This window comes from Meles meles, chromosome 9 (genome assembly GCF_922984935.1).
Source record: "Meles meles chromosome 9, mMelMel3.1 paternal haplotype, whole genome shotgun sequence".
NCBI classification, from domain to species: domain Eukaryota; kingdom Metazoa; phylum Chordata; class Mammalia; order Carnivora; family Mustelidae; genus Meles; species Meles meles.
This window is the reverse complement of record NC_060074.1, coordinates 62,496,771-62,617,568: the sequence shown is the minus strand read 5'-3', so window position 1 is coordinate 62,617,568 and position 120,798 is coordinate 62,496,771. Positions and strand designations below refer to the sequence as shown.

At 34.8% G+C, this 120,798-nt stretch overlaps 1 protein-coding gene across 3 annotated transcripts; it reads left to right on the top strand.

The window, feature by feature from the left end:
- The first annotated feature begins 4,447 nt into the window (after positions 1 to 4,447).
- SCN3A (sodium voltage-gated channel alpha subunit 3) lies at positions 4,448 to 114,276 on the top strand. 3 transcript variants are annotated; one of them, XM_046019659.1, is made up of 28 exons: positions 4,448 to 4,649; positions 23,456 to 23,650; positions 34,283 to 34,596; positions 39,772 to 39,890; positions 43,439 to 43,528; positions 47,965 to 48,093; positions 48,756 to 48,847; positions 49,682 to 49,954; positions 50,164 to 50,227; positions 54,934 to 55,075; positions 56,157 to 56,363; positions 63,234 to 63,524; positions 69,317 to 69,517; positions 70,687 to 70,819; positions 72,371 to 72,609; positions 79,304 to 79,477; positions 80,384 to 80,740; positions 82,211 to 82,681; positions 93,367 to 93,487; positions 94,900 to 95,054; positions 95,806 to 95,979; positions 102,593 to 102,715; positions 104,980 to 105,252; positions 106,385 to 106,438; positions 107,278 to 107,415; positions 108,505 to 108,609; positions 110,204 to 110,474; positions 110,975 to 114,276. In XM_046019659.1, exons 3-28 carry the CDS (start codon positions 34,333 to 34,335, stop codon positions 112,168 to 112,170), a joined length of 5,856 nt encoding a protein of 1,951 aa, XP_045875615.1. In that variant the 5' UTR covers positions 4,448 to 4,649; positions 23,456 to 23,650; positions 34,283 to 34,332; the 3' UTR covers positions 112,171 to 114,276. The 3 variants fall into 3 exon arrangements, with proteins under 3 accessions (XP_045875615.1, XP_045875613.1, XP_045875614.1); XM_046019657.1 differs by having other exon boundaries at positions 69,317 to 69,664; XM_046019658.1 differs by lacking the exon at positions 48,756 to 48,847 and adding an exon at positions 48,577 to 48,668 and having other exon boundaries at positions 69,317 to 69,664.
- Positions 114,277 to 120,798: the final 6,522 nt, after the last annotated feature.

Here is a 120,798-nt window from a genome sequence, read left to right as displayed (position 1 = left end):
TATGTTTTGAAATTTTATAATGCATCTTTTTTTTTTAATATTTTATCTATTTGACAGAGAGAAATCACAACTAGGCAGAGAGGCAGGCAGAGAGAGAGGAGGAAGCAGGATGCCGGGGCTCGAGCCCAGGACCCTGGGATCATGACCTGAGCTGAAGGCAGAGGCTTTAACCCACTGAGCCACCCAGGCACCCCTTATAATGCATCTTAATGTATGTTCTTTTACATCAAGTGAATCCTTAGTGAGTCTTTTCACTTCTGGAAAATTTTCTTGTAATACATTTACTCTTTTTTTTTTTTAAAGATTTTATTTATTTGACACAGAGAGAGAGATCACAAGTAGGCAGAGAGGCAGAGAGAAAGGGGGAAGCAGGCTCCCCGCCGAGCAGAGAGCCAGATGCAAAGCTCAATCCCAGGACCCTGAGATCATGACCTGAGCTGAGGGCAGAGGCTCAGAGAGCACCCACTGAGCACCTACAGGTGCCCCAATAGATTTACTTTTTTTTTTTTAAACTTTGGGGATTGATGCTTTTTTTTTTCTTATCATATTTTCATATCCTTATGTTTAGTTCAACTTTCTAAAAGGTGTCTTTAATTTTTCCTTTCAGACTTCTTATTTTTCCTCTGCTTTATGTATGGTATATATAATTTATGAGCACTCTTTATTATATTATATTATATTATTCCCTCATGATTTCCCATTCCTGCTTCATAGATGCAATATATTTTTATTTCTCCGGGATACTGATTATAGTACATATATATTTACTGTGTCTCCATACATTGTCTTGATTCTTCATGTTTACATTTATACTATTTGTGCATTTGGCCTAGACCTAGGGGACTACCTTTACAAATTGTAAGGTAGAGATGGAAATGAGTAGGAGATATCTAGAAACACTTTATTTTTTTAAAAAGATTTATTTATTTATTTGACAGGGATCACAAATAGGCAGAGAGGCAGGCAGAGAGTGAGGAAGGGAAGCAGGCTCCCCGCTGAGCAGAAGGCAGAGGCTTCAACCCACCGAGCCACCCAGGTACCCCATATCTAGAAACACTTTAAAGTGAATTCTGAATTAGGTTTGGACATTGGAATAATAATTGTTACTCACTGGCAGATCTAGTGAAGCAATGAAAAATATTAGCAATGAATATGTAAATCAGAGGAAACTAATACTACCTGTAAATTCTTTTAAATTTGGCATTATTTATATTTTTATTTTATATTAATGTTTATTATACTTAAATAATTTGATTAAATTTTAATAATTCTATTAAATTTGTATAATTCTATTTTTATAGAAGTGCATTGTTTTTCTTTTTTTCCTCAAAATTTCATCCTATGATAATCCCATCTTACTCTGCTTAGAGTAGTTTAAAACACACACACATACATACTCATACAAAAATCAGCTCCCCAGAAAACACTATGAGGAAAATCTTTGGAGTATACAGATATGATCTTTAGAGTATATGCCCCAAATTGGGCATCAGAATGAATATACTTTTAATTATTATTACTGGTGGGGAAATTAGTATAGGGTGCTAGGGACTGGCAGAATTAATGAACATTTAGTAAAGTAGTGGCGAGCAAGGATACTTTGGCTGTGACTAGAGAAAAAACATAAAACTTCCCAGAATATAGAAATATTTCATGACAGAAAACTTACATAATGAAAGAATAAAATATCAAGAATTTTCATTAAATGTGTGAGTAGCAGTTGTCAAAATTAATAAAAGCTCATTTCCTCTATGCTTCTCCAGGACGTGGTGCATACTGGTGTCATACATCTGGTGATATGACATATGAAGTACTAGTTAATATATTTTTACCTCCCTCCATATTTTTTTTCATCTGTAAAATGTGTATAATTCTTCCCAGAGGTGAGGGTTAAGTGAATATACTCAAAGTTCTTAGAAGAGTATTTGACACATAATACTGCATAAATGTTGGTTTTTGTTATTGTTATTATTAATGAATTTCTTCATTATTGCCTGAAGATCTTCCCTCCCCCTCCACTGCCCCCAAATTCTGGCCAGATACCAAAATTATTATTTCCTAAGTGAAATTATCTTGGGAAACAGATAAAAGAAGAATCAGATTCTTGCATTTTAAATTCAAAGGTTTTGGTCTTAAGCATTATAAGTTAATTTGTGTCTATCCTTCTCCTCCAAAAAAAAAAAAAAAAGGTATGTTGAAATCCCCAGAGTCTCAGAAAATACCGTTTTGTGGAAATAGGGTTTTACAGAGATAATCAAGTTGACATAAAATCATTAGGCTGGATTCTAATCCAAAATGACTGGTGTCCTTACAAAAAGGGGAAATTTGGACACAGAGGCAGGCATGGTACAGAAGAAAGACTATGCCAAGAGATACAAGGAAAACAGCATGGAAAGATGCAAACAGAGAATGCAGTTATGCTGCCACAAGCCCAGGAATGTCTGAGCTGCCAGAAGCTGGAAGAGGTAAGGAAGCAGCCTTCCCCTACAGATTTCAGAAGGAGCAGGGCCCTGCTGACACCTTGATTTAGGACTTCTACTGTGAGAAAACAAATTTCTATTGGTGGGAGCCACTCTGTGTGGTATTTTGTTACAGGAGCCCTAGAAAACTCATCCATTATGTGTAAGACAGAAAGATTTGAGAGGAAAACTTACAGAACCAGCTTATTACTGGCACAGCAGGAAGAGAGATGGAAGCAAAACTTTCAGGGGGCTGGAAAGGAAGTTTGGGGAAAAGCAAGGGAACCCAGCCAGTAGAAGAGGGTCCCTAATGGGGCCTCCTACATAGCTTGCTCACCTAGGATTAGCTAAAAATGTAGAGAGATGAGAAGTTGGAATATTCCCAGGGAGCAGACATTGTGCCTCACTTGGCTGAAGCCCACAGAGCACCTATGCTCCACGAGATGAAAACAGTAATAAGAGATGGTGGTGTGGGGTACCTCAGATATGGGACTTTGCCAGTCACTTATAGCCCAGAGTGACCTGGAAGACTGCTAGTTGTACTTCTTCCTTCCTTCCTCAAGGTTAGGAACAAAAGTTACCTGAGAGGTAGAGCTGACAAACCTGAGGTAACTAATGCCTATGAAAGGGGATGCTGCCATGCAAAATCAGATGGATGGTGTTTTGGGGACCAAAGGGGGATGCGGGTACATACATCCTGTATGTAGAATCATACAGGATTCTACACCTCATTGGATGCCCACATAGAAAAGCAGGAGTCTGGGAACCCTACTCTGCTTTCTCCACATAGGTAAGCATTCCTGGACTTAAACCATTCCCTGTGTAAGAAGATGGAAAAGGAAAACCGTACATTGATTTAGTATAAACTTGAAATCACTGGGAAAAGCCTCGAGTGACTCAGTCTACCTCTAACTGACGAGATTTATTTTCTGCCATTAGGCAAAATATGGATGGAATAAAACACTAAGTAAGTAACACTCCTTGAGCACATAGCTTGAAAATAGGGTACCTGCTATATTTGTCTCTTTATTACACATAAGTTCCTTGATGGCCGGCACTGTATGTTTTCATCTTTGTCTTTTCACAGCTAATATAGCTCTTAACATATATTGGGCTTTTCCATCAATATCAATATACTTTGACCAATTAATGATAAACTAATAAAATTATAGTTGTTTGCTCTAAAGTAAATATAAAAAGTCAAATAAAATGAAGAGTTTTCTTAGTTGACGAATATCTTCAAATAAACTGACAAAAATCTTTTTCATTTTGCTTATGTATTGCATGCTTCAGTGTTCTTAGAAACAATGTTTTCTCAGTATTTTAAAGACATAGGTAATAATTGATTTGAATTATCTCATATAAGGTGAATTTAACTATTCCTCATGTCATATACTCACGCCAAAATAATCCACAGATCTGAATTAGTTGGACCTCGCTAAAGTTTAGAATACTTTTCCACATTCAGATAACGTTTCTTGCAAATGTTTTACCAAAAGCAACACAAAGACTAACAGTAAATGTGTATTAAACTGTTCTTTACTCACTCGGAAAACAATCCATCCCGCGAGAAGAACAAATTTTCAGAAGACCAGCACAGACCACAAGAGAGATTTTTGTAAAACTCTACATGCAGGGTATAAGGTAATCTAAAAACAAAATTTTCAAACAGATACTTGTAGGTTTTATGTTCATTGTAGTAGATAATGAGTGAATAACCTTTGTAAATTTATAAAAAAATATTGGTGAGGTGCAAATAAGTTGAGATTGGGAGAGTCTCTTCGTACATACTCATATGCAGGGAAATGTTACATTTTACCTTATCCTAAAGAATAATGAGGATGTTTTCCCTTTTGTTCAATTTTGTGTGTCTGCCAGTAGATGGCGGTACCATGTTGAGTGCTGTCAGCCTTTTTTTTTTCTCCCCCCCTCAAAGCTGTTTTCTGATATATGTTGGGTACCATAGAGTGAATCTCAGAACAGGAAGCGGAGGCATAAGCAGAGAGGATTCTGGAAAGGTCTCTTTGTTTTCTTGTCCACAGAGAAAGCAAAGAAAAAAAACACTGTAATTAATTTGTAAATCTCTGTGGCCAAAAATCTGAACAACCGCAGAGGAAGGCACCTTATACTATAACCATCTTGGATACGGGGCTTTGTTATGCTGTGATCTGTAAAGCTCTGTTTTATCAGGTAAGCTGGCAAAACATTTAATTATCTGCACCATAGAATCTAGCCACCAGATCATTTTTCTTACTTTAAACTCATGTTCATGCTGCTATTTTTAACTTAATGCTGTTTTAATGTAAATTACAGGAACCAAACTCATCATTTGATGTGTAAACTGCTTACTATTCCTTTATCTCTCAAAGGAAATAGAGCCTCTGTTAGAAATGGTGACTTATGGTAGAGACTAGGCATTACTCATCTCAGGCTTTTGAGACATGCAGATTGTAATGATTCATTGTATTCAAGGAAAATATTTTTATTGCACAAAGCTGACCTAATGGATTTCATGGCTGTACATCATCTATTTGAATGTCCAGTGTGCCCACTGTTTTTTAAACATAAATGTATAGTGAAATTGGAACTATCATTCCTGTGCTTTAGTCTTTTATTTAACATCTTTGCAGGGTCCATGTGTATAGGGAGTGATAACAATATAGAGGTGTAATAACCTATTTTCATGGAGGGAAGAAGATAACCAATACTAACCATTAAAAAGAGATTTACCTTTTAATGATAAAATGATCCCTATATGCTCCATAATGTATTATTTCTTTTATATTTTAATATGTTCTTTTTTATAGTAAGTATTTATCTTTAAATTTATTGACTTAAAGGGAATTATATATTTTCTTGAATTATCTCAGAATCTTGATATATTTCTGTTTATTTTTTTCTGTGTAGATTTAACAACTCGTTGTTGTTATTATTATTAATTACCAGGGAGAGCCACTTCAGCTATAAAACCATTACTTGCTTAAACTATAATATATATTTTCTGTAGTTTTCTTTAAAATATTTTATAGCAAACCACAAATCTTGTATTCAGTTAGCAATCACATACTTAGAATAAGAAATTATTCTTATAATTTATAGGTATTAATTGAAAGAAGGGTTTTAAATATAAAGTCATTATTTTTTAATACAACAGGTAGTGTAATGTAGCATATGAGGACAAAGATAAAGGCATAAGGGCTTGTAGGAATTTGCATGGAAAAATTTTAGCACAACCACTCCAAGTAGTGTGTGTCCTATGTGAAATAAAGATCTCTGATTTAACCTGGGCTTCCAGTCTGGTCAAAATGGTCAAAATGGCCTAAGGATAGAACTTGAGTATTTAAAAGCAATTGTAATTCCTAATGATATAGCAAAATATTGACTTCTCAGTATTTTACACTGAGTATCAATTATACTCCCCCTAAAACATAAAATAGTGGTTGCCTCAGAGAAAAGCCCTGAGTCTTGTGTATTTCGGAAGAACTCCTACCATAGGATATGAAGAAAACTGTTTCTTTGAAAAGGGTTCCCAGAAATGGATGTTAATTGGCTTCAGTGTATTGTATACTCCGTGCTTCTCTACAGGGGACTGCATTTGAGTAACTTTGTTCTATGTAAACACAAGAGCTGGTCTTGATTGAACTGTTTTACATTTATGAATGAATGCTTATATTTCAGCCCTCAATATCAGCAATTTTGTCAGTATAGTTGCAATAATCACTTATTTGTCTATACATGTAGTCATGATGTGAAGAGTATATGCACACAGACTTCTTCACAAAACTGGCTCTTAGAAAATTTTTGGAAATCAAACCTGTTTTGTGTAAGTGATATATCAAGTAAGTTTGGGCATCTTACTCTTGAGAAGAATCTAACAGTGACTTCATTTGTAAGATCAAGAAAAATACTGTAATTTTCAGAAGACCAGCACAGACCACAAGAGAGATTTTTGCAAAACTCTACATGCAGGGTGTAAAGTAATCTAAAAACATAATTTTCAAACAGATACTTGTAGGTTTTATGTTCATTGTAGTAGATTATGAGTGAATAAGATTTGTTTAGTGAATAAGATTTATTTATTTTAGAGAGAGCACAAACAAGAGGGGCAGAGGGAAAAGGAGAAAGAAGCTAGAGCAGACTCTGTGCTGAGTGTGAAGCCCAATGAGGGGCTTGATCTCACAACCCTGAGATCATGACCTGAGCTAAAACCCAAGAGTTGGACACTTAACCGACTGAGCCACCCAGGCGTCCCAAAGAATACTGTACTGTAATTTCATGATGTAGTAGAGATAAATAAGTTGAGCACTGAGCTGGAAGGCTCAATTTCTGATTCAAGTTCTGCTACTAATGAGCTGTATCACCTCAGAAAAGACACCATGTATCACTGAAGTACATTTTCCTTGCCTGTATGGTTATTAGAATAAAAAATATATAAGAACACTTATTGTTTTAAAAATTTTATGGTTCTAATTTATCTGCATTTTCTTTAATGGATTTCTCAGCTTAACTGTAATATGATATATCTTTAACACATACTGAGTTGTATATTACCACTAATGGTGACAGTGGTAATATACACTATGTAAGGAGATAGAAAAATAGAGGACTAGAGATGTTTTAAAGGTCCTTGGCCAATTCCTTCTGTGGTGGAAATGACCAGGAAGAAGAGCAGAGCTGACAGACTGAATCTTAGCTTCACTATTAAATGACAAAGTATTTAAACTTTCTAAGCCTCTATTACATCATCTATAAAATAGGAAGGAGGTCATCTAATGCTGCAGGACTGTGTCAATAAATAATGTCTGTTCGGTGTTTATTACACATGCTGGGACAGGACTGGACGCCCACCCTCCCCTTTTCCCCTGCTCCCTCATTATTAGTGATGGTGATATAGTATCCTCCACCACAACAGGAAGGACAGACTGAAACTGCCAAGAAATTCTGTAGCTGAAAATGATAATTCTCATCCTGGAAGAATGCCCTTGCTGAAACGACAACGACGACAACAACAACAAATGTGCTCCCTACAATAATATCGATTAGTGCTAACATCCTGGGCATTTCCCGGGAGTTTATAAAACTTCCATAATACCTTCTAGAAAACCATTCTTTGGTCCAATGATATATTGTCATGGACTCCACTTCAAAGGCTTTCTATTTTTTTTTAAAGATTTATTTATTTATTTGACAGAGATCACAAGTATGCAGAGAGGTGGGCAGAGAGAGAGGAGGAAGCAGGCTCCCTGCTGAGCAGAGAGCCCTGATGGGGGGCTTGATCCCAGGACCCTGAGATCATGACCTGCAGAGGCTTTAACCCACTGAGCCACCCAGGCGCCCCAAGGCTTTCTATTTTTAACAAATTAGGGCCAAGGAGCTTTATTTTGCTTGTGCCGTAACAGATACACTTATCAGAAAGAAGTCCTCTTTGAAGATTCACAAAGAAAATTTAGGTTTCACCAAGCATATTTAAATACCCCAAAAATTTCTACTATGGCCATCAAATTACAGAGCCTAAATCCCAGAAATGACCACATGTGTTGGCTATGTGATCAACTCACAAACTCTCTGCTGCTTAAGTCCTATTAATGATACAATAAAAGGTGGAAAGGCAAATTGTGCCTGATGAAATTGTGGACATACTGCAAAACCTCTACTTCCCTCCAAAGGTTTTCTCTACATGCAGTTTTGTGCTCTTGACAGCTCTGTGCTCCTGGGATTTTGGGGAACTACAGCTGGGATGGCCATTCAGCACCCCAGGCCTCCTAATCCTGCCCTTCAGCCACCCTGGGCCTCTTTACACAGACTCAAGTAACTGCACTGTCATTTTCATCTTCATGGCAGGCAAGATGACTTAATGGGCTCATGACTAAACAGATTTGAGAAAGTTTGGGACACTTAAAGATATGAGGGGAAGTTTTCTCAATTAAACTGTGCTCTGCCTGGAATTTGTGGGTTAGTTCGTCTGCCTTGATTCTAGGCAACTCCAGCTTTTGTGATTCCTTATCTTTAGGGTTGAAATTAACTGAAAGCACTCATAAATATAAGGATATGAAGACAAACGCACCTTTTTTTCCCCACTAAAGAATGAACATGTGACTTGATAGTGAAATTTCTTCGTGTGAGTGGCTGTACAGATTACTTTTTCTCATTATCATTCATGTATAGGAATACTGTGAACTCAATGAAGGTTGGGAATTAGTGCTTTGTTTGTCATCTAAAAACACCTTATTCATTCTACCTTAATACTGACGGTTGTTTTCCAGATTTTCCAAAGCTATGAAGATTAATTACCTACCTGCCCCTGAAATATAATTTAAGATATTAACAGTACACTTCTGCACTTTCGGGATCTATTTTTAAATTTTGATTAATTTCAATACTAAGTTGTCTTTGGTTCCATTTGAATTTTACCCCAGAAACAACTTTAATGGCAATTCAACAGAGAAACTGGTATCCGAACTGTTACTTCTTGAGGTAGATTTTTGTTTGAGGTAGTTAAAAAATTTGGGAAAGACAAAACCCAATTGGATTATTCCTTGTATTGCAAGGTCATAATATTTATCTTTGATTAGGATGATACTTTTTCAAGTTTTACCTGATGATATTTTTCACCCTGGGGTAGAGTTAACACATTCTTCAGATACATCTTAATGGACTATTAACAAGTGTAGATACATATATCAGAGAAGAATAGTTAATTTTCTTTTACTTGATAATGTGGTAATAGAGAAAATCTGGCTCTTCTATTATGCAAAGACATACTTTGTTCTATGAACTGCCTGACAAGTATCAACTCTTGGGTTACCTAAAATTTGAAACTACACCCAGACGTATAATTAGCCACAGTAGAAAAATTCTTTAAAATTTGTATGAATGCCTCCTGGATACCGCAAGTTTTAATGTGCCCTATTTATTGATTTTTTTATACTCTACCTCTTTTCTTCAGGATTTGAAGTGACAAAGGACCCTGTAGAAAGAATTTTAAAGATATATAACTAGAGAATAACTGCAAAGTAGCTTATAAGCAGGGTTTACAATGTTAAAATATATGTATTCCGTACAAATACAGTGCATATAAACATATGCTAGTTGGTGGTTTGGATAAGGGAATTCTCAGGGGTTGTTTCAGTTCAGAGAAACCTTTTAAAAGTCTGGAGTTATTTCTGTAATAATTGAATTAGGTTTTCATCCTTTTGGAGACTGCACATAGGGAGCCCTTCATGTGATTAAGCTCTGTGCTGGCACAAAGTGAAAGAAATGATGGTCCTTAAATTATTAAACGGTGGTTGAATATTGTTTTATTCAATGGGTGAATTCAAAGATGGGAAGTCACTCTTTAAATAACTTTGGCCATTTTCTGCCAAGAAGCTCACTTTGGGGAATTTTAATCTCCTAATATTCAGAATATTCTTACTCGGGTTGTACAGAACATTGTGTCCTTTCCTTTCCCAAGAGCTATGACTGGAATAATTCACTAAATCCCAGTTATTATTGCTAAGTGACATTGTGATTCTGATCTAGAACCCAAAATATTCTTGCATAGGGCTTAACAGGACACATTTTAAGGGTGTAAGCCTCTAGTTAAGAACCAGTCATCTGTTAGTTTCTCTGTCTCCTCGGTGTTTTTGCTTGTGACATTTATTTTTCTCTCTGTAAATTATTTTTGTTCTACCTAATGAAGTGTTGAACACTTTCTTTTCATGGAACTTATATCATGTTGGAAATAACCTTGCGAATAAATTCTTAAGGAAACAACTCCAAATTTCTACATAGGCAGAGTGGGTAAGAAAAAGAGTGAAGCCAGCCAGGTTGGGACAACAGAACTGGACAGGCATAAACAACCGTATCCTTTCCAAGGATGGAAAGCCCCATCTTAGGGCTAGGAGACTGATGAATCTAACGATTTCTCTAAAAAAGCTAAAAATCCAAATTTTTATTATAAATCTCCCTCTTGCTGTCAAATAAATAAATAAAATCTTAAATAAAAAAAACTCCCTCTTGTTAAATGTTGTCATCTATTTCAAATTATTTACAATACTGGGTATATCCAACAAAACATACCTATAGGCAGGATATGGCCAAGGGGTTTGGCCAGGTTTTTTTGTTTTGTTTTGTTTTGTTTTCCTTTTGCCAATCCAACCAGTATTTTCACCAGTGAGGAAAAATAAACCTGATGGAGAGGAAATGGCTTGACTGCATTTCGAGGCACAGCCACAATAACACTCATATTTCTTATCTACTACTCCAGGCCTCAACCAACTGCCTGTGATTTTCCTATTACATTCATTTCAAACCATTGAATATTGTGTGCATTGCCTTCCATATTTCTGTTTTTCCTGCTGATATTTAAGTCACCAAATTTTACTTATCATCATAGATCCTTTTTATCCCAGTTTTGTTGTTATTAGTGTCGCTATCATGTTACTGATATAATAGTTGACATAGTATGTAATATTCCCACTTCTACCCTGTTCTGAAACTACTGAAATCTGTCTTTGAATTCAATTCAAAAATCAATCCTTTAATAGGATATTTACATGTTCTTGAGTCCCATATGGTCTCAAATTTCTAAAATATATTAAACGATTTTTAATCATAGTCAACAATGATTATAGTTCAAGTAAATCCATTCTTTTTTTTTTTTTAAGATTTATTTATTTGACAGATAGAGATTACAAGTAGGCAGAGAGGCAGGCAGAGAGAGAGAGGAGGAAGCAGCTCCCAGCCAAGCAGAGAGCCCAATGCGGGGCTCGATCCCAGGACCCTGGGATCATGACCTGAGCCGAAGGCAGAGGCTTCAACCCGCTGAGCCACCCAGGCGCCCCTCAAGTAAATCCATTCTTAACATTAGTTTTCAACCACTGTGTTGGGCTCCACTACCAATCTATTTATACCAAAAATTAAAGTATATTATTATATCAGCTTTGGAAGAACAGACAAAAGTATAATTCACAATCATATTGCATTCTCTTTCACTGACATAAAAATTTGGTAGCAGGGGCGCCTGGGTGGCTCAGTGGGTTAAGCCGCTGCCTTCAGCTCGGGTCATGATCTCGGGGTCCTGGGATCGAGTCCCACATCGGGCTCTCTGCTCAGCGGAGAACCTGCTTCCCTTCCTCTCTCTCTGCCTGCCTCTCTTGTGATTTCTCTCTGTTAAATAAATAAATCTTTAAAAAAAAAATTTGGTAGCATTAAATAAGAATACAAAACAGATACATTCTCCTGGAATGAGAACTTCTTGGCCAGTAAATGGAAAATCAGGGCGGGGGGGGGGGGAGCAAAATGAGAAATGACAAAAATTAGATTTTTAAAACCTCACTAATAAAAATGACAGAAGAAAAGAACAGTTGAAGGGAAATAGATATGCAAACATTCTGAGAAAAAAAAAACAGAAAAAGGTACAACATGATGAGCTTTAGCTGCACACTGGATTCACCTGGGAAGCTTAAAAAAGAGCAATGCTGGCTCCACGTTAGACCAATTCAATTATATTCTCTGGGGCTGAGCCTGGGTATCAGTGTTTGTTTAAAAGCTCTGCTAGTATAGTTCAAATATGTGGCCAGGTTTGAAAACCAGCTGACTGAACGAAGGCGGAGAAAAATAAGAGAAGCTAATGAAAGGTTGGCTAGTGAAGTAAAAGATAGCTGAGAAATGACTTTCAAAATAATTTGAAAATTCTAGTAAGTGGGCGTGTTAGGTAAAAAGACTATGCAAATACTTAGGAAAATAACAAAAATACATTCGTGTCCACTTCTTCCTTGGTTAGCAAGGCTGGTATTTATTCTATATGTTTAAGCAGTTTTATATTTCATATTGCTAATTTCCTACCCTTACCTTTATCTGAAAGTTGACCCAGCTGCTGGCTATGGTATATTTTGCAAGTTAACAATACAAACAATTGTGCATGCTCAGAAATAAACATCTGTGAACTGCAATATGTACAACCAGAGATTCGCTCTCTTTTTATTCTGTACCTCATAAATTGTTCCTTTGAAAATTAAGTCTTAAATAATCAAATAAGAGTTTCTATTGAAAGATACTCTTTGAATGTCCAGGTCATCCGTCTGGAAAAAAAAAAAAACATTGATTTCTATTTTTTGAAACAGCACCTGTGACAGATTGAGAGGAAAGGCAAACCAGTAAACCAACAAATTTCTTAAATTCTAAACTCATTTAAAAGTGTATTTTCCAGAAAGCGATATTTATAAGAAATGAATTAACCTAATAGCTAAGTGGAATTAATAATGAATTGTATTTCTTAAAAGGAATTCCATTACTAAGGTGAGTCAGCTTTTTCAACTCTTTAAGAAGACATTTGCAGGGTTAACACCCCAGTCGTTTTTTTATGTTGGCTTCTTGCAGTGCAGTCCTTTCCACAGCTGGGAGGAGACTGCGGTAGCCTTTAATAAAACAATCTTCTATGGCCTCCAGGGCAAATTATACCCTAAAGTCTTTCCTCTAGATAAACATCATTTAATATTTACTACTTAACTCTGTTTTCTTCACAACCTCTACCATTCTGTCAACCTGGTCAGTAAAATTACCCCATAGAGAAAAGATCTGTTAAATCTCAAGATGAGAATATCCATATTTTAAGGCAGGAGGCTGGTGCTTCTATAGTAAATTAAAGAAATACAACATTATGTTTGAGGCTAGATTTATGATGGATGTCTGTGAAACAGTGCCTGGGATCATAAACTGGGATCGGATCCTTTACTTAAAAATAATTGATGTCCTATCTTTCCATACAAAGTACTTGGGTAGTAAATAATGAAAATATAAAAAACAAACCAGGGAAATGTTAATAAAAATTAAAGCCTGAACCAGAGAAGAACTGTTTTTCAGAGAAGGGTCATCTTAAATTATTCCATGAGTACAGAAAGTGAAAAATTTATCGTTGATATAAACATTCCCTCCAACCAACATGGTGACAACTGTGATAACTAACATGATTCTTTGGGGAAAAGCATTTTAACATGTCATTCAAAAGCATTTAGTACAATTGAAAAGGGAAAGAGTAATGCTTAGGAGTAAATAAAAAGTGACAGAGCACATCCAAATTGTGATGCAGATCTTTATGCAAATTAACACAAAAGAGTTAAGCTCTACCACCAAAGCCACCAAAGTGAACTCTCTCTCATACCTTTGTTAGACATGTTGTTTACTAGGTGTCTTAAAATTACTCGAAGACACTATAAGGCACGTTTCTTTTAAACATCCATTAAATGTACAATAGCGATGACTTGTCTCAGACAACATACTATGAGATCAATTTAATCATAAAAGAATACACTTTTTTTTTCAACAATCCATATCCCTCAGGAAAGCTAAATTTAGAGAATTTTATGCCTGAGAAAATACTTTCTATTTATTCTCTTGAATTCTTTTTGAATAAAAAAGTCTCAGGGTTAAATATTTAAAGAAATTAAAAGGCACACTTAATGTGGGGTCTCTTTGTACCTTCGCAACCAGTTTTTTGTAAACCTAGAATGGCTCTAAAAAAAGAGAGACTACTAGTTTTTTTAAAAGGGGGTGACTTGAAGAATTAGTGAATTCAATGCCCAATATTGCAGAAGCAATTTTATCAGAATCCTGAGTGGCCCACATCTTTGAGATAATTCTGGGCACACTTTGAACACTGAAGGAACACAACAGATTCCAGTTCTGTCCTTCCTAGCATCTTCTCCCTTTAGCTTTTACATTTCTCCTTGTGATTGTTGTCCTCCCTAGCCAGGGTCTTACTTGCTAGATCTTCCACCCTGGGGAGAACTAGGATGGACAAGCTACACCCATCTTGGCTCTCATTAGCAGTTTGGTTGCTGCAAATCCTTGCCTGAAATACAAGCTTGCATCACATGTAATTTGTTCTTACCTGTGGCATTCTGGTTGTCTTTAGCCTCAACAGAACTGAGCACTGAACAGCATCCTTCCTGCCTTTACATGCAGAGAACTTCCACTGTGTGTTCCTGCTGCAGTAAGTGGCATCATTGACACCTAAATCAGGGCACTGCACTCAGGCCCTTGCTCTAATTTTGGTGCCAATGATGTGCTCAGTGGCTGGAAAAAAACATTGACTTTTTGGGACCTGAATTCAGATCCTAGAAAAATATTTTCAGCTTCTTTACTTCAAAAGCCCCTATTTTGGCAGGATGCAGGGTGGAGGGGGATTTAACCAAGTGACTTGTCATATTCACTGGAAACTAGACAATGTTTTGTGAGGTTGTTTTTTTTTTAACTGCTATTTGTGAGTTTGTTTTTTTTTTAACTGCTAGGAGATGAGAAATTTATGTATACAGAATTGAATATATAGATTTAGAAAGGATGTGAGGGGTAGTTCTTTTCAGCAACCAACCTCCCAGCTATGTTGTACTCAAGGCATTCATAATATTTGTTTATCAACAAAACATGGTTTAAATCTGATCAAACCCTTACTTCATGAAAGTATTCTAAAATGAAGATAGCCTCTAATAGGTATAGCCCAGCCTAGCTCAGTTACAGATTAGTCCAATATTCAAATAATCCTTGCTCAGAGTACAGGACTATTGCTGTATCCATCATTCCCTCCCAGAGGGGTGGATGTTGGAGTGTATCTGGTACTGAGTTTCAGAGTCTCGACACTAGAACTAGAGTTTTAGAAACCAAAGAGGCACTACAAATAAGCTAGTCAATTTTCCTCCTCTACATATCTTTTGTAGATGTGGACAATGAACACCTAAGATTTGAGTGTTCAATATTTCATAGCAAGTGATGGCAAACACACTTGTACCTAGAATACAGGTTCTCTGAATTGCAGGTTCCATTCCCCTCTTGTTTTCCTCTCTCTCTTCCTTACCTTTTCATTAAGTCTTGTTTCTAAAAAGATTAAGCACAGCAAACTTTTCTATTATGTTACACTGTCTTCTGTAGTACCATCTTAGGGAGATCAGAGTGTAAGGCATTATAATCACCTATTCCTGGGGCATGCTTAATAGAGAAGGTCCCTCACATGGCGGGGTTCTGATGGATGAAGAATCACATAACAGTCGAAACTCAGCCCTGCCTGAATCAACCCGTGCTCCAGTGGAGTTTACCCACAGAAGTGATCTGAAGGCAGTGATTACAACCTCTCTGCTCCAGGCTAGATAAATCTCAGTCCTCTGTATTTTAAACCTCAAAGGAATGCAGGTAACATGTAGAAAAGCAAGCACCACCATCTTGAACGAACGCAAGTTGTACCTCAAGATCCTCGTTCTAAGTTCCCTCAGGTTGCCAAGTGAAAAAGGCAATCATCTCTTAACACTCGGTTGTGAAAACAGTGTGCTGTCATTTTGATTACAGTCAGTAAACAGTCTGTGGTTGCCTGGAAAGAAGCTGCCTAAAGCACACAGCACCAGCAAGCAGTAGGAGAAACGTGGCTGAGGGCAACTCAGAGGACTCTCTGTTCTGTCTAAAGCGGCACTAATGTTACCCTGATGTTAGGGATCAAGGATTTACTACTGGTCTGAGAATGCTGTTTGCTTTCTGTTTGTCATGATACCAATTTATTTCAAAAATAGAGAGCTTTCTTTAATTCTGCTATATTCGGATTGAAATGTGGTTTCCTCTCCAGAAACACATGTGCCACAGGCACACACCCACACAAAATATTTGCTTATGGACAAAGTAACCTTCTCACTATAGCATTTCTTGGTCCCAAATCCTATGACATAAGGACAAAAACAACAATCTGACCAAGTAAAATAGAAAAATTATCCATCCAGAGAAAGCCCCCCACCCTTTTTGAGCATCAGAAAAGAGGATGGCCTCCCTTTTTAACTCATGTGTTGGTTCATGGATTTCATCACTTGGAGGAGGATGGGGCGGGGGGGGGGGGGTGGTGGTGGGAAGGAGAAAGGGATATACCAGACCAGCACTATTCAATAGAAATATAGTGAGTCTGAAAATATACTTGGAGATTTTCCAGGTGCTAAAAAAATAAGGCAAAATAAACAAGGGAAATTAATGTTATTGATGCTATGTTTTATTTAAGCCAACATGCCCCGAATATTATCATTTCAAGATTTGGCACTAGCCACATTTCAAGTGCTATTCCTGCATCTGGCCAGTGGCTACCACACTGGACAGGGCATTTGTAAAATTTGTAACTTCCTGCTTATTAGTAGCTAGTCAATAAAATCTTTATTGACTCAAGGAATTTAACAGTGATGTTGAAACATAATAATCCTTATTCCTCAAGGAATTTAATATGTAAAGGTAGAAGCAATAAGGCACATCCTTAAGAACAACAGAAGATAGAATATTGTAATTATTATATGAATTTTAAAGACAATATGTGTGTGCCCTGGAGTTTAGAGGAATGCAAAATCACTTCTGGCTTTGGAGCGAAGGTAGGATTTTAACAGGCAATGACTGGTGGTGGACGATATTTCAGGCAGAAGGAATGTTTTTGAAAGCCCGAGGCCAGAGACTGGGAACTTTCAGGGAATGGCAAATAGATCAGTTTGACTACAGAAGAGCATATATATAGGAAAGTATGTAAGATGAAACTGCAGAAACAGATGGTAAAATATTTTTAGAGAGAGAGACTCTGATTACTTTTCTAAAGAAAAACAACACTGGATTTGGTAGCACCATTTACTAGCCATGTAATCTTGGACAAGTTACTTATCCTCTCTGGACCTTATAGCTCCTTTATCTGCAAAATGAGGGCAATAATCACATTTATCTCATAGGGTTATTGTGAAGATTAAATGAGCTAATCAGTGCCTATCGCACAGTAAGTGCTTAATGTTCTTTATTATCCTTATTATTTCTTCTCAAAGGCATTCTGGAGTGGGGAATTCTTTGAGTAAAGCATTCAGTCTTCATTTTGCTTTGTTTTAAAGAGAGTCTAGTAAGCTTTGCCTATTTATACAATTACCTTTGAGGTAAACAAGATTTCAATGCATGTATTTTGATCTACATTAAATAGGACTACATAATTAGGAAATACAGTATCCATAGAGAATTTGGCTTTCATTGCTGTCTCTTTGTTTTATCTTGTTAATGGCTGTGTGATACAAAACTAAGTTACTTTATTTACTTGTCCAATCTCCCATTAGCAGACATTTCAGTTTTTTCTAGGCTTTGTTATTATAAAATGTGCGGCCATGAGTAGAACACAAGCCTTTTTTTAAAATTTTTTATTAATTTTTTATTTTTTTATAAACATAAAATGTATTTTTATCCCCAGGGGTGTACAGGAACACAAGCCTTTTTAAAGGATACTTGTAGGTTGAAATAAAAATTACTAATTTGGGGGAGGAAACCAAAATTAAAAATCCATTTATTCAAAAAAATGCTGAGCACCTACTATGTGTCATATACTGTTCTAAGTACTTGGGATTCACCAGTGAACAAAAGAGGCCAAGAAAGGCCAATATTCTGCAAGGGTTATATTCTACCCAGGAGAGACGGAACAGGAATAATGAACACTACAAATAAGTAAATTATGTAGCACATGACAAGGTGACGTGCTTTAGAAACCAACAGACTGGGGTAAGAAGCTGGCGGGATAGCATAGTAGGCCTCTTTGAGAAGGTAAACGTTTGGCCAAAACCTTAAAGATGGGGGAGTTAGGCATTCATCTACCTAGAGAAAGAACATTCCTGAGAGAGGGAACAGTCTATCTGTGCCTGGAAGTTGCAGAGGACAGACAGAAGCCAAGCTTGACTAAGAAAGTAGTGAGGGAAGGGGAGAGCAGGAGGAGATGAACTCAACTAGGTAACTGTGAGCCCATGTCATAAGGCCTGATAGGCAACTGTAAGGAGTTTGGCCTTTTCTCTGGGCAACTCCTGAAGGGTTCTGGTCAGAGGAATGACATGATTTGATTTCCCTTTTTCCCAAATTGCTCTGACTGCTGGTGAAAATAGGCCGGGAGCAGGGAGACAGGAAGCTATTGCAGGCTTTTGTGAAATCCTGCCATAAATCATTCCAAGGTTCTGGGTTCAGAGGAATTACACCACAAGACATTAAATGAATGAACAAATGAGACTGAAGAAGATATGACTGTCCTCTCTGAGAGATCCTAAAAATGAAAGCAATATTAATGGCACATATATTTCTAACTTGAAAAAGCAAATAAATAAAATTATGGTTTCTGTAAGCCAGTCATTGTCCAAGTGTGATTCCTGGGACAAAAGCACCAGCATCATCTGTGTGCTTGTTAGAAATGCAAAAATGCCTCACTCCTATCAATAGAATCAGCTACTCTGGGGTGAGGCCTGGCAAGCTGTGTTTAAACAAAAAGCCTTCTAGGTGACTCTCATGCTATGAAGAACCACTACTATAAACTGAAATGGTGAAAATAGATGGACTGACAGATCCTTTTCAATTTTAGGATACTGGATTTCCAAGTTTAATTTTTAACATTTATTTTCATAATAAAATTAAGTATATTCCTTGAGAAAAATAATTCATTCTAAGACGCATAGACTCAATCTGAGGGTTTTGAAGGGGTGGGGGGTGGGAGGTTGGGGGAGCTTGATGGTGGGTATTAAGGAGGGCACATATTGCATGGAGCACTGGGCGTGGCGCATAAACAATGAATTCTGTTACACTGAAAAGAATAAATTTTAAAAAAAGAAGCATAGACTCAGGCTTATGAACAAATCTTTTAAATCACGTAGAAAATTTTGACATTTATTCTATCCCATCTCTTTATATAAATATGATGGAAGTGGTATATTATTTTTTTTTTAAAGATTTTATTTATTTGACAGAGAGAGATCACAAGTAGGCAGAGAGGCAGGCAGAGAGAGAGGAGGAAGCAGGCTCCCCACGGAGCAGAGAGCCCGATGCGGGGCTCGATCCCAGGACCGTGAGATCATGACCTGAGCCGAAGGCAGCGGCTTAATCCACTGAGCCACCCAGGCACCCCGGTATATTATTTTTTAAATCCATGTGCAATAGGAAGTTGAAGACAAGGAGAATGGACAAAATGGAGGTGATAAACTTGTGAAGACTGTGGATTAATGAAGTTACTCTTTTGGAATATCCATTTAGCTCTGGGCCTCCTGGACTCAACATTTTTAGAGGAAGGCAAGAATGAATTTTATAGAACTCAGAGAAACAGATACCAGATTTTAGGTTAATGTGAATCACCATGAAGCCTTCTGATGGTCAAATCTGATCTAGGAGAATCTTTGGAGTACTCAGAGGAGTGGATGTATGGTTTACTTTATAGATAAAGTTCTGTGTTTCATTTCATAGTATCTTGGTGATTTGGCCATTTGGTATTGTCCCCTTGATAAGGGCCTCAAGTCTTAAAACCAAATGAGCAGCTGGTAGGATAGGATGATTACAGACATTGGAGAGCCAACCAGCATTCCCACCCAGATGGAAGGCTGCCTCTTCCCTGTGGGGAAATGCTGCCAGAGACTGGCTGGCAATGTCTGTGAGTTCCTCAATAAGAGGCTTTGGATCTGCTTCAGCCTTTGCACAAAGAGCTAACTAAGTCCCCAGAGTTTCACAGCTAACGCATGACAGAAATGGTTTTGATCTGGAAAATTCTAAGACAGGTACATCATATTATGAGTATAAAGGAAGATGGATATACTGAAAGAAAATAGGTTAAATGGTGAAAAACAGTGAAAAGATAAACTAAAGAGGAAAAATGATGGTCAAAAACAATGAACCTGGAATAAGACCAAAAATTTTTTAAAATACTGGGACTAGGTCTTAAAGAATAAATAGAAAAGATAAACTAAAATACACAAAAAAAGGAATATAAACAATTAAACTCACCTCTATAAAATTCAGTCATTGACATTAGTATTACAATTAATAACATTAATATAAATGGGTTAAGAAAATTAAAATCAAAGCAACTTTGTCCAATTTTCCTCAGCTGGTGATGCCTACCCTTTTCGGGGTAAAGCCTTATTGCATTCTTTGATCTATCACTTCCTCATCTGTAGCATGAAGAACTTCCCCTTAATTTCCAAAATGCTGACATTCTATGAAGATGATTTCAAACTGTGGGGGCACTCTCCTGGGCCAATGCTTGTATTAGATAATCTGAAAGTAAAGTTTCTGAACTGTCTTATTTCAGTAACTTTTTAATGGATTTCACCAAGTTCAACTAACTTTAGCCATTTGTAGAAGACTTATTTGATTTAACCTTGTTTGGCTCTTTTGTGCAATTACATTCAGGACATCTGGTAAGCATGTTACCTAGTGTCCCTTATGCTATGTCCTAAGCAAGATTTCTTTTCCCGGTTTAGTTCTCAGAGAAAGTTTGTCTTTTTATATGCAGCTATTAGGAATTGTTTTTGTTTTTTCCTAAATCCAGTGTGCTTCCACTTTTTCTTACCTACTGGGAACATTAGAGCTGAATTCCAGCTTTATTGTGTAAAGTACCCATCTCAAATTTCTAGTAACTTCTATTCATTTCCTTCAGAGCAGCTTCCTCAAATAGTAATCCACGTGCTACATGCACCAATTTCATTCAGGGAGCTTGTTAAAATGCAGATCTCTTGGCCGTGCCCCAGACCAACTTTTTCAGAATTTCCAGAGACTGAACCCAGAAATCTGCATCTTTGACAAGTACCCCAAACGATTCCTATGCTCACTGAAGTTCAGAACTACTTTAAAGAATCCTCATTCTCTAAATAACTACATTAGGCCAATTTTGTATTGGTTAAGCCGTAAGCCATGGTCTGCTTTTAAAGATGACTGAGAAGAGATCTTAATAAGACACAATGCCATTTGAAGTATGAGGCCTAAATTGGAGCATGAGGCCATATACAGAAATCACTACTATTTCCCACGTGTATTTGGGGTTGGCAAATCTTTCGCATTTGGAGTTCAGGATATATTTTCTCTGATCCATCAATCAGTGATTTTCACAATAGAGAGAGGAGAGAGAATTCAAGCAAATCAGAATTTTGGGGGGTGTTTTCTCAAACTACTTTCCTGTTCCTCCTTAACTCCTTGGTTTCCATGGATATTCACCTTCCCTACCTTATACCCCTCCCTGTTCCCATACTAAAAGATGATAAATATTTTGGGAATATATCTAAATTGATATTCTGGTTTTTCAACATCATGCTCATTATATGTCAGGCTGGAGATTAAGGTATTTAAATCCAGTTAATTGTGTTCTGGGGAGGAGAGGTAGCATTTATTAAGCTTGTGGCTATAAAGTAGAGGGAACATTTATTGAAGGGCTATACATTTATTTAACAAATCATTATTTCAAGCTCCGATGCATGGGTCTGTCTGATGTGTATTATTAGTAGTACAGTAACAGCTCTAAGACTATTATTACTATTATTGCTTCTTTTTTTAAAGATTATTTTATTTTATTTATTTGACAGAGAGAGAGAGAGCAAGAGAGAGAACATAAGCAGGTGGGGGGGGGGAGTGGAGAGGAGAAGCAGGCTTCCCACAGAGTGGGGAGGCCTATGCAGGGCCCAATCCCAGGACACTGGAGGGTCAGAATGGAAGGCAGACACTTAAAGGCTGAGCCACCCAGGCACCCCGATGTATTGCTGCTTCTAATACTACTAAAACCTCCTGCTTTTATGGGAAATCTACTTTTGCCAGCTCTCGTATGAGTGACTTACAGCTGTGTGCATGTATATGTGTGTGTATGAAATATAGATCTCATTTAGTTCTAACAACAGCCCTGTTTCACTAGGTATTGAAATCCCCATTATCTGATGGGAAACTAAAAACTGGATTGGTTGGGTAACATGTTCAATGTGACTTAGCTAGTGAATGACAGAGCTAGATCTGTGCTATTACCAAATGAAAGGTAAGAGAGGAGGCAGAGGGAAGATCATAAAGGTGCCTGAGTACTTCGCTAAAGTGACTATAAGTCACTGAAGGCCACTGACAATTTTTAATAAGGGTAGGATATGTGTTTTAGAAAGATCACTTTGATGACAGTAAAGAAAAGATTGGTGGCTTAGGAATGAGTTCACATCTGAAAACAAAGATTTTAAGACAGTGTATAAAAGAAAAAGTGAGATTTGAGTGAATTGTAAAGGGAGATTTATTGGTGAGAATCCATTACCAATTTGGCTTATGAGCATTGAATAAGTGGACTGATGTAAGCATTGTTTTAAATATCAATTGCTAATTTAAAATTACTTATATTGTCTTTCAAAATAATGACCGGTTTAACTGGACTAACTTATTGTTAAGAGTTATAGCTGAAAGGAATATGATATCAGACTGTTATACTTAGGTTAATATTATGTCTTGGCTTAGCATGCTAGTTTTTTTTTTTTTCTCTCTTTTTTTTTTTCTTTTTAAATATTTTATTTATTTGACAGAGAGAAATCACAACTAGGCAGAGAGGCAGGCAGAGAGAGAGGAGGAAGCAGGCTCCCTGCGGAGCAGAGAGCCCGATGTGGGGCTCGATCCCAGGACCCTGGGATCATGACCTGAGCTGAAGGCAGAGGCTTTAACCCACTGAGCCACCCAGGCGCCCCCAGCATGCTAGTTTTTTATTTCTGTCTAAAATTTACTCTTAGAAGCCACTGAATAAGGCTTATTGGTCTTATCTTAGCCAGCCAATCAGATGGGGTTTTAGGTGGAGAGGAAAAGGAGCGAAAAACAAACTAGAATAATGACCCACAATACCAATGTGGACCACACGCTCCACTGGTCTACCTCTTTGGTCTTTTGAAGAAAGAAAGAAAGAAAGAAAGAAAGAAAGAAAGAAAGAAAGAAAGAAAGAAAGAAAGAAAGAAAGAAAGAAAGGGGCTGCAAAGAGGGAAGAAGGAAGAAAGGAAGTAGAAAGTAGAAAGATGCTCTGGAGCTCTGGCATGTCTTCAGAAAGAGTAATTAAATCAAGGCTGCCCAAGAAAAGAGGCCACCCCCACCCCAGGATTCTGGCAGTGGTTCCTGGCCCCATCCTTCCTTGAGCACATCAGGGCTTTCAGATCCAGACCCAGACCCAGAGCACCCATTTCAATCCAAAGGCCAAAGATGCTAGAATAACTTCACATGTTTCCCTTTCTACACAGATTATGGAGCAAGAAAGCTGACACCAAGTCGCAACAGAGTTCATCAGGGATGAGATATCTGTCAAGGATTTGTGGCAGAGTGGCTTACAGGAATAAAAATACAGAATCTCTTCTAGAGATAGTATAAGAACAAATGAGATAATTCCCAGAAGTGGCCTGAAGTTTTTCCAGAAGAACGTGCTGTAATTATCTAAGGTATCTAAACTACCAGTGGGTATAAATTTGTGTTTGTGGAAGGTAAACTAAAATCTGTATCAGCTAACAAGGTCAGCTGTTTCAAGGGGCAGGGGGACAGGAGGCAAAAGACTGATTACCTCCCTCCGGGCTAGTTTGTTCCTCCAAAGAGGCAAACACTTAGAAACATGGCAGAGATGATCTACAACAGTGGAATAGTGACAAAGGCTATTGATTTAAGAAAGAAAAATTAACCCAAATTTTTATTTCTTTTTCTTTTAAAAGAGACATGCATTCTGTGCATTTGGTAAACTAACCCGGGCTATATTTACTTGAATTTTATCATATTTATTTGGTGATTGGATGCATAGCTCGCCTGTTTGCATGGGGTAAAGGACATCCAAATATGCGGTTACTATTTATTTGGTTGTAAGGTGGCTTCTGAACTGTTCAAGTTTTTGTACCAACCAAGGAGTATTTACTTGTATGGTGTATCATCTGCAAATAACTAGAAATACTGTCTAAAACTGTCTTAGTCAAGAAAGATGCTTATTGGATATAACAAGAAGTGCAGAGGTTGTTTGGGTCCAAGAGCTGAGCGATCCATCAAGACCCCAGGGATAGATCTGTCTCCGTGATCTGACACCCTCAGTGTGTCAGCTTTGCCCTCAGAATGGCATCCCTTCTGGTTATAAGTTGACTAAAGTAGTCCCAGTATCATACCTCAATGCAGTAAGGTCCAGGGAACAGAGAATTCTGCCGCTCCTTGTCTCTTTATTAGAAGGAAAGAAAACTTCCATAGACATACACTTAGCAGGCTTCCCCTCACCTTTTGTTGGCAGAACTAGGCCACAAGACTCTTCGTGAACCAATGATTGGTAAGGGGCTTGGAGAAGGTATTTGGAGTTGAATGGATGTTGGGGAATTGAACATGCAATTGTCTTCAGTTTGAAAACATATAGTAGAAAAATTGAGGAGCTAATGAAACAATTTTTCTATTACGATGTTGTCTTACTTGTTATTACTTAGCAGTTGTCTCTCTGAGCTTATAGTTGTTTGATAAGGAAAAAGTCACTGAGAACATCAACACCTAGAAACTAATTATTACTTCCAAGATAAAGATTGTTCTGATGACAGAAATGAGCTCATTCTTTCCTACTCAGCCATTTTTCTCCCCGGAGGTATGCCATTGAGTCCAGGTAGAGAAAGGCAGAAATAGATTCTTTTATTAAAAAGTTAGCAAATCAATTAATAACACTTATGTGTGGACAATCATGAGTTTAGCTAACAGGAAGGAAACGATGACAGTGAAATTCTACATTTCATTTATATTTGGCCATGTCACAGTGATATCCTTGCCATATAGTTACTTTCTTGATATGTTTATTCAGACCAATAGTACTGCATAATTCCTTGACAGAACAATGAGAGCAAGAGGTAATGATATATAAGAAGCTAGCCTAGGCTTTTTTTTTTTTAAGATTTTATTTATTTATTTGGCAGACAGAGATCACAAGTAGGCAGAGAGGCAGGCAGAGAGAGAGGAGGAAGAAGGCTCCCTGCTGAGCAGAGAGTCCCATGGGGGGCTCGATCCCAGGACCCTGAGATCATGACCTGAGCAGAAGGCAGAGGCTTTAACCCACTGAGTCACCCAGGCACCCCTAGCCCAGGCTTTTATCTTCAAATAACTCAAAAGTACTTAAAATATATGTCAATACGTACCCATTAGATGTGGGTTTTATGTTTGTTATTCATTCATTCCTGTTTATTTTCTACATTAAAAACAAAGGTGATGACTATACTGCTCTGTTTCTTAGGTTGTGCCACTCCATTCTTTTTTTTTTTTTTTAAGATTTTATTTATTCATTTGAGAGAGAGAGAGAGAGCACAAGCAGGGGGAAGGGCAGAGGGAAAAGGAGAAGCAGACTCCCGACTGAGCTGAGAGCCTGACATGGGGCTCTATTCCAAATCCCGGAGATCATGATCTGAGCCAAAGACAAATACCCAACCATCTGAGCCACACAGGTGCCCCTGCCCCACTCCAATCTTAACATGAGGCTGTATACATAATAACTTCCCAGTGAGGTAGTGGACTTATCTCAATTCCATTTCAGAACACATGAACTAAAAATCTCATTCCAGAGGCTTGGAGCCCAGGTTATTTCCTGAGCTATTTGGGTTTAAATCCTGTCTTCTTGACTTACTGCTGGAACTTGGACAAGTTATCCAACCTACCTGTACCCAGCTTTTTTTATCTCTAAAATGGGAATAATAAGGTTAAGTAAGATTAGATGATTAAACTTCATAAGATTAAGTGAGTTAATGTATATAAATTACATGTCAGAGTATCTGAGACATGACAATAGTGTAACAGTTTTATCTATTACTATTGTTTAATTCTCAAAGCCACCTAGTTAGGTAAGCACACCAATCAGATGTTATTTCAAAAATCTTCTAAAATATGGAAAATAATGTTTAATTCTGCTTTGGAGAGTGTCCAGTGGTAATCATTATAATTGCCAGATGCTCTGTATATGCCTTTAATAAATTAATATTCTCTTTGTCACATATGCTACCTGAAAATATAGTAAATACCAGATAATCACTCAAAATGAAAACCCCTTTAGAAATATTAATAACTTTATTCAAAGGAAGGGTAGTTATCCAGTCCGTTTTGTCTTTTAGATTATGTCCTTCATACAACAGTCTTTCATTGATGCCAAGAAAACACAGCATCCTTTCCTTAGCAGTGGACTCAATCTTTTCCCAACAATTTGCTCTCTCCTCATCAAGGACATGAAAATCCACTGTGGGTATTTTTTTCCTGATCTCTCAAGTTGTATGACACAGAGCAGCTTTCCATCCTTGAAGATGGCAAATTTACAGCCTCTGACATAATTTTGTCTCCATGGGAACAGACCAGAACTAATTGATTTTTGTCTGTAACATAATCATAAAGATCCCTACACAGGGAGAGAGAAACTATTGATATTAACAGGTTATAGGCCAATGCAATTTTCCAAACTATCTGCTATTCTTGAAATTAGGCAAGATGAGAACTCACAGGCTATATGAGTAATGGGAAAAATAGTACTTCTGTCCTTGCCATGTAATGCCATGGCATATTCCAAATGTTAACCATGCCCTTTTTTTCCAGATTCTGATTCATTAACAAATATTAGCTTTGTATTTGTATTTGTTGGTTTCATATAGTTTTAGAAACTAATGTTAATATCAAAGTATACAGATATGTGTATATGTGCCTGGAAAACTGAATTAAACTATATTAATCTATTTTTCTGTAGTATTTATATAAAGCTTAGGTCTTTAAAATCAAATCATACAATAGTAAGATTCAAGATAAAAATGTCAACTATAATAGGAAAAGTCAGTCAAGAATAGAATGTGTGGAAAATGTTTTGCCTCAGAGCAACAATTTGTGTTGTCAGTAGATGTTTTGGTGAAGGTTACTTAGCTTCTCTGTGCCTGTTCTTCATTTATTTTAAGTGCAGGGAGTTGACTAATTGTCAAATCCAATACATGCCTTTTAATTAGCATCTTCAAAATTCCTCTTTTGGCATCTATGTAACTGTTCTGATTTCATTGTCTAATTTTCCTCTCCTTAAAAACTGGTAGTCACAGGAGTCCTGCCTTTTCATCTTTCCAGTTTTTTCCTAGACAGTGTAATGCATATTCTTATTTTCAGTTTCAACCAGTGACTCTTTAATCAACATTTTCCCAGCCCAGACAGCTTTCTGGGCTCTACTTCTCTACTTCTACTTCTACTCTACTTCTATGTTGGGTTAATGACAACTTGTGGCTTAAACCATTCTGGGATTGAGCTTGACCTGGTATGTCTTCATCAAGCCACATATCAAGACATCATAAAATCTCATTGATTTTTCTAATTTTGCACTGAATACCGTCCTCTGGCTATGGTTTGTTTTCTAATTTATTGATGGCCTACTCTCTTCCAGGCATTGTGCTCACCTTCCAAGAGGATTTTCTCATTTAATGTCACATTAACTCTATGAAGTATGTGTCATCATTGCTATCATTGTTCTTATTATGCAGACAGAGAAACTGAAGATTATGAAAGATTAAAAAAAAAAAAACCTGCCCAAGGTCACACTGCTAGAGAGTAGCAGAGCCAGGGCTTGAATACAGTTCTGATTGCAGGTCTAGGCCATTAAATAGTATAGCTATAGTCACATTTCCTTGCCCTCTCCTTTAGACTCCTGTTGTCCATCTGTTTCCTTCTAGGGAAGTTCTCAAAGGGTGATTTGTGGATAACTGGGGGTTCAAAAGTCCCTTTCAGGGGGACAGTAAGGTCAAAACTATTTTCCTATTACTAATCCCAAGAAGACCTTTGCCTTTTTCGCTGATGGCACAAAAGTCATGGAGTGAAACAGTTCATGCCTTAGTAGGAAGCAAGGGAGCGGCATCAATCTGTAGGATGAATCCTTGTTTTCTTCACCACCACACACTTTCAGTGAGAAAAAAGTGCCAGTTCACATAAGAATGTCTTTGATGAAGCAGTATATATTATTCATTATATTAAATCTTGACCTAAGCAACATCTGTTTTTAATATTCTGTATGATGAAACTGGAAAGATACATGAAGCATTTCTGCTGTGCACTACAGTACCATGGCTGTCTCAAGGAAAAGCACTTGCATGATTGTGTGAGTCAGGAGGTGAAAAAGCCACTTTTTCTTTTGTTCATGGAACACCATTTTCACTTGAAAGAAGAACTGACAAACTATGGAAAAGCCTGTCACTTCAGGAAAAGCAAATGACAGCATTTGTTGTCAATGTTAAAATTGGAGCTTTCAAGTGGAAATTGGAATTCTGGAAAACTTCTACCTGCTGCTGGGAACTAACTAGACAGCCTCCCAATATATTATGACTTTTCTCATGAGATCAATGATGATATTAACAAATGTGATTTTTGAAAGTTAATGAAATTTGTCAAAGTTGGGGAAATCTGCAAAACACTGTGCCTATATTTTCCAAATGATCCATGCATGAAGGCACAAAATCCATCCAGGAGGCAAAATCAACAAAAGTTCCTGATACAGATTCCATACTGAAACTAATACAAAAATTATCATTTGTAGAGTTTTGGTGTGTATCAAAGAATATTCACAAGTGCCTGAAAAGACAAGTAAAATACTCCTTCCTTTTTCAGTTACATATATATTTTAAGAGGATTTTCTTCATGTACTTCAATCAAAACAACATATCTCAACAGATTGAACTTGGAACCCGATAAGAGACTCTGGCTGTATTCCATTATGCCAGACAGTAAAGAGATTTGCCCAAATTTAAAATAAATTCCTTCTTCTCACACCATTTTTTAAATTTGTGATAATATAGTTCTTTTTATTAAAAATACATTTTATATGTAGACATACAAGGACTTATTATTACATTAATAAAAGTTATAAAATCTTCTAATTTTTAATATGGTAAATATGAATAGATAAGTTGCCTATAAATAAAAGCTCTTTGACATTGTAATTTTAAGAGTATAAAAGGTTAAGAGTCATTTATGGTTTGTCTCCCTTTTATACTCTTAAAATTACAATGTCAAAGAGCTTTTATTTATAGGCAACTTATCTATTCATATTTACCATATTAAAAATTAGAAGATTTTATAACTTTTATTAATGTAATAATAAGTCCTTGTATGTCTACATATAAAATGTATTTTTAATAAAAAGAACTATATTATCACAAATTTAAAAAATGGTGTTGGGGAGGGGAGGCGAACCATAAGAGACTATGGACTCTGAAAAACAACCTGAGGGTTTTGAAGGGTCAGGGGTGGGAGGTTGGGGGAACAGGTGGTGGGTGATGGGGAGGGCACGTTTTGCATGGAGCACTGGGTGTTGTGCAAAAAGAATGAATACTGTTACGCTGAAAAAATTAATAAAAAGGGAAAAAAAAAAAAGAGTATAAAAGGGTCCTGAAACCAAAATGTTTGAAAACCATTGCTCTAGGATCAGCCCACCTGTTTACCCTTTATTACTGCCACTCTTTTTTCTGTCTTCAAGTTAATTCCATCACTCCTATCCATGGCTTATGAAGTGTGCTCTATGAGACCTCTGATGATTATATCCTGCCAGTATTTCAGTCCTTGCTCTTACCAATCCCTTTTGAGCAGGTTGGTCTCTACCCATAATGAACTTCTTTTTTTTAAATTTTTTAAAATTAATATATAATGTATTATTAGCCCCAGGGGTACAGGTTTGTGAATTGCCAGGTTCCACAATGAACTTCTTAGTTCTTCCCAGGCCCTCCCTGCTTTTCCCCATGCATATACTGTCTTCTAGTCTAACATGTTTCTACTGATATGTCTTTGTCCCAACTTTGTCCAACTACTACTGCCACATTAGTTAGTCAAATCCCAACCAGTCTAATAAAATTTCCTCAGGGAAATACCCTGAATTTCCCTTCCTATCCTTACCTGGGAAGAGCAAATTGCTTCCATTTATGGAACTCAGACAATAACCAATGGCACATAATTGTATTATAATTATTTGTGTCCACATCTCTCACCCTGGACTGTCAGCCCCATAAAAGCAGGGACCATGGGTGTTAATCCAAACACAGTATTGATACACAGTAGTCCCTCAATAAATATTTCTCAAATAAATGATCCTTATCCTTCCAGGTTTAAAATTCTATGGTCCATCCTATAATAGGATTTTTTGAACTACAGTATTCTTATTGATTAAGAGAGGGATGCATTTGTTTTACTCATCCACATTCACAGACACACTTTGGTTTTTAATCAAAGAGATCACCTCCTTAGTCTTTTTTTATCTTTTTTGTCTTTGTAAGGAGAGTTCTGGAGAAAATCTGGCATATTAAATTTGATGTATTTTAATAAATTATAATGCATATATATTCATTAATAATATATATCCCACACCAAGGCATCAGTAGGAATTAATTTTTTAAAAGTCTGCTCTAATAGGAATATAAAATTATGTAAGAGGTCTATATAATAGGCTTGCAAAGAATAAGAAGGAAGAGGGAAAAAATTAAAATAGAACTGCCATGGAACTATGAGATGTTTCTAAAAAGCAAAGCTGCAGAAGAAGCCACGAGAAGCTCCCCTCACTGTGATTTTTAATGTCTCAACCTATCCAAATATTGGGCAAACCTTAGTTCACCTTAAAGGAAAAGCCAAGAGTCTGGAACTGGCCTATCTTCTCAGGACTTGGAGACATTAGTGTCGCAGTTTCAAAGAGACTTTTTTACCTCTTTTTGACTAAGACTCAAATTCTTTGTTTTAATCCTTGATAAGTGAATAGGAAGGTAAAAAATTATTTCTGTTTAAATATGTTTTTATAATTTTTTGATATCTTGCTCCATGTCATCTCAAAGAAATCAAAGTAACCTATACAGATTATTAAAATATTTCATTAAGTATTTTAAACCTAATTTCATTTTAAAAGTTAGGAATTAGGAAACTCCAGTTAAATGAGTATGATTGGTTATTTCTTTATGGCAAAGTGTTGCCACATATAGGTAAGGTATTTCAATGACACTGAGGTTGAGGGGAGTTAAATGTCATAAGCAAACTGTTAGTTACAGGCTCAATATGAACCCAGAATTCAGATTCTGATTGCTGCATGTTTTTCATTCCATTGTTAATAAAGAAACAAAAATTAGTTTAACTAAATGCTCAAATACAAAAGTAACCTTTTTTTCTTCCCATAAGAAAGCAAACATGTTTCATAGAAATGTCTTAAGATAGCTTTGTCATGCTGTTGCATTTTTTTTCTCACCATAGCACATACCTTCCCTAATGTCCATCACCCAGCCACCGCATCCCTCCCACTCCCCTCCAATCCAGCAACCCTCAGTTTGTTTCCTGAGATTTCATTTTCATTTAGCACTTGGTAAGAACCAAATCCATTCAGTTGATGAAAGGTGATGAGAGATAGGTGGATGACACATCTCTGGGTATTTAAGGCTTGCAGTTAATGTGCAAACCCCTTCCACATTCAAAAGTACAAATGCGATTATTCCATACAGCCTAGTGCTGGGTGATGTGAACATCAAAATGGACATAAAATGGCTAAAAATTTTAATTCTAGTTTGTGCCATCTGCCATGAATTTGGGAGGTACAAATTAAATAGCTGAATTAGAAGGTTTGAGAATACTTTTTCTATTTTAATATAAAATGAACCAACTAATTTATTATGTGCCTTCTAAATTCATTTGATAGGTTACAAAACAAAACAAAACACAACAGCCCCATCCCACCATAAATCAGAAGTTCTTTTTCAGAGCTAGTGGCAAAAATGACATGGCTTTTTGACAGCTGATATTTTATAACTTACTTGGAATATACTTTCATAGTAGCAAAAAATACAGCAATGTCATATTATAAATACTAATTCAATGAAAAGACACAACTATTAAAAATACTTTAGCCGTTGGAATAGACCAGGGAACTAGTAATTCAGATAGAAACTCAAAAAACTTACATAATAATCTATAATCATTTTTAGTCTATATCATTTTTCTTACATTGCTATAAGATCTAGAGTTCCTCACTCTCTGTAAGCTTAGTATATCCATGAAATAAACAGCTAAGAATTAAAAGGCCATTTAGGGATAAACTACTATGGAGACCAGAATAAGTGTGGGAACAGAGATGAGGTGGGTGGTTGGGATAAGGAAAATGTCACAGATGACTTTGATGATTACCCTGATGTCATGGTTGTAGACTGTTCTATAAGGGACTGATGCATTCACTGTATTTTGTTGTTGTTGTTTCTTTTTTCTATCCTGATTTTTTAAATGTGATTTTTGGCACAATGCAAAATAAAATAACTGTTAACTTAGATTTCCAAATACAAGAAAAATACAATAATCTAGCTTGGATTTCTGGCATTTTTGTCACATTTCTGTCAGATTTTTTTTTTTTTTTTACCTTTCCTGCAGAATTAAGCAGGTGTTTGCCTTCTTTCCTTTCTAATCCCAGACAGTTGCTTGGCATGGGTGAATATGACCTTGTACTCTGTACTTCCTAACCCACTCCAGGAGCTCATTGGTCAGCTGTGGTTCCACCAAATAAGGGCCTTACTTAAAGTAGAGTGACTTGAATTGTGAGAATGCCTGAAATCACAACAGAGGAAACAGCTGAAGGAACAAAAGATAATTAGATTATGATAGATGACACCAACACAGTGCTTCCTCATCCCCAAACTATTCTAGACACTTAATGTAAATTAGTTCATTTATTCCTTATGATAACCTGGAAGGTCAGTTCTCATAGCATCCCCATTTTATAAATGGAGACTGAAGCACTGAGGGGTTACATTCTGCAAAGTCATACAGCTCATCAGTGACAGAGTCAGGGTTAAGAACAGAGGCAGCCCACTCTATAGTCCATGCTTCTAACCACCACACCAAATGGAAGATTCAGAAAGAATATGAAGCGTCTTGGAGTAGTTGAGTAACAGCAGACTGGAAAAGGAAATACATTCTGCATTGCCTCAGAAGATGCTTCAAAAGGATCCAAGGTGAGAAGCTGAAAGAAAATAGTTTTGGGCGTACTTGGGTGGCTCAGTCAGCTAAGCATCTGTCTTCGGCTCAGGTCATGATCTCAGGGTCCTGGGATGGAGCCTCATGTCAGGCTCTCTAATCAGCGGGGAATCTCCTTCTCCCTCTCCCTTTGCTTCTTCCCCCTGTTCATGCTTTCTCTTTCTCTCTTTCAAATAAATAAAATCTTTGAAAAAAAAGAAGAAAGAAAAGAAAGTAGTTTTGACTTCTCTGTCGCTGCTGCCGGTCAGGCTTTGTTTGGATAACCAATGGTCAGTGATGATGATGGTGACGACCAGAACAGTGGTTGGATTAGGCAAAATTTTCTTATTCTGAGATTTTAGGAGTCAGGCATATACCAGTATTTCTTTATTTGGAGAGCTAGAAAGATGTGATAAAAGTAGTGGGGGTGGAGAATGATGGGTCCTTAAGAAATTTCACTGGCAAACATTACTGACATTATTCTTTTTACCAAAGTATACTATAATATGTTTTGGCTCAAAGGTCTCAGACCAGCCTTTGATAGACTTATAAAGCTAGTTTATTGAACATTAGACTGGATAATGATGCTTCCAGGTTAAAATTTGTAGTGCAGGGCGCCTGGGTGGCTCAGTGGGTTAAGCCGCTGCCTTTGGCTCAGGTCATGATCTCAGGGTCCTGGGATCGAGTTCCGCATCGGGCTCTCTGCTCAGCAGGGAGCCTGCTTCCCTCTCTCTCTCTGCCTGCCTCTCTATCTACTTGTGATCTCTCTCTGTCAAATAAATAAATAAAATCTAAACAAACAAACAAACAAACAAACAAACAAAAAAAACTTTGTAGTGCAGCACTAAAATGTTTATACTTTAAAAAGTTACCAGAAGAATCCCCAAAGGAACATTGTAAAATGTTTATACTGCACACTGAGAAAGAAAAGAAGTCTATGCATTGAAGCAGAGAAGTTTTTTCCCACCAAAAATAAATATTCATTTATTAATATACTACCAAAGAAATTACTAGAAGAAACATTAAATGACACCTTGGCTGATTTCTTAATCCCCTCACTCACTTGCTTTCCTATGTCTCATGCATTTTTTTTCCCTTGGTAGGCAATTCTTATGCAAGAAGCTAAACGTAATTAAATGTGCAGGATGAAAAGATGGCACAGGCACTGCTGGTACCCCCGGGGCCTGAAAGCTTCCGCCTTTTTACTAGAGAATCTCTTGCTGCTATCGAAAAACGTGCCGCAGAAGAGAAAGCCAAAAAGCCCAAGAGAGAACAAGACAATGACGACGAGAACAAACCAAAGCCAAATAGTGACTTGGAAGCTGGGAAGAACCTTCCATTTATTTACGGAGACATTCCTCCAGAGATGGTGTCAGAGCCCTTGGAGGACCTGGACCCGTACTATATCAATAAGAAAGTGAGTGTTGATTTTATGCTTTCAAAAGTTAAGTTATATTTCCAAATTTAAGTCTTTAATTAAACACTAATGTTAATATACTTTTCTCTGGCTCATATATATAGTGCATCATAAGGTTTCTACTGTTAAAGACTTTGTACTTTTTATTTTCACTTACTTTTAAGCACAATAGCCAAAACCAAGATTTGGCTACAGTGAAGACATATGAAAGATAAATGAATACTTTCTGTAATTTCACAGTAACTGAAATAGTCAACATTAAAACTGACACCTACAAAGCAAAATATCTGTTATCACTGACATATTTCAGCACATGGTAGAAAACAGAAGAAGAGCCATGAGTTATGGGTTTATGTACTTCTTATTTTTTAGTTCTTACTTGTCTTGAAGTTTGCTCACAAGAGATTTGTATTCTAGAGGGTAATAATCTTACTTAGCATCCTCCTATAAGAAGATAATACATTGACAAGCACAGTCACACCTACTTATTGTTAAAACATCACTCAGCGAAAAAAATGTCAAGAACAAAACACAAAAACCCCTCAAGTTTTCTCTATCTACATATGATTTGAATCAAGTTATGACTATGCCTTCCTTATGCTGTAATGACAATTCTGTCAGAATTAACTAGTTTTTGAAGTTAAACCAGCTGTGCAGTTTTATAGCAAATTTTTTTTCTTAATGGATGATAGATACTGCATCATCTAATTGGGTATTTTGGCATTTTATAACACACAATTTATATTTCACATTCATAAGCATAAAAACAGGTCTATATAGAAACGAGAGATAAATAAATATCACCATGAATTGATGGTTTGTGGTTTAAAGAAGCAGAATGTGATTTAATCTTATAAGATCAGTGATGGACAAAGAACCTGACAGTTAACCATCCAAAGGTGGAACTAGCCCTACTGCCCTCAAGGAGGGCTTCTCAAACTTGCATGTGTTGTACACATCATCTAAGGATCTTGTTAAGATACAGATTCAGATTCCAGAGGTCTGTGGGGCCAGAGATCCTGCATCTCTTACAAGTCCTCGAGTGAGACTCCTTCTGCTGTAATACACGGGCCACACTTGGAGGAGCAAGCTCTAAAATGCTTTCTATAAGTCATAAAATCAATTTAAATGGTTAAACAGGCCCTTTCTTTTTCCTTTGAAACTAGTTTCATGAAAGTGGCATTTAATACTGATTCACCTATTTTTGAAAGTCTTTTGTTCCAGTACTCTACTATAGAAGTGATAAGGAAAAATTTGAAAATTTGAAATTTAATTACTGTTACTGTTACACATGATGATGACAGTGAGACCTCCCCCCAGAAACAAGAATAAAATTCTCCTTAAAATTACTGATTCAAAGTATATATTTGCAAAGATGTCTTTAAGAGACAAGGGTATGTTCACTCTGACATGCTTAGAAGTATTAGCTACTAAAAGAAAGAAAGTATCCTTAAGAAAGGAAATTGGTAAGATTAAGGGATGGGGAGAATAACAGAGACAAACACTGGCATTTTCCAAAGGGAACAGTCTTTAGAGTAGCCCTGAAAGCATTTTCCTCCCCAAATCAAGGCTATTTCATTGTAGATGAGCTACACTGGGCTACCTAACAGAGGTGTCATTAAACATTGTGCAGCATTTGATTAAGTCGGCTTGTTTGGACTCCACCCTCTGCAAAGAACCTTCCTATTATAATTTGTCTTCCCACAGATCTGCTTGAAAGGAAAGAAAATGCTAGTTATGCCACTGCAATTATTTCAGTCCACATGACAGTAATACATCTCATTGTAAATAAGTAGATTGGCATTCTGATTTTGTATGTGAGGCTTTCAGGCTTGGTTACTGTTGAGTCCGCTGCTAAGAAACAGAATTGTTCTGTGTATGCTAACAAAGTCAGTTTTTATGGCCTTCCTGTCTGAGAACCAGACTTGGACCTTGATTTATTCCTAGTGGCCACGGTCCATCTTGCGAGATATCTAGACTATTCACTTTTAATGTTGGTGCACTGCCTTTCTTTATGAAGTATCTATAAAAATGAAGACTGAGGTACTATTGAAGAAAAAGGTAGTTCGTGATTGTTAGGATTGAAGGAGCTAACATAAGAAGCTAATAGAAAAGTTCTGGAATTTAAAAACATGGTATGAAGTTTATGTTAATTATTTGAATAACACAGGTAAAAGGCACTTCAAAATGTAAAGCATTATGTAACAGTTTGCTGCCATTAATTATAATATATTTTACAACCTAATTTAATCAGATAATCAGATGAGCCACCTCACAGTGCATTTCAATGGTGTTTAAATTGACCAGGTAACAACTGAAGAATAGTGACGCTGATAATCTTAAGAAGCTAACGTTTGTTGTGCTCCTACTTTGTTGGGCACTGTTTCAGTGCTTTAAGTGTCATAATTCATTTACTATTCCAAGAACCAGTCAAGCAGTACTATATTAGCCTCATTTTACACATGGGATGTCAAGCCCAGGGAGGTTAAGTAACTTGCCCAAGTCACACTCATTAAAAGTGGTGAATTCAGGGTTTGAAGCCAGGCAGTCAGAACTCTTAAGCACTAAGCAAAACTATATATGGCATTTATCAATAAAATGAAAGAAAATGTTAAAAAAATTGGTTGTATGCTTTTCTGAATTCTCTATTTGATATGGTCCTATTCGGAGATATAAAGCTTACTCTTGCCTCAAGTAGTAAACATTTTAGTGAACCTGTAAGATATATATTCATCTGGGAAAAAGCAAGTAGCATTCCAGAGTGAACAACTAGTTTGACATACTTACACTATAACATTCATCACCTTAGTACTAATATGTAATAATTTTTTTAAGTCACATCATTATTTATCATTACTTGAAGACCATATTTTAGACTTGACACTATTTATCCCTCCTCCAATTATCTGTCACTCTCTCCAGTAATTTTCAGTTTATGCACATCTCTCAATAACCTCAGAGTCCCAAATTTCAAGTGTCTTCCTTGTAATTATTTCACTACACAGGATATTAGTATTTTATTCCTCATTTCTCAGAACTCAAGATGTTGTGTTAGGTGGTGTTCACCAGAAATAAACTTGAAATTGTGTTCTTAAGGCCTGCTCTGTTCCAGAACCTGCAAATTCAATGAAGATGCCCTTGGCATGTCATTTTTAATCCCATTAGTTCCATGAAGGCTAAGGCTAATCTTTCGGGAGAGCAGAGGATTTCATGTTTAAAGGGACATTTCATTCCTGTCACTCTGTTTTTGGAGATTTTTCAAAATAAATTCCTAATGTTATAAGTGGTAACTGCTTTTTCAAGGAAATTGCCTCACAAAAGAATGAGAAAATGCACTTTTAATTATTGTGAAGTTTACATCATTGAATGCCTAAATGTATTTAGATTGTTTGTAATATTAAATGATCTAATCCTGTGAATTCAAGAAAGTCCTTTAATGCATTTGTGCTTCGAGGGCAGTTTTCCCAATATCCAGAATCCCTTATGGATGATCTCAATGCTAGTAAAAAAGTTTACTTGCTCTCCTCATAGAATTGTTCAAATTTATAGATTGCTATTCATGGAAAATGTTTGGTTAGGTAATGTTTGGCTCCATGGTCTTGAATACAAAAGGGCAATGTATGGAGAAATTGTTTTCTCTGTCCTTTATACTCAAAATATAAGTATTTCTGTCTACCTATTCAAACACTACCATGTTGTCAGTGAACATGATTGTATGGGATACAGACCTTAGTTTAAGAGTAAAAACATATTGTTAAACAAATGGATGTACTGATGTCTTAAAGGTAAATGGCATCTTAAAGGTAAGCCTGCACTTAATTAAAACAAGTGTTTATTTACAAACCACACTATTAAGTACTGGGGGAAAATGGAGAAAAAGTAGATTAAGGCTTTTATGCTCAATAGTTTCTAACAACTTCTAACCTAGTCCTCAGTGGAATGAACCCTACATGGAAATTGCTACTTGACTGTAATTAAAAGCAACATGCCAACGTGTGCAAATTAATATACTAAGACTTACTGGTAAAGGGAAACAATTAGAAGTGATCAGAAGGCAGTGATTTATCTGGAAAGACATGATGGAGGAGGTGATTTTGATAACTGAGGACATTTTTGAAAGTAGGGCTTTTCAAACCTGGCTGCATATTAAAATTACCAGAGGAAATTTTTAAAATAATACCCATGTCTATGCCCATCCTTGAGAAATTCTGACTCAATTGGTTTTGTGTGGGATCCAAATATTGGCAAATTTAAAATCACCTCAAGAGATTCAAATATACAGAGAGGACTAAGAACTTTGATTAAGTATTTGGTAGGACCTCATTGTCAGGCCTGTTACGAACCTGAAATGGGGGGAGTTTATATTAGATGACCTCTCAGGTACCTCCTTCTTCTAGGATTTTATGACACATTTTCAGACTCAGAGGGCGAAGCTGACAGGTTGTGAGTTAAATTGACAGGTGGACAGTCAATTTGTTGGAACAGAGACGGCTTAGTGGGAAAAAATAAAAGTTGATCCTAGAGAGATATGGTGGGTAATCACCAAGTAACATGGCTTAAATCCTAAATTGATGGTTACAGGTTTCAGGTCATAGAATTTTAGCTACAGAATGCCCTTTGAAATGATGTATGGAAGCCTAATTCTCAATGCAGCTTTCCCTTCTCAGTATTACCAGCAGATCTACAGAATCAGCAAAACCAGGATATTCAGCCTGTTTGAACATTTTAAAGTAGGACAACTACCACAGGGAAAATAGAGAGGATTCATAAACTTTAGAGTTCAAAGACTTGAAATAATTAAAATAAAAAAGATTATTTTTGTAGCAATATGTACAGAATAATCTGAAAAAGTTACCAAAACTGGAGACAGATGGTAAGCTTTAAATAAAATTGGAGTCTGTAAAGTTACAAATTGATAAAAAAAATTTTGTGTAGGATCATCAGTTTGTATCAGAAAGTTGGAACTCTAGAGACAAATTAGATAATAGTAAATCATATGTTTACTATGTTAAGTCAGGGGAGAAACAGCTAACATGTTTATAGTTACAATATACCAATTTGTTTAAACAAACAAGTTTGAACAAACAAATCAGGTAAAAAGTTCTTCATCTGTTTAAGCTCTTCAAGTAAGCCACATGTCTAATCTAGTAATTTTTTTCATATTTTCTTTTTCAGACTTTTATAGTATTGAATAAAGGGAAGGCAATTTTCCGATTCAGTGCCACCTCTGCCTTGTATATTTTAACTCCGCTAAACCCTGTTAGGAAAATTGCTATTAAGATTTTGGTACATTCATATCCTTTTCATGTGATTGAATGCTGGTACTTGATTTTATAGAAAATTTCATTCTTTTATACATATTTTTATATATTTATATTTTACATATATTGTGTTATATATTATATATAATTTCTTTAAGATTAATTGTGACTGTTATTTAATCTGTTCTCATTGATTTTTCTGCCATTTATTAAAAGATTAGTATAGAATGACTATTATGATCCTAGAAGTAAAAATGTACTGTTAGTGAATGTGTAAATGAAACATTCTGTGTAGAAGGAACAACAGCAAATCTAAGTCACACTTTTATTATCCTCCAGACCACACATAATTATTGCTAAAGAAACATGGTCTATTGTGGTTAGTATTATTATCCATATTACCAAATGTTCTTACTTTTATGCCTTAATTGGTTCTGTATCTTCAGCACCTGGATCTGTCCATCCTTCCTTTACTAATATTAAACTATATATGTGCCTAAATACCTAATATATATTTAAAAATCACTGAACTTAAGACTACTTACAATGATAGTCAAAAACCATCAAACAAGGACAGAATAGGTGTGGATTTCAACAAATTCTCTAATAGGTAATGATAAAATAGAAAGGTATTCAGAGGCTGTGTTTAAGAATGGCCATTTTTTTATTTTTTTAAGTTTTTATTTAAATTCCTGTTAGTTTAACATACAGTGTAATATTAGTATCAAGTGTACCATTTAGTGATTCAACACTTCTATACAATACCCAGTGCTCATCACTAGTGCACTCCTTAATCCCCATCATCTACTTAACCCACCCCCCACTCACCTCCCCTCTGGTCAACCATCAGTTTGTTCTCTGTAGATAAGAATCTATTTCTTGGTTTGCCTCTTTTTCCTCCTACGATCGTTGGTTTTGTTTCTTAAATTCCACATATGAGTGAAATCATATGGTATTTGTCCTTCTCTGATTGACTAGATTCAATTAGCATTATATCCTCTAGCTCCATCCATGTTGTTGCAAATGGCAAGATTTCAATCTTTTTTATGGCTGAGTAATATTCGTGTGTGTGTGTGTGTGTGTGTGTGTGTGTACACACCACATATTTATTCATTCCTCAGTTGATGGACATTTGGGCTCTTTCCATAATTTGACTATTGTAGATAATGCTGTTATAAACATTGGGGTGCATGCATCCCTTTGAATTAGTATTTTTGTATTCTTTGGACAAGTGCCTAGTAGTACAATTGCTGGATTGTAGAGTAGTTCTATTTTTAACTTTTTGAGGAGCCTCCATATTGTCTTTCAGAGCAGCTGTATGTTTGCATTCCTACCAACAGTGTAAAAGCGTTCCTCTTTCTCTACATCCTTGCCAACATCATTTGTTTCTTGTGAGATGTTATCATTTTTTCTTTTTCTAATTTTTATTTAAATTTTAGTTAGTTAACATATAGTGTAATACTGGTTTCAGGGGAATTTAGTGATTCATCACTTACACAAAGCTCCAATGCTCAACACAAATGCTCTCCTTAATACCCATCATCCATCTAGCCCATTCCTCACGCACCTCCCCTCCATCAATCCTATAGTTAAGAGTCTCTTATGGTTTTTTTCCCTCTTTCCCCTCCCTCCCCTATGTTCATCTCTTTTGTTTCTTAAATTCCACATATGAGTGAAATCATATGGTATTTGTCTTTCTCTGACTGACTTATTTCGGTTAGCACAATACACCCTAATTCCATCCATGTCATTGCAAATGGAAAGATTTCTTTCTTTTTGATGGCTAATATTCTAGTGTGTGTGTGTGTGTGTGTGTGTGTGTGTGGGTGTGCATACCACATCTTCTTTATCCATTCATCAGCTGATAGACATTTGGGCTCTTTCCATAATTTGGTTATTGTTGAGAATGCTGCTATAAACACACATGTGTGTGCCCCTTTGAATCAGTATTTTTTTTTAATCCTTTGGGTAAATACCTAGTAGTGCAATTGCTGGGTCATAGGGTAGTTCTATTTGTAACTTTGTGAGGAACCTCCATACTGTTTTCCAGAGTGGCTGCACCAGTTTGCATTCTCATTAAGAGTATAAGAGGGTCCCTTTTTTCTACATCCTCACCAACAACTGTTGTTTCCTGTGTTGTTAATTTTAGCCATTCTGACAGGTGTGAGGTGATATCTCATTATAGTTCTGATTTGTATTTCCTTCATGATGAGTGATGTCAAACATCTTTTCATGTATCTGTTGGCCACCTGTATGTCTTCTTTGGAAAAAGTCTATTCATATCTTTGGCCCATTTTTAAATTACATTATTTGCTTTTTGGGTGTTGAGTTTTATAAGTTCTTTATATATTTTAGATACTAATTCTTTATCAGGTATGTCATTTGCAAATAATCTCCCATTCTGTAGGCTGCCTTTTAGTTTTGTTGACTATTTCCTTCGCTGTGCAGAAGCTTTTTATTTTGATTAAGTCCCAGTGGTTTATTATTGCCTTTGTTTCCCTTGTTTCAGCAGACATATCTAGTAAGAAGTTGCTATGGCTGGTGTCAAGGGACTACTGCCCGTGTTCTCCTCTAGATTTTAATGGTTTCCTGTCTCACATTTAGGTCTTTAATCAAGAATGGGAATTTTATATAGATAGATTCAAAATAGCCTTATTAAAAAAAAAAAAAACAACTAAAAGAGAGACAAAAGACTGGTTAACCTAGAGATAGGGTAAATAGGACCGAACTTTTTCATTTGAATTCTTTTCATTATATGGTTTGATATTAGTAAGCATTTATATTTTTTAAATTAAAGATTTACCCCCAAAATAACCATAATCTTCCTTAGAGTGAAGTCTGATTGAGATCCTAATAGAAATTAATTACAGCTAATTCTCAGGAAGTTTTCAAAACAGGACTCATCTGTTTAGGAACAGTGTAGACTAGATACAGAAGGATATCTAGATGGTCCATTAAGTTCTCCCACAGTCTAAAGTGAAAATAAAAAGTTAGAAAACAATATTAACTTATCAGCAACAAAATTCTCTCTTCCATTACTCTTATGAAAACACTGAAAGAATGAGTCACATCACAATATGATTATTAAAAGTACCTGATTACAGTGCAATTCTTAGTCAATGTAATCCTTGAATATACTGGGGTATTCTTTCTCAGGGTTTTTATATTGCATTCATTAACGTTTTATCAGCCAGTGGTGATTTTAAATTATATGTGAAGTTGTATGTCAGATGTAATAACATTTATACTTTTTGCACTTTTTTTACACTTATATTGTGAACTTACTAAAGAATGGTCATTTCTCCTTGTAGTGCTATTTCACATAACTGATTGGAATGCAAAATTCCCATTGCTTAAAACAGAGATCTCTTTCCATTAAATTCAGTTCTGTGAAGTTTTACATTTCATGTAAAATGAAAAAGAGTAGACCAAGGATGTATGACAGGCTTTGAAGTTTCTTATTACTTTTAAAACAAATAAGACATATTCTACAGGTAACTTTGACAATTATTTTTTGGTATTGGGTTGTTTGTAAATGGTCTTGATAATATACTAGCATTTATTCCTTAACTATAATCTACTTTATTCAGCATGCTAATCATGTGCACTATTTTGACCAACTGTGTATTTATGACCTTGAGTAACCCTCCAGACTGGACAAAGAATGTAGAGTAAGTAGGAATGACTTCTTCGAATGAGAAATGCACATTCAAATTACCTAGCATTTGCCTTATGGTTATGGTCTGACTTAAGTTTTACACGTTTCTGGAGTCAGGCTAAAAACTTCTAAGAAACAGTTATTTCCATAACATGAAAGAACATAAGGGAAGTTCTTTGGGGGAACTTCTCTTCTATGAGGTAAGTATTCTTTCCAAAAAATGCATGATAGTATCTGTTTAAGAAAGGTTGTAAAGAGTAAATACACTAGCTGGTAAACTAAACAAATCATTTAGCATAAAAGTTAAAATTCAATAATAGGTATGCATTTTAGATATTTTTTAAAAAATTACCATTTTGGGCACCTGGGTGGCTTAGTGGGTTAAGCACCCAGCTCTTGATTTCAGCCCAAGTCATGATCTCACGGACCCTATGCAGAGCCCCACATTAAGCTCTGCACTCAGCAGGAAGTCTGCTTGTGGATTCTCTCTCTCTCTCTCAAATAAATAAATAAATCTTTAAAAGAAACAATAACAATGCCATTTGAGTAATATGATGAATAAAATTATTTTATTCTGGTATATTACTATTATTGTTATATTCTCATAAAACAGATTTAGGTGTTCAGCATAATATTATTATAGTAGGTATTTTGGTTATATGTTATGTCATTATAGTTGGGAAAATACATTTAGGTGTTTAAGTAACTTAGATATTTAGTTATACTTAGATATGTAGTTTATTCAGACACAGCATGTGTGCTAAAACACCATAGATGTGTTCCATAAAAAAAAAAAAACATCTCTACAAAATCATACCTCAAAAAATAATAGGGCTTAAGGGGAAAACATGATTAAGAGCAGATCACTCAAAACTCAGGAAACTTTGTAGTTAAAGGGGCTAATAAAGGGGCGCCTGGGTGGCTCAGTGAGTTAGGCCTCTGCCTTCGGCTCGGGTCATAATCTCAGGGTCCTGGGTCGAGCCCCACATCAGGCTCTCTGCTCAGTGGGGAGCCTGCTCCCCCCCCCCCCCAGCCTGCCTCTCTGCCTACTTGTGATCTCTGTCTGTCAAATAAATAAATAAAATCTTTAAAAAAAATAAAACACTAATAAAAACCATAACAATCCCAATAAAAATACTGGCCAAGTTAAAGCTCTATAGACATTTGTACTTAAAATCACAGTCAGAAACTCCTTTGCAGTCTCACAACCAGGTTGTGGCCTTTCTGCCTTAAGACGAAGACCTGGGGAAATTTCTGTCATGTCATCAAACATCAAAAAATATTTGATGTATTATTTTAAAACAAAGGAAAAGGTCTAAGCACAATATTTCTTGAGCATTAAACTAGCTCCTGCTTCCACTAAAGAAGGCTTTTATATGTCAATTTTCTGCATTAGTATTTAGGTCTCCCTTTAATGCTAAGATGTTTTATTTAAGTGTAAGGATAAAAATGCCACTAATTGATTCAAAACATCAATGTGCTGAGGAAATTTTTGCATTAACTAACATAATTTCTGCATTATAACAACATTATTTCCTAACTTATCTTTCACATGTGAGATTATTCATGACAGAGAAACATATTATTTAGTGAAACAGAAGGTGTTTAGGTTATGTAGGCTATTTATGTATTGTATAATGCAATGATAACATCTGGTGAAAAAGGTTTTTAGTATGTTCTTTTTATTGTTATATTTTTTAAAAGTAATATCTAATAGGAGATAAGTTATTACAACAAATATTGCCACTTCTATATATTTTTATAGACTTCTATTGGGAATTTAATGCACTATTCTAAGCCATCATTTGTCAGTTTAACACATTAAAGATTTTTTTTTTATAGTAGCTTGGAAATGTTCCTTAGAAATAATTTTAGTAGAAAATCCAGTTCTTATGCTGAGGTAAGCAATTTAACAGAATTCTTTGTTATCATTTATAATTTGTGGATTAACAAATGGACATACCTATATAAAACCATTCTGTATGTACTCTTCCTAGAAGAAATTACTGAAACATTTAAACATATACAAATCACATTTATTTGTATAACATTATTAAAAGATAGGTAAAGAGGACATTTGAATATTATTACTTGAATATGCACATCTCTCTCTTTTCTTTCTTGGGGGCGGCAAAAGGGAGGGGTTAAGGGAAAGGGAGAGAATCTTAAGCAGGCTCCACATCCAGCAGAGAGCCCAATGTGGGCTTAATCTCATGATCTCATGAGCACAAATCAAGAGTTAGGTGCTTAATCAACTGAGCCAACCACGTCCCTCAGCCGGTTTCTCTTTTTAAGGTCATTTTTAGAGATAACTATATCCATTATGAAAATGGTCTTACACATACAAAAGGTTTTGACTTTATTCAGTGGGAAAACTTTGCACAATTATCAGGATCATTTATCACTTGACAGCAAAGTAGCAGGAAAACAACCAAAATTAGTGGTTATAGCCTGTAAGCCAAACCAAATAAACAAGAGTGCAAAGAAAATAGAAATCAGTTATGACATGAAAACAGGTCACTGATAGCATAAACAGTCCTGGTACAAAGAGGTGATACGCACAGAATAGGCTGAGGACCATATGGTATAGTGAGGGTCATGTTATGAAAGGCAGTCACAGATCTACAGACATCATAATTACAGGAAAAAAAAAATGGGTGACATGGACAGAATCAACAGTATGATCAGAAGCCTAGTGAGGCAGAGCTAAGAAAGATCAAGGTCCCCTCAATTCTCACTTACTTGTTTAATCTAGTTTGCTAATAGGCACTTCTGAAAACCTGTTCTGGGCAAAGCTCTGTCTCATATGTTAAGCTCGAGGACACTCTTCCTTGGATAGGTATCAACAAAACAGGGATAGGGGTAGGGACTTTAATATTAGATAACTTAGAATTGCCTAAGCATAGACCATAGGGCATTAACCATTAATGTGACTAATAAAACATACCTTGAGTTGTCTCTTATGGCTTTTCACAAGGTGGCTCTCTCCGAAAGGAAATGTCATGGTGATTATGTGTAATGTGCCGAGGCCCAAACTAAAACACAAGTAAATATAAGCTTGGCATAATTATATCTTTTTCTAAAGAGGTCAGCTACTTCATAATAAGTAAAAATAGCAATTAAATTTATTCCTCAAAAAATCAACTGACTTATTTTAAAAAGGAGGAGGGGTGTTCTTTTTTTTTTTTTAGAATTTTTATCTATTTATTTTATTTTTTTTTTTTCAGCGTAACAGTATTTATTGTTTTTGCAGGAGGGGTGTTCTTAGGAAAACTTGATGTGAAGATTTCTACATAGATTTTCCTCTTATTTCTTTGTTCTCACATCTGAGCGAAATTTCTGCAGAAAACAATGCAGAAATAACTCTCCTAACTTTATTCACATATAAAATAGTAGGAGGAGGGAAATACAATTAATTTTAATAAGAGTAAATCAAATCTTTGTGGCTGGGGTTAAATAATCTTAAATAGCACTTTTTAAAGAACACAATGTTGAAAAACAAGTACTCTTTCTCAACTGTTTTTGGAAGAAATAGAGAATGTTGTCAACACTCGAAGGAGAGAGGGCTAAAAATGCACTATATATCAAACAGTAAATGGAAAAGCCTTTCACCATTTTGGAGGCTGAAATTTGAATGTGAGCATGTTTAAATGATTTGGCTCAACTGTATAGAAATGGTAGCTGATGCAGGTAAGGATCAGAAATTTGCTTTCGCTCTGAGCTTTGATAATTTGTAAATGCACATATATAAAATACTAATAAATTATAATTTTCCTTGTATAGATAGATACATATGAGAGTATGCCTGACTCTTAAAGATAAAAAGGGGAGGCATATTTTCTAGATTAGATATGTGAAATATGCCTAAAAATAATTCTAATCATTAATAAATTTGAATGGAGTATTTTATTATAAATAAATAAATCCAAGAAATTTTTACCTATAGAGCTGTATTGTCTAATGAGGGAGACACTAGCCACCTGTGAAACCTGAAATTTGGTTAGTCTTAGTTGTTGAAATAATATTTTAGCTACATTGGTTTAAATAAAATATAATATGAAAATTAAATTCAACTGTTTTTCCTTACTTTTTTGTTTGGTTACTGAAAATTTGAAGCCTACATATTTAGCTGGTATTATATTTTAATCAAACAGTGTTGCTCTAGAGGGCCAAGCTTGATCATTATCCATAAAATGCATGAAATTATTATTCTAAAGTCTAAATAGTTAAACAAGACCAGATTCTTTGGGGAAGATACTATCTCTTCACTTTAACCCTTTATTCAGGCTTACAAAATTAATTAAACTTGTCAAGTCTCTGTAAGTGGAAATAGGAAATAAGATTTTAGCAAATAAAAAAAACACAAAAGGATACATTTGCTATATTTGAAATCATGTGTATTAACAGCTCAAATGAAACTGTTAATTTTTATTTGGATGCTCTTCCTAGGTACACATTCACTGGCATCTACACCTTTGAGTCACTTATAAAAATCTTGGCAAGAGGGTTTTGCTTAGAAGATTTTACATTCCTTCGTGATCCATGGAACTGGCTGGATTTCAGTGTCATTGTGATGGCGTGAGTATTTTTGAAAAGTTGTTAAGCTCAAAGGAATGACAACAGTTGTAGCACAAACCAAGTGGTTGTAACATAATTTAAATGCAGAGTTTTCTTATTAGCCAAATTAACTATATATCTCATATATTTTGAGAATACACATTACAATACATACAGTAAGGTAAATCTATCTGGTAAAGGAGCAATAAACAATTACTTTCATGCCATATAGTCTTCCATTTCATCAAAATGAAGTATTCATTGAGCATGATACCTCAACTATACTTTGATTTCCTACAAACTTGTTCATATTAATGAAAATTTCATTGAAATAAGGCAACAAAATTTTATTCCTTAAAAGCAGCTTTCAGCATATGGCACCCTGAGGTCTGTAGCAAGTCCATTTGTTAAACTCAAGGGGCTCTATACACCAAGCCCAAATTTCATTCTTTATTTCGTATAAACTTTGCAAAAACTATCAGTAACTCTGATTTAATTCTACAGGTATGTAACAGAATTTGTAAGCCTAGGCAATGTTTCAGCCCTTCGAACTTTCAGAGTCTTGAGAGCTCTGAAAACTATTTCTGTAATTCCAGGTAAGAAACTGGTGTAAGAAGATAGGCTCCTTGTATCTCCAACTTTTCTTGTGTATTATTGTGTTGTGTGTGAACTCCCTATTACAGATACGTGACAGAATTTGTGGACCTGGGCAATGTCTCAGCACTGAGAACATTCAGAGTTCTCCGAGCACTGAAAACAATTTCAGTCATTCCAGGTGAGAGATAGGTTAAACACTGGGGCTGACTTTAAATACACTGTAATAATATTTAGGTTGAAATCACACTTAGATCATTAGACTTGTTTATTATTCTAGTTTGTCAACTTCAAGAATGCCAAATGATGTTTCAAAGCAGTTCAGTTCCTAAAATTTTAGAAATTACACGCTTATTTTAAAGTCAGCCTTTGAGTTTAACAGAGAATTGCATGAGTTGTCCATAAAAATACTAGTTTTGTGCACATGTGTGCACTCTCTCTTTCATGCTTTCTCTCTCTTTTTGCATTTATGATGTCAAGTTTTTTCTTCTACAATATGGAAAAAGCTTTGCTACCATGCCTTTACTGACTTACTTGGGTTTTACCATTCACTGCAGATCTATTCTGAAAATAGACCTCCTTTTATAAAGGAGAAAAGATTATTCTTGAACAGCATGGCTTAGGATATTTAATACTTTAAAATTCTTTTCTCCTCTGAATTATTGCTACTTGGAGGCTGGTGTAAAGAACGGGTTGGAGGGAGATGCCTCAAGAAACACAATCTGAAATGAAAAATAACTGCAAGTTCTTTAGATGTTCATGACAACACATTAAACCACACACAAAAAAGCTTCCCGCCTAGATATTTACACTTCCATTTTAAATCTCCAGAAAGCATACTATTCATAAATAAAAATCTGCTTTTCATCCATCTCCCAAACCATCTGGCTATCCATAAAGCTTTCGTGTCTAAATAGCCAAGCAACCATTTATGGGAAAAGATAATGTGTGTGACTAAAAAGACATTGCAGATTATGACACTCTTCTTTGGATGACCTACTTTGTCTCTCCTCAGGTTTAAAGACCATTGTAGGGGCCCTAATCCAGTCCGTGAAGAAGCTTTCTGACGTCATGATCTTGACTGTGTTCTGTCTGAGCGTGTTTGCTCTAATTGGTCTGCAGCTGTTCATGGGCAACCTGAGGAATAAATGTTTGCAATGGCCCCCAAGCGATTCTGCTTTTGAAACCAACACCACATCCTACTTTAATGGCACAATGGATTCCAATGGGATATTTGTTAATATAACAATGAGTACATTTAACTGGAAGGATTATATAGAAGATGACAGTAAGAAATATTGCTACATTGTTAACCTTAGTGTTGCTGAATGAATTTTCAACTATAAATAGTTAAGGCTGTGGGCTTGAAATCATCTTTGTAAATACACTTCATTCTGTCATCCACTTTGGAAATAACTGAGATAGTCAAACTCTCATTTATTCCTAATGTCAGTAGGACAGACATGAAATGAAATAGTTTATCCTTTATATTAATAGGTCACTTTTATGTTTTGGATGGACAAAAGGACCCTCTACTCTGTGGAAATGGCTCAGATGCGGGGTAAGAAACACAATTTTTAAAAAATGTGGAACACTTTGAGAAAAATCAGATGGGAAAAAATCCAAGGGTATTCTTACATATATGTAATAGTGATGCTACCTACTTAGGAAGTACCTTCTCTGTGTTGGAGGGCTGCTATCAGTTCTAAACTCGTGGTCATTAAAATCACCCCTCTGGGTGAGGACATTTTCTCCAGAATTCCATACTTAAGATGTACCTAGTTTTTACCCCAAAGTGTGAAGACCCATAGTCTGTCTTTTTTGTAAACCCATTCGAGCTATTTAATAAATACAGGGAACATTTTGATTGATGTGGATATGTTCTGATATGATAAGTTTCACTGTGGCTGGAAAAGATCCAAAATATAACATGATCTTCAGCAGTTCAGAAACTGTTTTTGAGAGAGTTAGGATTCTTGAAATAGCATGAAAACCCTGTGTGCAAAAAAGCCAAGGGACAGATATATGTCAAAGGCACATGGAGGTCTGAATCTGCATGCCTAATAGTTCTTTTTGGTCACATTCTACAATAAGAGACACTTTCGTATCTTAGTCATCCTGCTGGTCACTCATAATTAACATATTTTCCCAAGAGTATTATAAATTGATTTTAGGTCAGGGTGTAATTTTTTTAGAAGCCAAGGACAGCAATACTTGTTGACTCTTAAACCACAGAATTTACACAGAAGAATTTTGAGTCATCCTAGAAAATGTATCTCATGTATCCATATGTATCTCATGTAGCCATAAAGATCCAAGAGTATTACTGAAAATGTGTATCAGTCCTGGAGATGGTGTTTGGGGTTGGGGGGGGGATTGTTTTCCTGATATTTTCCCTAACCTTTGTTAGGAGAATGTAGTGAATAAGAGCAAGAATTCTAGAGTTCATATATATCTGGATTCAAACCCCTAACTCCACCATTTACAAACTCTGACTTTAGAAAAGTGTGTTCTAAGCTCTCTTTATCTGAGTTTATTTATTTCCAAAATGTCGAGAATAATATTATCTCTTAGGGTTGTTCTGGTGATTAATTACTTAATACACATAAGCACTTGGTTTAGCACCTGGTCCACCATAAGTGTGTATTGCATTTTAGGTAGTATTTTTTATTATTAATAGTTAATCTAAGAGCCTGAAAAAATTTTGGAAAAGGCTGGAAGATGCATACTTTATCATTATTAAACCATAAAAATCACTTCTATTTATTGAGTACTTAGTATGGGTTAGGTGATTTACATGATAAAATTAATAGCCACTCTTGTTAAATATCAAATAAAATTCTAAAGAAATCTACCCAATTTGAAGAATTCTTACAAGTATATAGTAATCAAGACAGTATGTTACTGGGGAAGGAGAAGATAAATAGATCAATGGAAGAGAACAGACACCCCATCCGAAGAAAAGTAGACCTACACAAATGTAATCAACTAATTTTTGACAGACAAAAATTCAATTCAGTGGAGATAGGAAAGTTTTTGAACAAATCATGCTGGAGCAATTGGAAATCCATATGTAAAGAAATGAACCTAGATACAGATCTCACACCTTACACAAGAATTAACTCAAAATCAATCATAGATCTAAATGTAAAATGCAAAACCATAAAACTTCTTCAAGAAAGTATAGAATAAAATCTACATGATTTAGATTTGGTGATAAGTTTTAAACACCAATAGCCCAATTCAGGAAAGAAAAAATTGATAAGCTGAACTTAAGTAAAGTTAAAAACTTCTGCTCTGCAGAGACACTATAAAGGGAATGAAAAAAACCAGCCATAGTTGGGAGAAAATGTTTACAAAACATTTATCTGAAAAAAGACTTGTATCCAAACTATACAAAGCACTCTTAAAACTCAACAACAACAAAAAACAAATAACTCAATTTAAAAATAGGTAAAAATCTGGACACCCTACAAAAGAATATATACAGATGGCTAATAAGGATATATAAAGATGCCAAACATCATTTGTCATTAGGGAACTGAAGCTAAAACAACATGAATTACTACTCCATACCTATTAGAATGGCTAAAATCCAAAGAAACTAGTAATACCAACTGCTGGTGAGGATGCAGAACAGTAAGAATTTTCATTCAATGCTGGTGGGAATGCAAAATAGTGCAACCATTTTGGAAGACAATTTGGCAGTTTCTTGCAAAATTAATACAGTTTAACCATATGATCCAGCAATTTCCCTACTAGATATCTAGCCAATTAACTTGAACATGCATGTGAGTATTTGTAACAGTTGTATTCATAATCACAAGAAACTGGAAACAATCAAGATGTCCCACAACAGGTGAATGGATAACTGTGATGTATTCATCCAATGAAATATTATTCAGTGATAAAAACAAAATGAGCTATCAAGCCACAAAAAGACATTGATGAACCTTAAATACATATTAATACATGAAAAGACAAGAAGCCCATCTGAACCTATATTTGTCTGATTCAAATTAATGACATTCTGAAAAAAATAAACAGTAGAAATGATAAAAAAAAAATCAGTGTTTTTCAAGGGTTCAAGGTAGGGGGTTGACTGGGTGAGGCATGGAGGATTCTTTAGGGTGGAGAAACTTCTGTATGATTCTGTATTGATGAGGATTAAGCATTTGTTAAAACTCATAGAACTTAACAGTACAAAGAGTTAATAACAAAAGTATGCAAAAAACCAAAATAAATAAATAAAAAGCATTGTATGGTTGGAATATCCCCAGTTGAAATACAGAATGTAACAAAGGGATACAAAATTATTTATAATGTATAAGATAACCTCACTGAAGGAGTACGAGAATAAGTGTTGATCTAAACAATTTTGGAAATGAGGGGCCTATACGGCAAAGGCAAAAAACAAACAAACAAACACAACTGTACTCTAGTTGATAAAGTCTTCTTCCCATGCTAGTATGGATTAACAATCCTGAAACAACTATGCATGTATGCTAGTATTGCACAATTAAGCATATAGATAGTAGATGATAAAAGCCAGCCACTTTTGGACTGAGAAGTTACAGATAAGCAAAGGTGGGAGTCTAGAATGGTATCATGGTAATGAAATAGGGTTGGAGACAGTATGACTTCCTGTTTAGCTTAATAGAGGCACAAATGTTTACATATACATACACATATTCATATACATATATACACATACTTCTTATTAGAAACCGGATCTAGGTGCTGTGTTTATTGCTAAGGCAGTGTCATTGCTTCTAGACCCTCAATTGACATAGCAAGGAGATATATGTGTATACACATACACACACACACACACACACTTGTTCTGGGTTCTAATAACTGTTCTCCAATAAAAGAACAAGGACTTGTTGGAGAAATCACTGATTCCAGAGCAGGAAATATAAAAGATGAGTCTAAAGCATCTGGTAGTGTCACAGAGTAAGAAAGTGTTAAAAAAACAAAAACAAAACACACAGAACCATGGGGTTACATCAAAGAGATACTGGAGTCAATGGAAAAGCTCCCAATGGCCAAAACTGGGACAATTTAAGTAATAAAATAAATAAAACAATTAAATTGGAATTCAAAGTATGAAATGAATATCTTAAGTACCTACTCATATAAATAAATGATTGAATAAGTAAATAGATAAATTAAAAAATGAGAGATAATAGACAAATCCCCCATGCAAAAGAATTCCAAGTAATTTGTGTACATGCTCTACTCTTAAGAAGGTGGCTCATAACTCCCGTTCCTAATATGTGGGCTGCACATAGTGACTTTATTTCAAAGAATCCACTACGGAAAAAAAAAAAAGAAAAAGTAAATGTACAGTGGTAAAACCTGACAAACATTACAATCAAGTGATGAAAGTTAGTATCAACAGTGATGTCATATTCATCCTATGTACCCTTGATATGATGTGACAATAATGGTATTTTACCTCCCCCCAAATCCATTCCCAATCTAATTATGAGAAAAATGTTAGACAAACACCAATTGAAAGACATTCTTCAAAATACTTGAAAATATTCCTCAAAACTTGTATCAAGATAATCAAAAACGAGGAAAGTCTGAAAAACTTTATCAGGAGGAGCCTAAAGTGACATGGTGACTAAATGTAATGTAGTATCCTGAATGGGATCTCGAAACATAATAGGATATTAAGGAAAAACTGAGGAAATCTGAATGAAGTATGGGTTTTGGTTAATAATAATATATCAGTATTGACTGAAATGTACCATACTAATATATTAACAAGAGAGGAAACTGGGCATGGAAGCTGGGCATTTATTCCGGGCCCTCTTTGTAATTTTTCTGTAAATCTCAAAATACTCTAAAATATAAGCTTTATTTTATAAAATTCTACAGAAGTGCCTACTGAAATAGCTCATTAAGTGGTTCCCTATCCTTTGTTTCCTGGCCTTTCCTTTTTAATTATTGATTCTTGCAACTTTGTAAAGAGCAGAACAGTGGTGATCTCAGAGGCAAAAGTATGTGTTGCTGCCTCTTTGCCATTCTAAATGTCTGCACATCTGACTCCTTGCATCCCAGTTTTCTATTGGTTTTCCTAATAAATTTCATCTAATAACAGTATCACTGTAACCAATTACCTAAAGTGCTGGAAATGAAGGTGAGAAGATCCATCATAGACAGCAACCCTGGGCTTTGACAATTCCTATAAATCAGCATCGATTGAAATGGCTGTAATTGCCAACCTGACACGAGCACCGTTTCTCTCTCTTATAGCCAGTGTCCAGAAGGATACATCTGTGTGAAAGCTGGTCGAAACCCCAACTATGGATACACAAGCTTTGATACCTTTAGTTGGGCTTTCTTGTCCCTATTTCGACTCATGACTCAAGACTACTGGGAGAATCTTTACCAACTGGTAAGTGTTGTGTCCATTAGGGCTTCTACAACAATATACCATAGCCTGAATAGCTTACAAATAACAGAAGTGTATTGCTTACAGTTCTGGAGACTGGCAAGTTTAAGATCAAGATGCCAGCCTGGCTTCATTCTGGCAAAAGCCCCTTTTTAGTTCATAAGCTGTCATCTTGCTATGTCATAACCTGCGTAGAAAGGGCTAATCCCATTCATGACAGCTCCACCTTCACCGTCTAATCACCTCCGAAAGGCCCCACCTTCTATCATACTGGGCATTAGATTTTCAACTTAGCAATTTTGGGGAGACACAAGCATTCAGACCACAGCAGTAAGGTTCAAATTAACATGTGAGATTTAATTTTATGAACATATATGAACCTACAAGTATCAATATTGTTAATAACACTGTAGAATACAGAGGAGAGTCCAGTACAAAGCATGTATGCCTATAATCCCAACTGATCATTCAGTCAGTACATGGTACAATAAAAACTTTTTATATGAAGGGCATTCTGTTAGGAAGAATGGATGATGCCAAGATTGTTCAAGGCTCTGAGTTCATAATCTAGTCATAGTTATAAAAAGAGCATGTGAAAATATTTTAAAAATCGATTATATAAAAAATTTCAAGTTAAACCCATGGTTAGTTGGAGCTAGAAAAAGGGGAAAGAAAGATGTTATCTCTAGATGATGCAGAGAATAGGCTGCTATGGAAAGAGAACTCCAATGGAAAGGAATTAAAGATAGTGTTCTTATTTGTTAATAGTGCCCTCCATTATGGACTCTAAGATTTTAGTGAGGTTTTGCATATATATATATATCCAACATATACTCATTTGAAAAGTGTATGTTTGTATCAAATGACACTATAGTTAAGCCTCAGATAATTTAAATATTATTTGTGTGTATGCGTGTGTGCACGCGTGCACTTACATGTGTTCACTTTAATACCAAACAAATCTTGGCCAAAATACACTGGATGCTAAAAAGTATTCACCTCCTCACTATCTAATTATGGAAATCAAATCTTTATTTGGGGACATTATAGAAAATACTCATGAAATTATCCTTTGTTTCCCTAGACGTTACGTGCTGCTGGAAAAACATACATGATATTTTTTGTCCTGGTGATTTTTTTGGGATCTTTCTATTTGGTGAATTTGATCCTGGCTGTGGTGGCCATGGCTTATGAAGAACAGAATCAGGCCACCTTGGAAGAAGCAGAACAGAAAGAGGCTGAATTTCAGCAAATGCTGGAACAACTTAAAAAGCAACAGGAAGAAGCTCAGGTACTAAGTGATAATAAGCAAAGTTTTATTAGTATTGTTATTACTACTGTAAGTTTTAAGAATATTGTTGTAGCATAGAGGTCAAACTGGAACCAGCTTTTCATTTGGTATACAAGCACTGTCATTAGAAATAAGAGAAAGCTATTCAAACCTAAAATTGTTTATGAAGTTGAAATCAAAGGAATTTTTTGACATTATATATAAAGAAGTTACTTTGGGGTAGAAAACACATTCAGGATAAGGCAGACTATGAAAGTGTATCATGAAACCTGAGGGGAGAATCTGACATTCAGTTTAATGTGAAAAGATACATAACTGATATTTCCAACTACTCATGTTTCACCCCTAATTATAACATTTAAGCTTTTATTCTGAATTTAATTTATCTCAAATATTAACAAGAAAACTTTATGTATATCTATTCTTTTTTTTTAAAAGATTTTATTTATTTATTTGAGAGAGAGAGATCACAAGTAGGCAGAGAGGCAGGTAAAGAGAGAGAGAGGAGGAAGCAGGCTCCCTGCCAAGCAGAGAGCCCAATGCGGGACTCAATCCCAGGACCCTGAGATCATGACCTGAGCCGAAGGCAGAGGCTTAATCCACTGAGCCACTCAGGCACCACTGTATACCTATTCTTAACACTCTTTGGGTTTTCTGCAGCATAAAAGGTATTTCCTACAACCCCTATCAGGATATCAGGAAAGCATCTGCATTAAATGACAACTTTAAATTCTCATTAATATTGATAGGTTATTTGAACTCAGGGCATGGTGAATGGGCCATCCATGTCTTGAGGGAAGAGACAGAACAATATCTGCTTAAAAGGAATATAAATAAATAAATAAATAAATAAATAAATAAATAGGTGAAAGTCATGGGAAGACAGTAAAATATGATACATGGTAGTAAGAGTTTCTCTACATTTTTACCAGTACTTGGTTATGGTTAGTCTTTTTAGCCATTTTACTAAGTACCTCATCATTTTATTCTGCATTTTGTTAATGACTAATGATGTTGAGCATATTTTCATATTCTTATTTTCTATCTGTGTAGCTTCTACTGTGAAGTGGTTGTTTAAATCTTTTGCCCATTTGTTTTTTAAACTGGGCTTTTTGTTTTCTTGAGTTTCAAGCAGTCTTTATATATCCTGGGAATAAGTCCTTTAGTCCTTAATGATATATATGCTTTACAGATATTTTCTCCTAATCTGTAACTTGTCTTTTCATTCTAATACTATTTTTAGATAAAAATTAAATCTGGAAGAAGTATACTTTACCAAGCTTTTTTGTTTGTTTGGTCATGCTTTTGGTGTTGCATCTAAGATATTTTTGCCAAATCTATATCATCAAGATTTCCTATTCTTATTCCTAGGAGCTTTATAGTTTCATGTTTTATACTTAGGTCAATGACCTATCTTATGTTAATTTTTGTGTAAGTTGTAATTTATATGTTGAGATTTTTTTTCTTTGCATATGGATATCTAATTACTACAGCACCACTTGTTTTTCTTGCTGTTGTTTTTCTCTTTTTTTTAAATTTAAATTCAATTAACATTTTTTGCATTCCTGACAATTTTCAGTTGAATTCCAGACACTTAATTTTACCTTTTTGGAGTGCTGGATGTTTGTCTTCCTATAAAGATTCTTGATCCTTATTTGGGGACATTAGTTACATTACTTAAAAACAGCTTGATCCTTTTCCATCTTGAAACTTCTGAAGATTTGTTAGGTAGGACTCGTAGAGCATCTAGTCTAAGGCTCACTGTTCCCTACCACTGAGTGAAGATGTTTTTGAACACTCTATCCAGTGCCCCATTAATGATGTGTCTTCAAAACCAGTGTTACATACATTTGGTCCATTTTAATGGTTGTTTCAGGACGGAGAGCAAATCTATCTTAGCCACAAGCAGTAGTCCAAATAACTCTTGTACATAGTGACTTTTTGATAGTGATTTCTTTTTAAGATCTACAGGTCATTTAAAGCATTATTTGAAAGACAGTAGATTTGTAGATTTGTAGATTCAATGGGCAGAGTTAAAATTTAAGTTTTTAATAATTCTGAGTTACCCTTAAGATGCACAACATACAGTATTAAGTCCTTATTTCTGAGGCATTTTTTTGCTGAGACAGGGATTTGACAATGAATTGTTTAGCTGGTTACCCAGCCCAACCATATTCTTAGCATTTGTTAAACATATTGGCTTTGCTATTTTCATCTTACCACTGGGTACAGAGTAGTATCATGGTTATATTTTAGTGATTTTACAAGGAAAGCTTTAAATATGTTTGGTGATACTTAAAAACCTCATAAAATATACCCCATGCTTGGCAGAAAGTTCTACTATATTTCAAGTACTTAAAAGTTTATTTCAGATCACTATAAATAAAACACATTTGTAAGATAATGAAGTACATTAGCTATTTACAGGATTAATTACTTATTTCAAAGTTTTAAATAAATATGGGAAATAATATTTGTAGGTTGTATGTAAATGTATTTTAAAGCATTGGATTATTCTATTATCAATTATAAAAAGAAACAGCAAAGTGCTTGAAAAATACTATAGTACAGGAGTAGGAATACATTCTGAAATTCAGCCACTTTAGGGTAAAATATAGCATCAATTAAAAGAGTAGAAGCTTTTAAATTTAGAAGTAAAAGACAATGTCTATTAGAAGTAAAAGACAGTGTCTATTAGAAGTTTAAAGAATCTAATTATCTATATCCTAATTAGGTCAACTAAAAAATGTGCATTCTTTTCACTTAAAAGTCAATTATTGGGGGCGCCTGGGTGGCTCAGTGGGTTAAAGCCTCTGCCTTCAGCTCAGGTCACGATCCCAGGATCCTGGGTTCGAGCCCCGCATCGGGCTCTCTGCTTGGCAGGGAGCCTGCTTCCTCCTCTCTCTCTGTCTGCCTCTCTGCCTGCTTGTGATCTCTGTCTGTCAAATAAATAAATAAAATCTTTAAAAAAAAAAAGTCAATTATTGGATTCCAGTGATCAAATCATGATTTGGCTCAGCTTTAGCTTCCTATGTACAAAAATTTACACTGATCCTAGGGTGACTGATCCCAGTGTTTTAATTTGGACTGAGATGACAAAATACCAATCCAATTTTACCTCCTTACTGAGAACACAGGTAAGAATGCCCAGTAAGTAACCAATATTGAAACAGAGGAAGGTGTTGGAAGCAGACAGAGGAGGAGATGTAGTCTACCCATGAGATCATCGGTGCTCCACTATAACTTACGTCTTACTCGTCAACTGTCACTCTCCAAAGGTACCATCTAGTCAATGACTTCAGGAAGCCTAGCATCATTTCCATTTTCATTTAGTATCTGTTGAAGGGCCTCCTAAAGCTAGTCATTGTTTAGACATGAAAAAGTAACAGTAAGCTCAGTGAACTCACAAGTCAAGTGTAACTTTAAAGGATGACTGAAGACAAAACCCAACAACAACAAAAAATGTTTTATACTGAATCGTCATAACCGTGTTTTGCATTTGATTTGTGATCTTTAATTTGTTAACAGGGCCTAACATAACATATCCCATAGCAGTATATATAGGTCTGATAGGAAGAATTTTATAGTAAGCTTTGGGACAAAATCAGAAATATTGGCATTTAAGAGAGCCAATATAATTAGAAGTAAAACTGAAACAGGTATTATAGTTAATGTCTTGTAATTTTGAACAGGTTTGTTAAACTGGATTTATGTTTAAAGTGAAGTATAATTAGAAGCAGTCATGTGGATTTATTTCTTAAGGACACACAAATACAGTGAGTTATAGAGCTTATGTTGAATCACACAGAAATGTTATAAGGAGAACTAAATGTTACTTCTTGAGTAAATATTAAGCATATATTTGTTATTAGTTACAAGAGGAATTCATCAAGAGGCATCTGGGTGGCTCGGTTAGTTAAGGGTCTGCCTTCAGCTTAGGTCACTGTCCCAGGGTCCTGAAATCAAGCCTGGCATTGAGCTCCCTGCTCAGTGGGGAGTCTGCTTCTCCCTCTCCCTCTGCTGCTCCCCCTGCTTGTGCTCTCCTTCTGTCACATAAATAATTAAAAAAAAAAAAAAAGGAATTCATCAAGCCAGTGAAAGCAATACTCTTAGTCTAAGTAAGCAGAACATTGGTCTTGTCACAGAGATGGGTAGAAACAGGTACAGACATAAGCAGTGACAGGAAACATCTGCCTTTGAGGGAATTGGCAAATCACTGGCAGTGGAACAAGTGACAGATTGAGTTGATATGTGACACAGAAAATGTGTTGTGTCGGGAGGTTACCATTGTTGCCTTAGAAATGCTTTAGTTCTGAGTATTTGAACTGTCATCCAAAACAGGTAGGGAAATCATGTCTTATGCAAAACAAATTCCGGAAGTGATTTAAATGAACATAAGTTTCAGGATTACGGCAAAGGAATATTACCACCACTTCCTTTGTTTCTAACACAAACAAGTCAATAAATGATTAACACTATGCATTGCACTGTGTTACTGTGTATACAAAGTGGAAAGAAGAATTAACTTTATTTGGATAAAAATAAATATATGTATATTCATTCTTTCAATAAGTGCTATATATTATGTATTTTTTATGTATTAAGTACTAAGCAACTATACTTAACTTGCTACAAATAAGTGCCTCATTTATTCACTTTATTTTATATATATTTACATTAGCCTCATTTGACAAAAGGCCTTTAATATTTATCTTCCATTACTGACATTAAAAATGATATTAACAATCAAGAGTTCAATAAAAAATCTGGTTATATGACTGTATGTAATTCCATAAATACCCAAATTCTGAATTACTGTTCCATTTAATTGCTAGGCATAGTCCTATACTGAGTCTTAAATTGAATATAGTATTCAATATGAACAAATATCTGTTTTATGTTTTATGTACATTTTACATTGCTTAGCCCAACACACATATTTATTACTTATGTAGTACTATGGTTCCCATCTCTGGGATCACAATAATCTTAGAGAATTTGTATTTATAGTACCTTTAGTCTAAACTTTTTTTTTTCTTTGTAATTGTAGTTGAGATAAGATTCAGAAATGGAAGCTACTGTGGAGAGTTTGCTTCTTCTCAGGAAGAAAAAAACAAAAAGCATGTGTTGTCAAGCTCATTATATATAGTTTTATCTTCTTTCTTAAAATGTTTGTTATACAGACCATTCTGACACAGAGTCTTTTATGAAACCTTGAAAATTCAAGTCTATGTAGGTCTTCTTCTTCCCCAATGCCACCCCAGTGTTTGAGACAATTGATAGCATAATGCCTTTTTCATCTTTATTCACCAAACATTCACTGGATATTTTTTATGTCAGGTGACATACTAGACAATGTGTACAAGCCCATTTGACAAAATTCCTACCTAGCATATATCTAGTGGAGAAAATAAAAACAAAGCAGGTAGATAAATTAGAGCTGTCTGTATTTAGTAATGACATATGTAAAGAGTTGAAACAGTACTCTCATAATTTATTCATTTCCACTTCCATGATTATATTTAAAAACAGGAATATGCTTAATGAGAACTCAGCTTTGATAGGAACTATATCACTATTTCATATCCTCTAGTCATGGTTAGATCACTTCCAGTCTAAAAATACTATTCGTTACAAAACAATCTACCGTGCTTCACCTTAGAGATGGTTGTTTCTTCAGTATATACAAAAATTCAAAATGATAAAATATACTTAGTGCTGAAACATAAAAAGAAAATATTTAAAGAAAATCTCATAATCCCTTAAATGATCATTTCAGGTACTTATTGATATGTTAATCATTTGTTATTTATAATAATAATAGATATTTTGTAAACATTAAAAAAATTAAAGCTAAACGTGCAATGTAATAAATTAATCATGTTCATCTCTGGGATTAACATAACCCTAGGGATGTGAATGACAAACTAAGGGAATTCAAATGGAGGAAGAGGTCAAATGAGCCAATATATTCCCACTACTTCTATCTACTGGTAAAATAGTAGACACTTTAAATTCTTTGAGTTCACAAAAAGGGAAAAGAGAAAGTCTTAGACCTAGATTTAGAAGGGAAAAAATACCACTCAGTTGTTGGGATGGAATTGGAACAGTAATCAGACCAGCAACCACCACTAAGAGAACATTTGTTTTTAAAATGTAGAAGGTATTTTTTTTTTTAATATTTTATTTATTTGACAGAGAGAAATCACAACCAGGCAGAGAGGCAGGCAGAGAGAGAGGAGGAAGCAGGCTTCCCGTGGAGCAGAGAGCCCGATGCGGGGCTCAATCCCAGGATCCTGGGATCATGACCTGAGCCGAAGGCAGAGGCTTTAACCACTGAGCCACCCAGGCGCCCCTGTAGAAGATATTTTTAAGAGAGCAAATTTTCTTGAAAATGAAGCTAATCTCAAAAGAGTTGTTTTCTTTAATTTTTTTTTTAATTTATTTATTTGACAGACGGAGATCACAAGTAGGCGGAGAGGCAGGCAGAGAGAGAGGAGAAAGCAGGCTCCCCGCGGAGCAGAGAGCCTGATGAGGGGCTCAATTCCAGGACCCTGAGACCATGACCTGAGCCGAAGGCAGAGGCTTTAACCCACTGAGCCACCCAGGCGCCCCAAGAGTTGTTTTTTTTTTTAAGCCTCTACAAGAGATGTGCTAACCAGACTTTTCTTGCCTTAATGCATAGGTTAGCATATTGCTTTATACTGTTTTAAATTGTCATTAATAAGTAAACTCTCTAAAACACGATGAAGTGACCAGAAGGCACAATGTTTACCAATTGTTCACAGTCTTAATGACAACATTTGTACCACAGTCGACTGTTTCCAAAAGTACTTGGTGTAAACTGTGCCTTGGCTTTGTCTTCAACAGGCAGTTGCAGCAGCATCAGCTGCTTCAAGAGATTTCAGTGGAATAGGTGGGTTAGGAGAGCTCCTGGAAAGTTCTTCAGAAGCATCAAAGTTAAGTTCTAAAAGCGCTAAGGAGTGGAGGAATCGAAGGAAGAAAAGACGACAAAGGGAGCATCTTGAAGGAAACAACAAAGGAGAGGGAGACAGGTTTCCCAAATCTGAATCTGAGGACAGTGTCAAAAGAAGAAGCTTCCTTTTCTCCATGGATGGAAACCGACTGACTAGTGACAAGAAATTCTACTCCCCTCATCAGGTATGGTTTTCTACGAAGTGCTCCCATTTGTTCTGTCATTGCTCTTGCTTTGTAATTTGTATCTTGTTTTGGTATATTTTTATAGTATCTGATATAAATGAGGGACAGGGAACTACCATTTAACATGATTATTTAATTTGTATCATAAACTGTCTTTAAAAGAGACATTTAAACCATTAATAACTTTTAAGGCAATCAGCTTTAAACAACACTATTTTGATACCATATTTCTTAATTTTCAGTTTTTGGGGGGTGAGGGGAGTAAAACTTAGCTATCGGAACTCAGTGAGAATTTTGCAATCTCTCATTTACCTTTTTCATTTAGAGACCTCAAATGAATTTATTATCTCTTACATATGGGTGTCTGCCTTTATTATCTGAGTTGTAATTGCCACATATACATGAATTTTTAAAAAATAAAAGTCTCTGGATTTTGCCTTGATCTTTTGATATGTGAACCATGCTGTCATAAGTCTCCATTATACTGACATGGTGTCATGCTATGAGACATCAGAATGAAATGATGACCTAAATGCTCTTGGAAGAGACCTAAACTGAAGATAGTCTATTTTTGCTCTGACTTAATACCAACTACATAGTTCTTCAGCATATTTTCAAGTTGAAGAGGGAAAGTAGTTTTAACTCTGTTTGTTAATACATTTTATGGGTTACATAATGTAAAGAATAAATAATTATGAACTCTGTGATAAGTAAAGTTATGATTTTGAACACTGGTTCCACTTAGAATTTCATGTGCTATGAATTATTAACTCTTCTGATCATATTAATCTGGGTCAGAATTATACCCTAAAAATAATGCTTTGAGGGATACTATATAATTAAGATAAAGCAAAAAACTATATATCAACCAAGAGGCATGTTATCCTTCTTATAAAGAACAAAAACCTTTTTAAAAATTGGAGTGATAAGCACAAATTCAGCATAGTGTTTAGCTCTTGGCTGGGAGGAAGGAGCATATGCAAGGTATCAATGAGTGTTTATCATTTGTATTGAATATGTAAATAAAATTTTAAAAAATAAATAAACTCCACATTAATAACTTGAATTCTCATAGTAGGACAAAATAGGTGTGCACACATGAGAAGCTGAAAGATAAAAACCATTTTCCTCCAGATAATGCCAATATCAAAAGGTCCAATTATTATCTTGCATAAAACAAATATAAAGTATGGTTTAAATAAATAAAACACATTTGGGATTAACTGGAAGCTCTACTGGGCAAGTTAGTTTCTCTGACCAGATTTTTTTGTCACCTTGATATTTTAGCATTATTAGAACTATAGGAGTCATTAGGATTAAGAGTATTTGACACTATACCATAATGAACATCATAGAAGCTTGTGTCCATATCTCAACTCCCAAGTGAGTTCTGTGACCCTGCTCAAATGACTTGTATTTTTGTAAGATTTCTGTAAAAGGGGGTAATAATGTCTACCTTAAAGAGTTGTGAAAGATTAAGCAATATATAGGAACCTTATGTGACAAATAGTAAAGCTCTTATTAAGTTAAAATTGGTGAATGATTCCAAATGAGGGAAACTAAAAATTTTTGAGTAGTTGCAATTACCACAAAGGTGTATGCACAGTAGCAATATTTACATAAGCATATTTATAAGCTTATATTTTTGCATATTTTGCAAATTTTGCATATTTAAGCATATTTTTTAAAACAGTACTGTTTCCATCCTTGTTTCATTACCATGCTCAAATAGAAATTGGATTAGTTCATTCAGCCAATCAACAAATATTTAATGAACACCTACTATGTGGCAGAAGTAATCCTAGAAAATGAAAATACTTTGTGAACCAAAGAAGGATACAATTCACTGACCTCATGGAAATTTATACTAAAGAAGAAGACAGACAATAAATAAGATAAATAAGTTACAGACTATGTTAGAGGGTGATACGTGCTATGGGAAAAAATAAGCAAATCATGAAAAGGGGATCAGGAGCACTAAGTGGATGTAGAAATTTTAAATAGGGTGGTTTGGGAAGTCGTCACTGTAAAGGAGACAGTTAAGCAAAGATTTGTAAGGAGGCAAAGAAAGAGATTATCTCATTGAAGAGTATCCCAGAGTCATGGAAGAGCCAAGTGTAAGGCCCTGGCAAAGCAGTATGCCTGGAATGCTGAAGGAGCAGCTGGGAGGCCTGTGTTGAGTGAACCACAGAGATGCAAGAGCAGAGAAAAATTAGGTGGCAGACAGAGTTTTAATACTACAAACAGAATCAGTATATACATATGTTATATGTAGTTCATTTTACAGTATTTGTAGATAGATAATAGGTAGGTAGATAAATGGAGAGATACACAGATATAGAAGATATTTCAAAAGTGAAAGAAAGATCCTATGAACACCGATACTTACAAATCCCAATAAAGACAGACAGGGAGCATTAACACAACCCACAAGCAAAAGTATACCAGAAGCAGTGTACGATTTCTGGCTGTATAAACAAAAAAGGGTTCTGTGATAGTAAAGAGAATCAATGAAGGTAGCATAGGAATAGGGAGCATAAGATGGACATGGCATGCATTTAAAACAAATTTATCTTCTGAAAATGTCAATGCCACAAATTATGGGAATACTGCTCTCTACCAACATAAATTTTTAAATGTTGTTTTACATTTTCTTCATTATCTTATCTTCAAATAGATAAATCATGTTCATAGTACAACATGGAAAGGTACTTAAGGGTGTACAATGCAAAGTGAATCTCCTCCAAAGATTTTAGCTATGTTGTTTGGACACACCAAGACAATTTATTTTAAACCAGAAGGTTTGCTGCTATAACCAGGTATAGTCGTTGATTTATTGAAAACTCTGATAGGTACAGACAGTTAACTTGAAATTCTATGAAGTGAGTATTTCCACTGGAACATGTTTACATTCTCTGCATCACCTTCCATCTGGACTCATCCCAACTGACTTCAAGTTCAATCCCTACATGCAGGACTTTGTATTACAGGCCTAATTACTTCTATTTTCCTTTTTGTTAATGAAAATTACAAGAGAGTAAGTTCATATTTACTTTCTTGGAACAAGGCAAAACATAAAAAATAAAGATACCTGGGATTCATGTTTTGCCATGCCTGAAGCAAAGAAAAATGGCCTTTTGGTCCTTAAAGCATAAAAGCTTGTTTTCCTTAGAGAAAGGGCTACCACAGCTGTGGGTATTTCCTCTACTTTGCTGCATCTTCTAGTGTGTTATTTTTGGTTTATTTTCTCTGAATACTATTTTTGTTATCTTCTTTTTCAGTCTCTGTTGCCTTGAAAGCTGTGCTCATACCCATTATTATACTTTCCAAAGAGTGAACAGAAGTTTCAAATAAACTTAAAATTCTGGAACGCCTTTGAAAACATCCCAACATAAAAACATTCAAATTAAAGGCATGTACCAGATGCATTATAAACATGCACATATACCATATACTCTCAACCAATATCATACAGACTGATTTTTAGTTTCCAAAGATAGTCGCTGAACATATGCATATTAAGATGATTACACTGAATCATCCTAGGGATTAATGCAAGACAAAGTTAGGATTCTTCTAGTATCTGCATTAGAATCACCTGGAATGTGTATTGAACATTTAGATTCCAGAGTTGTGTCCCCTACCTACTAAATCCCAAGTAAAAAACAAAACAAAACAAAAAAAAACCAAAAACCTGGGACTAAAAATACACACTAAAGTTTTGAAACACAAGTCTGATAGTAGCCAGTATTATACTGATAATTAAAATTGAGTCTAAGAAGAGTAAAACATTACCATTCTTTATTACTGGGGATTGAGTTTAAGTCTTCATGATATCTGATTTCTTGATCACTTTGATTAACTAGAAAATCAGTCTAACTACTCTCTGACATTGGGTAGCCAACTGTGTGCAGACTGGGTGTCACAAAGGCACAGTCTCAGGCTGGACAAGCTGGATAACAAATAATAGTTCCTGTGGATATTTTAACTAAGTGCAACACAAGAGCACATTTCTTAATGAGTAATATCTTATGACAGAGGGCAACGACGATTATTCTGATCCTTTGCAGTCTGGGAAAAGCCATAAAAATAAAGCTAAAAATGGGGCCTAAGAAAATCAGCATGACCTAATTAGGCAGAGGATCCAAAAATAAATTGATGGAGTCTGTCTTTTCTTTTTTCCCCACTAAAATTATTTTATTTGGCTTTATATACTGACATTTGGAAGAAGAATGGGAAGGTACAGGAATATTTGCTGTGGTCATATGGATATGTATGCATATGTGTGTGTACATATATATACATATATAGGTATATATACATATATACATACACGTATACATAGATATAAAACCCTGGCTATGAAGACAGCTGGGGGAGGTCACGAGAGTCCAAGCAGGGGGCGCAATGGGGACTGTCATTGTTAAGAAAGTGGTCAGTAAACAAAGATTCCACAGACTGAATAGAGATATTTTTGAAAACTATGACCAAGGCTAGAACAGAGACATTTGGTGCTGCTGGTTTAAAATTCATCCAAAAGGTGAAAGAATAGGTTTCATGTTATATCTTCATTTTCTAGTACCAGAAACCATTTGCTCAATTTATCTGTGAACACATATAATAAAAAAGCTCTGAATTATCCAGTTCCTTTTAATAAAATTAAAGTGAGATCAGAAGGATAAGCTGCCTTCTACATCACCCTCTTCGATAAAGTCATGTACATATGTCTTGCTTTTTTTTTTTTTTTTTAAAGATTTATTTTTTTGACAGATAGAGATTACAAGTAGGCAGAGAGGCAGGCAGAGAGAGAGAGAGAGGAGGAAGGAAGCAGGCTCCCAGCCAAGCAGAGAGCCCGATGCGGGGCTTGATCCCAGGACCCTGGGATCATGACCTGAGCCGAATGCAGAGGCTTTTAACCAGCTGAGCCACCCAGGCGCCCCATATGTCTTGCTTTTTTAATCTAGTGTTGAATTTTAAGTAATAATAGCAACTTATATGGCACTTCAGGAATTCTCTCTGTTGTGTTTGTTAGTACATATATTCTCTTAAGGTGAATCACTAGTAGCTATTTGGGAAACTATTAGCAAATTCAGAAGACAGCATCATAGGTAAGTTTCATGACTTTTATTCCCACATGGACAGAGACAAACAGATCCAGAAAAAGAGTAAACTAATTTCCTTTTAGAACTCAAAAGAAGAGAATAAGAGATAACAGTTTTGTTTTTAAATCATTATCTAGAAGTAACACATTTTATACAATATTTTAAATTTGAGCCAACACTCTCTCTTGAGCCATAATTTATATTCCAAGTTGCACGCCCTTCAGATCATAGCAACTCAGAGTAAAAGCCATCTACTATTTGTTTAACCACCACTTCCTCCAAAAAGAATCATTTGTCCTTTCCAGCATCATGTTCAGACCCGTAACATAATGGTAACAAAATCCACCTCACAGTATTAGAGTTAAGATCAAATGAAATGGTTGTGCACTTAGCAAATTGCAAATTAGGATACCTAATCAGAAAAAAAAAAAAACAAAACCTCTTTATACCTCTTTATACTTAAACTTGTACTGCGATCTTTAATAAAAATATAAAAATGTATGTGTCCTCTATAAATTTGATTTATATATTTTAAGAGCATAAATAAGAACTATTTATATAGTTTAAGAGCAAGACTATTCTAATCCAAATGCTAATCGATTCTGCAATATTAAGACTTTTGTTAAGTAACTGTGTTTCTGTCCCCCTCCCCTGCCCCTGCAATTCCTTTTTTCCTTGCTCTCTCCCCAGTCTCTGTTAAGTATCCGTGGCTCCCTGTTTTCCCCACGACGCAACAGCAAAACAAGCATTTTCAGCTTCAGAGGACGAGCAAAGGACGTCGGTTCTGAAAATGACTTTGCTGATGATGAGCACAGTACATTTGAAGACAGCGAGAGCAGGAGAGACTCACTCTTTGTGCCGCACAGACATGGAGAGCGACGCAACAGTAACGTTAGTCAGGCCAGTATGTCATCCAGGATGGTGCCAGGGCTTCCAGCAAATGGGAAGATGCACAGCACTGTGGATTGCAATGGTGTGGTTTCCTTGGTGGGTGGACCGTCAGCTCTAACCTCACCTACTGGACAACTTCCGCCAGAGGTGATAATAGATAAGTTAGCTATGACATTACACATCAATTTGAAATAATCAAAGCCTGGGCTAGTTTAGCCTGTTGTACCATCCTGCTTCCCCAAAATGAAATGCCTCAAAAATAATATACAATTTATTGAATGAAAAACAACAAATCTTTAGAACCAATTGAATCGTATGGGACCATTAGCTTTCAAATGCCTTAGAGTTTTTAGAGTCTGAGAGAAAACATATCTGCAAATTCAGTAAACCTACCAATACAAAATAATGGGCACTGTGACAACTAAATTGTTATTATAAATGTATGCTCACATAGAATTATATAATTATTCATATTCTGTAAATTTAATATTTTAAATTTAAGTAAAACTTAAAATTTAGCATTATCATGACCAATACATGGATAATAGGCAGTTTCCACACAAATATCAGTATTATATGCTAAAATGTTTTTATATGTATTAAAATGACTCTAAAATGTTTTGATTTCTTGTAGGATAGCATATAGAAATAATCAAAGAAATCTCAGGAAAGCACACACATTTCATTGTACATCTGTGTTTGTGCATGGAAAAAAATTGGCCCATATATGTCAATATTGTCAATACAGCTTCAAAGAAAACATTTAAGCCTTGCAACATTATAATCCTATTATTTTGGGGGGGAAAAGACTGATCTGATTATTAATCATTGTGATAAACTGAAATAATCTGCATTTGAGTGAAATGAAACAATATATGACTTTAGCATGCTTACGAAAATTTCTCTGAAAATTCCAACAAGTTAATTAAAACATTCCTGCAACAAACTTGCCCTGTACAATTGCATCTAACTGGTGAATTCTTGTTAAACCCTATCACCCGTGATAATTTTTCAAAAGTGTTTATAACTTAATAAACTCAATATGTTATTATTACTTGAAAGTTATTACCTGGAAAAACTGCATGTAGCATGATTTTCCAAAGAAATGCTATGTGGTATTGTATTATTCATTGAAAGGGTGGTTTGAACCATTAGTATTTGGTTTGCAGGGCACCACCACTGAAACAGAAGTCCGAAAGAGAAGGCTAAGTTCTTACCAGATTTCAATGGAGATGCTCGAGGATTCCTCTGGAAAGCAAAGAGCCATGAGCATAGCTAGCATCCTAACCAACACAATGGAAGGTAAGAAGCAAGACAGGAGATAGTCAGCTTTACGTGATTATATATGCTTTGTGGAACTATTTCTTCATCTTACAGAATTACCAAAGTCAACTACCCAAGATCAGAATGGTATAACAGACCTAGGTAGATGATACACAAAATATAGTGTTATCACACTGGTTACAAAAACTAATACTATTCCTTTTTCTTTTTAACTCCTTATCTTGTCTGCACAGTGGTAGTCCCCCACTCCATATTATGTCAGTGAGTTTTTATCATTATGTTACATTATCCTTAAACAATCAGAATATACATTTCCCTTCTTAAGTCTTGCATGTAAAACACAAGGAAACATCTCTGTTTCCCAGTCTGTTCTCTGGGCGGGGAAGTAGTAATGTGGTGGGGGGAGACATGTGAATGAACTGAACAAATGAAAACTTGTGTCCACACTGACCCTAAGAAAAGACCTCTTCTCCATCTTCCATGTACCCAGAAACCATTACATTCCTCCAAAAGAGAGCTTAAACAAATGCCTGTTGATTTTGACACATGAGAATGGGTAGCAACTATTATATTATTCCCCTGTTCATTCATTAAATAATTCTCCACTTCATAAAGTTTGGAGGGTATTTCATTAGTTCTGCAATTTTATAAGTCTTTTATATAAGTAGTATTTAACATGTGGACTTCAGAAAATATCACTAACATTTTGTATCTTGTCCTGTTGTGTGTATGATATCTGAACAGTCACTTAATAATTATAACAAGTTTCACCTACTAAAATTACTAGCAACTTTTAAAAATATTTTATGCTAAAATTCTGAAAGATATGGGTAGTATGAATAACATAAGGAGATTGAATCTCCTTATGTTTGAATCTATACTAAAAAAGGACATACCACATTCTCATTGTGTACAAGATTAATGCTGATGTGGAGACAATCAGAAGAGAGAATTGGTGCCACACATTAATAATAAGGATCACAGCTTTAGACAGCATTTTTAAATAGACACTTTCAACAGAAATAATGAGTGTTTGATACATTTAATATTTCTGTAAGTCTTATTTAAAAATTGTTTTGGGGCACCTAGGTGGCTCAGTTGGTCAAGCATCTGCCTTCAGCTCGGGTCATGATCTCAGGATCCTGGGACCCAGTCCAGCATTTGGCTCTCTGCTCAGGAGGGAGTCTGCTTCTCCCTCTCTCTCTCAAAAAAATAAAATTAAAAAAAAATAAAAATTATTTTGATAAAAAGAATATGGCAATATAATCAATAATTACTAAGTTATTAGGTAATAAAGTTAGTTAATTTGAAGCAAAATATTGCATTGATGGTGTTTATTTTCTGTATTTAATTAAAGGAGAAAGATGTTTATCTGTTTATATGAAGTTTTTAATGAATCTTTTGTGAAAATATCTAATGGGATTGCCTTCTCAAGTGTTAAGCTACTTAAGTAATATGAACTTCCATCCCCAGATAGAAGCACTGATTTTACAAAATAATGTATAATCTATAGCAACAACAATTCATTTTTATTTTTATTTACTATTTGCCTCTTTATTATTCCCCTAGAACTTGAAGAATCTAGACAGAAATGTCCACCATGCTGGTACAGATTTGCCAATGTGTTTTTGATCTGGGACTGCTGTGATGCATGGTTAAAAGTAAAGCATCTTGTGAATTTAATTGTTATGGATCCATTTGTTGATCTTGCCATCACTATTTGCATTGTCTTAAATACCCTCTTTATGGCCATGGAGCACTACCCAATGACCGGTCAATTCAGTAGTGTATTGACCGTAGGAAACTTGGTAAGTTCATTTCAAGTTTACTTATTTCCTTTGGTAGGAGTGGGAGATATAGACCAGAGAAAAAATCCATTTGTGCTGTGTAGGGAATCCGAGCAATGAGATCTAAAATTCAACGTGTGGGGGCAACTGGGTGGCTCAGTCGTTAAGCATCTGCCTTCTGCTCAGGTCATGATCCCAGGGTCCGGGATTGGGCTCCCTGCTCAGCAGGAAGGCTGCTTCTTCTTCTCACACTGTCCCTGCTTGTGTTCCCTCTCTCCCTGTCTCTCTCTCTCTCTCTCTGTCAAATAAATAAATAAATAAAATCTTTTTTAAAATAATAAATAAATAATAAGATTCAACTGGTATGAATGCTGATTGCTCAAACCAACGTCCATGCTAATTGACCATGGTGCCTTACCAGTTGCAATCTCATTAAAGTTTTTATCATCGTTCTTGCTGAAATATAGGTCCAGAAAAATCATAATCTAATTCTGGCTCCACAAAAATACAGTTTTAATATACACAGCCTCTGAAGAAATCATGTCTATTGAAGGAAATATATAAAGATTGATTTCTGTTAAAAGAGGAGAGTTGTTTCAAACTGGATTACTTAATAAAATCCTTCAGTAGAATTCACACAAGAGAAGAAATAGTTGGTGAAAATGAATTTGTAATTTAGCCATAGTTTTGGTTCAAATTATTTGAGCAGGCATCTATGTAGGGTATGTGGACATGTACATTTCCTTCTTTATATGAGAAAATTGAAATGGATAAACAAGTAAGAGAAGGATTACTTGAGAGCTTCCTTTTTGGCACAAGACAGAAACAAACTCAAACTAGCTTAAGGGGAAAATTAAAAACTGACTCCTAGAATGGAAAGAAAAAGATGAACTACAAAACCATATAAAAGGTAATTTTGCAGTTGGGCTTCAGGAAATGCTTTAACCAAGAGCTTGGAAGTAGCCCAATGTTCACTTCATCTTTTGTCTCTGGGTCAGGAAATATGCTCAGCCATAGCTCATTGGTTTTAGATCTTGTAACATCTGCACTGGAAAAAAACTATCTCTTTTTCAGTTCTAGTTCAAACACTCATGATAGGACTCTTGTTTGGCACAGCTTAGGTCAGATACCCACCTCTGGTTTAATCAGGGGCAGAAGGTAGAGTCATGTGAAAACATGACAGACTTGAGCAATCATACAGGTGGAGGAACAATTCCCAAGAAAAGATGAAAAGGGAATACTGGGCAGACAATTACATAAATGTCTACCTAGTAAGTGACCTCAACGTTACTGCATTGTTTGACTTTAGTAGAACACCTACCAGATTCTTGGGATTTTCTTCATCTTTGGCACCTGTGAATGGATTTTTTTAATGATTGTTCCCTGATCTTTCAATCACTCCATGTCTGCCTTCTTTTCTGGACTTCTTATGTCTACTAAGGCTATGTTTCCACTCAATGTTTTTATCTACTCAGCAACTGTAGGAATTATCTACTCTTGTGGTATAAGCTGTCCCTGGTCCTATATTTCCAACTGTTACAGAACGTGGTTTAAGGATAACTTTAAACACAACATGTGACAGCTGAAAGATCATCTTTCTCACAGCTTATTGAAAGTCCTAACTCAGTTCAGTCTTGTGTTACCTCTAGTAGCAGCTTCAAAGGCCTTTCAACTTCAAAGATAGAAATCTGATAGCCATTTTGACTTACTTTTCCTTTATTTTTTATATATAAGTTGATAGAAGACCCATTATTTCTTCTTTCAAGGTACCTCCTTTTTAGTCTTATAACCATGATTAAAATAATATTTTTAACACTCTGCACTCAATAGGTTTGCGCTGTGCTGAAGTATTTATTATCTGTATTTATGGTTCAACAGTCCTATCTGATTTTAAGACTCCCCTCTGATCCCATCCTTCTATACCATCTTATTGTCCATTGTTTCCTAACCAGCCACTATTGGCCCATCAGAACAGCCATGTCACTGTATCACATAAACACCACATGTTTATATATTTACATATGGGAAAATATTCACTATTTTCTACATTCTCATCTAGAGTGTTCTGACTCAAATCCCCTCAATTCTTCAAGGTTATGTCCATTTTTCCTTTGTATCTCCTACAGTGATTACATGGTTGCAGCTCAATAAATAACCAACTGGTTGTTTCCTACCCATATGGGCTGCTTAAAATAGCATTTTTTCATGAAAGAATATGGGTTTTGGAGTCAGGTGGAACTGGATTTGGCTTCATTGCCAATGCTTACTAATAATGTAGCATCTGGACAAGTCTGATAAAAAAATCTGAGTCCTTGTTTTCTGTTTTGAAATGGACATAATGATACCCATCTCTCGGAGTTGTTGTGAAGGCCGAATGAGGTAATATGAAAACAATACTGAGCCTGGCATCTAGCATGTGCTCAATAAACTATTTCCTTCCTCTCATATATGCTATTAACCTTTCTCTGAAATACGATGGAAAACAGTTCTTCTCTAGCTCCTGTATTTTTCCCAAAATACTGTACAGTTAGGGAAGTTGAACAGTTGGGAAGAAATTTTGGAAATTTGCCAGAGTGAAGCAGGAAATTGAGGTTTTATAGAATTCCAATGTTGAAACACGAGAGTTTGGAAGCACAGGATAAGAGAGGTTGGATTATAGGAAAATCAAATGGAAAAGCACTAGACTAAAGCACCAAATCTGGATTTAAGTCTAGTAGTCCATGCTAAATAACTGGGTGCTCTTGAAAAAGCCATTTAGATCTTCAGGTCTGTTTTCCAATGAGTAGAATATATTGAACAAGATGATTTTTTATGTCCCTTCCAGTTCCAAAATTCTGTAACTTAATGTGTAGCAATGAGATAATGAGGTACAGAAGCAGGATGGAAGACTGGTGACTGACAGATTATGGTAAAACCACTGATAAGCTGAGGTTAGCAATGGAGATACAAGACTCATCAAGATAAAGAGTGCACATGATAGGAAATAGACCTGAGTTAACTATTTCTAACTGCAAAAGTAGGAAAATGTGTAAACTGTTTCTATTAGCTGAAAGCTCCTGTTATTATTAATAATAATATCATACATATGAGACATTTCATAGTTTCCCATTTATCTTATTTTATATCCATAACAAGCTTTATCATAAATATCTATGTATAGAAAATTATATCTATGTTTAATTATACATTAAATAATTAAAAAATCAATAAATAGGGAGACAGAGAGAAAGACAAAAAAGAAAAAGAAAAAATGGGAGTTGGGGGAGAGGGAGAGAATATATTCCTTATATCATAGGTACTTATCTAACTTTGGACTATATTATCCACCATGGATGGTTGCATTGCATATTTTATGGAGTTTATAGTTTGCTCATTTAAATAAATTTAGTTTCTATGGAGTAATTATTACTACTCAAATGATTGCAAAATACCTTATAAATAAGGACATCTAGGTTTGGGTTGAATTGTTAACAAATGGACATCTTGTAAAAGACTTGTGGAACTTTTAGGTTTATTTAGATCAATGTGCCCCATTTGTATCCTGTTTCTGGAACACATAAAAATTACATTACTCCTCTACTAATTGGATTGACTGATCAAATTTGAGTATCAGGAGACCTCAGATATCTGTTGAGTTTCTCCAAGATGCTCTATTTTGTTTTTGTCATAACCATTATAAGGTGCACCCACCTTAGAGATTTTAAAAGCAAGAAATCTTCCATCAATCATAGTAGGTTAGACAATCTCTTTTTTTTTTCTCCAAAGATTTTATTTATTTATTTAACAGAGACAGAGAGATAGATAGATCACAAGTAGGCAGAAAGACAAGCAGAGATAGAGGGTGAAGCAGGCTCCCTGCTGAGCAGAGAGCCTGATGTGGGGCTCCATCCCAGGGCCCTGAGATCATGATCTGAGCCAAAGGCAGAGGCTTAACCCACCAAGCCACCCAGGCACCCCTAAACAATCTCTTTATCATACAAACATTCCCAACTAACCGGTGACTCTTTCTTCAGGGAATATAGATAGAGGTTTGTAGTTCCTTACACTGACTACTGTTCTAACTATAACTCTCACTTTAACCAGTGATTAAGAGTTCATGATATCCCCTTATTCTGCTGGACCCTGAAGGGAAGTCAGAACACGGTACCTGTACTAAGGATCTTATAGGTCATTTGCAAGTAAAAGCCTAAAGAAACACAATTAGGAAAATTATTCCAATTAAATGGTGTGGGATAGGATATGAATTTAAAATCTCAGGAAAGGGACATGATAACTCTTTGAAGGAAAAAATAACTCTTGCTTATTGAAAGGTAAAAACTGAGGAGCCAGACCCTAAAATTCACCTGGAGACATCTTGCATCAATGAGAGAGTGCTATCCAGCCATCTAACTCCTTTCCTACTATAATCTAAAGCTATCTTGTTTCCAAACTTATAATTTATGATGAGGGTCTTGTGTAATAAATGTGTGTACACCAACTTCCGAATAAAATTTGATAGGCAGTGCATTGCTGACAGAAATCCAAGAATTTTAGATGCAGACCTTATGTCATCTCAATTAATATCCTCATTTGACAGATGAGAGAAAAGAACACCATCATTTTCCATGATTTTTCTTTAAGTACATTTCAATTTCACCTTCCTCACCCAATCAACAACAACAAAAACATTTAAAGATGTGTATCCAAAGGCATGGGAATAATAAAACTAAAACCATTTTTTAAAGAGGCTAATAATAATACAGCAAAAGTAGACTACAGTTACATCAAATTCACTACAAAAAAAAAAAAAAAAAAAAAAAAGGAACACCAGTCTGGGCAAATAGAGGTTCTGCAGAGTAAACTGACCAATATTCGGCCTTCAGAATGAAAATTTCTCCTTTTAATGTACATCAACAGAACTTTCCTCGCTAATACTCAATAGGAAAACTTTCCTATTCCTGAAATAAGAACTTATTCCCCAACATTTGATCATCCTAAGGGTTGTACCCCCCAAAACAACTCAAAATGCACTGAATTTCTTTATTCTTGGTCCAGACTCCCAAGCTGATTCTTATCTCCATCCTTAAAACTTACACTTTTGCTAGTTATCATGTGTCATCATGTACAATAGGTTAGGAACTTTTCATTGAACTTATCTCCTCACTAAAGAAGCTGGCTTATTAAAGGAAGCCTATAAATTCATTGTCCATAAGAAATTTATCAGCCTAAATGAACTAGGTTTATGCAGTCTTGGGTTTGTATACCTTAATTACTACTATATTTTCAAAGGCCAGCAAAATGTCTTCCATTTAGGTGTTCAACAGACTTTTTTCCGAATGAATGAGTGGCTACAGAAGCATATAACCTGAGTTTCAAGAGACAAAAAGCTTCTTCAAGAAAACAAGACAGTTAGGATATTTGATATATTAAATTATACATTAATATTTGATATATTCAATTATTTCATATTTATTATATTATCTATAATATGTATAGTATATAATACATTCTATTTATTTAATATATTCATATATTAATTATTTATGTATTTATGTATTTGAGAAAGAGATAGGGCACCCGAGAGGGCATGTGCACTGGGGAAGGGGCAGAGGGAGAGAAATCCTCAAGCAGACTCCCTGCTGATCTCAGGGGAGGGAGGGTTCCACTTCTCCCAGGACCCTGAAATCATGACGTGAGCTGAAATCAAGAGTCAGGCACTTAAACTACTGAACCACTCCACTGCCCCTATGTTAGCTGCATTTATACATTTTTAAGAGCGGATAATAACTTATTTTAACTAACATGGTATTTTAGGAATTTAAGTAACTTTGATACGGTTATTTTGACAGAGTTCCTTCAAGGTAAAGGCTGACTTACCTTATAAATGGTAAGCTTGACTTTATAGTCATAAAATGCAGCTTTTACTTATTTTTAATTAGGTTAATTGCTTTAAAAGATTTTTTGCAAGAGTAATTTCATAACTCTTCATGCCCTTGGGTCTCTTAGCCTGTGATTCTGAGTTAAAAAACAAATTCTGAATTTATTTCATTTTGTTTCTATTGTCAAACAGACATTCATCCAACCACTCAAATAATTTATTAATTTTAATTATAGGTATATGCATACTGAGAATGTTCTCCTGCTGCTTTCAATTTAATCTGCAGCTCCTTGCTCTATTAATCCATTAACCTTAATTCTGAGGAATGCATCCAGAGAATATTATTATAAAACATCTGTGGCAAACTCACTCTTATTTCAGGAATACTTATGAAGTTACAGAAATAAGATGGTATCCCTTTAAAAACCCACAAAAATCAAGAATTAAATAATGGTTTTTACCAAATTTAAAATAAATTTAGAGTAACTTCAATTAATAATTGTTCCTAAAGCAATAATATGAAAAGCAAAATTCACTGTGACTATGGGAGAAATCTGGTGTACCAAAAAGGGCAGTAATTCAGCAGTTACTATTCATAATAGTAGGTACTATTTACAATATGAATGAGGAAATGCTTTAAATAGTAGATACAATTTACAATATGAATGAGGAAATGCTTTAAAATCAGCATTTTCTTGGAGATCTAGCTCCTGGAAAAATATGCTAAACCTTATATCAGTTTGTCACATTTCTCCATTTTAAGTGTTAAATATTTTTATTCAGGACTATTTAATATTCTTTACAGATTCTTACAGTGTCAAAAGTTTTTCAGTGTTTGTGATCTCTATTTTACTTCAGGTTTTCACTGGGATCTTCACAGCAGAAATGGTTCTCAAGATCATTGCCATGGATCCATATTATTATTTCCAAGAAGGCTGGAATATATTTGATGGAATCATTGTCAGCCTTAGTTTGATGGAGCTTGGCCTGGCAAATGTGGAGGGATTATCTGTACTGAGATCATTCAGACTGGTATTTACTTAGACTATGTTTATATTCATCACTGGCATAAAACTTATTTTGAAAATGAATCAGTGTGTATCTTACATTTACTATTAATAATATTTTAAATCTACACCAATACACATGATACTGTAAGAAGATATATAAATATTCTCTTTAAAGCTAAGTGTGACTATTTTCTAAGAATGATAAAAATGGTGGAAATCATTGTTATAAAACCATAATAAAACTATGTTTTAAATTCACTCAAAAAACTTTTTTGCTTCAACTCTTTAAAGAAATGCAAATAATAATTCTAGGCCTCAATTAATCTTTACTTTTTATCAACCTTATTTATATTAATGGGAACTACTTTAAAGGAACTTATAGGAAAATATTTGATACCATTAGCATTTTAAACAGTAGTCTAACAAAATTTTAAACTTGGCAAAAAAAAATTATTTAAAAATGTATAAAATTTAATTGCAAACTAAATGTGTATTTTTTCAAATTGAAAAGAAGCCTTTATTTTTCATCAAATTAGTTTGTTTTAGTTTTATTTTATAAATATCCATTCAAATATGTAACATACTTTTCATATTTCTTTTTACTCTAAAATAAAGTCTGAGGGTGACATTAGTTTTCTAAATTCAATTTATATGTCTCTAACCAAAATATTAATGTGTTTTCAGGGATATATTTGTCGATCAATCAGAAATGTTTTATCTTGACATATTTTATCTTTTTATTTTTGCTTTTAATGATTTGATTTACAATTTGTGTATTATAATTTTTTCTGGATTTGAATTTTAGTATGGTTTGAGATTTTATATCCCTCAGAGGTAGGTCTACAATATGGCATATTAACAAAACACTGTCTAACTTCCAAAATTATATTGTGATTACTACTGAGGGTATCTTTTCACTTAATTACAGCTTCGAGTTTTCAAGTTGGCAAAATCCTGGCCCACACTGAATATGCTGATAAAGATCATTGGCAATTCTGTGGGGGCTTTAGGTAATCTCACCTTGGTGTTGGCCATCATCGTCTTCATTTTTGCTGTGGTCGGCATGCAGCTGTTTGGTAAGAGCTACAAAGAATGTGTCTGCAAGATCTCCAGTGACTGCCAACTCCCTCGCTGGCATATGAATGACTTCTTTCACTCCTTCCTGATTGTGTTCCGTGTGCTGTGTGGAGAATGGATAGAAACGATGTGGGACTGTATGGAGGTTGCTGGCCAAACCATGTGCCTTATTGTTTTCATGTTGGTCATGGTCATTGGAAACCTTGTGGTACGTATATATTACAAATGCGCATAATTCAGAACAAAATCAGACAGTACCCTGATGCAATAGATAGCTCTGGTTTCATCATCAATAAATTAGACTCATATCCCAGGACTAGCACTCTGAACTTGGGCAAGTTACTTAACTTCTCTGAGCCTGAAGTTTCCCAACTATGACAGCTAAATAAGAAAGCTGAAATCTTATGATTGGTTTGAGGATTAACTGAAGTGTATTTGTGAAAGTTTGGGAACAAAAATAATAGTTTTTTTCTTTGTTTTTCAAGAAGATATTTTTATGAAGACTAATTTTATCCCCATATTACCATTATAGCCTGAACTATTTTTTACCCTATTACTACTGTTAAGAAAATGATCTCCAGTAAATCTAAAATTTTAACTGTCTATTCTATATTGAAATTGCTCCTTACACATTCATAGTTCATACTGTTGGCTTATTCAGAAGCATAAGTTGCATTTCAACAAATTTTGAAGATAAACTTCAAGAGAATAGAGTATTAGGTTGTAGCTATGTATTGTAATTATTCAAATGACTTGGAAGGGGACAAAATGTATCCTTCCCTGAATTTGCTTTATTAAAAGAAAATAAATTATTACAGTTTAAATTATTCACATATATGGACAGTGCCCAGAGTTAAGAAGCTACTTTTAGTTCTGACTTAAAAGCACTAATGTGAAAGCACAATTTGTATTTTTATGAGTTTTAATGCTTACATTTCTCAATTATGTGTGTACATAGTGTTCTTTATGCCATAATACTTGAATCTTTCCTTTGAGGCACACTTCAAATAAGACCGCCTGAAAGACTGTGGGCTAACTATAGACATGCAATTTTTTTCCAAATAGTAAATTAGAAAGCTCTAGATTCTGAACAAAATCCGATACAGAAATAAGGAAACAAACTAGGGTTCTTGCTTTGATGGGAAATGTGTTAACCTTACACAATTCACATTTAGAAATTTTGGTTGTTATAAATTTTTAACCATTGGACAAAGGAATTTACATTAAAAGTATACTGTTTTAACACATATTGCCAGGCTATCAAATAAATAAATTCATTATTTATACACAGGAAGCTAGACATTCTCCAGGGAAACCGATAATATGAAGTAAAATGATGAAAATGATCTTCTTTTCTCATTGGCCAAACCCATCAAAATGGAATTTTGGTCCCTTCACTGGCAACCCTGAGTAGACAACTTTAAGTCTTAGAAGTTCTGTTTTCCTGTTGTCCTCTTGGTATGAAAGAAAAGGCACTTGTTTTATCATATTGCCCTTACAGCAGGTAGACGGTGTCAGGTCCTTTAAATAGTGTGTGATTAAGACACTTGTCTAAAATACAGCAAACATTCAAGAAACATTTGTTGAATTAATTTTAGCAAAGATCTATGAGTTCCCTGTTTAAGTTATTTTATGCAAACTTCATATTAATGTAATAAATTTTCTTTTTTTCATTTAGGTTCTGAACCTCTTTCTGGCCTTATTGTTGAGTTCATTTAGCTCAGACAATCTTGCTGCTACAGATGATGATAATGAAATGAACAATCTCCAGATTGCAGTAGGAAGGATGCAAAAGGGAATTGATTATGTGAAAAATAAGATACGGGAGTGTTTCAGAAAAACCTTTTTCAGAAAGCCAAAAGTTATAGAGATCCATGAAGGCAACAAAATAGACAGCTGCATATCCAATAATACTGGAATAGAAATAAGCAAAGAACTTAATTATCTTAAAGATGGGAATGGAACCACCAGTGGTGTAGGTACCGGCAGCAGTGTTGAAAAATACGTAATCGATGAAAATGATTACATGTCATTCATAAACAACCCCAGCCTCACTGTAACAGTGCCAATTGCTGTCGGAGAGTCTGACTTCGAAAACTTAAATACTGAAGAGTTTAGCAGTGAGTCAGAACTAGAAGAAAGCAAAGAGGTAAGAATGCTTTTTAAGTTTTTGTCGCCTTTCCTATAATAACCATCCATTATAGTTATTAGGTTTTTATTGTGTTTATGTGCATTATTAAAAAGTATATTGAAAGTCATACATATGACTTTCCAAGAGCAGTGTTGGAAAATTATGAGATTTTTTTAATTGGGAAATCCATTCATAGAAATTCCAGCTTTCCAAAGGAAATCACCATTCTCAATAATTTGTATATTCATCTTCTTGACAGTTTGAAAATCTGGCTAAAAATGTGACCTGCCAGAAAATAAATCATATTTAATACCTTCTATTCTATGCACTGTATTATACTCTTTAGAAAAATCAATGAACCATATTTTATTGATCGTTGTGAAAGTATCATCTCCTTACTGTCTATATTAGGTTTTGCTCTGAATTTTTTAATGTGAAACTTTCATGTAGTTTTGCTCACCTCTGAAAGTTTTACTGACTATGATAGAATGTTATACATTTATGGAAGTGTTACACATACTTGGAAAGTGCAAGTAGCACTGACTGAATTTTGCCCCGTCAAGAGTAAACAAATCCACTAAGTGTTCCAGATTAACTTGAAAATGCTAAGATCTACTTAGAAATGCTCCACTTGAGGATTACAGTTAAGAGGTAAAAGTTGAAAAGCTGCTCTTACTTACATTACAAGTTGTTCAAAATAAAACAAAGGAGAAAGGGAATTATTCTTACTGTATGATTAGAATTCACAGAATCCCATAATGGCAGCTTAATGGTATTAATTCTGCAATTTTGTGTTATGGAGAATAGGATTAAAATTTTTTACTATTACTTAATTTTGGACTTCCAATACACCAGTGGGAAGTAAGTCTAGCACAGAGTTATAAAAGACAGATTTTAGCTTAAGGGTATGATATTAGCACCACAGGAATCAGAACAATGGTGTCTGATTTTGTGAGCATATTTTAAAAACTTCTTTTTAAGAACAGTATCTGTAGATTTGTGTAAGTAATAAGCAGTTGACAATGTCATAACTCACAGCTCCTGACCCTTTCTTTCTGGCATTTTGGTGCTGCAGAGATATATTTTGATAGTAAATTTGAAAATATTTTTTAAAGGTAAAACATACACAAAGTGATGTATAATATTCCTGGAATTCCACTCGAAGTCCACTTACTGAGCTTTCAATTCTAATGTATGTATTGCTCACCCTGACAAAACAAAAATTCAGTCTAATTTTATTTTTCATTACTTAAAAGATTTATTTAAGAAAAAACAACAATTAGCTAATGAGCAATTATTGAATGGTTTTTTTGTGAACTCGGCATTCTGCTGCATACTAAGAGTAAAAAAGAGTTAAAGGAGAACTCGAAAATATATTTCCCTTTGGGAAATCTCAACATCTTTGAGGAAGCCAACACTAATTCTCAAAATCATTAAAGACCTATTAAAAAGTTTTATCCTGCAGGACTGAATATAAAAATTATAGGTACTAAGAACAGCAAGAACATAGCAAGTTGCTAAATGGAAGAGATAAAATTGAAATAGGCTTCCAAGTTTGGGTCAAATGTGTGATTAAAAAGTCAAAGCAAAACCCTACCAAAGGAAAGCCACAGTTGAGAATGAGCTTGGTATTGAGGTAAAGCAGGGGAACAATCAGCATGAATAAAGTATTCATTGAGAAGACAGTGGAAATTTGTTTGGGTGAATCAGGTATTTTCAGATTGTAAAGTCTCTGAAGTAAGTAGAAAAATTTAGAATTGCCTGCATAGTCAATACAGAGCTATTTGTTCTGAAGCAGGGGAAGAGCAAAAAGAAAGTGATGTTTTAGCAAAGGTTATTTGATATCAATGAGTAAAACAGAGTGAGGGATCAAAGGGTTTATCTTGAGGAATGTGGTAACAACCATTTGATAGCAAAGAGGTGATGAAATTTTGGGCTAAGGTAAGGTAATATGTGTGGGCACTGAGACATTCTGGCAATCTGACAAACTAGTGAAGACTAGGAAATTGGAAAAAACAGTAATTTCACTCTCTGAAATGGTCTTTTTAGGAAGGTTACCAGGTGTAAGTGGTAAGAGGGAAGAAGTCAATTGGAATATACTGAATTAGAAGTGAGAATGTTGGGGGTAAAAGGCTGGGTGAGAAATCAGGGTTTAAAAACAGATTTGATAAGTATCTGACTCCTTAAAAATAGACGAGTTTACCAAAGAAGGAATTATAAAGAGAAAATAAGGGAAGATTAGGGACAAGACTAGGGGTCAATCTGGGGTCAAGAAGAGGCAGAAAAACCAAAGAGGTAGAGAAATTTTGTTACATTAATATCACAGGTTTTATCACATTGGATTTATGGAAATTAAATATTTACTTTCTACCAAAAAGTTGGTTCCCAGAATATTTTATAAACTCTATAATGCCTGCAGATATTTCAAATGACTGCCTAGAAAAATACCACCTCATTGCCATGTCTTTTCAGTGGCTAGAAAATCATAAATTTGGTATACAGAGACACACTGTCTAGAAAACAGTTTATCATCTGAACAAAAATTCCTTTTTAGGTGACTCTTTATAATCATTTATCCTCTTCCAAGCTAAAATTTAGATACATGGAAACCAATTACAGAGTGTAATGAAATTGTTTAAAATATATAGATAGTGTGAAAATTTATCAAACTAAATGTAAAATCAAATACTTTTACAAAGCTATGATAAAATTTCAAATCATTTCACATGGTAGAAATAAATTCAACAATAAATTTTATATGATTTTTAAAGTTAGCACAAAAAAAGTTAACAGGAAATTCTCATATATGCTCACACAAAGATTAAAAATACAATGTTTCTAAAAAATAAAAAGCAAAAAATCAGCATTTTCTAACATTATACAGTAGGCTTAGATAAATTCCAGAAAAGTTCATTTTAACCTGGAACTTCTGAAAACTGCTGGCACTGAACACAGGTCATGTTTCAGATGCATATTTATGTTGGCTGGGTTATTCTTTTTTAATAATTATTGCCCACACACATATACACACAAATGAAAAATAACATATCCATAAAGTAACACTTGGGTTCATGCTTCTGAGTTTTTGACCATAAATAGAAAAAGAACATTGAGCTATGTTTTAAAGAACACAGAATATCCTTTCTTTTTACTGACAAAGTAAGAAATCATACAAACTAAACAAATGGAGTGATACATTTCTCACTAAAAGATTAATAAGTAATTTAAAAAGCTTGTAATATGTCTGCTTTAGGGGACAGTAAGTTAATCATTAACTTAGATAGTATGTGAAAACCCTAGTCACTCTACTTTTTACATTCATTTTCATAATACTGCATATCTAGCTATAGTGCAATTAAGAAGAAATGATCCCTAAAAGTTGTTAGAGATAAAGATAAGAATTGCTGTTATTATTTTTATAATATATGTGTTTATATATCTATATTCATTATATCCACATATATGGATTGCTAACATAAACAGGCTGGTATGAAAACAACTACAAAGCTTGGCATGAAAAAAATGTAAGAGAATAAAAGGTATGAAATGCAAAATAGTGATCTTTTTATCGTGGGAAAACTTGGAATTATACAAATCTTGTAACAAGCTAAAAAGTAGAATTTTGTTTGTTTTTGTATTTTTAAAGTTCATGTAATCATGATTTCTTAGAATATTTATAGAACTATGAATTTTTACAGTTTAGTTTTTAAAAGGTTTCATTGTCTTCCTAGATGAGGATATGGAATAAATGTTCTTAAGAATCATATCTGAAGTTGAATTCCAAAGCACAATCTAGCAATATCATACCGTGACCTTCACTACTTACCGTTCTTACTTCTCACAGGGGTAAAATCAAGCTGGAGCCATCAAGAGTGCAGCTCTGGTGTTTTTTAACCAGCCAAAGGCTCGGGCCACCACTTTTACCCAGGTTACCCAAGCAAGTGGTACATGTACAATCACTTTCGAAGTGAATTTTGACTGGCCTGCATGCTACTCAGCTGTTCCTTCCCCTGCCATGGCAAGGAAGCGCTAGATGTGCCCAGCCGCTCTCTGCTGAATTGTGTGACACATCATAGCATGGTCAGGAGAGACGGGCAGTCCCATATCATATTTGATTCTGCTAATGAGTCTTCCAGCTTAGTCTTTTAAACTCTAAAAAGCAATAATTGCATGCTCTACAGGATTTATAGCTGTATTAAACCATGATAGGAATGTTTAAAGTACAATATAGTCAAGAATTTAAGAGAGCATGCATTTTTTTTATTTCTCTGCTTTTATTTCATTAAAATGAGACCACAACTTTTTGTTGTTGTTGATTCAGCCCTTATAAGTAAATTGTATTACCAAAATGAGCCTCATGGGATTTTTTTGATAGTGCCATTTTTAGATCACTATATTCAGATTCATGAATATAATTTTCAACCCTTATAATTCATTTGCTCCAGACAGAAATGTGTGCGTTCATGGTTTTTTTTTTAAAGGCTCTATAAAAAATAAAAGCAGGGTGATCATAAGTTTCTGGATATGAAGGGCCATAGTCTGTATGTATTTGGGCACCACATATCTTGGATTTCATGTAGTTTAGGAAAGTTTTTAAGTCATATTGTAAAATCGTAAGTGTTCACTGCAAAGTAATCAAAAGAAGGAAAGCATCATGATATGGGTAGTTCACATCTTGATTATTAATTGGTCCAGTGTACCCATTTTTCAAAAAATTTCCCTAATCTACCTTAATGTTCCCTAAAACTGAGCAGCTAAAAAAGAGACACAGAAAATGTCATTTTTTTTAGTATTAATTATGGTTTTATGACAAGTAAAGGGCATCTCCCAAGATTACTATAGGTTTATGGATTAAGCCTTTAGTTTATTCTCTTCGTGCAACCTTCTCTTATTGATATCAGTGCTTACTGGAATCTCAGCCAAAGTGTGGGTTCTGGAAAGAAAATTACAAAACAAAAGTAGAATGAAGTTCTTGAGTATTGGCAATTTCAATACTTTTGGTGAAAAAGAGTATCTAAATAGAGTTTGGGGTTGTCTCTAGGTTTAATTCATACCTTCTCTCTTCTTCCTTAGGGATAACTGAGAATTAGCTGGAGAATGCAACAAATTCAGAAATAAAATTATTAATGAAATGTAGAAAAAGGTATATAGGTCCCTGATTTATGCAATTTTTACTTAGCAATTACTTTTAATTTTGTGGTGTAAACCAACACTGGCCAGTTGAAAAAAATCTAATTCATTCCTTCTTCACAAGCAGAACAGAATTAAATGGTACTGGAAAATTATCTTTTACATCAAGTTTATAGCAATATTCCCTCTTTTACAAAGCCTTCATAGAACTGAAAACAGATACTTGATTAAGATCCCAAGCAGGTGCCCTTCTGGAAAAGGCACTGTGTTCTGTTTTCAGAATCTGGAGAGCAATGAAAGTACCTCTGGGCTTTCTCTGTCTTGCTCTCACCATCTTCCAAACATTCTTTGTGAAACTGAATGTGAGGCAACTCTTCCAGAAGCACAGATGAGTATATGAATACCATTTTAAACCCATCTTGACCTTCAGAGAACTGTTTTTGGTGCTTTCATGTACTTCTGTTGAAAAAAAAAACCCAATTAACACTAGTTTAGATTTAAATTTTTGTATATCTTCTCAAGATAAACCAGCTTTTCCTTTTGGCTTCTTGATGCCCTTTTACCTTACTCTTCAACTACCACACAGTTATTTTTTACTTTCAAATATCATGTTGTTATTAAGGCCACTTTAAAATTAAAGAAGCACCGGGCTATTGCACATTTAAAATATGTTGAGGCAAAAACCACATGCCCGTGGTTTATACACTTAACCATTCAATAAATGGTCTAGGAAAGAGAGCTATTGATTTTAGTCTTATTCTTCCTGCCTTGGACAAGCAGCCCAATGGCCTCCTGGTGTGTCTACCTATTCTTTAAGTGAAATATTATAAGTCAAGATATGGATATGCATATCCAAAAGATCAGACTAAGGCCCTAATAGTATGTGTGACCAAAAGATTTTCCTCTTCTACTTATAAGACAAAACTCCGAAGTTGTGAGAGAAATGGCTAGATTTTAAAGGCAATCTGTAATGGCTGAATCTTTTATTTTTGCCTCTTGAATCATACAGCAGTTTGTGAGAGTCAAACATTTGATAGCTGATTGAAAACAAATGAAATGTAAGCGCATTTCAGTGGAAGTAGGCCAGTTGCTAACATTCTCTTCTATCTCTGAAAGTTAAATTTCATTATTTAATTGGATAAAAATCAAGAGCAATATTCATCACAATGGGGAATTTCTAAATAAGTTCATGTTATTAGAGGGGAAAATTGTCTTGTGGCCTTTATGGATGCTGATTCTGTCATTTCTTAACGAAAGGTATTTGTAGTTAATCTTCTCGAAAACTTCATATTCAGGGACCATGTCCTCGAGAACATGGTTCTTGAATCAGTGTGCGGCTTCCACAGTATTGCGCCAGGCTTCTGCTATAGCCAGGCATGTTTTCTGTGGCTGAATTAGGCCTGGAGAATGTTGCATCTTAAAACCTGCTTTCCAGTGTGCATTTGTAGAGCATAAGCCATCATCCCTCTGTAGACTCAGTACTTTCTACAAGGGATGGAAGAATCAAACCTTAAGTGCCATAAAAATTGGAGGGGTAAGGAGAAAATAGTACAAGAACACAAGTTTGAGCTTGTACTATATGGTTTTATATGGAAGCTTTCTATAGTTATGCCTATACAACTAATTATATTTTTCTAACTACTTCTGAATAAGTATTAATTTAGTTATTTAGTATAGTATTGAGTTCCTTAACATGGAAAATTTCATTTCAGTTTTCTTTGCTTTTTTTTTTATACCATTGTAGTATCACAGCTATGGCAATATAAAGAAAGTAAGTTGTTCTTTGTGTTTATCATCAGTCACCTGCTTTTAAATCAGTTACATGCTTTTAATAAATACGGAAGTCATTTTGGTATGGCTATGATAAAATATATCACGGACTACACTCTGCCAAAGTACTGAAATTAATTAGGAACTGCTTAGAATACAAAGACAGTATTATATCAACATATAGGATTTTAAATGCTTAAGTAGTTTCTAGGGCAGAAATGAATTATTTAAAAAGATAGTTGTAAAATTCTTTATGTATACAATGACTAAAGCATATCAAGCAGTATATCGTAATTGTTAAGTTGTTATACATTAATAAGAATATACTCTAAGGCTTACTTTATAAAAATGTAAATAAATTCATGACTTTTGAAATTTTATGTAGTTGACACACGATTTTTGTAACTTCACAGAATAAAATGTATGCACTCTCCTATGACCCTTCCCCCCAAAAAAGTGGACTATGAAGATTACAACATGAATAAGCCTGATTCTCCAAGTTAAGAACTAACTTTATGTCAAACTTCATAAGGAAAGAAGCCCCCCACAAAACACTTCTTAGTGAAATGAACCCTTGCCTACCAACTACCTTTTAAGCTTCAGTGCATGAGGGTCTAAGACTCTGAACATTCCTTAAGAAGCTTCCGTAAGAAGAAGTCAAAGTTTAAAAAGCTTATCCTTAGGGCGCCTGGGTGGCTCAGTGTGTTAAGGCCTCTGCCTTTGGCTCAGGTCATGATCCCAGGGTCCTGGGATTGAGCCCCGCATCAGTTTCTCTGCTGGGCAGGGAGCTTGCTTCCCTTCCTCTCTCTCTGCCTGCCTCTCTGCCAACTTGTGATCTCTGTCTGTCAAATAAATAAATAAAATTTAAAAAAAAAAAAAAAAGCTTATCCTTATATTCAGAAAAACTCCTGAAAAATAGTGAAGAAATTCTCCATGTAAAATGGATTCTGCTCATTTGAAAGAGCAGAATACATGTGGAGTTTTGGCAAGGGTTCAGAGATGTCTGTTTTTAAAACACAAGTTATGCCTCAAAATACCATGCAGATAGAGGCAAATGAATTCACTACTGACTCTCTACTTTACAATCTTTACAATATATAAATGCATAACCTCACATAGCTATTTAGAAAACTGAAAGCATTTCTATCTAAACATGTTAACCACATTCACAGAAATATTTATATTGAAAGATAGTACTAATAACAAAAATACATCCAGAGGTCAGTACTTGATAAAGAGTAGATTCAGTTGTCATTCAGATTAGTAGCTACTAGTAGTTGTGCCATTTGGGTTTGTTTTATGTAAATATTTGTATTTAAATATAAGACACCTGTAGACTATATGGAAGACTATTATAATGCAAAAAATTGAACATTTCACCTTATATTAACAGCAGTAAGATGAGAATAGTATGTTTTCTAGAGGTTTCAATGGAAAAATATACATGTATTTGTGTATATATACACATATACTGATTACTTTCTTTCCTTGTATTTCTTTATTGAATGTCTGCCAGTATTTTAGAAAAACATTTTGGAAATCGCATGTGTTTTTATTGTTAAAAATATTATTAACTCAATAATTCCTATTCATTAAAAATGTATTTTCTAATACAACTAAATAAACTTCTGTCAAGGACATTATTGAGTTATACAACAAAGTAGAGAGATGAAACTATCTAAACACTATAATTCTCTCTATAAAAGTAATTCAGAAATGCAATCAATCATTCATTTATTGGCTCTCTATAAATTTGATATAACGATTTAGTGTCCATTCTATGCTTGGGTCTTTTGGTATATGTATGTGTGTGTATTTTTGGTATATATGTTTACATTTATGTAATAAATATATAATTTGTATCTATGTATAACTTTATGTACATACATAATTTATAAATATTCATGAGAATATCTGATCAAACAAAAAAGTATAATGGCCTAATATTCTACAAAATTAAGCACGGAGAAATCATGCAAGAAAGAAAGGCTTCATGGAGGAGGTGGACTATGACTAGGTTCAGAAGAAATTACCCAACTTGGTTTGACCAACAGGAAGAAGAAACATGAAACTTTTTATAACTAACCTCAAAATAATTTGGTTTCTTACTGGATTTATTTACACAGTGGTTATTATTGCTGCCACTTATCAGATGTCATAGTGTTCAACCCATCAACCACCAGTGAAATTGGAAGGGAAGAAGAGTTAGTTGCTGAGTTGAAACAGCTATTCTGCTTTTTCTTTGTTATATCAGAAGCTGTTACAGTTCTATACAGTGGTAGTTTCCCTGGGATTTTCTTAAAAGAATAAAGATATTCTGGTTAAGAAGCAGAAAAATCCTGGGGGAGGAAAATATGTCGTGGCCTTTCTCACTTCTCCAAAAAAGTAGAGGAATTTAATGGTTAAAAATTCTTGCACTATAATGATCCTAAGAACTATCAGCCAAAAATGATGGCCTCGCTTCTCTCATTAGCATACTCCATACTAGGAAATATTTTATTATCGAATTCAATTTGACTTACTTTTCATAATATATTTAATGTTCATAATATATTTAGTTAGACATGATTAACCTCACCTTCAAAGTAACATCACAGAAAATATTATCTGGATAATGCTTTCCAAATAGTTCACATTATAAAATATTAAACTACATTTGTGTTATGATATTAGTAAATCAAGAATCTTGAGTCAAATTTTCTCCAATATGACCAGTGTTTAGGGAGTCATTTGGGGATTTTTCAGTAACACATTAACTCTTTCAGAAGGCTAGGGCAGAGTGACCCCTACCACTTAGCTATTAAAATTAATGGGGACTTAGAAACCATTATCATGTCCATGTGCTGTTTTTTCATCTTAAAAGCTTTACATTGGCCAGGCTGTGTTGTATGTCATGTCTTTGCATCTGTTTTCATAAAACACTGCAAATCCATAATGTCTTCCCAAGTGATCTCCAAGTACTTATATATTTATTTTTGTATCATTAAAGTGGTTCTTCCTAACTGTGTGGCATGCCGCAATGATTTATTTAAAGGAAAAATTCACAGCCTGATAACATGTTGAATTCAGAATGTGCTCTTAACAAAGTTCTATACAGATTCTGCCCAATGCCATTTATGAAGAAATTTCCATTTCATTTAGAATTCTTTGGCAATATTGAATTCATTTAAGCAGTTCAAAGAGAGAGAGAGAGAGAGATCCATCATTTTTCTGCTAGTAAAGTTAGAAGATTATTTAAGCCAGAGGAAAAATATAGCTCAAAGTTGAAATATAATGACTGTGACTAATGTTAATGTGCTGCTCTTCCTTTCTAAAATTACAGAAACATGGACAGTAGTTAGAGACAACTGGTAATGGTCTTTGCTCTGAAAAATTCCATTGTAAGAAGTGGAAATAATTTAATTTGACGTATTTTAATTAATATAATCAGCAGTGAATGTCAGCACATCAAACTTTTATCAAACTATTTTTGATTTGGCCTGAGAATTAATTTATTAAACTATTTCATATGACATCCATATACAAATAGATATCATAAAACAAATCAACAAGTACAGTTCATCCTTTCCAAATCACCCACGTTGAATGCTGTCTAACCTCTTTCTGTCTGAATCAGGTCAGTAGTTACACTGTTTTAAATATTAGGGCTTTAATTATGTGAAATTATTAGTACATAATTTATCAGAAATGTTAAGAGAGTCAAATGTGATCGCTATCATTTTTTCACACTATGACAAAGAGTTTCCAAATTAGCTGAATAAAAAGAGAGAAAAATCACAATTTGCAATGGGGTTTCTTTCTAGAAATTAAATGCAACCAGCTCATCTGAAGGAAGCACAGTTGATGTTGCTCCACCCCGAGAAGGCGAACAAGCTGAAATTGAACCTGAGGAAGACCTTAAACCGGAAGCTTGCTTTACTGAAGGTAAACAAGCTCTAATAGGATTAAAGTTCAATCTCCCCTCTTTTCTTACAGTGATCAAAATACCCTACTTGAGGGAACTATTTCAAAGAAATGGTAAGGGCATGTTTATCTTTGCTTTTTCTCTTTTCTTCTGAAAAGTTAATTTATCTATATTTCCAGATTATATTATAGCAGTGACTGTGCCTGGACAATTAAGATGATCTGACCTGTCTTTTTGTTGTTGTTGTTTTCTTTACCCTCCAGAATGTGGAGAAGCTAACCCTATGAGATAAATGGCATTCTGGAATGTCATCTCATTGATAATGACTGCAGTCCCTTCAGACCTCATTGGCAGTGTTGTGATTTGATTTATAGATGCTGCAGTAATTACACACCATCCTTCACAGTTTCAAATGTGGTTAATTTGTGCTGTGATCAGAGCTGTTTGGGGATGCGGATGTACTGTAGAGCCTTGACAGTCAAAACAGTTCTCTCATAGTGATCAGTACAAAGTCTTGCACACAAGTCAATAAAGATTTGCTGATTCAATGTGACTGGATTCAATCCAGTGAGTAGTAGCTCAGAGAGTTAGAGCAAGGAATGGATGGAAATGAGAAATAATATGAAAACTAGGAGGGGGAGGTCAAAGGAACAGTAATACTGACTAACAAGATGAGTCATAGGTGTAACTAAAAAAAGAACTGAGGGTGAAAATAAATTAGCTTGGGAAAATTGACAGGGATGATACCTAGAGGACAGGGGGCTTTTCTGTGCATGAAAAGAAGGAAGTGAAAAATTCAGGATCACATCAAAAGATTAATACGCAATTTGAACATGCAGCTTTTCCCCAGACCTGAGAGGTATTCTTGGACCCTATTTCCATCAATGGCCTTAAGGCAAAGAGAGATTCTAACTAGTGTTAAAAATGAAACTATTTATATTCATACAACTCTTGATAAAGTAATTCCTTGAATTTTAGGTGCCTGGCTACATATATAACTCTGAGAATGATTCATTGTATAGGAAGGATGTTGAGATGACTAAGGAATGAAGTACCTAGTTACCCTGTAAATGATGATCTAAGATTGGCATGGAAGAAGGCAACAAAGTTTACTTTTTTCCTATCTAAGATTTAAGTATATTTTCTAGAAAAGATGAAGGTGGGTGGGAGAGCAAAGAAGGTGGGTAGGGTGATGGGCAAAATAGATAAAGGGGATTAATAGGTACAAACTTCCAGTTACAAGACAAACAAGTCGTGGAGATAAAAGGTTTAGCAAAGACAATACAGTCAGTAATACTGTAATAACTTTGTATGTGACAGATGGTGATTACACTTACTGCAGTGAGCACTTAGTATGTATGCGATTGTTGAATCCATAGTTTGTACAAAACATGTTTTTTTCTAACTTCTTCTATTTAATGTTGTATTTTAGGATGTATTAAAAAATTTCCATTCTGTCAAGTAAGTATAGAAGAGGGCAAAGGAAAGGTCTGGTGGAATCTTCGGAAAACCTGCTACAGCATTGTTGAACACAACTGGTTTGAGACTTTCATTGTCTTCATGATTCTTCTCAGCAGTGGTGCTTTGGTAAGTGAAGTGCAAATCGATAAGAGTCAGGTTCTAGTGAAATAACTTATTTTTTGAAAATACCACAAACAGACACTGAGTTTAAGAAGCAAAAGGGAAGGTATATCTATGCTGGCAAAGCATGGAACCCAGGGTTTAACTATGCAAAATGAAGTACATAATAAATCAAAACTATGAACAGCCAGATGGAATTTCTCATCTGGTATTTATCTAATAGATGTTTTCCTCACTGAGACATCCATTTACAGAGACATTCTGTAACTACGTTAACTTCCATGTCAAATACCATCCAGTTTGCCCTAATAATTATATTAACATTTATGGACTAAAAGTGTATTTTGTTTTCTTTATATATAATTAATTTACTCTTTCAAAATAAGCCAAATCAGTCAGGGAATCATTGAAAGTAATGTTGGAATAGGCCAAGTCTATCCCTCATTACCAGAACTTCTAGTTATTTCTTGAGTTCACATTACTTCTCTAAAAGCATGTCTTTATAGCAGTAATTGAGATGGAGATTTGGGGGTGAGAGGTAGGGAAAAAAAAACATACTAAATCAGTAAAGATATTGACATTTCCTTGCCAACATTTTCTGTTAGTTTTAGTCTCTAGCTTTTGTCTGATGTTTGTCAGATATTAGCCAATATTTATCAAATTACTGCTTTGTATCTGATATTATATTAAGCAATTTTATCAAGTACTTGGGGGAAGCCAGCTTTTCAAGTAAAATAAAAACATTCTTAATTCACAGGCTTTTGAAGATATATACATTGAACAGCGAAAGACTATCAAAACTATGCTAGAATATGCTGACAAGGTCTTCACTTACATATTCATTCTGGAAATGCTCCTCAAATGGGTAGCTTATGGATTTCAAACATATTTTACCAATGCCTGGTGCTGGCTAGATTTCTTGATTGTCGATGTAAGTATCCTCAGTGGTTTTTATGAAATTACTTTTTAAAGAGGCAAGTTTGACATTTCATATATTCCTATGATTAAAACCTTGATTTTGAGAACCTAGTTTCACTAATGTTGACACAACTCTGCACTTACACACACACACACACACACACACACACACACACAAAATGTAAAAATTAGGAAAGTTTCATAGGAAAGGGTAGAAGAGGTCCAAAAAATGTGGACAGTGGTAAGGAAAACACAGAGTGTTTTATGCCATAAGCAGACAGTTCTTTTTTCCAAAAATTAAGGACCTCAAGGCAAGGAATAGCTAAAAATCTATTGACAGATCTAAGCACTTAGCTTATTAACCGTTACATTAAAAACAAAACAAAACAAAACACAAAACTCCAGGAGGTAAAATTAAGAAAGATTTGGGGCTCCTGGGTGGCTCAGTCAGTTAAGCATCTGCCTTCAGCTCAGGTTGTGATCCCAGGGTCCTGGAATCGAGTCCCGAGTCAGATCCCTGCTTAGCGGGAAGCCTGCTTCTCCCTCTCCCTACTTGTGCTCTTGCTATCTCTGCCGCTCTCTCTCAAATAAATAAATATATATATATTAAAAAAAAAAAAGATTTAGGGCCACGAATTGTGAGATTGCATTTTAATCGTTTACGAGAGTACTGTTACTAAATAATGTTAAAACAACCGATTTATTGTATTTATTCAGCCACATACCCACAAGACAATAAAATACATTTCCATTCTTAAATCAGTAGTTAGATACCCCAGTAGCTATTCAGAAATTTACCATGCAAATAGTTAGGTGTAAGAGCCCTGCTTTGAATCTGATTACCCTGGGGTGAGTAGTCATAAAAACATTACCAATTATCGGATCTGTCTGACTTGCAGCCTATTTTCTTATTCCAAGCAATGAAGAAGCACTGGGGCAAAATGACAGTCATCTGGTTCTTTGTAGTTTGGGATATTCCATTGCACAAGGCTTTACAGTCTCCCAACAAAACAAGGTACTTTAAGCACTATCTCTAGCTGTTCCCTAGCAATCATAAAGCACTTTATTTTTAGCTCTAACACTTGCCAATAAGAATCAATAACTGCTGTATGTGTATATTTATTCTTTTTATCATTTTGACCAGTACGGGCCTATCTAAATTCTACTCCCCTTTCTGACACACATACATACTTAGAGTGCTATAACCAAAATGTGTTTAACCCTTTGAGTTGATAAGAAATCTGCTCCCAAGTCACTTTAATAGACCAGAAATGATTTCCAATTTCCATGGTCGGCTTTACATAGATAATAGAGGTGAATTTTAATGTTATCCTGAAAAGCTATCCAGAAAGAGAAGTTTAATATTCTTATAGTCTGCAGCTGGAATGAGCTTCAAAGAATATCTTTATTCTAGACATTAGGAAACTGAAGCCTCAGTTTAAATAATTTTCCTAAGATCAAACAACTGCTTAGTAACAAAGCTGAGATCAGTGTCCAAATTTCCTAATTCCCAATTCAGTTCTTTTTTACTCAAGGGGTTTCTTATCTGTTATAAATGTAATACTGTATTTTCAGACTGGCTTTGGGATTTAGCATTTGTAATCTCCAGCTTTTTCCTGAAATGATGGAATGCTGAATACATTTAGGAATCCTCTCTTGTTCAGAAAAATTTTGTCATGTATTGAAGATCATTTACAAATGTGACAGAACTTCTCCAGAGAATTCTGAAATTTACTGAAATATTATTTACTAAAAATTTTACATTTACTGAAATACTACATTGTACTTCAAGTACTTTCATATAGTTGGCCCATTAAAAATCTCTCAAGAGCAGGGGTTTTGTATCCTGTTTGTATCCTGAGAGACACCTAATACAGATACTTAAGTATCTACTGAAAAAATGTCTAAATGAATAAATTTAATTTAAAAGAATATGCCAAAAAAATTACTTCCCTTTTAGTGAGTCTCAATTAGTAGACTGAAAGTGGGTAATTAAAGCCTTCTACTTTGGACAAGTTATGTTATTAAATGGGTCTATTCTTCTTTACAAAGCCAGGGCAGAAATATGTGGATTAATATAACCTCAGTAAATGCAGTGCTAAAACTGTTTTTGAAAGTACAAGTAAAAACATACTTAAAAGAGTTTCACCAGTCCATCAAGTACATTGATGTAAAAAAAAACTAAAAAACTACAGAAAGCCTATCAAAAAAAAAAAAAAAATCTGAGGTATAAGTGAAGTACTGCAAACCAGAAGGAATATGCTTTCAAACCTTGAAAATTTTATTTGTATAAAAAAATAAAATCTGGGGGCGCCTGGGTGGCTCAGTGGGTTAAAGCCTCTGCCTTCTGCTCAGGTCATGATCCTGGGGTCCTGGGATCGAGCCCTGCATCGGGCTCTCTGCTCCACAGGGAGCGTGCTTTCCCCCCCCACCCCCCACCCCCGCCTGCCTCTCTGCCTACTTGTGATCTCTGTCTGTCAAATAAATAAATAAAATCTTAACAAAAAAAAAATATATATATATATATTTTTTTTTTTGTTAAGATATATATATATATATATATATAATCTTTTCAATTCCTTACCTAAAAGTAGACTGCGGTGGACTATCTATCCAACCTCTTAACATTCATTCATTTATTCAATAAATGTGTTGAGCACCTAAAAAGGACCATTTGCTATTTTAAACAAAGGAGGTATGAACATGAGCAGACCAAGCCCTGTTAGAGCTTACACCCTGTGGGAGGAAGGAACAAACAGTAAAGAGACAAACAAGTAAAATTTTAAAAATAAGCTATTTTGTCACATGTGATGTGATTGTTTTTCCTATTTGGGTTTTTGTTTCGTGGCTTTGTTTTTTTTGTCATGAAGAAATGTTTCATATTGATTTGGTCAAATCTATCAGTATTATTTTTTCCCCTTCTTGGTTTGTTCATGCTTCTTAAGACCCTTTCATATCAAAATTATTAAAACATTTTTCCATGTTTTTCCCCAATTTTACAATTTGAGTTTTGAGTTTCTTCATCCATTCTTATTTTGTATTTTCATTTTTTATCAGTCTGAAATTTGTTTTGGTGTAAGGTGTGAGGTTAGGATCCAATATTATTTTCTTCAAAATGGTTTCTCATTTATTTTTTTCACCTCTCATTTGAAATGCTACCCTTATGTACATGCTAAATCTCAGCATGTCTTAGGTATAATATGGACTTTATTTTGTTTCATTCATTTCTTTGTCTACTAATATGACAGGTTTAATTATTGCATATTCATAATTGCTTTTAATATCTGGTGGAGTCAGTCCTCTTTGTTCTTCTTCTTAAAATAATACTTAAGTTTTGGTATGCCTGGGTGGCATGGTCAGTTAAGCAGCTGCCTCTGGCTCAGGTCATGATCTCAGCATCCTGGGATCGAGTCCCACATCAGGCTCCTTGCTCAGCAGGAAGCCTGCTTCTCCCTCTGCCTCTGCCTGCCACTCTGCCTGCCTGTGCTCTCTCTCTCTCTCTGACAAATAAATAAATAAAATCTTTAAAAAATAATAATATTTAAGTTTTACTTTTTCATGTTAATATTTTAAAGTTTATTCAGTTCCAAAAGTCTCCTACACAACTTTTTAAAAAATATATGAAAAAGTATATTGGTTAGCACCTAAAATAATTATAGCATTGCTTATAATAGCTTTTCACTTTTTCCCCTTGGTTTTTTGAGATCAACAACAATGTATCTGCAAATAATGAATTATTCTGCTTTCAAATTCATACAGCCTCATTTCTTTTTCCAAAAAATGTTAAAAAAAAGAAAAGAACATTGGTAGTGAGCATTTCTTTTAACCCACTTTAAAGAGGATGCTTTTAGATTTTATTATCAAAAATTATACAAGTGTTTGGATTGAAATGTATCACTGGAATGCATGGAAGTAATTGTATGATTTTTATTTCAACTTGCTCCTACTGAACTTAAAAAAAATTATCTTTAGCTGTTTTAAAGAGAAATACATTCATATTATGTGGTTCAATAAACAATTACAGAACTCCTAGGGTCTTCTTCAGAACCATCAAATCCCTCCTGCATTATTTCTCTTTGTCAGTCTCACTGCCATAGGGCAGAAAGGTGTGGATGACAGTCATCCCCCTAAAACTTCTAACATAGACAGTTATATATTCGCTGTATTGTGAGGCACCTAGATTCATATAAATTTATACTAAAATTTTAGTTTTTGTCAAAGAGCTTCTGTTACACTTCGCACACATTAACAAGTGCCTTTTATGTTTAGCACATAAGAGAGGAGGATAAAAATACTATATATTGAAAGGTTGGGGACATGTTTGTTGAGGTGGACGACACCCTGGGCTACAAAACAGAAGACATAAATTCTAGTTATGGCCTTGCCCCTCGTTACCTTTTCTTAGACTAGTCATTTGGCTACTCTCAGAGATCATAAGTAAAAAAGCACACTACCAATATGTGTTGGTATCTTCAAATTTTAAATACATTGCAAATCTTTAAAAATATTTATTTCAAAATTGCCTTTAAGGTATACTAAGTTTTTTTGCATTAGTTAACTCAATAAATGAATTTTTGTCCTATACAAAATAGGATAAGGTCTATTAAAAGAAATTCACTAATGCCCCAATTCTCTAGAAACTCACAGAGTCACTCCACTGTGGGGTAGTTATATGGAAGTGGTGTCTTGCAGCCTTTGAATACCAAATTTCCTATCCATCCAGTGCTCTCTGATTTTGGCCATTGCCTTTCTTTTCTTTTCAAACCATAAGCTTTCTTACTTTGGGTTGTGAGGAATTTGCAGTCACCTCCCTTTAAATGCCCAGTTCTCAAATAAAGGACTTGGAGAGCATAAGGGAAGTATTCTGAAAGAAGCTCGAAAAGCCTAAAGCTGCTGTTAATACTTCCGAGGCAAAGGAGCCCAGAAAATATAAGCCCACACGTTCTCTAATAACCTTTCCATCTTTCCAGTCTTCTGTGGCAGCAAAAAGTAGATAGAAATGAATAGCTCAATAAATTATCCTGCCACTAGTCATTTATTTTTCTGTTAAATTCTCTGAGATGTATGCTAAATTAAACAATGAGGGAAGAGTGGCTCCATTTGCCTCTAAAACTTCAGTTATAGTTTTTATGTCACCCTTTAAACCATGTGTTCTTGGGCAGATTAGTTTCCATCCTACCTCACAAGACTCTTGGAAGGATTCATTTAGATAGATTCATTTTCAATGACCCTCCCTTCTTGCAAGAAATTAAGCCCCAATGCCTTTAAACCTTCCCATGGATATAATGAATTAACTCCTCCCTATGCCTCAAGGAAAGTCCTAGATGCATTTGTACTGCCCTTGCAAGAACTGAAAAGATAGTCACTCAAACCATTTTCCATGTTCTGTGGTTCAGATAAGGAACAAATTTTTGATCATGTATACAAAATGTTAAGATATGGTTTTGAAGTCAGATCACCTGGGTTCAAGACCCACCCAACTCCACCTCTTATTACCATACATCCCTTTTCTTGGGGTGGGGTAAGGAGGGTGCAGGGGGGCTCAATGCCCTCACCAGTGAAAAGGCAATAGTAATAGTACCTACTTCTTAAGATTTACATGCATAAGGCACTTAAAACAGAACCTTGCATACAGTATGTTCAATAAATGTTATTATATTGAAAGAAAAAATAAGCAAATAAAATCTCTTCCTCTCAAAAAAGGTATGTCTTCTTTAACCTTTCATATATTTAAGTAAAATTTAGTATATGTATAAATATCAGAAGATGTATTATCACTATGAATTATAAGTCCAGAAGTTCAGATAAACATTTCTTCATTATCATGAAACTACAACATAGTCTGATAAAATTTTTTCAGGTAAAATTATTCTATTTTTATTTATCCAACACATATTGACTAAAGTTTACTTAACCAGACAGTATTAGGCACCAAAAGAGAAGAACGTTTCATCCCAGCCCATAAAAAGTTTAAGTGACCCAACAGGGGGAAAGAAGATACATAATCAATTGATTCTATTAAATGAGAAAAGCCTCCAGTACACATAACCAAGATACTACATAAGTTCAGAAGAGAAACATGATTTCCAACTAATGATCTTAAGCACAGATCCATGGAGGATCTGGCTTTTGAACCAAATCCTAAATCACCAGTGGTATATCCACAGGTTGAAAGGGATTCCGTGGGGTGAAATATCTAACTGGAAGGTCTTACATGTTTATAAAAATGGGCAGAGGGGCGCCTGAGTGGCTCAGTCATTAAGCAGCTGCCTTTGGCTCAGGTCATGATCCCAGGGTCCTAGGATCGAGCCCTGCATTGAGCTCCCTGCTCAGTGGGAAGCCTGCTTCTCCCTCTCCCACTCCCCCTGCTTGTGTTCCCCTCTCACTGTGTCTCTCTCTGTTAAATAAATGAATAAAATCTTTGGGAAAAAAATGGGCAGAGATTATTTTCATTGGTAAGAAAAGCAATAACATGAATATAAAATGAACCCACTATGTGGAAGATAAAGGCTGCCAAGATATGTCTGAATTTTATTTAGTTGGTATTAAAGAACAGACACCATATCTTATGCCTTCAGTCAAAAGTTTATTTCCAGGTGAACTATTAATATCTTTTCTTTTTGTAGGTTTCTTTGGTTAGCTTGGTAGCCAATGCTCTTGGCTACTCAGAACTTGGTGCCATTAAATCCCTACGGACATTAAGGGCTTTAAGACCTCTAAGAGCTCTATCCCGGTTTGAAGGCATGAGGGTAAGAAGAATAAAATCTCTCTGATGATTCATATCAGAATTAAATGTAGGTAATGATTTAGATACAGACGGGTACCATAGTCCTCTGATATTTACTTCACAGAATTACAGAATTTCAGAGCAGTAATCTTAGATATCACTAAGGCCAGCCACCTTAAACCGAAGTTTATTTCAACAAGTCCTCAGAAATTGTTTGTGGCAGAACTAAGACTGGAATCCAAGTCTTCTGACGATAGTTAAGGGTGTTTTCACAACATCCCAAAAAACATATGTTGCCATTTATTTCTTTTCATTGCTTATTATACATACTTAAATGATTTTTAACTACAGACATTCATCCTACTAGGGGTTTTTCTTATTCCCAATAGGCAGTTTGATTCCTCAAAAATCACTGGTAATGAATGAAAGGTAAATGGTTTTTGTCTGCTTTACTTCTTCAATTAGTATCAGTAACAAAAATACTTGTTGTACAAGAAAACAACTCTAAATTGTAGTCGCTGATAAAATCTGTACATTCTAATAAGCAACCAAAATAAAGGGTTAGAATAATTAACCACGCATTTCAGGCAACCCCTGGAGTTTGTTTTAAAGATTGCTCTTTTAAGTAAGCATTTTGAATGAGGTTCACTTTTTCCACAACATGTATTTTCCTCTTCATCTTAGTGTATATTTCTTGCATTTACACATAAAGTACACACTTATTTAGATACACAACCACTTGTCACACCCCTCGAAATACTATTTAGCAAAGGCCAGCTTTGTTTAACCCAGCATGCAAATGCACAGAGATATTGAATTTCTCCCTGGCCATAAGGCTTTTATGTTAGAAGATTTGTTTAGAGCAATAAAAACACTTCAACCTTGACTTACAGATTCACCCATCACAGAGAATGAAACCACTCTCCAGACTTTCCAGAAGCTCTGTAAGCAAAGAAATATTTGGTTTTACATTCTAATTTCATTTCAGTGCTACTTGATAAAAAAGTCACAAAATTCATAAAAACTGTTACAAAATTTCAAGTTCTATTCAAACCTATCTTTGCCATTACTAAGACTACTTAAGCCCTCATTTGCTTGCATGGTTTCACATTAGCAATTCTTTTTTGAGGGAAGATAGCAATGAACAAAATAAGAAACTTATAAATTTGCTCTAATCTGAAAAAATATTCTGTTTGGCATTTTTAATTCAATCATATGATGGAATTAATGTTCCAGCTATGAAACATAGTAAAATGTATCACACAGTTATTTGATAAGAAAATTTGTGGAGGTCATTTTAAACAAATTGTAGTAGCAAAGAAACATGGCAAGTATTATATAACTTAATTTCTAAAAGAAATCAAATTCAAGTAGTATATGAAATTTTTACAATTTTGGATTTCAGATTTTGATGTCAATTTAAAAATTTTGGTATTGATTTCTAACATAATATTTACATTATTTTAAAACAATAGTTTCATTTAACATAAATGCTTAACTAAAGAGTCCACTATTAATCAGATTAAATAAGAAAAGATGCTATCAGTCTCCCTAGGGATTTCAAAATACATCTTAATCTTAAGCTTTTGAATTTAATGAGAGAATAGGTAACTTGATTTCTTCTTCATGAAACAGGTCAGTTTAGGTTGATGAAGTAACATGTACCCTAAAGTGAATATTTGAGAGATTTAGAATAATAATGAGGACATATTTGATATTTTTATGTCCATCTCATTTAATATAGTTTTTAAAAATGGGATTTACCAATAGAGAAAAAAAGAATTTACCTTGCAAATTCTTAACCCTATCTTCGTAGTCATAAAAAGTTGACTTGATCTGAGGAGGCAGATTTAAGACATTACTAATACTTTATTTGCAAAGGGTTTGTTTAACCATGTTTTCAGATCATCATTCATTAACACTCCTAAAAATTAAAATGTATTGCTGAATGATGATTATTTCTTCTGTTGGTATTTAATGCGTTTTTTTTTCTTTTTTCCCCAGCATACAAACATTTTCTGACTCCATCTTACTATATATCAGGTTTTTATTTCTTTTCACACTTTGGTATATTTTGCTTTCCTTAAATCCTTTAGCTATTTAGTTGTGTCAGTGTTTATTTTCCCTTTTCAAATATGTCCTAGAAAACATGACGAGAAACAACTTACCCACCTAGATTTTTATTTAACTCTTTTTGCACCCATTTTAGTATTAAATAAATAAATGAAAGGAATGGTTTTCATTTTAGCAATTTGTAAGTGGCCTTATCCTCATTTTCTCTTCTAGGTTGTTGTGAATGCTCTTGTTGGAGCAATTCCCTCTATCATGAATGTACTCTTGGTATGTCTCATCTTCTGGCTGATCTTTAGCATCATGGGTGTGAATTTGTTTGCTGGCAAGTTCTACCACTGTGTTAACACGACAACGGGTAACATGTTTGAAGTTAGTGAAGTCAACAATCTGAGCGACTGTCAGGCTCTTGGCAAGCAAGCTCGGTGGAAAAACGTGAAAGTAAACTTTGATAATGTTGGCGCTGGCTATCTTGCATTGCTTCAAGTGGTAAGTTACCACTGTCCACTGTATGAGTTCTGGAAACATTTTCAAAATGTTTCACAAAAGATCATTTCTCTGATGTTCTTTGCTTGAATAAAATTATCTGACAGTACAAAAGCAGTTGGGAATAACACCTATACTATTAGCTTAACTTGACTTTAAGATGTTTCGCAGTTATTTTAATATGTGTTTCCCCAGTGTTCAGCTTTTAGTATGTTAAGTATGGCCTTATTTTCCTGCTTCCTGTTTTTTTTTCTTATCATATTATTGAGTGCTATTGCATTATTCCTGTTTTTAGTTTTCCTTAGCAATCATTGCCAAAGGAGCAATTTTGTATGTTAAAATAACAATGTACATATTTTAGTGATTAATTAAATGTACAAATTATTAGCCCAGGGGGGCACCTGGGTGGCTCGTCATTAAGCATCTGCCTTCGGCTCAGTTTATGATCCCAGGGTCCTGGGATGGAGCCCCGCATCAAGCTCTCTGCTCAGCAGGAAGCCTGTTTCTCCATCTCCCACTCACCCTCCTTGTGTTCCCTCTCTCTCTCTGTATCTCTCTCTCTCTCTCCCTGTCAAATAAATAAATAAATGAATCTTAAGAATATGTATTAAAAATTAAAAAAATAAATTATTAGCTAGAAAATTTATTGTACCAACGTCTAAGGAGTATGATTCTACTATTTACAGAAATACAAATCTTATGGAATAGATTTCAAAATGTATAATGTTAATAATTTTGGCTTAACTGACCACATATTAACTAAACAGTAACTCACTAATGAAAACAACTGAGTTGTGTTTAAACACACCATAGGTTTGAATCACAGAACTTATATTTCAGTATAGAAAGGATTTGAGACTGTGATGGGTATTCTATGAACCAAGCCTCTAGTTAAATTTTTGTAAGAAAAAAATTAATATCTTCCAAGAAAAAGAAAATGAATTCCAGACTCTAAATACAATCATATTCTACTTCAATTCAATTTCTTGATTCAATTCATTTCAATCTCTTCATACAGAATTTTATGATATCATACAAAAACCTACTTGTAGTAACACTATCAGATTTTCATATGGTAAATGCCACATTCTTGGATTAGGTTTTTATACAGAATTCAAATATGTATTGTTCACAGGCCACATTTAAAGGCTGGATGGATATTATGTATGCAGCTGTTGATTCACGAGATGTAAGTATCACTCAAATACTATTAATAGTTACAAGATTTTCCATAGTGAACATTTGTAATAATTTAAGTGAATGACCAACAACTTCATACTAGATGCAATCAGAATATTTATAATTACAAACAGAAATGATCCTCTTAAGCTAATGTACGTCAATAAAGATGGTATTTGGTTAATATATGTCTGATATATCTATATGTAGATAGATAGATATCTACTGTGAAAGGATATCTAACTGCGTGGGATCAGAAGACATCAAACTGGCCTATAAATGAGATTCAAGAATGGAAACATTGCTCATGAGAAAGTAGCTTGCCTCTCCTTATCCCTGGAGAGTATGATAAATCAGAGTTTGTGAAGCAACTTCCAAAAATATCTTGAAAAAAAAAAAGCAAGTTTCAGGGAAACTCAATTTTGAAAATGGGAATTTAAAAAAATTCCTCAGAACCTATCTGTTTATATTACATTCCCCTTAGAAGCTGATGGTCTATTATTAAAGCCATATCTTCAAGAACCAATCCGGACTCAAATTTAAAACACTGCAAAAAAAATTTATAAGACAAAAATAGGTTCAAAATATTGTTATACCACTGTTATTTACTCTAAAGGAAATGTACAGGTAAGCCACAAAGGAAAAATAGATTCAAGAACAAGCATAAAAATTACAAACTTCCATTATCCTAGATCATAAGTTTGAAAAAATAACTTTTTTGCAGAACAGTATCTGAGGGCAAGGCAAAAATAGCTCTAGATTTAAGTAAAAACACTCACTAAATTGTTAACTTAGTTTAAGTATTTATTATGTTTTTAAATATTATTTAATATTTTCAATACTATTTAGGTAAAACTTCAGCCTGTATATGAAGAAAATCTATATATGTATTTGTACTTCGTCATCTTCATCATCTTTGGGTCATTCTTCACTCTGAACCTATTCATTGGTGTAATCATAGATAACTTCAACCAACAGAAAAAGAAGATAAGTATTCCTCAGCTCTCAGCTTTCCCCATTCTGAGATTCTGTCTGTTGTACATCCAAATAGTCAGGATACTCATAGTCAAGACAGACTTAGATTATTTTTATGTTCTTTTCAGTTCACTATGTGGTCAGTTCAGCTGCAGTTTCCAGCCTCTAGTTGGTGGCTCCTCTCTAGGTTTGTCCTCTGCAGAGCTGCTTTAGTGTCTTTGTGACCACTGCTTCAAAGCATCCAGTGGGCCTCCTCTAATGCTTTACCCTTGCTTACAGAGAATTTCGGGAATCATTTCCACCCAGTTTTCTAGCCTCATTTTCTCCCACACCGCATTTCTATATCTCCTTTCCTATTCCTCAGTCAATACCTGCCGTCACCACTATCATACGTTACACACATAGCCACAGGAATTTTTTTTTCTTTTTTCCCTTCCTGAGCAAGCCATGCTCTTGTACCTCTATGACTTTATACAGGGTATTTTCTTTACCTGGAATGCTTTGCCTAGCATACCTCTAATCATCTGTTAAGGCCTAGCTTATAAAGACTGTTTCTGAGTCTTCAGAGTTTATTTTGGTCTCTGCAATATTTTTTAATATATCCTTATGCATTTTCCACCTGTCTTCATTTTCCTATTCCATACGACAACAAGATATTGTTATCTCATATATCTATTTAATTCTGATAACAGTTACATTTTCTAGCACACGGGAGGTACTTAAAGTTATTGAATAAAGAAGGAAAACTGCCAAAAGTGAAATGGACTAAGAAAACACTTTTTCTTTCACAAAAATATATTTGAGATCTCTGAGCCTCCTTCTAAATATAATATAATCAAATTACAATCCTGTACTAATCAGAGATTTATGTGATTATAGGTTTTATATAATAGTAAAGTACTCCAAATTTTACATAAATGAGAAAAGCAGAATATATATATATATATATATATATATATGTATGTATGTATGTACGTATATACGAAATGGTAAAACTTCCATTTAAAAATTGAGAAAAGACTAAAGACTCAGAAATATTTTTGTACTGGTGTTCTTGTCATACATATTGAGATTGTAACCGGTTTTATACTATATCTTTACTTTGGAGGTCAAGACATCTTTATGACAGAGGAACAGAAAAAATACTACAATGCAATGAAGAAACTTGGATCCAAGAAACCTCAGAAGCCCATACCTCGGCCAGCAGTAAGAATTACTCATCTCTTTTGGTATTCTAAAGCCTTACTTCCATATGATGAAGTTGGGAGTGCTTTGGAGAACATACTGAGTGACATCACCAAAAATCATAGGCCCTAATAGTGAAGTTCATATTGTTTAACACCACTCACAACTGCCACACTCAATAAGAATTACTAAATTATTAAAAAGGAGGTAATGTTCTTTACAGTTTGTCAGTTGAAAAAGTCCAACTTGAGGTTCTCAATAACTATTTCCAAAGCAGCCTTCATATTCCTGCTGCCACCTACCGCTTCCCGGAATGTACCCAATCTTGTTACATGGCACCGTGTTCCTTTTAAATAAATGGAGTCTGGAAAACTCCCATTCTACCCCAGCACTTCCCTCTATACTATTTGTTCTCTCCATTCATATGACTAGAAAATACTCCTAACCTTCTTAGGAAGGAAAACGGCATCATCAAAATAGTTTGTTTCACCAAATACACAAAAAAGAAAAAGACTTAATCAGAATGCATACTCTGTAGAGCTTCATAATATATGAAAAGACATAATAATTATGTTCACAGAGCTGTTTATACTATAACTTATCTCTTAGATGGGTAAGGAATAAGGAAACTGAGCCCACCCAAAAATCGTACCCAAAGTCATAAAGCCTGTAATTGCCAGAACTGGGATTTGGCAAGCCCTCATGAAGCCCATCAATGACTTGACTTTACCGTATTTCTAAGAGTTTTGGAGTTGAGGTTAAAAGCGACAAAGCAGGGAGGTAGAACAGGATACACGAAAGGGCACAAATCTGCTTTACTGAAGGTCATTTAAATATATTTAAAAGAAGGAAACTTGGTCAATTCATGAAATTTATTTTTAGTAAGTTGTGAAATTTCATTTGATATTTTTATTCTAAATTATTAAAAATTTATCTTCCTAACAGAACTATATTCAATGACCATAAGAGTATAGTAATCTTTGAAAGTATGTGTCTCCTGAGATGACTGCTAACAAAACAAAGAAAAAGTGTCATGCATTTTTGTTGAAGCATAGCTAAAGAACAGATCTTGAAGAAAGACAGATAAATAACAAACACACAGACACACATAGTTAGAAGTTAGAATAAAATAGACAGTGACTGATATATTTTGAAGGAGGGAGAGATGGAAATAATATATAAACCAAAATTCCTAAAGTATTGACAAATGAGTTAGAGTATTCATCAATCTAAAATCTGTCTGTATCAAACTACTTTGTAAATCTTCATTGTTTCCATAATTTTTTATGAAAATTATCATAGTTTTTTTTTTAATCAAGCAAAGCCCATGCATATTAACAGCCAGTTGTCACCAACTTATGTCTGAGTTTTGTCTTTCCGTGGAACTTTAAAATACCAAATATACTTAAATATACCAAGAACAATATTTTGTTCTTATCCTATGACTTTTTTCATTTCCTCCTCATATTTTAATGTGAAGAGAAATGGAGCACAAAGAATTGTTTGGACTAATGTGAGAAGGGTATATATCTTGTGGCCACATATGGAAGGACTTCACTCGCAATTTCACTGGATCATTATTTATTAACCTTCTCTCTGCTCTCTCTCTTCCTAGAACAAATTCCAAGGAATGGTCTTTGATTTTGTAACTAGACAAGTCTTTGATATCAGCATCATGATCCTTATCTGCCTCAACATGGTCACCATGATGGTGGAAACTGATGACCAGAGCAAATACATGACTCTAGTTTTGTCCCGGATCAACCTTGTGTTCATTATCTTGTTCACTGGAGAATTTGTGCTAAAGCTCGTCTCTCTCAGATACTACTACTTCACCATAGGTTGGAACATTTTTGATTTTGTGGTGGTGATTCTCTCCATTGTAGGTAAGAATAGTTTAATTACAGAGAGGTACCACTGTAGGCTTCTCCAAAGCCTGATAGCTGTACAACACAGAAATTAGATCTGAGAATGTTAATATGTATAATTCTAAAGTTTACACTCTCCTTTTCCTCTAACTGAAGAATGTCGGTATTCAAAAATAGAAAATATATTTAGATATTTCAGAAATAATCTTTGTAATCAGCACATTTCATGTGTGCGGATAACTCCTCATAGTAACCAAGTGTATATAATCTTAAATTGCCATGACATTCTGAGATTATTTAATTGTTGGATTTTCTAAAACTCTATATCGGTTTTTAACATTATAGAATCATTTAATAAAATTCTGTAATCCAATTACTAATACTAGGAGTGGACCCAAATATTTAGTAAAAATTTATACTCATAAAAATCCTGCTGTTTTCATAAACCTTGCAAAGACAAAGCATTCATATAAACATAAAATACTCACTGTTTAGCTGTTTTCTATATTTTTCCACAGGCATGTTTCTGGCTGAGCTGATAGAAAAATACTTTGTGTCTCCTACTCTGTTCCGAGTGATCCGGCTTGCCAGGATTGGTCGAATCTTGCGTCTGATCAAAGGGGCCAAGGGGATCCGCACGCTGCTCTTTGCTCTGATGATGTCCCTCCCTGCCTTGTTTAACATCGGCCTCCTGCTCTTCCTGGTCATGTTCATCTACGCCATCTTTGGAATGTCCAACTTTGCCTATGTGAAAAAGGAAGCTGGAATTGATGACATGTTCAACTTTGAGACCTTTGGCAACAGCATGATCTGCCTGTTTCAAATTACCACCTCCGCTGGCTGGGACGGACTGCTAGCACCTATTCTCAACAGTGCACCCCCTGACTGTGATCCTGACACAATTCACCCTGGAAGCTCAGTTAAAGGAGACTGTGGGAACCCCTCTGTGGGGATTTTCTTTTTTGTGAGTTACATCATCATATCATTTCTGGTTGTGGTGAACATGTACATCGCTGTCATCCTGGAGAACTTCAGTGTTGCTACGGAAGAAAGTGCAGAGCCCCTGAGTGAGGATGACTTCGAGATGTTCTATGAGGTCTGGGAGAAGTTTGATCCTGATGCCACCCAGTTTATAGAGTTCGTCAAGCTCTCTGATTTTGCAGCTGCCCTGGATCCTCCTCTTCTCATAGCCAAACCAAACAAAGTCCAGCTCATCGCCATGGACCTGCCCATGGTCAGTGGGGACCGGATCCATTGCCTCGACATTTTATTTGCCTTTACAAAGCGTGTTTTGGGTGAAAGTGGAGAGATGGATGCCCTTCGAATACAGATGGAAGACCGGTTCATGGCATCAAACCCCTCCAAAGTCTCCTACGAACCCATTACAACCACTTTGAAACGCAAACAAGAGGAGGTGTCTGCTGCTATCATTCAGCGTAATTTCAGATGTTATCTTTTAAGACAAAGGTTAAAAAAGGTATCAAGTGAATATAACAAAGAGGCAATTAAAGGAAGGATTGACTTACCTATCAAAGAAGACATGATTATTGACAAATTAAATGGAAACTCCACCCCAGAAAAAACAGATGGAAGTTCCTCTACCACATCTCCTCCTTCCTACGACAGTGTAACAAAGCCAGACAAAGAAAAGTTTGAGAAAGACAAACCAGAAAAAGAAAGCAAAGGGAAAGAGGGCAGGGAAAATCAAAAGTAAAAAAGAAACAAAGAATTATCTTTGTGATCAATTGTTTACAGCCTATGATGGTAAAGTCTATGTGTCAACTGGACTCCCAGAGGAGGTGTATGCCAAACTGACTGTTTTAATAAATACATATGGTCAGTGCCTATAACAAGACAGTGACCTCTCCATCACTACAACTGTGTGAGTCAGGGTATCAACAAGATTGACAAGAGGTTGCTGTTTTCATTACCAGCTGACACTGCTGAAGAGAAATTCAATGGCTATCTAGACTGTAGGGATAATTGTGCAAAGTGATCATTGTAACTACACCAAACACCTTTAGTACAGTACTTGCATCCACTCTATTTTTAACTTCCATATCTGCCATATTTTTACAAAATTTGTTCTAGTGGATTCCCTTGCTCCCCAATTCATAGTTTATTCATAATACTATGTCACTATTTTTGTAAATGCTGTTTAAGTTGAGAAAAAAAGCATATAAGAGCCCTGTGTTCCTACTCCATAAGTCTCTCAAATAATTAGCAAAAGTGTTTTGAGAAATAAAGTTCATGCTCAAAACCAGAAAAAAATATTCTAATGTCAATAATTTCAGGTACTTCCGTTTTCTAGATGGCTTTAATTTTGGAAGTGTTTTAGTCTGTTACATTTGTTTATATATCTGAACAGTTATGTGCCTGTAAAGTCTCCTCTAATTTTTAAAGGATTATTTTTATGCAAATATTGTTTCAGCAAGTGCAAATTTTATTCTAAGTTCCAGAGCTCTATATTTAATTTGGTTAAATGCTTTCCAAAAACAAAATGAAAAAAACCTTGAAAAAGTGTATCTAAAGTGTCACTTTAGAATAGTTGTCCCACTTTCTGCTGCAGTTTTGCTTTGCCATCTTCTACTCTCAGCAAAGCTGACATTTTATGTCAATTCAACACCCCCTGTTATGTAAATAGTTATTTTATCCTGTGGTACATGTTTGGGCAGGAATTGTATATATATATATATGTGTGTGTGTATATATATATATATATATATATATATATATATACACACATATATATTCAATTATATACACACACACACACACACGTGTGTGTATATATATATATATATATATATATCTTTTTTCTGCTAAACAATATCTATTAAATCAAATATGTACCACACTGTTATGTGTCTTTTGCAAGCTTCCAACAGGGATGTATCCTGTACCATTCATTAAACATAAATAGTTTGAAGACTATCACTAATGCATGTCTGTTGCCTATGCTGCTCTATTTTATTCAACCCATTCTTCACAAGCCTTGGTTAGAAGAAGTCACATGTCGATAGAGTGAATTCAAAGAGCTCTATCCAGTATGTCAAGCAGAATAGCTTGCAGTTAAAGTACCTTTACTTTGGCATTTTTAATTCAACTTGAGTGTCATATGGTGTCTCTCTATATTTCAAAGAAACACACTGCATACTGCCTATTGTCAAAACCTATACTTCATATTTTGCTAAAAATATGTCCAAAATTTGTTTAAATATAAATAATGTAAAAATATGATCAATTTTATTTGTTGCATTTTGTACATAAGAAAATTATTTTCAGGTTGATGACATGGCAATTTATTTTACTTTATGCTTTTGCTTTTTATTTTTAATCACAACTCCAAACTTTTGAATCCATAAGACTTTTCAATGGATAATTTCCTAAAATAAAAGTTAGACAATGGGTTTTGTGGATTTCTTTGTTATAATATATTTTCTACCATTCCAATAGGAGATACATTGGTCAATATTCAAACTTAGATCATTTTTTACCAACTATGGTTGCCTCAATATTACCCATTATTCATGGAATTTTTTTTTTACTCAAACTTTTGTAGTATTTGCTTATGCAGACTAGTCTTATTTTTTTAATTCTTGCTACATTAGAGCTATTAGAGAAATAACATGGGCTCGGTCCTTTTTAGCCATGAACAAAGTGGCAAAGTTGTGCAGTTACTAACATGATATAAATTTTTGTTTTTTGCACAAACCAAAAGTTTAATGTTAACCTTTTACAAAACTATTTACTTGTAGTGTACTAATGAACTGCATGCAGGGAATTGCTACTACTAAAAAGAATGGTGAGCTACGTCATTATTGAGCCAAAAGAATAAATATTTCATTTTTTATTATATTTCATTTGTTGGCCTCTTTTATTTTTATTGATGGACGTTTGAAATAATACATATGAAACCTGTACTTGATCTGACATTTGTATACATAAAAGTTCACATGGATTTTATAACAGCCTAACACATGATCCACCAAGTACTAAAAGCTATGAAAAGAAATTTTTGTGAACGTTTTTGTGTGCAAAGGATCAAATCCACATGTTTCAACTTACAGTTTCAGTAACAATAATAGTAGTCATTGACAATTGTGGTCAATACCAATCACCTCCCTTGGCTGTCAGCATTTTAATCTCCGCTCCTCTCAGTGTTATTGATATCATCGCCAAATTTCTTGGTAGGTAGCAAAGGTTACATACTTTGTTATTTAAATGTTTTTTACCAGCTCCTTTTTACATATAAAGTACTAAAGATGAAGTGATTGAGGATTTATGTTATCTTTTTATTTTTAAGATTTTTTTATTTATTTGACAGAGAGAGAGAGAGAGATCACAAGTAGGCAGGCAGAGAGAGAGGGGGAAGCAGGCTCCCTGCTGAGCAGAGAGCATGATGCAGGGCTCCATCCCAGGACCCTGGGATCAGGACCTGAGCTGAAGGCAGAGGATTAACCCACTGAGTCACTCAGGTGCCCCTGTTATCTTTTTTTTTTTTTTTTCAGGGCCCTTGGATTTATGTTATCTCAAAACCAAATGTTTATACTCAATGAAAAACCCCAGTTGTAAGGCAAAGTTGATCTAAATAAGCATTTCATAATTTCCTCAATGTAAATGACATAAACTGACTTCAGAAGAACTCAATGACTTCTTTCTCCTAAAGTCAGTTTTCAGATCTTCCCAATAGCATAGAGAAGTCAAGTATTACTTTGCAAAACCCTTAACCTTTTTATGCATCCCATCATATAATCTTAGCCAAGTATTCTATTAATTGATATGCATTACAACTAAATGATTATCTTCTAAAATAGTCACAAGAGCCTTCAGCTGAGAAAACTTTTAAAAATATACTTACCTAGCTAACAGATAAGCTGAAAATACTGTTCAGAATACTGTTCAGAATATAGAGCTGTTAATAGAGTTTAAAAAATTTTTTAAATAACTAATTCCTCAAGAAAAATCCTTCTATTATTGAACTTCATGACAAAATTCTGTTTAAAATAACATAATAGAAAAAAATTTTAAAGATAAAATAACATACTAGAAATAATCAACTTAGACATAGAAATAACAATACTATGAAATTAAGGAAACTTAAACTCACCAATAAGTGATACTAAATGGCTGCCCTTCAGTAAGGGAAGAACATTTGTATGGAGGAAAAAAATGGGTATTCCAGTTTTTAAATATTATAGCCAAAAGAATAGCCAATAGCTATATAAATTTATGTGCTTACTAATTTTCAAATAACTAGAATACAATTAAAAAAAAACAAGCATTTTAAACCATTCAGTAGTAATCATAAAGAAAGTTGCTGCTGACCATTTTTGCAGAAATGGAAAATACCAAAAGACCAGACCAGGAGTTCTAACACTTGTCTTTCATTATCAGTTCCAGCACCAAATTAGCAATGTAATTCAGGCAAATCAAATTCTGGTCCCTCAGATTTCTCCTCTGTTGAATGAGACAACGTATTGTCTCAAATAGGTGTTTAATTCTAAAATTCTATCTTCAAAAGCAACTTGTCTATTCAAAGTCATTAATTGTCTCTATACAAGTTAATACTTCTCTTCAGACTTCCTAATGTGATCTGTGAGGGTGTGGATCACACTGTGCTGTATTACTTCTCTTGCATTTATCTCTTCTTAATAGACTGTAGCACATCCAATGTATAGGACACTTCTCATTAATTTCATCACCCTTCTTTCCTTTAGGACTAGCAGAATATGTGACTATCAATATTTAGATAATATTGCTAGTAGAATTGATTCTTGCAGAAACACACAGATATATTTAAGTGCCAAAGAAGAAATACTAACAAAATTTTCAGTCTTTATGGAGGACAATTCTCAAATTTATTAACATGTAAATTCAGACAATCCACCTTTATAATCAGTTGAAATATATACAAACATCTTGAAAATAATGTACACCTAGTAACTATGTTTACAAGTCACGTTTTTTACCTAACAAAAACTACTGAAACAAAAACTCAGTGAAATAATTAACTCTATCAGTGAAATAATCTTATTGAGTTGTCTTCAGTAGAAATATGTTGCACAGATAAAAACAGACTCAGGTTTTATCTCACTGTCTTGATGTAGACATTCTTAACTTTAATAGTTCATGAGTACACCAATAATACACTAATAACGTCAGAAAATTTGCTGGATAAAGGTATATTTCACCATATAATGGTACAACTATCATTACCTACCCCTATCACCAAATATCTAAATATCTAAATATCTAAATATCACCCAAATATCTAAAAATGGAGGGTAAAATATTGTTAAAAGACCATTTATTACATATAGTTGGACTTTATAATGTACCATATATGTATATAATGTACCATATAATGGTACAACTATCATTACCTACCCCTATCACCAAATATCTAAATATCTAAATATCTAATATCTAAATATCTAAATATCTAAATATCACCCAAATATCTAAAAATGGAGGGTAAAATATTGTTAAAAGACCATTTATTACATATAGTTGGACTTACAAAAAAGCAAAAGAAATTCCCTAGGAATGATGGAGAAAGGCAAGCAAACACTGCAGTCAGATGATACTTAGTGGGCTGCTATTGATCCCAGTGACCTACATCTTGGTTTAAATTGCCTAGGTGCAAGAAATAGAACACAAAGATTTGGCTCCAGTATGGGTTAGAGATCCTGAAAAAATTCAAGGCACATAAAAAGTTACACGCTTTTTTTCCCCCAAAAGCTACACACTTAATAAAAGCATTTTCAAATATCAATTTTGCAAAAGCAGACAGGAAGGCAATTTGGCAAGCAAATTTTCCTGTCTTGTCTTAGGTCTGAGTATATGCAGAAAAGCCTCTCTTGAGACTCATAGCTATTGGTCCAGAATTCACCTGGAATTTGTGGCACAAATTTATACTATCTGCCTAGTACAAAATACTACAAGCCAAAAATTCAAGTTGCTAGTGTTTCGAGGCTTCTGTGAGAAACTAACTGAAATCCTTTTTGAAAGATCCCACCTCACCCCATGCCTCAAAGATTTCCCACAAATAAAGTCCAAGAAACATGAAATCACAATAAGAGAAATAACAAAACAACAATGAGAAAACAAAGCTGAGAGATGAGAGACAGAGAACATATCATCAATTCTTCAGATATAGGATAAAAGTATATTTAACAGCATTTTAAAAAGAGGGATTAAAGTATGAATAATGGTGAGAAATAAAAATTATAAGACACATTTAAAATAGAATATTATGCTAGTTCTAGAAATAAAAAATTGAAATTAAAACAATCTGTAAGACTTAAAGTATCAGGTTACATGGCACTGAAAAGAGAAATCATGAATCAGAATCTGAAAAACTTATGAGCAAAATAGCAGAGGCAAAAAAGCTAAAATATATGAAACCCGTAAGAGAGTTTCAGTAAAGGTGAGAAGGTACAAAATACCTGTAATTACAAAAGAAGAACTGACTTATTAGGGGGAAGTGAATATTTGATTACAAAATGATTAAGAATTATTTATTATTGATAATGGACACAAATCCTAACACTCGGGAATCACAAAAATCCTAACTAAAATTAAAAAAAAAAAAAAAATATATATATATATATATATATATCTAGGCAATTCTTTATAAAATTTCAGAACAATAAAGTACAAGAGAAAATCTTAAAACTAAAAAGATACAACAGAACAGTTCAACTATAACAGCAATAACAAAAATGTTGTAAGAAAATGTCTGTTACTGGGATGGCCTGTAAAGTCTGAAATATTTGCTATCTGGCCCTTAAATAAAAAGTTTTCAATCCTATAAAAAAGAAAATGTCTGTTAAAATTAGTACTTTATACCCAGAAAAAAAAATCCTTAAGAATAAAAAGAAATGAAAACATTTGTTATTGGGAGTTCAAGAATTCTAATTGCATTGTTCAGGAGGATAATAAAAATAGTAACTTCTAATTTTGCTTAGAATGCTTACTAAAATTTCAAGGGTATACATGGAAAGATAAATGGGATAAAATGATTAAAAGAGTACAGAAGAAAAATGAAATAGCTTGACATTTAATAAACTTAAAAGCACAAAAAGAAGGATAAAAATAAGACAAATGAAAAGTATACGAACAATATCTGGTAGAAATTAATAATAGCCCATTATGACTGCTTATTACCTTCTAATCATTTTTTCAAATACCTTACATGGTAATTCTCATATTATCCCTATTAAGATAAGAACTATGAAGAAACTGAGACATTGAATATTCTTAACTTGTCCATGGGATGCAGTGCTAAGGAAGAACAACAACAGAGATATTAATCCAGGAAATCTGGCTCCAGACACAATCTTTTTTTTTTTTTTTTTTAAGATTTTATTTATTTATTTGACAGAGATCACAAGTAGATAGAGAGGCAGGCAGAGAGAGAGAGAGAGGGAAGCAGGCTCCCTGCTGAGCAGAGAGCCCGACGCGGGACTCGATCCCAGGACCCCGAGATCATGACCTGAGCCGAAGGCAGCGGCTTAACCCACTGAGCCACCCAGGTGCCCCCCTCTTTTTTTTTTTTTTTTAGACACAATCTTTTAATCACTGTATCATAATACTTGACACCAAGAATGACTGTGTTACACAACCTACATGAAAAATCACACTATAAGGGATGCCTGGGTGGCTCTGTTCATTAAGAGTCTGCCTTCAGGGGCACCTGGGTGGCTCAGTCATTAAGTGTCTGCCTTCAGCTCGTCCTGGGATCGAGCCCCTTATCGGGCTCTCTGCTCAGCGGGAAGCCTGCTTCCCCCTCTTCCACTCTCCCTGCTTGTGTTCCCTCTCTCTCTGTCTCTCTTTCTATCAAATAAATAAATAAAATCTTTTAAAAAAATAAATAAATAAATAAATTTTTTTTTTAAAAGATTTCACTTATTTATTTGACAGAGAGAGACCACAAGTAGACAGAGAGGCAGGCAGAGAGAGAGAGAGGGAAGCAGGCTCCCCGCTCCCTACTTGTGTGCTCTCTCTCTCTTTCTCTTTCACACACACAAATGAATAGATAAAATCTTAAAAAAGAAAGAAAGAAAGAAAGAAAGATCACACTGTATTCTAAAAATGGTACACTCTGAAGAACAATTCCAATGTAGAATACAATCTAACACCATGGCATTGGTGAGATCTATAAAAACATATGAATAATATGTGAAAAATTACTAGAAAGTACATTGAACTGCTCAGTTAAAAGGTTAAAATCAGTTAAAATCAGGTTGATTTTTACGAGGCAGTTATTTAAAATAAATAAACCTAAAACATAAAAATTCAGAAAAGTGAAAAAGTAACAGGACTGGAAAAATATCAAATATTAACAAAATAAATATGCATGAAAAAAATTGAGGATGACACAAAGAAATGGAAAAACATTCCATGCTCATGGATGGGAAGAACAAACATTGTGAAAATATCTATGCTACCTAGAGCAATCAACACATTCAGTACAATCCCTATCAAAATACCATCAATATTTTTCACAGAGCTGGAACAAATAATCCTAAAATTTGTAGGGAACCAGAAAAGACCTTGAATAGCCAAAGGAATGTTGAAAAAGAAAATGAAGGCTGGTGGCATCACAATTCCAGACTTCAAGCTCTATTATAAAGCTGTCATCATCAACACAGTATGGTACTGGCATAAAAACAGACACACAGATCAACGGACTAGAATAGAGAACCCAGAATGGACCCTCACCTCTACAGTCAACTCATCTTCAACAAAGCAGGAAAGAATATCCAACAGAAAAAAGACAGTCTCTTCAACAAATGGTATTGGAAAAATTGGACAGCCATATGCAGAAGAATGAAACTGGACCATTTTCTTACACTATACACAAAAATATACTCAAAACGGATGAAAGACCTAAATCTGAGACAGGAATCCATCAAAATCCTAGAGAAGAACACAGACAATAACCTCTGTGACCTCAGCTGTAGCAACCTCTTCCTAGGCACAGCTCCAAAGCCAAGGAAAACAAAGGCAAAAATGAACTATTGGGACTTCATAAAGATAAAAAACTTTCGCACAGCAGAGAAAACAGTCAACAAACTCAAAGGACAACTGACAGAATGGGAGAAGATATTCACAAATGACATATCAGATAAGGGACTAGTATCCAAAATTTATAAAGAACTAATCAAACTCAACCCCCAAAGAACAAATAATCCAGGAAATGGCAGAATACATGAACAGACATTTCTCCGAAGAAGACATACAAATGGCCAACAGAAATATGAAAAAATGCTCAACATCACTCAGCGTCAGGGAAATACAAATCAAAAACATAATAAGATACCCCCTCACACCA

Excerpts from the sequence above, each read along its gene's own strand:
- SCN3A (XM_046019657.1), top strand. The coding sequence starts at position 34,333 with ATGGCACAGGCACTGCTGGTACCCCCGGGGCCTGAAAGCTTCCGCCTT. Across the intron at positions 79,478-80,383 it reads TACTGAGATCATTCAGACTG|CTTCGAGTTTTCAAGTTGGC; the intron begins GTATTTACTTAG and ends ACTTAATTACAG. Across the intron at positions 110,475-110,974 it reads GGTGATTCTCTCCATTGTAG|GCATGTTTCTGGCTGAGCTG; the intron begins GTAAGAATAGTT and ends ATTTTTCCACAG.